The sequence below is a fragment of the Epinephelus lanceolatus genome, chromosome 13 (assembly GCF_041903045.1).
Source record: "Epinephelus lanceolatus isolate andai-2023 chromosome 13, ASM4190304v1, whole genome shotgun sequence".
NCBI lineage: Eukaryota > Metazoa > Chordata > Actinopteri > Perciformes > Serranidae > Epinephelus > Epinephelus lanceolatus.
The window spans coordinates 23,811,675-23,925,589 of record NC_135746.1 but is presented as its reverse complement, the minus strand read 5'-3'; the positions used below and the strand labels follow the sequence as shown (position 1 = coordinate 23,925,589).

Below are 113,915 nucleotides of genomic sequence, written 5' to 3'. Positions count from 1 at the left end.
ACTCAGAGACTCTTTATCTGATGACATAGTTTCTCTAGATGGCATTGCTCTGGCCTCTAGCACTACCGTAAGAAACCTCGGAGTAATATTTGATCAAGATTTGTCTTTTAATTCTCATTTAAAACAAACCTCACGGACTGCATTTTTTCATCTGCGTAATATTGCGAAAATTAGGCCTATCCTGACCCGAAAAGATGCAGAAAAATTGGTCCACGCTTTTGTTACCTCAAGGCTGGATTACTGTAACTCTCTATTATCAGGTAGCTCTAGTAAGTCCTTAAAAACTCTCCAGCTAATTCAGAATGCAGCAGCACGTGTACTAACAGGAACTAAGAAACGAGATCATATTTCTCCTGTTTTAGCTTCTCTGCACTGGCTCCCTGTAAAATCCAGAATTGAATTTAAAATCCTTTAAAATCCTTCTCTCTCTCTCTCTCGTATTCTATTACTGCATCTTGCTAACTCGGCCATTCTGGATGTCACTAACTCGGCTTCTTCTCCGGAGCCTTTGTGCTCCACTGTCTCTCAGATTAACTCATACCGCAGCGGTGCCTGGACAGCATGACGTGTGTGGTTGTGCTGCTGCCGTGGTCCTGCCAGATGCCTCCTGCTGCTGCTGCCATCATTAGTCATTAGTCATACTTCTACTGTTATTATACACATATGACTATTGTCACACAAGTATACTGCCAGATATTAATACATACTTTCAACATATTGTACCACAGTAGCCAGAACTATAACTATAATATTATTACTTTCAATATTGTTGTTGTAAGCTACTGTTATAACCTGCATCTCTCTCTCTGTCTCTCTCTCTGTCTCATTGTGTCATGCGGATTACTGTTAATTTATTATGCTGATCTGTTCTGTACGACATCTATTGCATGTCTGCCCGTCCTGGAAGAGGGATCCTTCCTCAGTTGCTCTTCCTGAGGTTTCTACCGTTTTTTTTCCCCATTAAAGGGTTTTTTTGGGGAGTTTTTCCTTATCCGCTGCGAGGGTCATAAGGACAGAGGGATGTCGTATGCTGTAAAGCCCTGTGAGGCAAATTGTGATTTGTGATATTGGGCTTTATAAATAAAACTGATTGATTGATTGATTGATCTGGCAGGACCACGGCAGCAGCACAACCACACACGTCACGCTGTCCAGGCGCCGCTGCGATATGAGTTAATCTGAGAGACAGTGGAGCACAAAGGCTCCGGAGAAGAAGCCGAGTTAGTGACATCCAGAATGGCCGAGTTAACAAGATGCAGTAATAGAATACGAGAGAGAGAAGGAGAGAAGGTGCCCGGTGTATTATAGGGGGGTCCTCCGGCAGACTAGGCCTAAGTCAGCCTAAGTCAGCCTATCATCAGATAAAAAGTCTCTGAGTTGTTTGGGGCCAAGAACAATAACTTCAGTTTTGTCTGAATTTAACATCAGGAAATTGGTGCTCATCCAAGTTTTTATGTCTTTAAGGCAGTTATGGAGTTTAGTTAATTGATTACTTTCTTCTGGCTTCATCGATAAATATAACTGAGTATCATCCGCATAACAATGGAAATTTATAGAGTGATTTCTAATGATGTTACCTAAAGGAAGCATATATAGAGTAAATAGGATTGGTCCGAGCACATGTGTGTGCGTAACAGTCCAGAGCTGACGCTGTGTCACTGAAGTATGTTCAATACTAAATGAGTTATTGAAAAACTTAGCTCACACGTATCACACGGGTAGAACTGAAAAAAGCACACGGTGATGCTCATGATGCCGATGTACATACTGCTGTTCCTCAGAGGAGAGCTGTGCAGGAGGACAGAGCTGTGGTCAGAGCTGTCAATATCTCAAAAAATTAAAAAGTCAGGTTCTTTCAAGTCATCTGTCTCTCGCGCCACTGGCCGCGCACATGTGAGTTGTCGACGGTGACAACGTGTGTGTTGGCTTCGTCGAGTGTACCAAGTGCAGCTCAATGCTGGTATATGACAGCAAAAAGACGGGGACCTCGACACTTAAGAGTCACATGACGAAGGCTTGCCATGGAAAGAAAGACGAGAGTCAGCCTTCAATGTCCACGTTCGTATCCTTAAAAAAATGCTGGGTTTAAACCGGGCTTGGGCTCATAATTACAGTTAAAGGGACGGGCTGGGATGGGCTCGGACAGAACATGCACGGGCTCGGGTTGGGTCGGGCTGGATTTTTTGGGCCCGATCTCAGCTCTAGTCTCAAGGCATGAATTCCAAGTTAAAGTCAAGTCGAGTCTGTCATCACTGTCAGTTGACTCAAGTCCTCAAATTTGTGACTGGTGTCAGACTTGAGTCAAGTCATGTGACTTGTCCCCCACCTCTGGCATGCCGGTTCACCGACTTATGCTCAACAAACACAACCTTGCCAAAGTAGTAGTCTAAATTATAAATTACAAGCAGGCCCACCGATTTCATAAAGTAGTTTTCAGGCATTTTTGCCTTCATTTGACATCAACAGTATAAAGGTGACAGGAATAAGGGGAAAGAATACTAATTTAGTTTTGCCTAGTTTAAACTGCACAACTTAACATGACTTGAGTATCACCCAGATATGAACTTTAATTACATGATGACAGCTTTTGGGTATCTCTTAACCTTGGGTGTGGCTGTATGACAGGACTGACTACATTAACTCTCCTCTGATTTTATCTGTACTTCATCTTTTAAAGGATCTGCACGTCATCTCTCACTGAAGCTGACTCAAACCTTCATGGATTCTCTGGACCTGCTGAGCCCTTACCTGTTCCGATACAAAGGGAAGAACTTTGTGGTGCAGGAGGGAGTGAAACCCAAAGACCTTGATGCTCTCCAGCATGTGGAAGTCCACCCAAGTGATATCTACCTGATCACTTACCCAAAGTCAGGTCAGTGACTTAATGAATAAAGAGTAAACTGAAATTTGAATTGAACTGAAATTGAATTTCCTGGAAAGAATAATAACATTTGGTACTAATTATAGGGGAAACAGGTTTATTTTCTATATTAAAAAAACTGCCCGTTCTGAATTTCACTGGGAATTTTAGTTTTCATAATATATATGCTGAATCGTTTGCTTGTCTGTTGACAAAATATCACATTTTAGATTTAAGGTTTCTTCTTGCCATCGGAAACAACATTAAAGACTTCTCAGTGTTGTCTCTTAAAAGTTGGGGTTAATTATAATACTGTTGGAAACAGTAGATGATTTTGAAATGACATTAGGCATTATCTAGTTTAGTGCATTAAAAATAATGCAAGTGAGGAAAACCAAACTACAAACAGTTCAGACAATCCTGACGTATGACTATTATCGCTAGAGACCAACATTTTTATCCCCTGATGATGTTTGTGGGAACAGCATTAAGGACTTTTCAATGTTGGCTTAAAAAAATGAGATTAATTAAATATGAGAAACAGTAAAACCTTTTTCCTGTAAGGACAACTGTATGATATGATTAAAAGATCCAGACTAGCCAAGCATGAGCCTTGTAGTGAACATGTTCAATGAGAACTTCCAGTTAATGAATCCAAATTAATTGCTGTAACCTGGAGAGTCTTTTTGTTGTACACCAGGTCAGGTAAATTTGTTTACAAGCAAGCACACAGTTCAACACATAGAAGCATTAACTTCTAACCTTTTCTGTGTGAAGGCACAATATGGATGCAGCAGATTCTTGTCAAGATCATGGATGCTGCACACCCTGACCAGGTGGAGGAAGCCACTAATAGGATACGTGTTCCCTGGCTGGAGGGCAGCACCGTGGACAACTTCCTTCGAGAAAGGTCAAATCCCCGGCTCTACCGTACACACCTGCCCCCTAACATGTTGCCCCATGGAGTGAAGACCAAGAGAACCAAGGTGACTTAGTTGAGAAGCTGCTTTACAGTTAGATGTGTGGTAACAACACAAGACATCTGTCAACAAAGCAAGCAGGTTCTGTTTTGGCTGATCGATGTATGTCCATCCATCTGTCTGTCTGTCCCATTCTCGTGAATGCAATATCTCAAGAATGCCTTTCTTCTTTCTTTCTTAAAATTTGGCACAAATGTCCACTTGGACTCAGTAATGAACTGATTTGAATTTAGTGGTCAAAGGTCAAGGTTACGGTGACCTCATCTGTCTCATTCTTGTGAACGTTATCTCAAAAACACCTCGAAGGAATTCCTACAAATTTAGCACACAGGCCAACTTGGACCAAACAATGAGCTGATTAGAATCTGGTGATAAATCAAAGATCAAGGTCACTTTGACCTAACAAAGCATGTTTTCCTCCGTAACTTAAGAATTCACTTGCTAATTATAACGAACTATCGGATATGATGATAAAGTGATGACATTTTATATCCAAAAGTTCAAAGGTCAGTTTCACTGTGATGGCATTATGTCCTGCATGAAACACTTCTCAGGAGCAGGAGAGACAATTGATCAGATACTGTGACACTAATCTTGAGTGCTCATCTTGAAACATCTTCTATGCTGCTGGTGTGTGTGAAGCATCCATGTTGCCACAGGCATGGATGGAAACTGCAGGTGCAACTTGAGTGGTTTGCGGAGTCTCACAACTATGAGGCAGCAACTGTCACAGTTTTCTGTCTCATTGCAGCCAGTCTGTAGAGGCCCAAAGAGTCACTGCAGCTGTATACACCTCATAATCGACCAAGTCACCAAAGCACACAGTTGCAACAGATATCCAAAGCTTGACCTATTGTACCAAGTTACAGAAGCTGTGATGAAGACATGTAACTCCTTTTATGTGCTGCTGTTCAGGTTGTGTATGTGATGAGGAACCCGAAGGATGTCCTGGTGTCCCTCTATCACTTTGCTCACAGTTGGGTCATGTTGGAGACACCAAAGAGCTTTGAGGATTTCTTTCAGGACTTCCTGGATGGCAAAGGTAGGTTCAGTTCTTATATTTTTAACCATTGTTATTGTACTGTTGTTATTGCAAGCATAAGTCACAACTAATTTTTCTATTCTGTAACAGCTTTTATGGGATCGTGGTTTGATCATGTGAGAGAATATTACAATGAGAAAGACCAGATGGACATACTTTTTGTCAAGTATGAAGACATGCTGAAGGTTAGTAATCAAATTTTATTACAGAAGGATTTATTTTACTGTGTTCTTTCACAGTAACAACCTTATTAATTAATAACAAAAAAAGTTATTTTCTGATTGTGGAGGGTAACGCTTTATTTCAACATCTCTTAATTAACGGTGTAAAATATACTATGATACACCTTAACGCAGATGTAAGAACCCTTAAAATGTTTTTCCTCAACATTTGTATTTGACAGGACATCAGAGGGGAAGTTGTGAAGCTTTGTGCTTTTCTGGGAAAAGCTTTGACTGATGAAGCCATCGATCATGTTGTGGAGATGTCCACCTCCAAAACATGAAGACAGACCCAAACGCAAACTATAAAGATTTAATTGAAAAACAGCGCTACCAGAAGGAAACCATGCGCAAAGGTTCATTTCCAGCACATTTAAAATTTTAATGATAGATTCAACTATTTCTCTGTTGTTTTAAATTTTATGTTTTTATTATACCATACTCTAATAAGGTTTGTGTGTGTGTGTGTGTGTGTGTGTGTGTGTGTGTTTGTATTTGTGACAGGTGTGGCAGGCGACTGGAAGAATTTCTTCACAGTAGCCCAGAATGAGCTTTTTGACCGAGTGTTCGCAGAGAGGATGAACGACTTGCCTCTGAGCTTCATCTGGGAGATCAAACAGTAGCTCCATTACAATTCATCCATTCAGTATGGATAGTTAGGGAAATGCATTCTGCAGAAAGGGCATTAAAGAATAAGTCTGGTGTTATTCTGTTTTTTGTTTGTTTGCAGTTTTTTTCAATTCTTTGCATCTTCCCTAACCTGTCTGTGGCACTCACAAACCCATTTGTTCCTACACAGATCACAGATCTTCAGTTTAAACCTCTTTTCCACCAAGCAGTCCGGATCAGTTCAGTTCAGTTTGGTACACATTGAAATGGTTATTTTTCTGTTTCCATGGTGAAACGTTGTGGATGGTACCAGTAGAACTGGTCCTAACGATCCCCTTTTTCGTCATCCCTCCTGGCACACTGATCTGGTTAACCCTAACCCATTACACTTTGGAGAATACTGTGCAGCCCTTAACTCTGGTTCTCTAAATTTGCAATCAGCCATCAACATTTGAGAATTCCTGGTATAGTATGTCTTGAAAAATGACAGAAAAAAAGGATTAGTAAAGTATATCATAAAGGTCACACACACAGTGTATAGTATGCCATAGAAAATGCCATTAAAATTCACAGTGTGTTGTAAAGATTAGCACTCTTATAATTCCAACATTTCATAGTGCTACCCAATCACAATACTATTGCCATAAAACATTATTTTTTGTCTTTTTTTTCTTATTGTATGTACAGTGTATGTCTACTTTATGCGGCTTAAGTTGGATTGGTTTGATTTAAAACTTTCTCCTTCATGTTCTGGTGATAGGGGTGAGTGTGGGAATGAGTGTAATATGAGGGTGGATGGGAAAAGAAGGTGAAGAAGTTATTTTGATTGTACTCATGAATGTTTGGACCTTCTTTTGTGATTACAACATTTTAATAAATGAACCTTGTTTTAGTATGTAGTATGTAAAAATAAACATATTATGCCAGAAAATATTATTAAAAAGTAATAGTATATTATGTCAAAAAAATTCAGAGTAAGGTATAAAGTAAGTCATAAAATATAATTGAAATGTCATTAAAAAGTCATAGTGTAGTATGTCATTAAATTATATTAAAAAGTCATGGTAAAGTATGTCATAAAATATTAAAAAGCCATAATATTGTATGTTGTAAAATGTCATGGTATAATATGTCATTAAAAGTCATAAAACAGTATGTCATAAAAATTCATAGTTTAGTATGTGGTAAAAAGTCAATAAAAAGTCATAATATAGCATGTCACAAAAAGTCATAGTACTATTTAGTATATCATGAAAAGTCATAGTAGAGTATGTCATAAAAAGCCAATAAAAAGTCATAGAATAGTATGTCGGAAAAAGACATTGTATAATATTTCATTAAAGTCATTAAAAAGTCATAGTATATATGTCGTAAAACGTCATAGTATAGTATGTCAAAAAAAAAGTCATAGTGTAGTATGTCATGAAAGGTTATTAAAAAGTCGTGATTTAGTATGTTGTAAAAAGTCAAAGTATAGAATGTCATAAAAATTCATAGTATAGTATTTCATGAAAAGTTATTTAAAAGTCATAGGATAGCTTGTCATTAAAAGTCATAAAAAGTCATGACTTTTTACAACATACTGTACATGTGGTCTCCAACATACACAATGTTGGAGACCACATGCTGCATTACTTTTAACAAAGAAATTTATAAATTAATTTAGAAAAAATAGAATCAAAATCACTTGGAAGTGTTGCGTGGATGTGTGTTTGCAAGTAAGTTGGGGGAAAATGTGTGTACATGTATGTCTATGTATGTGTAAAAACCCAAAAAACCACAAACCACTAAACAAAGAAAAGGAGGCCTCAAACAACCCCCACAGCATGTGCTGGAGGTCCAACCAGGAAGGAGTGCAGAGAGAGACTGCCTGCACAGAGATGAGCCTTTCTGCTCAGGCTTGCTGGCCACACCCACACCCAGCCATGTGTCAGCACTCAACATGATGAGCAGGCAGCATCAGGACATGGAGGGTTCTCCTCTGTCCGTCACAATACTATGACTTTTTAATAACTTTTCATGACATACTATACTATGACATTTTTTTCATGATTTTGAACAACACACTATACTATGACATTTTTTTCATGCTTTTAGACGATATACTATACTATGACATTTTTTCATGATTTTGGACGACATACTATACTATGACATTTTTTCATGATTTTGGACGACATACTATGACATTTTTTCATGATTTTGAACAACATACTGTACTATGACATTTTTTTCATGATTTTGGATGACATACTATACTATGACATTTTTTTCATGATTTTGAACAACACACTATACTATGACTTTTTTTCATGATTTTGGACGACATACTATACTATGACATTTTTTCATGAATTTGGACGACATACTATACTATGACATTTTTTTCATGATTTTGGACGACAACTATACTATGACATATTTTCATGATTTTGAACGACATACTATACTATGACATATTTTCATGATTTTGAACGACATACTATACTATGACATTTTTTTCATGATTTTGGATGACATACTATACTATGACATTTTTTTCATGATTTTGAACAACACACTATACTATGACTTTTTTTCATGATTTTGGCTGACATACTATACTATGACAATTTTTCATGATTTTGAACAACACACTATACTATGACATTTTTTCATGAATTTGGACGACATACTATACTATGACATTTTTTTCGTGATTTTGGACGACAAACTATACTATGACAATTTGTCATGATTTTGAACAACACAATATACTATGACATTTTTGCATGATTTTGGACGATATACTATACTATTACATTTTTTCATGATTTTGGACGATATACTATACTCTGACATTTTTTCATGATTTTGAACAACACACTATACTATGACATTTTTTCATGATTTTAGACGATATACTGTACTATGACATTTTTTCATGATTTTGGACGACATACTATACTATGACAATTTTTCATGATTTTGGACGACATACTATACTATGGCATTTTCTCAGTATTTTGGATGACATACTATACTATGACATTTTTTTCATGATTTCAGACGACATACTATACTATGACAGTCTTTCATGATTTTGGACAACATACTATACTATGACATTTTTTTCATGATTTTGGACGACAACTATACTATGACATTTTTTCATGATTTTGAACGACACACTATACTATGACAGTTTTTCATGAATTTGGACGACATACTATACTATGACATTTTTTTCGTGATTTTGGACGACAAACTATACTATGACAATTTGTCATGATTTTGAACAACACACTATACTATAACATTTTTGCATGATTTTGGACGATATACTATACTATTACGTTTTTTCATGATTTTGAACAACACACTATACTATGACATTTTTTCATGATTTTAGACGATATACTGTACTATGACATTTTTTCATGATTTTGGACGATATACTGTACTATGACATTTTTTCATGATTTTGGACGACATACTGTATTATGACAATTTTTCATGATTTTGGACGACATACTATACTATGACATTTTCTCAGTATTTTGGACGACATACTATACTATGACATTTTTTCATGAATTTGGACGACATACTATACTATGACAGTTTTTCATGATTTTGGACAACATACTATACTATGACTTTTTTTCATGATTTTGGATGATATACTATACTATGATATTTTTTCATGATTTTGGACGACATACTATACTATGACATTTTTTTCATGATTTTGGATGACATACTATACTATGACATTTTTTCATGATTTTGGACGACACACTATACTATGACATTTTTTTCATGATTTTGGATGACATACTATACTATGATATTTTCTCATGATTTTGGACGACATACTATACTATGACATTTTTTTCATGATTTTGGACGACACACTATACTATGACATTTTTTTCATGATTTTGGATGACATACTATACTATGACATTTTTTTCATGATTTTGGATGACATACTATACTATGATATTTTTTCATGATTTTGGACGACACACTATACTATGACATTTTTTTCATGATTTTGGATGACATACTATACTATGATATTTTCTCATGATTTTGGACGACATACTATACTATGACATTTTTTTCATGATTTTGGACGACACACTATACTATGACATTTTTTTCATGATTTTGGATGACATACTATAGTATGACATTTTTTTCATGATTTTGGACGACACACTATACTATGACATTTTTTCATGATTTTAGACGACACACTATACTATGACATTTTCTCAGTATTTTGGACGACATACTATACTATGACATTTTTTTCATGATTTTGAACAACACACTATACTATGACATTTTTGCATGATTTTGGACGACATACTATACTATGACATTTTTTTCATGATTTTGAACAACACACTATAGCCTACTATGACATTTTTGCATGATTTTAGACTATATACTGTACTATGACATTTTTTCATGATTTTAGACGACACACTATACTAAGACATTTTTTCATGATTTTAGACGACATACTATCCTATGACATTTTTTTCATGATTTTGAACAACACACTATACTATGACATTTTTTCATGATTTTGGACAACATACTATACTATGATATTTTTTCATGATTTTGAATGACATACAAATGCTATGACATTTTTTAAAGTCAGTTATGTCATTACAAGATATTAAATAGTATAAAAAAAAATAGTATACTGTAACAAGTCATAGTATAGTCTATCATACAAAGGCATATTGCAGCATGTCATTAAAAGTCATTAAAAAAATCATAGTATAGTATGTCATAAGAAGTCATAAAGAAGTCATAGTACAGTATGTCGTAAAAAGTCATAGTATAGTATGTCACAAAAAGTCATAGTATAGTATGTCGTAAAATGTCATGGTATGTATGGCAAAAAAAATCATAGTATAGTATGTCATCAAAAGTCATTAAAAAGTCATAGCATATTATGTCATTAAAAGTAATTAAAAAGTCATAGTATAGTATGTCGTAAAATGTCATAGTATAGTATGTCATAAAAAGTCATAGTATAGTATGTCATAAAATGTTATTAAAAAGTCATAGTATACTATGTCGTAAAATGTCATAGTACAGTATGTCAAAAAAGTCATAGTATAGTATGTCATAAAAAGTCATTATAAACTCATACTATAGTATGTCGTAAAATGTCATTGTATTGTATGTAAAAAAAAGTCATAGTGTAGTATGTCATAAAAAGTCATTAAAAGGTCATAGAATAGTATGTCGTAAAAGTCATAGTATAGTATGTCATAAAATGTCATAGTATAATATGTCCAAAAAAGTCATAGTATAGTGTGTCATTAAAAGTCATTAACATGTCATGGTATAGTATGTCAAAAAAGTTATTAAAAAGTCATAGTATAGTATGTCACAAAATGTCATAGTATAGTATGTCAAAACAAGTCATAGGATAGTATGTCGTACAACGTCATAGCATAGTATGTCATAAAAAGTCATAGTATAGTATGTCATTAAAAGTAATTAAAAAGTCATAGTTTAGTATGTCGTAAAATATCATAGCATAGTATGTCATAAAAAGTCATTAAAAAGTCATAGTATAGTATGTCATAAAAAGTCATTAAAAAGTCATAGTACAGTATGTCAAAAAAAGTCACAGTATAGTATGTCACAAAAAGTCATAGTATATTATGTCATTAAATGTCATAGTATAGTATGTCCTAAAAAGTCATGGTATAGTATGTCACAAAAAGTCATTAAAAAGTCATAGTATAGTATGTCGTAAAATGTCATAGTATAGTATATCAAAAACAGTCATAATATAGTATGTCACAAAAAGTCATAGTATAGTATGTCACAAAATGTCATAGTATAGTATGTCAAAACAAGTCATAGGATAGTATGTCGTACAACGTCATAGTATAGTATGTCAAAAAAAGTCATAGTATAGTATGTCCTAAAAAGTCATTAAAATGTCATAGTATAGTATATCGTATGTCGGAAAAATATGTTATAGTATGTAAAAAAAGTGAAAGAATAGTATGTCATAAAAAGTCATTAAAAAGTCATAGGATAGTATGTCGTACATCGTCATAGTATAGTATGTCATTAAAAGTAATTAAAGTGTCATAGTATAGTATGTCGTATAAAGTCATTAAAAAGTCATAGTGCAGTATGTTATAAAAAGTTATTGTATAGTATGTCATAAAAGTCATAGTATAATAGCAAAAATCACCTCGACAAACTAGAGTTTATTCAGATGGTAGACTTCAGAGATCAGGAAACATTCCTGGGTGTGACAATGTAGTTTAGAAAGTTATCCAAACATGACTCAAATATTGTAGCAATTTTATTGTATCAATAAATAAAAATGAGAAATGTTCAAAACTCCTGGATTCAACAAGGTCAGTCAATTACATACGGAATATTTTACAATTTCTGTGTAGTACAAAAATTACAAATATTTTACATACTTGTAGCACCATTAGGTTAATTATTGTTATACAAACAATATAATCACAGCAGTGTGTATAACGTGAACAGGCTCTCAGTCTGCAGCTCTATGCAGCTTTCTAGATGATTGTGTCAGAAGTAGAAGAACAGCTCACACTAACACCCCTCAAATAGAACGATGGACAGCTGCTCCCGCAACAAAACTTTAGACACGCTGACAGTTCACTACCTGCCTCCAGTGAAACAAATATCCAGCATTCATTTCAGGAATTGGTGGAACAAACCAGCTGAATATTGGACTTCAGAGGACTGTAATGACATATCACACATCACATATGCTGGGTGTTTCTTCTGCAGTCCATTTTCTGCCCTCTAGTGGTCAAAAATTGCTTGATGCAGCTTTAAGGCTTAAATATACTGTCGACAAAAACAGCTTCATAAGAATGACTGCATTAAAAAACAGTTCCTTTCATTTCTAATTTCTCCCCTTTGTTCATCTGATGCTGACAGCAGGAGAGAATTAGCCAGGCGAGAACAACACCAGCAAGTAAACTGAAAATCCCCACAATCACTGGCACCCACACCGGCATAGAGGAGGGACACTTGGGCAGGATGGTTGGTGCAGGAGTGGAGCTGTGGGTGGTAGTGGTGAGTGTGGAGTGTGTGGAAGGAGTGTAGACAGGAGCTTTGGTTGTGGTGGTGGTAGGGATCACTGGTGAACTTGGTAGGCTGTTGATCTTGGTGAAGATGAAGGGATTGACCTATAGAAAGCATAAAACAGGTAATTTAAGAAATAAATAATTTTAAAAAAATATGTAAAAAAAATCTTTAATCCCAACTCTACTGAAGATTCAACAACAAAGATCCACAGTTCAACTCAGGGATTATAGGCTGATAATTCAAGTTATATGGAGACCAAAAGTGTTCAGTATTGAAAAAATTAAGAATAAAATAAATAACAGTATGACTAAAAATGTAAAAAAAAAAATTAAAATGGTAACATTTGGAATAATATAACACATCTGAAAAATCAGGCTCATTATAAAAAATGTCATTTCATCCTTCCATTAACTCAGTTTTATTTCACTTAAGTAATTCTTTTCAAAAGGCCATTTTTGCAAAGACTATGACTATGTTTTCAAAGCTGTAAGAACTTCCTAAATTAAGTTTAAAAAAGACCCTCTTAAAACTCTAAAAACATATGTCACCTACACAAAACATGATGTTCTACATATTTCACAAAAACAGAACCAATTTAAACCAACAACAACAAAAGCGGTTAGATTCCATCCAATGCAATACATGGAGATGCAGAAACACACACACACAAAATAGGACTGTTATACAAGTAACGGCCACTTTATTAGGTACAGCTGTTCAACTGCTCATTAATGCAAATAGCTAATCAGCCAATCATGTGGCAGCAACTCAATGCATCTAGGTATGTGGACATGGTCAAGACGACCTGCTCAAGTTCAAACCAAGCATCAGAATGACGAAGAAAGGTGATTTAAAGGGACATTGTGTAACATTTTCAGTTGTTTATTGGCAAAAATTGATGTCTGCATTCATAAATATGTCATCACTGGTGTACTATTACCTCCACCAATAATCTGACTTGTTCTCGTAAAAGGAGAATTTCAGATTTGTTTGTACATTGTGCGGGTAAGTCGTCTGTGGGGTTCCATTACGTTTTGCCATCTTGAGAATACACCCGCCAGCAAGGGACATACAGCACCGCCTTCGGCGTTTTCGTTGAGAGCCAGGCCAGCACTGCGTGACTGAGGAGCCGAAGGAGAGGAGCAAGAGGCGCTTCACTACTACCCTGGCAAATTTGAAACAAAGTCCCACTCTTTGAGCATAATGCAGGATCATGCATATGCAGCATCATGGGAGACGGAATCCTTGTCGCCAAGAAAGCGCAAAAGGGAATAGAAAAGGCAGCGTGACCGGCGAATTAAAAAAACGAAGGCCCACATCAGGGTAGCCTTTCCCAGGTAGAGAGAGCTGCTGAGGGAGAATGGTAATGCAATCACAGGCCAGCACCGCTATTGGCTGTTAGCCGCTGTTAGCGGCCAGTCGCTAACAGCCTCATCCCTCTCCTCACATCACTGCGCCGCTGTTAGCTGTTAGCTGCTAGCCGCTGTTAGCCGCTGTTAGCGCTGGCTTGTGATTGTATTACCTTTCTCCTTCAGCAGCTCTCTCCACCTGGGAAAGGCAACCCCAATGCTGACCCTTGTTTTTTTAATTCGCCGGTCACGCTGCCTTTTTGATTCCCTTTTGCACTTTCTTGGCGATGAGGATTCCGTCTCCCGTGATGCTGCAGAATACATGATCCTGCATTATGCTCAAAGAGTGGGACTTTGTTATGCGGCAGTAGTGCCGCTGGCCACTAACAGCTGTTAGCGGCGCAGTAATGCGAGGAGAGGGATGAGGTGTGTGAGGTTGAGCCACTTGTCAGTTGTCAAAGGACAAGACGTGATTGGTTTGTTTCAATTTACATCCGCCCCAACAGTCCTACGTTGTAAACACAGCCAGCATGGTGAGGAGGGGGTTTGTCAACTCGCGTTGCGTGTGTCTGTGTAGGAGCCTGAATGAATACTCCATGTAGTATCGGATGACATGGTTTCATCAGTGTTATCATAGCTTTTTGGTACACAGCGGCTACAGCTGTTGCAATACGTGTTTGAAACAGTGAGGCGCTAGAGTGCGCCATCTGTTTGAATACAATATATGATTTCAACGTTAGATGGGAGAAATTCCTACACACTGTGGCTTTAAGTGATTTTGAACGTGGCATGGTTGTTGGTGCCAGAAACTGCTGATCTACTGGGATTTTCACACACAGCCATCTCTAGGGTTTACAGAGGATGGCCCGACAAAGAGTATGGTCTGAAAATTGCCTCGTTGATGCCAGAGGTCAGAGGAGAATGGCCAGACTGGTTCAAGATGATAGAAAGGCAACAGTAACTCAAATAACCACTGGTTACAACCAAGGTCTGCAGAAGACGATCTCTGAACCAACATGTCGAATCTTGAAGCAGATGGGCTACAGCAGCAGAAGACCACACCAGGTGCCACTCCTGTCAGCTATAATTGGCACAGGCTCACCAAAACTAGACAATAGAAGAGTGGAAAAACGTTGCCTGGTCTGATGAGTCTGGATTTCTGCTGCGACATTCAGATAGTAGGGTCAGAATTTGGTGTCAACAACATGAAAGCATGGATCCATCCTGCCTTGTATCAACGGTTCAGGCTGCTGCTGCTGGTGGTGGTGTAATGGTGTGGGGGATATTTTCTTGGTACACTTTGGGCCCCTTAGTACCAACTGAGCATGGTTTAGTGATCTTTTAGGTGGCTAAAAACTAACAGATTGAGACAACATTTGCTCAGCGCCAGGAAATTACTGTAAACAAACATTGGGATTCAGTCTATAGCTCTAGTTTAGTGATTCAATAATAACTTGAGTTGTGAACAGTGTAATTTTCCACACATACCTCAGAGGGACAGTTGATCTTGGAGCGGTCATACGTGAAGTTGTTGTAGGTCTGCTTTCTGCCTACAGGCTCCAACTGTAAAGACAGACAGAGAAATCCTGTAACACCACCAAAAAACACTGGAACACTTGGAAACACTGGTCAGTGTGCTGCAGGTTGGTGCATTATTGCTCCATGCTCACCATGTTATTCCACAGAGCTACGGCCATCTCAGCATGAGCTCGATCACTGATGTGGAAACAGTCCACGGAAAAGAAACTCGTGTCAGGCTCACCCGTCTGGTGGAAAGATTAGGTTTTCAGCATGGGTACTTTTCATTATTTGTGTGTGGATGCTTGTTTGGATGCATTTCTATGTCTCTGTAACTCACTCCAATATGAGGGATGAAGGTGTTCTGTAAAAAGGGTTGAAGAACAACTGCAAAGTCTTCTTTTCCATCATAGCGATTTCCAGAAATAAGATGCTGAACCTCAGCCTGGGATGGAAAAAGAAAAGTAAATTGGAAGAATGACAGAGACAGAAAATGTAATTTACTTATAAAATATTTAAATGGTTAAAAGAGCTCTTTGGTTTTACCTGATACTTGCGATTGATTCGTTTTATCTCTTCAAGCTCTGGGGAGTTCTCTGCTGGGTTGACAACACAGGGACAGTTGGTTCTGTGAAAAACAGATTCCTGTTTATTCTCCTTTTGATAAGATGAGGAAGGGCTTGATCCCAAAACAAAGAATCGGTGCAAAGAAAATATGTATTTTTGATTTTGGAGTGAACTGTCCCTTTAATCAATAAGCTATGTCTTCACTAGATGTTAAATATTCAGAGGAAACTGCACCACTTGACGGACCAATCTTAATTTTTTGAGGCAACCTGCATCTACTGATTTATTTTTTTACCACTTGGGGGCAGCAGAGACAAGCTTTAAATACAGCGATGACATATCACCTTTTAAACTGATACTAGTCCATACCCATTGAGTACAGCATACCATACCATGACTTAGTCATACCAAAAATTAGGGAAAAAAAACCCCAAACATTCGGCCACAGGAGGAGCCACAGTGATCAGTCGCATTTTGGCCATTTTTAAGCATTTTTCTGTTGTTATAGCGCCACCCAGTTGCCAATTAGAGTTAAATGTCTCCAGTCACCTTGAGGCGTCCTGTTCTACATACCTACCAAGTTTAGTAAAAATCGCCTAGATAAGAAGTTAGCTCTCTAGCACCCCCATTTTGTTTGATGGGGTCAATAATGGAGGGGTCCCCTCAGATTATGTGTGGTCATATGCCTACAAAGTTGCGTGGTGATCGGTGAAACCCTTGAGATGTTATACACCTTTATGTGATGAGCCACGCCCTCCGCAATATTCATTGCCTTTTAGAAGCTCAGTTTTAGTAAGTTTTCCAACTTTTGTCAAGAGGGAACTTTAGATATTGGTCCCTAGATTATGTTCACCGAGTTTCATGTAGATCGGTCAAACTTCCTAGGAAGAGATCGATTTGAAGTGTTTTTCAAAAAATTCAAAATGGCGGAAAATCTATATAACCAGAAGTTATGCGATCTTGAGGCAAATTTGTTTCTCATGAGGAGAGGCATCTCTGTGCAAAGTTTCATGTCTCTATGACATACAGGGCATGAGATATGACCATTCAAAGTTTGCCATTTCAGTTGGTTGCTATAGCGCCCCCCTTTGGCCAATTGATGTAATATTGCTTCATTCGTCATGTTTCTGTCCACCTGACAAATGTAAACCCAATATTCACTCTCCTTTTAGCTCTGTTTTGGTCTCCACCAAGTCTTTTGATATAAATATCTGTCTCTTTAGCTGCTAAATGCTCCACTATATTCACCTGCTAGTTGCTAATTATGTCTGTCTGCTGTTTGATGATGAAACAAAGAGAAAAACTGGCAAAACAAACCTCTGCAGGAGGGAACAGCCAAGCGTGTTCCTCTTAATCGATCTCAGTGGATCTATCTGCAAGATCGTCACAACGTTAACCAGCAGCCTTGGTACCTAAAGATACAGACAGAGAAGAAGAAAGCATGACACACTTGTGTTCACGAGGACAACAGATGACAATACCTTACAATATAATATCTCACCTCTCTGTGCAACATGTCCAAACTGAGCATTAGATTGTGACTGTAGTTCTTGGGTGACAGATTGTTCTGCGGAGATACGTAAAACATGGTTTTAAATCTAGTTCTCAACATGCAGAGGTGTGTGGTAAGTTAAGAACAACACATGAATTTTATGGAACACTTACTTGGTCTAAGCAGTAATGGCACAGATCATTTACTCCAATGAATACTGTCACGAGTTTCCAGTCCTTTTCAAAATTCACCTCCTGTGTAACACATGCAGAACATGAGCATAAGGAGGCAGAAGCTATCAGAGCCATTTGATAAGTTATTTATTTTTGGGGAAGTCTTACCTTGTGTTCTCTCATGGCCTTGATGAGAGTTCGGACCTGTGCTGGTATCTCGCTGTGCCAGAACAAATACAGCACACAGGTGTTAGAGAGATGACAATGGGATGCTCAAAAGTTTTACCCACGTAGAGGAAGTAGAAGAATATGCACATACGAGGTCTTAGCTCCAGGTACAGCCATGTTGAAGGCCTTTTGTCTGGAGCCCTGGCCCCTGGAGAAGCCCTTTAAGGTGGGGTTAAACCTCTTCAAGATGTCTGAGGAGATAAAGAGGAAAAAGGTTTGAGTACCAGCTGAGAGTTAGTGCACTGCTGGTTCCCATCACCCCAGCAGCTGGGTAAGAACGTATGCATGACTAAGAAACAGCAAACATTGAGCCTCATCGAAGAAAATTTTTGAATTCTCGTCTTATCGGACTCTTTGTAGTCGGACTCCCCAAACGTTCTTAACTGCACAAGCTTGTTTTAACTTAATGACTGCTACCTGAACATGAGCCAGTGCACATTTGTGAGGTGGAACCCTGGCAAATCAGTGCCCCCATATTGCCTCATAAGGCTGCATGTTCCACTCATGAATTAGCAGCCAAAATCAACAAATTCATAAGTGTTAGAAGTTGTATTAGAGAGGCGCCCACTACCTCGTGTGGTAAAGCAGGTGCACCATGTAACCCACATGCCCCATGTGGGTTTGATTCTATCCCACGGCCCTTTGCTGCATGTCATCCACTCTCTCTCTGCCCCTTTTACGCTATATCTGTCCTATCAAATAAAGGACAGAAGCCCCCAAAAATCTTTAAAAAAAAAACAAAAAACTTGTATTAGAGCCACCTGGTGTCAAAAGTGGATCACAAGTGGACAGCTTCAGGTCTGTCTGTTTACACCTGGTATTAGAATGCGTCTTTGCGTACATCTCGTCTGATCAGATCTGATTTCTTTGCTCTAGGTGCAAAGAACCTCATACAACATTTCCGTTTGCCGTTTGTCATGCTATACACAAGCACCTGTCACTAGGAGTCTGCTGCTGTAGAAGTATGAGAAGACAGTTGGTGAGAGTCCCCCCTCACACATACAATCAGAGGCCTAACTGTTAGCATTACACCGCTAATGTTACCTTACAGTTACTAACAGGTTTAACGACAAAGTCAAGCTGTTGACACTTTGACAGCTGTTAGCGGATATTGGACTGATTGGACTGACTGTTGGAGGTGTTGCCTCTAACCTGTGTAACGGCAGCAACAGAGACTTTGCTTATCTGGTGGGGAGTTGGAAAAGCAATGTCAGCTGAGTGGACGGTCCTTCAGTATGGCCCAGGTTACATGAACATACCTCTGCTGACAGAATGTAGCCACAGGCGGCCCAGACCACCTTAAAATGTAGTCCAAGGAATTGGAACTTAATACGCATCGAGGAGGTACAGAGTGCATTCACACCTTTAAAGGAAATGGCCACTATAGAATGAAAATGTAGACAGTACTTACTGACCCTCATGCCGACAAGAAGTCCAGTGTAGTTTTTTAATCCACAAAACTCGTTCGGGGTATCAGAGGATAACAGCTACACTTTTTACTTCACTTTTACACTTTACTCCACTTTTATAGCATCATTTCTGGACTTCTTGTCGGCATGAGGGTCAGTAAGTACCGTCTGTATTTTCATTCTAAAGTGGCCATTTCCTTTAATTAAAGCTGTCCGCTTGTGATCCAATTATCCAAGATGCATGTTAATACCAGGTGTAAACTGAACCTCTGAAGACCCCAAACACTCCTCAAAGAAAATTCTATACATGAGGACATTGGTGAATAAATCACTTGTGTGCGCCACTTAAGAACAAATCTGTTTGTGTGAGTGGTTCATGCATAAAGCCCGTCATTCTGAAACTGTCCCACATTAAGGTTAAAAATGCACTGAAGCATCACAGCTGAGAGATTGTTATTCCAGATACAGTGACTCACAGAAACTAGTGGTATAAACTCACTTGGTAGTGTTGTGACCTTATCCAGAGTGCTATCCCCTCCAATGCTGCAAGAAAAACCCCACAAACATTAGCTCGGTTTATGAAATGTGCTGCTTACAGTAATATACTATAAACCTCAGTAACATCTCATACCTCCATGATACTCCTTTATACTCTGTTTGGAGGCTGAGCAGGTTCTTTGCCTTGGCACCAGTGCCTGCCTGTGAACACAGAGACACATATGAGGAAGCAGAAAACACTGTGAAAATGAAAATAACATCCTGAAGACGACAATGAGACACAGACAAAGATAAGTCTTACATTAAAGACTTAACACCGCAACATAAAAGGGATGATCATCACCGGTGTGAGCTATAAGGCTGATAACGAATTGATTAGAGAGTTCATAGTTCACTAAATAGCTGATATCAACAGGTTCACAGTTGGTTAAATGTTTCCAGTCAACACACATATACACATATCATATCATGTACACACCAATAACCTGTCATGTACTCTTTACTATTACATTTGTACATTATGTCTCCCTCCTTCTACTTACAAACTGGTTATCATTGTGTTATGACACTAACCGTTGAGGAGTCTCCCAGTGCCGCCACCACCTTGATGTCTGCTGGTCTCAGCTTATGAACTACACATAAAAGACACAGAAGAGATTCATCCTGCTGACATCAAGACAAACAATAAACATCATCCCAAAACAATGTAATAATAAGCACTTAACCAGCTCCTATACACAGCAACTGGAGAACTTTTCTTTTGTCTTTTTCCCTCGGTTTAAAACAGCTATGTATATACAGGGTGTCCCACCTTCTTAAACATCAAATTCAAGGACCTTTCAACGACTTTCAAGGCCATCACATTCAAGGACCCAACACAGCATAGTTTGAGACACAGATCAAGGTTAATTACTGTCTTCAACACTGAGAACTTATATAATAAGAAGTCTTTATGGAAGCTTGCAGGGGCATGAATGTATGAAAAGAATGTGTTCCCAATTGTGCTGTGTTACAGTGATTCAAGCACTTTCATACGACATCTATCGCACATCTGTCCACCCTGGAAGAGGGATCCCTCCTCAGTTGCTCCTCCTGAGGTTTCTACCATTTTTTCCTGTTAAAGGGTTTTTTGGAGGAGTTTTTCCTTATCCGCTGTGAGGGTCCAAGGATAGAGGGATGTCGTATGCTGTAAAGCCCTGTGAGGCAAATTGTGATTTGTGATATTGGGCTTTATAAATAAAATTTTATTGAATTATATTGAATTTCAATGGAACATGTCTATTGATGTTTATTTTAGAAAAACCTTCAAGGCCTTGATGTTTTCCACTTTAATACGTAACTTTTAAGGATTACAGTTGCATGTGATTAAAGCATATATATATTTTTGATGCCATGAGTTTTTGTTTGTCGGACACTGAGACAATCCAGATGACATTGGGTGCATGTCATTTCAGCCCTTTCTCTCTCAGCGTTGTTGGTGATGTGCATAGCTGTGTGCTACGTGTCTTTGTTTCAGGTATCAGGTAAAATCAGATGTCACGCTGACTGTCTGCTGATAACGCAGAGATGTCTCACCTGAAGTTGGCATGGTGTCAGACGGAGCAATGTCCACACAGGAGAAGTCACTTCCCCAATTCTGGTGGGGACAAAAAACATCAAAAGGAAATGTCAACGTGTAAAATGACTTGAGGAAAGAGTATGTGCATAAAGAATAATTTATTTTATGTGTATGATTATTTTGTTTCCCTCTTTGGCGCTCACTGTCTTGATGTTTTTGATCTTTAATTCCCAAGATGTTATTCAAATTGTGTGTTTAGTGCTGTGATAGCATCTTATTGGGTCTTTTTGATGGTATATTCAGAGTTTAATGCTGCAACTGACTGTCGTTTTTCTTTACTATAATCATTAGTATATAGAAAGTCACAAAATAGAGAAGAATGCCCATAATAAGTCCCCATAAGTATTTTGTGTAACCACAAATCCCCAGTCTAAAGCTGTACAAACGTATAATGATATAAAACAGAAAAGAAAGCGCAAATCTTCAGATTTAAAAACTGGAACTGGAGAATGACATTTTTTGCTTGTTAGATGACTTAAAATGATTAATACATTATAAATAAGCAGATGATTTATGTGCTATTAATTACTCAAGAAACTGTTTCAACACTATTTGAGTTTCTGTGATAGTTTAGCTTCATTCAGGTTTGTCATTTCAGCTTTAGATCAACAATTCTATATTTAATATGTACAAAAAGTCACTTATCAGCCTCTTACATAGAAATTAAATGCTTACTTTGATAGGTCCAGGTGTTGGAGAGGGACCAGCATATGTGTAGTTGCTGTTGTTAAAGGTCCGGATGTAAGGGGACGTCTGTAGACAAAGAAAAGACTTTACATTATATGGTGGCCTCGAAATATAGCAAATTGATGTTCACTAAAACACAGTATATACTTTTAATAACAGAAGCTTTGGAAATTAATTTATTGCATTTTCCTCACATGATTGAACCACCACTGGGTTAACAACAACACAGTCACAAGCATTTATAGCACTGAGTCTGTTTAAACAGAATTTCCCACCTTGGTCGGACATTTCAGGTCAGGGTTTGCATTAAAGTCCTGCACAGTAGTCTTATTGCCCAGAGGTTCCAGCTGAGGAAACAAGAATCAGTACTTTTAATATAAAATATACTGTAACATTTATCATGATGATCATATCAAAAACACTTAGCATGTTTGTATTCTAACATTGTAGTGTTGTGCTTCTACTCTGTCACCAGCAGCTGGTTTCAGTTGAACTTTCTGTTGCTACTGGCAACCACTACTGGCAGAGTTTCGTGGCAGTTTAACTGACATGGTTACGTCCACCATTTTGTAATATCTGTGAAAAGGCTGTTTATCACAACTGTCTTTTATCTGCACCCCAAGTGCCCCCTTGATTACAGCTGTTTTGTGATTACTTGATAACCCAGCTAGCCATTATACTCGAGAAAAATATAAAAGAAAGAAAGGTCATGATGTCAGTTACAGTGTTTGAGGAGCCAGACTTTGGCGTCAATTCTATTGGAGTCAATGGGACGGGCGCTGCAAATCACACTTTAACAATTTTCCTTGATTATACTAGCTCCCTGAAGCTGTCATATTGTTAATATTGTAGCTAGCGGTAAGCGTTAATTTACTGAGTATGCAGCTATTCTATATTTCACTCTTTACTGTTACTTTTAGTACTGCTAGATATTACTGTGTTGTACTTCTTATTGGGACTTATGCTTAATCTTTTATAATTGATACTTCGTTTCTTCACATCATCAAGACAGTTGTATGATAACAGAGTCGTAATGGTAAATGGACCTGCATTTGTATAGCGCCTTTCTAGTCATCTAGTGACCACTCAAAGCGCTTTTTACACTACGAGTCACGTTCACCCATTCACACACACATTCATACACCGGTGGCCGAGGCTACCATACAAGGTGCCACCTGCTACTCAATTTTAACACACTCACACACCGATGGAACAGCCATCGGGAGCAATTTGGGGTTCAGTATCTTGCTCAAGGATACTTCGACATGCAGCCTGGAGGAGCCTGGGATCAAACCACTGATCTTTCGATTGGTGGACGACCCGCTCTACCTCTGAGCCACAGTCGTGTGAGGACTAATTAATTGTGCACTGATACAGTAAGACCACATCCATTCAATTTGGTTTTAATAACATCAAACAACGGCTTTTGGCTTATGTGAAGTATCCATGTTTGTTTGATATTCAGGCACTTCTGAATTCCCAGTTGCAATGACTTGGAAGTCGACCTTAATGCTACTTACAAGTTAGAAACCCCTGATTGCAATTACTCCAATATGACATGAACATTAATCTTTTTGCGCATCAAGTTTTTCTTTATACAAGACCTGTTCTTTTTCACAATACCTATACCTAACTCTTGTTAAGGGTGTCTTAGATTTTTTCTTTTAGTAATCACTATCATTGACTTTGCTGTCCAAAAATCTTCTTGTTAGTTAGATTCTTACCATGTTGTTCCAGATGGAGCGAGCCATCAGCGTCTGGGCCTTCTGGCTGAGATGGAAGCAGTCAGCACTGAAGAAGGAGCGATCAGGACGGCCATCCTGTGGGAAAGGGGTGATAAATGAATTAATGTTAAGGACTACTGACAATTTTTTTGATCAGTCAGAGCAGATAAATATTGGACTGTACTCGGTAGGAGTTTGGCCTGTTCAATATTCAATATGGTACAAAATAGTATGTTTTAGAAAAAAAAATTAAAAGAGAGAAAAGGAAGACAGTATGACCATGTGGCAACTACTAAAAAAACATGTGACTGAGAACCCAGGGATACCTCTGTGGTAGCACACTTCCAATCACAGGATAGCCACGCCCTAAAGCATAACCTGCTTTGCCATCTATTTCACTCTAAACTCCAAACTCCATAATTTACAAAATGAACATGATGCTGTATTGAAGAAGACTTGAAACTTGTGATTGAGACAATGAACTCATTAGGAAAATGTTTACTAAGGCAATAGATTAAGACGAGAAGTACAGTGATTTTTCCACAGGCTTCTATACAATCGGACTACTTTTTACAACCAATGGAGTCGCCTCCTGCTGGCCATTAGAAGGAATGCAGGTTCAAGGTACTTGGATGTTTGCTTCACTTTTCAGACTGAGCAATAACTCCTTGATCTCAAGACAGAGCTAGGCTCGCCACCTCCCGCTTTCAGTCTTTGTGCTAAGCTAAGCTAAGTGATGACCGGCTGTGGCTTGAAATTTACTGTATTAACATTAGAATAGTGTCAATCTTCTCATTTCACTTCCTCCAAGAAAGCAAATAAGTGTATTTCCCAAAATGTCAAACAATTCCTTACGGTCTAAATCTGGATTCTGGTGCAAAACCTGTGGTTATATACTGGACTAAGTGACTGATGAACTCCCATACAGTCTGTGTGGTTCACACGTGAAAGTCAGAGCTGTGTTACTAACCGGCAGTCTGGGGAAGTTAATATCTCTGAAGAAAGGTTGGGTGACCACAGTGAAGTCTGGGCGACTGTCGTACTGGCTTGACTCCACAAGCTCATGCAGTAAACTCTTAAAGAAAGAAAGAGAAGGTATCAGTGACTGAAGATGGACTGGACTGTTAAACCGTCACAGTGTGTTTTTTTGGTGGTGGTGTCTTCCTACCTGATAGCTCCTATTGATCTCCTCCACCTTTTGGAGAGCTTTAGAGTTGGGCTTTGGCAAGATAACACAAGGACACAGAATCCTGGCAAGGGAGGAATAAGAAGATGTTACACAACTGTTCATGATTTATTAGATTTTTAAAATGCCAGTGAGAACTTGAAAAGGCAGACACTCACTTTACCAGCCATGTCGGGCATTTAAGTGAAGCGTTGAAGTGCATTTCTCTTAGTGGGGTGATATGGAGAGGCTCTATTAAGTTCACCAGAGCACGAGGCACCTGACAGAGACGAGCTCAGTCAATGCTCATAAACAATCAACAAGACCAACATATATCTGAAAATGCAGCCGGATGTTTTATAGTTTACCTCTTTGTGCAGATAATCCAGGCCGTCACGAATATTACGAATATAATTCTCTTTAGAGTAAAACAGCTGTAAATGAAAGAGAGATATTTTTAGGTTGTGTCTTTTTGGTGCCTCCAAGAAATGATTTATTAAGTATCACTCCATATCAGTACTTACAGAGTTATAGCAGTGGTCACAGATGTCATTTCCACCAATAAAAAGGGTGATCATCTTCCAGTCTGACTCAAAATTGATTCTCTGTACAAGAAAGAAGAATGTAAGAGAGCTTTGTAGTATTTAATAGTGTTAAGAGGGAGAGTTTTTTTTATGATGGCAAATTCAAAAATAACAAAGATTAAATATCAGTGGATAAACTTACAGAGTCATTCTTCATCCTTGCTACCAGGGTTCGCACCTGTGATGGTATGTCCCTTAAAACACAGACAAAATCAAATGTAAAATATTCTGATATTCAAAAGAACATTTATTTTAAGACACTCTAAGGGGGGGATCACACAGAAATGAGACGCTAGAGACGCAGACGCTTCAAAGACGCTTGAAATGCTGGAAGCGCTTATTCAATGCGCGCTAGCTACTGCCGTCTGACGTCCAAAAGGTTGAAAATATTTCAGCGTCTACGCGCATCTAGAAACGCGCGTCTAAAAAGAAGTGTCTACAAAAACGTGTGTCTAAAAAGACGCCGGAAAAACGCCCGTTTGAAAAGACGCTTGAACCCCGGTCAGACGCGCTGTATTATAGGAAAACAACTGTTTTACTGGCGTCACGCTTCTAGCGTTTCATCTCTGTGTGATTGCCCCCTTATCCGAAATCTACTTCCTTTCAGATTCTGGCTTTTTATAGTAAATAATTCTCAAGGAGCTGTTTCATCACAGATTTCAGTCTTGACAACTGCAGAGATTCCTGCCATCTCTTGAATATAATGGAATTACGAAACTCCACCCACTAACTTTTTCACTGTGCAGAAGGAAGTGTGCATCTACTCGATCTCTGAGGAAAAGACTAAAGGCCGTCACCTTCATCACTAGTATTATGCGTTTTAAGCTAAGCTGTTTTATTTCATACTTTTCATGCATAAAATTGTGCCTTTGCCAGGGTTAAAATCAGGGTCCTAAAGTATCAAATTAGACCATTGAAAAGAAAATTCAGGGGAATATGCACCTCAGCTTCACCGCACAACCTGAACACCAGTGAAAAAAAAAGTTCAGTAAAAAAGTTTTTTTCACCAGCACCCATGTGACAACGCGGGGTGTAAACATTAATGGCGTCCTCCTCGACTGAGCTGTAATGTTAGCTAGCTCAGTGGTGCTAGGTGAGCTAGCAGTAGATGCACAATTCATTTTGTCAGTTGATGTGGTTAGTGGGTGTTGTTCGGGAGAGAGAAATTAGTTCCTACATGAAACTATTCACAACAAGTGCTGTAAATCAACTTGAGTACCCATATCATGATTTCTGGAAAGAGACATTGATGTTGAGTTTTTCAAATGTAGTTTTTTGGTGCTTTGAGCACCATAAGCTGAGTGCCATGTAGTTCCACTGGTCGAGAGAAGGCAGACATCTCTACGACTGATATCTCCAACACTCTATTAGTCTGATAAACAGCACTACAGGTAAGAAGGAAAACATGTATATTTGACTTTGGGGTGAACTGTCCCTTTAAGGCCAGTCTTATATATTCAAACTACCGTTTCCAAGTTCATGAATGACCTTAGTTTAAGACATTTTCCCTCTTTTTAAATATATATACTTATGTTTTCTACAAGACAGTTTTTATTATATCACTTTTCAGGTTTAGGTCACAGCAAATGTTTATATAAATACTGTAAATTTGCAGAAATAATGCAATGGAAACAGTCGGAAATTTTGATCCATTGGAATAAAAAAAGAATGAAGTTTCACACTAAATTATTTGTATACTTCTATTAGGTTTTAATTTGTTTTTTTTAATCATAAAATCATTTCCCTAAGCTGTGTTTATTACTGCAAGAGAGATGTGTTTATAAATTAAATTATACATCAAATAGGTTTGTGTCAGACTGCTAACACCTTTGACACTCGTCTGAGTTTAAATCAGCTTAATTATTACAACATAAACTGGTATTCTTTGATTTAAAAAAAAACTGCTGATGCTGCTGAAAAGGCCTCTGACTGAACTCACTTGCTCTTCGCTCCAGCGACAGCCTGGTTAAGAAAAGCCTGAGGAGTGTTCTGCTTGCCCATTCCTTCAGAGTAACCCACCAGGTGTTGATTAAAATGTTTTAATATGTCTGTTATAACAAAGAAAATAATAATATAAAGAAAAGATGTCAGTGTTAACAGTGGCTCATCCCTGAGCAACAAAAAATTACGTTAACATGTTGTTGTTTTTTAACCAGATGGAGGTCATTAAGAAGACTCACTGGGCAGCGTGGTGACAGTTGTGAGGTTTTCATCTCCACCAATACTGCAAAACAAACAAACATAATACATAGTTAAATTTATAACTTGTAAATTACTTTTCAACTAAATTAACGGACATAGCAACATTTAATGTCAACACTAAAAGAGATATAACATAAGCATGATGTTGCAATGTTGTCAGATAGTTATGTTGAAGTCTTGACTCACCTCCAGGATAAACCTCTGTACTGTCTCAGGACGTCCAGGACGTTGCTCGGGTTGGATGCGATACCGTTCCCTGCCTGACAGATACAACAGGACGGTGTTTTAAGGGAAACACTACAGGTAAATAGGGTAAAACTTTTAACTGATAAATATCACCATGAAACGTCCCCAGTTAATACTAAGATTACAATACTTATTTTTTGTATCACAAGTTTTCTGAAATTTTTATGTTTAAATATGCAAATTATTCACTATCAAGTAAATATGTGGTAATTTTCATACATTTCCAGAGCAGAAATCTGAACTAAAATAAAAACCTTAATGTGTATTTTGGACTCCGCTGTTGTTTACTCATCTTTCCAATTCTCTAATATAATTATGTAATAAATTTCCACCAGGGCTTTGATATCTCTGGACTGTTCACACACTCATGCCAACTGTTATGTCATAAAGTCTCACTATTTTCATTATTGATTAATACACAAATGATCTTTTCAATTAATCAAATGCATCTTAATAAATCTAACAATTTGAAGCAGCATCTGGTCGGGTTCACAAATTAATATCAGGTCACTCAGTGCTCATGCAGATCATCTTTATATCACAGATCCATCTGTTGTAATCTTGCAACACTATCTACTGATGTCTGCCACTTTTTATCTGTATATACAGCTATATATTTATCTAACTCTAAATTATTTTATAACTGACCTTTACCTCTTGGGAGCAATTATATCTAACATATAGTTATTCATTGTCCAAGAACAATCCTTCATGTTACTGCACAGGATGTAACATTACTGATCATTAATCTGGGTCCCTAGTGTCCAGTGTTACACTGTTCATTGTACACTGCATATTTATTATATTTCAGGGTTAATTATTATGGTCCTAATGCTAGGATCCATTCTCAGCTTTTATTTTATATATATCTAATTCTATTTGATGCTTTAGATTATATGGCTTATGTTTTGTTATAACCTTCCTATCTACTTAAATGACTGATAAAATGACTCACTGTCAGAGAGTCTCCCACAGCAGCCACCACTTTGATGTCTGCAGGTCTGAGTTCATGGACTGAGGAAATAAAGAAGACCAGTTAGAACAGTAAAGGCTGTTAACATAATGAATCAGACAGCACAGGACACTTAGAGAAAATAAACAGTAATATTATAATTATAATACATGTGATCATAATAATTTGGCAACAAGACTAACTGCAACTAATGCCGTTTTATTCTTGGATTTTTTTTCTATTTCTATTTTCTTATAATTTCTTCATGTCTATATACAGTATAAGAGCAACTGTAACATCTTCCAGTTTCCCTCCCAGGATTGCTTAAGTATTCTGAATGATTAAGCTGTTATAAACAATTAAATATTACATTATCAGAAGCTTTGCCATCAGGTAATAACAGATGACATAAAAGTTATTGTAAACAAGACTGAAAGTGATAAATAAAATACTAAATAAAGCGATAAATATACAGATTAGTGACAAAACATGATGAGCTGGAGTCTGTAAAAAATCAGATACACTGTTTGTATGTCATGTAACACCTTTGTTTTGTATTTTCATGTGTTCATGTGTCATGTACATTGATATTTGAAGTCAAAAATAAAGACAATTTCTCATCAGTCAACTTCAATATGCTGGTTTTGCAACATAAAAAGTCTGTCCATGACAAATGGCTCATGAGAACACATTATTAATAAACACGGTTCCCAAATATTTCCATTGAAAAGATTTCAAAATGTTTCCATGACTTTTTAAGACCATTCACAATGTATGAACCAAACAGAACTGTATAGGATAATTTACTCTCAATGTTAATTACTGTATTAAAATTTTGAAATGATCTTTTTCAATCCTTAATCCTTTTTCAATTTTTAATAGTTGGTTATGTTCATATTCAATTCCAATTCTTCAGACTACAGGCACAGTTTGGCACTGACTTTCAAGCATGAAGAAACTAATTATATTATCACTATAAACTATTTCTGGGTGCTTGTCCAAAACCAATGCAGCAATATAAGAATGTAGGCATACGCATTATAAGCTTTGAAAGTGGATGTGGATGGTTATCTACAGACGATTACTGTAACAACAGTTCCATGGCTTTTCCAAAACTTTCAATGATATTTTCTTATTCCATAGCTTTTCCAGGCCTTGAAAATGAGATGAAATTCCATAACTCTTCCAGGTTTTCCATGACCGTGGGAACCCTGAATAAATCTGCCCTGACTGTTTAATCTGTTAAGTCCCCATAAAAGCATGTTTGACATTACACCCTGCCATGTAAATGTGAACCATCTTACCTGAGGTGGGTATGGAGGGTGAGGGGCTGACGTCCTCGCAGGGCATCTCTGTGCCTGTAAACTGACCCGACACACACAGCAAATCCACTGTCAGAACTACACAGGAGGCGTACAGCGCTGCCACAACCTCGATTTGGGCTCAGTGCCACACAGTACTCACTGGCTGAAGGAGAGGAGAGGCATCACTGTGGTAATTTGAAGGAGAGTTTCCCTCCGTCCTCAGGAATGGTCGGTCCTTTGGGGAGGGAGGAAGATAGCCAGAGAGAGGAGGAGGAGGAGGAAAAGAGGTGGTTTGAGATAGGAGAAGAGTAGAATATGAGTTTTGCACACTGAAACCTATTTTCCAGTACAGTGAGTCTGATGCTGCATTTTTAAAATGCTGATTTAGCTACATGTGTGTGAGCTTGCAGCACAGTTACTCACCTCAGTTGGACACGGCAGTGTGATGATGTTTCCGTTGTCTTCTGTGTCATGTTGGTCGCTTGTGGGCTGCAGCTGAGAGACAGAAAAGTCATTGTGGACATGTTTGTGACAGAGGGAACAATGACTCTGTATGTCTGTGCGTGTGTGAGAGCAGTGGTGGAATGTAACTAAGTACATTTACTCACATGCTGTACTTGAGTACAAATTTAAGGTACTTTTTAATTCAGGTTTATACTTCTACTCTACCACAACTCAGAAGCAAATGTTGTACTTTCACTTCACTACATTTTTCTGACAGCTTTAGTTACTTCAAGATTACAATTCTTCAGACCCTGCCTATCCACTGAAACCATGGATCTCAAGATGTATTGATTTTGAATGTTTGTGATAAACTAAGGGATGAAGGGTTCCTTTATGGGTTGAGAAAATACTCCTACCTCTTAAGTTAAATAAACAATCAAAAAGTGACGCTACAAACACATGATGATCTCATAGAATATGATACACTGCTGTAGATTTAACTACCCAACAGTGTATAAAGGAGTTAAAGTTAGCACAGCCTTGAAGGGAAACTTTGGTATCTTCAACCTGGACCCTATTTTCACATGTTTTTGTGTCTAAGTGACAACAATTTTTAAAACTGGTCCAGTATTCAGACAGATGCTGCAGCCGCAGCAGTGATACAGGCTGCAATGTTACCACACATGGCATGTTCACACTATCAATATATGTCCATTAAACAAGCTTATTTTTGCCACTGACAGGCTCAGATTTTTATAAGTGTCTTTATACATTACGGAAAGGACCCTACAGAGAAATGAAACATTTTTCCTCAACTTTTATGGATCTGGGGTCTCATTTATAAAACAATACGTAGGATCTACACTAAAAATTATCATATGGACAAAAGCCAAAAATGGTGTGCACCAAGAATATTCAACAATATCTCCAAAATGTTCGTGAGCCTGGGTCAAAGTTTCTCCCATCAACTTTCTTCACAACTGAGCACAACTTTTGCTTGGGAGGTGGTGTACGCCTCTTTTGGGCATCGTTTTGTGCCAACACAATGTTTATAAATGAGACCCCTGGTCTGTTTGTATGTGTGTGTAAGTCTTGTTCAAGAAGTCTCATTTGAAACTTTGAGCACTTTTCCCATTTTGTCAAAATCAACTCTTCCTGCTACTCCTCTCTCCAGCTCTCACTAACATTTTTACCGTTGTTTTTCCTGCAACAAGTCACCTTTTGTGAGATTTCAGAACGAGACTTCTCCTTGGGCAAGACTGGCCTTAAAGGGACAGTTCACCTCAAAGTCAAGACTTGAGCTAAGCACAATAACAAACCAGTGAAAGGTAAGGAAAACCATTTAATTTCTCTGAAGGGTCCTTTCTGTCTGTCGTCAGACACTAATAATAGCAATCTGACCTGTCAGTGGCAAAAACAAGAACTAATGTAAATTGACGATGCACAATGGCTCGTATAGGGATCACACTGCATCCCTGTTTTACCGGTGTGTCTCTTTCAATACTTGACCAATTTCAAAAATTGTTGTCTCTGTTCATCACTCATTTGAAAAAAGATGTCAGGTGCACACTCTAAGACTCGATGCAAAAATATTTTTACCAACGTTTCGGCTAGACCGTCTTCATCAGGGTTTTCCAAAATCCAAAACCCTGATGAAGACGGTCTAGTCGAAACGTTGGTACTTGAATAAAAGAAAATATTTTTGCATCGAGTCTTAGAGTGTGCACCTGACATCTTTTTTCAAATTTGTATTTTTTTGTCAACAGTCAGCACCTCTCCAACCCTGGTGTGCGCTCGTCCTCTCTCTTCATCTGTTAGTCACTCAGACACAGGAACATGTGAAAGTAGGTTCCAGGTTGAAAAATACTCAAGTTTCCCTTTAAACACCTACAGCAGTATAATGTAATATACAATTAATAAAGTAACATTAATCCGAAAACGTTATGTTCAATAATAAAAAACTGACGAGGAACATTTTATTGCCGAGTACTTTTACCTTTTATACTTAAAGTATAATTTGTTGTAAGGTTTGAATGCCGGACTTTTAATAATGAGTATTTTCACAATGTGCTCTTAGCAGTTTTACTTAATTAAAGGATCTGAATACTTCTTCCATCACTGTGTGTATGTTTGTCTGTATGAGAAAAGGAGAGCAGACGATTAAACTGCTTTAGGCCTCACCAGGTTCGTCCACATCTGCACCATCAGTTTATCAGTTTGCTGTGAGGCTTGTGACTCAGACAGAGGCTTCCCACTCTGTTCAAAAAAGAACATACACAACATCATACTGAACGTTAGACACAGAAAGTACATCTTCAGTAAGATAACCAGGACTCTGTATCTGTTACTGTCACCAACTGTTACTTTTGTTACAATAAGTCATGATGTAGAAAAAGCTGGACGAGATTCTCAGATTATTTTCCGTATATGACACAGTGAGCTCCATGACACGTAGGAGTTGTTCGTACAAAAGGTACTGAGCTGGTAACCGTCTTTTTGTTTTGTTTGAACAGGTGATGTTTGTGGGTCTTGTTTTAATTTTAGTTTTGATCAGTCAACGTGGTAGTTGTCGTAAGTTAATAGGAAGTTAATTTTGTAATATTTATTGCTTTGATGCAGTTGCATTTTTCTAAATTGTGTTTTTTTTGTATCAATTTACTGAGCTTTTAAACAATAAACGGTGTTAACAGCCTGATTGCCACGGTGTTATGTTGTTTTCCTTTCCCGTAGTTTTTCTAGGTTGTAAATCAATAATAACAATAAATAGTAGCTCATAAAAAAAGAGGGAAACCTGTCCTCTATATGGAAAATATAACTGTTAGACTGCCATTAAAAACAGACATATTTCTAACTAAATGGGCACCTGTTATTTCATAACTTTTTAAATGACATGATTTACTGGACTTTTTGTCCTCTTATTTAGAAACCATCAATATTAATTTACAGTATACTTTTTGGAATGGTGTGGACCAAAGATGGACATTGAAAAGGTGCTCAACCCCACAGACTCTTTTGCAAGACATTTATCCATGAGCTGTATCTGTGAACATACTGACTGCACGATAAGACTGAATTGAACTTGTTGAAAATAAAAAGAAGTTAAAACAAAATGGTGCAAGTGAACTCACAGAGGCAGATGAAAGGTCTGTGATCATAGGAGTGTCCTGCACGATGACGGTGAAGTCATCTCTGTCACTGTACCAGCGTCTCTCTACCATGAGTTTATCCAAAGACTCCTGGTCAGTGAAAAGGAGTTGAGAAGAAAATTTCACAGCAGTTAAACCATCAAATGGTCTGAATTAAGCTGTTAGATAATCTGATATGAAGGATGGACAAACCTGCAGAGCATGACTCAGCATGGCTCTCTGAAGTCTGGCCTCTCCGTCACTGTTTGTCTCCATGCATCGACACATCCTGTCAGTACAACAGAATCAATTGTTAATTAATATGTATATTACAATTCAGAGAGAATTAAAGGTGTCATTGTAAATATGAGCTCACTTGTGGTGGAAACTGGCGCTCTCTTCGTCCCACAGTGCAACACTGACGATGGTCCGCTTCAGCTGCAACACAGTGATGAGAAACAAAAAGTCAAATATACTAATGTTGGCAGTAAAAGCGACTTAATAAAAGATACTGTATATAATCTGAAACATACCTGAGAGTGCAGCAGCTGCAGAGCATCATTTACCTCTTCAACCACGCCTTTGATAACAGACTCAACCTGCACACAAACACAGTCAGACGCCTCAGTAATCTTTTCATTAATCTCGTCAATCATATTTTTTCTTACTATTATCAGTTTATTATCAGGTAATAGGAGACAAAATAGCAGCTATGAGGAAGCATTTCTTTCATCAAATATTTTGCTGCCTCTGCACAGTCTCTCACTTAGTACTGAACCAGATTCAAAAATTGTTGTCTCCATCAGTCACATGAGAAATTAGGGTCCAGGTTGAAAAGTACCAAAGTTGGCCTGTAACAATAGTTTAGTAACATTACCTGCTGCTGCTCACAGGCACAGAGCTGATCCACCTGAACAAAAAGAAGGACCAGCTTCCAGTCTCTCTCAACGTCAATGACCTGTAGGAGTAAAGAATAACATCAACCACTGTTAAGCTGCTATGGTACTCTTTTAATATTTCTGACCCTGATAATTATCCTTAAAGATGGGAGTGCAGACACTGGAGGACCCACCTGATTGTTTTGAAGGTGGAGGGACAGTTCCTTTGCCTGCTCCACCAGTGAGCTACAAACCAACGAGAAAATCACTGAAAGCAGATAGAGTCGTTGGTATGATACTTCTCATGTGTTGTAAAGTGCTGTCTGTACCTGTGTTGAACAAACTGAGGAGCATACAGGTTTGTTTCATCTGAGAGAGGACTGATGAGCGCAGGGTTGAACAGGGTCAGCAGCTCTGATGGAGAGACGTTAACACAAGTTTAGGACCAAAACTCAGCTTGTTTTCCAACATGGATTGTAGGTGTAACCATTCATCAGGTAGTCAAATGACGGAAAATGTATCTGTAATAGTTATAATATTTGATTAATCATTTTGAGGATTTTTTTTTTTACCTCTATTACAGTGATACTCAACTTATGGCCCGTGGGCCAAATCTGGCCTGCGATATAGTGCCAGATGGTCCCCTTCAACCATTTTCTAATTTAAAATGAAAATAAACTGATTCACATTGGGAAGAGCTTGTTGATAAAGAAAAAGTGCCAGAGGAAGATGTCCCGGGCCTCCCGACAGAGGTCCGGGCTAAGCCCCGAATGTTCTTAAGTAACAGAAACGCCCCTGCATACACCTGACCTGCTGCTCTGGCCCCTGGCCTCCTGTCATCTAGCAAAAGTGGCCCCCAGGCAAAGTAAGTTGAGTATCTCTGGTTTATTATAGCAACAATAGAACAACTCTGGTAATCTAATGTTCACACCAAACATGACTCAAATTTTTGTGTCACATTACTCGCGTGAGTTTGAAAGCTAGAATATTTTGCGTTGACTCGCGTCATACACACATGAAATCTCTCTCGCTTCTTTCTTGCCGCTTAATTTGTGCGTTTCGCTTAATTCACATCACGTACATAGCACCACATGAATTTTGTGTCTAATCCCGTCTTTACATTGACTTGACACCTAATTCACTCACACAAATTGTTTTATTCATGCCCAGTAATGTAAAAAGTAATGACAATAAAATAAATTAAATATCTTCATTCTAATAAATCAGATTAAAACATTGCAGTGTTTCAAAATGGTTGCAAATCCTGGACTGACATTTTATTCAGAGGAAAAGTTAAATCACACTTTGGTCAACAACTGTGAGCTTTATTGTCAGTCACTCTTTTATCTGCATGAAGTACAGAACTTTTTATTTCATTAATCTCTTTAGCAAAGATAACAGACACAGGCCTGGTGTGTGGCGAGTGTATTGGGGTTCATTGTTTCAAATTATCGCGTTCGGTGTAGATATCAGTGTAGTAAAGATACCGCACAGTAGTGTAATAGAAGATCATATCAACCTCTTCAGATGAATTACGCTGTTTATTCAAACTGTTAACCAATAATAGTCAATAAAAGTTCAATTTTGATTTAGCAGCAGTTACTGGACCTTTCCCAACAAGGCTGTGTGAAAGCAGTGGAAACAAATAAGAGTGCAATGATTAACTTAAAGGAGTTAAATAATTATTTAAGGAACATTCGGCAACAAAATAAAACTGTCTTACCTCTGAGTCTTGATACCACCGTGGACAACTCAGTGCTGTACGAAAAGAAATAACCACAGTACGATCATGTCTTTATGCTGCTGACTTTTAGACCTCATGGTGCAAACATCACCTCATGGTTGAAACTAAACTGTAACTTGTGCTCACCTGTGTGCGTGAAGTCCAATGGAGGAAAGCACGGCTACATCTGAGGGCGTAATGCTGTTAACTAGAGAAAAAATAATCATATGAATTGAATCTCAGCACTGAGACAGAGAAATATATGTTGCAAATCAGAAATGAAATATTTTGCACTAGAGTTATGAGGGTGGATATAAAAAAAGGGCTGATAATTTGTTTGCGATATTTAGTTAGTGTATAAATGCATCAGTGGTGGAAGACGTATTCAGACCCTTTACTTTAGTAAAAGTAACAATGCTACACTATAGAAATACTCCATTACAAGTAAAAGGCCTGCATTCATGGTTTAGCTGCAGTAAAAGTACGCAAGTATTAGTTGTACTGCATCAAGCATGACAAGTAAAAATACACATTTTTGCCTTTTTTAAAAGATTATTTTTATGGCTTTTGCCTATACATTGTAATGTAGTATAATGCACATAGTTTTGTATTTTTACACACTTAGCATTATACAAAATTAAAATTCTTTTTTTAAAAAATATTTTTGCAAACTAGTTTTAACTTTGTAGCATAATGTACTTTAAAAAATAGTTTTACATGCTTCTTATTTCTACTTTCTTACAACTCTCAATGCTATACATCAGAGCGGCTTTAACAGCGTAACAGTTTCCTTGCTGGGTTCAACAAAGTATTTCTGATTCTTCTTCGGAAATGGAAATACTAAAGTACAGTACATGTTACTCAGATTTGTACTTGAATAACGTATTACAGTTACATTCCACCACTGATGTATTTACTGTTACAGAATAATACTGATATACTGAAACACTCCCACTGAAAATTACCCCTCAAAACCAGTAATGAAGGCTTTATTTTTCATTTTTTATATAACATGTAGATGTAATTCCAACCATTGTAACAGTTGGGAAAATCAACTGGACCAAAGCCTTTAACAGAAGTCAGGGTCTGATAATCTGACTTACCATTTGAAGGGGGCGACTGAGAGGGGAACAGCTGAGTGCAGGGCAGCCCAGTTACTGAAATCAGGAAGAGTAAACAATTAGGAACACACATGCAATATAGTGGATCGAATATCATTTTTAACAACTGAACAGCCGTGCAGAGTATTTAAATGTGGCTGCTGAGCACACTGGGTAACTTTTGTTCTTACAACTTGACCTTCAAACACATCAAAGCTTGTCTCCACGTTATGCTCGTGGTAGTGATTCTACATTCAATTGTGCTCAGCTCAAAAGTGTTCAAACCCACTCCTCTTAAGAGGCACATAAATATATTACACTGAGATATTGATATGCTACATCAGTGAATTAAATGTCATTAAAAGGTCACCTGTCATTTTTTACAGCTACTCTTTCCTCGTCATTTCAAAAAATGTAGTGAAATTCAGAACCATCAAATCCAGCTTCATTCCCCAAAAACTGTCCTTTATGATACATGATTTATAATGTTCAGATCCTCTATAGCAGTTTCAAACAGTGATTATCAGTTTCTCCTGTCAGATTTTTAAAAACTGCAGCATTAACAAGACATCAGCATTAAATTAGGCAAACAGTGGAAACCTGTTGTCCATGTGAGCCCCAGGACTGTGAGCAGAAATAGCTGTGGAAGCTTCATCTCTCTGATCTTTAATGATTCTGGATCTTTTCTGCAGCCTTCTCCTCTCTCTGCTCTCTCTGGCGGTCAGCCGTCTTCCAATGTCATTATCAGTTATACCTGGTCAGAATAACTGATAATGAGGATCATAAATATGCAGAGGGGGGAGGGACTGGCCTACTTGTCCAAAGGACGAGGCCATAAGGTTTTACAATGATACTGATAATGAAACTTTTATTCTAATAATAAGTGAGAGTGAACTCCAGGGTGTTAATGGGATTCTATTTCTGGACTATAGAAAGGCCATACAGGCTAATTTTCATCTGCAATAAATGACATGTTTCAGCTAAAGAGCCATCATCAGTGTGACAAAATATGACACGGTATGAAAATTTCATATCCCGATTATGGTGACCAAAATGTTATTATCACTGTCACCCATATCCCTGGAAGAGGTTGCTGAGGTAGTCAAAATGATCCCAAGCAGCAAGGCGCAGGTGTGTGGATGAGATTCGCCCTGAGATGCTGAAGGCTCTGGATGCTTTGGGGCTATCTTGGCTGACACACCTTTTCAGTGTCAGGTGCAGTACCTGTGGAGTGGCAGACTGGGGTGGTGGTTCCATTTTCAAAAAAGGAAGGTGTGCTCCAACTTTCTGGGTATCACACTGCTCAGCCTCCCGGGTAATGTTTACTCCAGGGTTCTTAAAAGAAAGCTCTGACCGATTGTCGAACCTTGGATTCAGGAGGAGTAATGCGGATTCCATCTTGGCCAACAGTGGACCAGCTCTTTACCCTTGCAAAGCTGCTTGAGGGGTCGTGGAAGTTTGCCCATCCAGTCTACATGTGTTTTGTGAACATGGAGAAGGCTTATGACCGCATCCCTCTGGTGGTCTTGTGGGGGGTGCTGTGGGACTACGGGGTACTGGGCTCGCTGCTACGAGCAAACAGGTCCCTATATGTCCAAAGTGAGAGCTGTGTCCACATACACAGTCAAACATGTTCTCGGTGGGCGTTGGCCTCCGCCAGGGTTTTCCCATGTCACTGATCATGTTTGTGATATTCATGGACAGGACCGAGGGGCAAGGGGGGGGGGGGTCATGTTTGTGATATTCATGGACAGGATCGAGGGGCAACGGGGGCCTACCTCCAGCAGGCACAGGGGCGGTTTGTAGCCAAGTTTGAAGCAGTCGGGACGAGAGTCAGCACCTCCAAATCTGAGGCCATGGTTCTCTGCCGGAAACCAGTGGATTGCCCCCTCAAGGTTGGGGCAGAGTTACTGCCTCAAGCAAGGGAGTTCAAGTATTTTGGGGACCTGTTCACAAGAGAGGGTAGAATGGACCGTGAGATGGATCAGCAGTTTGGTGTGGCCACTGCGTTGGACCATCTGGTGAAGAGGGAGCTGAGCCGGAAGGCAAAGCTCAAATTTTTTTCAATTACTCAGTGTACTTGAAACTGTAGCCCTTTTTACACTGGCAGATCTTCCACGAATGTTGGGCCGTTTTGCCGGCAAGCTGCGAGCATTTAGACACACAGAGCCGGATTGGCGAGTTGGTCCGAGGTGCCCAATTTTCCGCCTTGTAGGGTAGTCATATTGGCGGAACCCTTTTAGTTTAAAAAGACCAAGGCGGCCTTCTGCCACAGGAGGGGCTGTTGATGACTTGTGGGAGGAGCTGTTGATGATGCTGCACGTGCGACCCACTGGTGGTGGATACACAGGAAACAGCTGATAGCAGGAATTAACAAGCAGCTAGTAGCAAGAGGGAAACGCAAACCTCACAGACACTGTAAAGATGAGCAACTTGGGAGACAAGTAAATGTGCACCCTCCTTGCCCTCGCAAATGAAGAGGCCATTAACCGTCAGATGATGGGGACTGTGAGGAACGGGCTGACTTACAAGAGAATCGCCGAAGGATTGACTACGCCCCCCATTGCCCTGAAAAAGGTGTATTCTGTATGAACAAAAGTGGGAAGGCAGCATTTTGCCGCACTCCCCGATTTTGTCTTTATACTGCCAATGCTGAAAAAAGACTGATTGGGCTTTCCTGCAAATTTGCAAATACTGACTGTAGAGAAAGTTTATCATGAAACCGGTAACTGTTTCATTCCTAGGTTTCACACACATTTCACACTTTCACTCTCACATCTGTACAGAAAGTATGTAGCTGGAGCCAGTTAGTTTAGCTTACCATAAAGACTGGAAAGAGGGGAAATTGCTAGCTTGGCTCTATCCAAAGGTGACAAAATCCACATACCAGAGAGTTTTACCATCTGATCAAAAAGTGTAAAAAAAAAAAAACTGACAAGTTGTTTTATGAAGGTTTGATTCTTTAACGCCTAATATATACCGTAAGTCCTTGGCATGATGACTCGACCTTGCCACTGTAATATAAGTTCAGGAATTACGGCACTTTGAAGGCCAGCTGTAACAACGGATACGTGGTGTGAGAAAGCAAAGCTTCACTGAGGCAATGGGGGAAAAGATTATCTCAGTTATTTACACAAATAGTTGCAACTATCTCTTTTTTATCTTTAAGACTTTATGAGTTCAATGACAGAAAATAATTTCCCACTCACTCAGAACTGGGTTAAAAGTGGGTGACACCATAACTCACTATTGAAACTTTTGTGCTTTTTTTCTTGTCCCATAATTTAATTAAACATTTGTATATATATCACTTAACTATTTGGAAACAGCGGAGATTACCTTGTCTTTTGAATCTCACTATGCATGAGGATGATATGCTTACTGATTATCTTTGTATTGTCATCATGACAACACAGCTGGGAAAATGTCCTATTTTACATAACAGCAATGCCTCAGTGTTGTAAAGCTTGACTATCTCTTATCTCTCTTCTGATTAGAGAGATGATGGATGGCCACAAGGAAGGGCAAAGAAGTTAAGAAAACAACTAACCATGTTTTTTTTAACATTAATCCTGCCTCTAATCCTGCCAGCATTAGCACTGTATACAGCTGTACACAAAGTCACAAACTGTACATATTTAAAGGACTCAAAGTTTGCTCTGTACTGAAAAAAGTAGAGTCATGATCTCTCTATCGTGCCCTGGTTGCTCCCTGTAGATATTTAATGCTGCAGAACTATGAACGTTGTGTCTGACCGAAGAGTCGACTTTAATCATGATTACCATAATCCAGATATGAGGTCGCTCTGCCTTTACAGTCTGTTATCTTTCCTCAAGGACATTTACTCTGCATGAGCCTACGGCTGAAGCATGGCTTTTTATCTCCCGCATCTACGCTAATCTTTGAACAGGCTTAGACGGGCTGAACAGTTTGTCCTGTAGTTACACATCTGCAAATTAAAAAAAACACTGTGACAGTCATCCTCATTATCTGTGCAAACAATAAAAATTAATTGGCCTTACTTGACGTGTCATCTTCCTTCTTTGTCTGGAGAAAAGGTCAAACTATCAATGTTTCACCACGGACAAGGCTTTTTTTTAAAGTCTGAGAAGAAAAAATGTGTTTAAGGTCAGCACCTGCAGCTGGAAGAAAGGTTAATCAAGTGAGGCGGAGACACATGAGAAAGAAATTAAAGTAAAATTCTTCACTTTATTCATTCACCTAAACTTAAGACCAACAGCTACAAATCAGATTTCTTGCAACTTTAAAAATGGTCCTTCATACAAGAAAGCTCAAGCTTTCCTCTTACCTGTAATGCTATTTATCAATCTTGATTGTTTTGGTGCGAGTTGCCGAGTGTTGGAGATATCGGCTGTAGAGATGTCTGCCTGTGGTGCTCAAAGCACCAAAAAACTACATTTGAAAAACTCAACAGTAAAGTCTCTTTCCAGAAGTCATGACCTGGTTACTCAAGATAATCCACAGACCTTGTTGTGAGCAGTTTCATGTAGGTACTATTTTCTTTCTACCGAACTACACCCACCAACTGTATCAACGTGCAAAAGGATCTGCTGCTAGCTCACCTGGCACCACTGAGCTAGCTAATGTTACAGCTCAGCCAAAAAGGCATCATTGATGTTTACATGTCACAAGCACAAGCCTCTAGTCCACAAGTAGATGCACGCGTCCTTCTGCACGGTGATTTGGGTGACAGGTGTAGTTCCCAACAACGTGTTCAAAAACACGTGGTTGGGTTTAGGCAACAAAAACACGTGGTTGGGTTTGGGCAACAAAAACAGGTGGCTGGGTTTAGGCAACAAAAACACGTGGTTGGGCTTAGGCAACAAAAACACGTAGTTGGGTTTGGGTAACAAAAACAGGTGATTGGGTTTAGGCAACAAAAACACACGGTTGGGTTTGGGCAACAAAAACACGTGGTTGGGTTTAGGCAACAAAAATACGTGGTTGGGTTTGGGTAACAAAAACAGGTGATTGGGTTTAGGCAACAAAAACACACGGTTGGGTTTGGGCAACAAAAACACGTGGTTAGGTTTAGGCAACAAAAACAGGTGATTGGGTTTAGGCAACAAAAACACGTGGTTGGGTTTAGGCAACAAAAACACGTAGTTGGGTTGGGGTAACAAAAACAGGTGATTGGGTTTAGGCAACAAAAACACGTGGTTGGGTTTGGGTAACAAAAACAGGTGATTGAGTTTAGGCAACAAAAATAGGTGATTGGGTTTAGGCAACAAAAACATGTGGTTGGGTTTAGGCAACAAAAACACACGGTTGGGTTTGGGCAACAAAAACACGTGGTTAGGTTTAGGCAACAAAAACAGGTGATTGGGTTTAGGCAACAAAAACATGTGGTTGGATTTAGGCAACAAAAACACGTAGTTGGGTTTGGGTAACAAAAACAGGTGATTGGGTTTAGGCAACAAAAACACACGGTTGGGTTTGGGCAACAAAAACACGTGGTTGGGTTTAGGCAACAAAAACACCTTGTTGGGTTTAGGCAACAAAAACTCGTGGTTTAGGCAACCAAAACACGTGGTTGGGTTAGAGTAACAAAAACACGTGGTTGGGTTTAGGCAACAAAGACAAGTGGTTTAGGCAACAAAAACATGTGGTTGGGTTAGAGTAACAAAAACACGTGGTTGGGTTTGGGTAACAAAAACACGTGGTTGGGGTTAGGCAACAAAAACACGTGGTTGGGTTTAGGCAACAAAAACACGTGGTTGGGTTTGGGTAACAAAAACACGTGGTTGGGTTTGGCTAACAAAAACATGTCGTTGGGTTTAGGCAACAAAAACACGTGGTTGGGTTTAGGCAACAAAAACAAGTGGTTTAGGCAACAAAAACACGTGGTTGGGTTTTAGCAACAAAAATACGTGGTTGGGTTTAGGCAACAATAACATGTGGTTTAGGCAACAAAAACACGTGATTTAGGCAACAAAAACACGTGGTTGGGTTTTGGCAACAAAAACACGTGGTTGGGTTTGGGCAACAAAAACATGTGGTTGGGTTTAGGCAACAAAAACACGTGGTTGGGTTTGGCTAACAAAAACATGTGGTTGGGTTTAGGCAACAAAAACAAGTGGTTTAGGCAACAAAAACACGTGGTTGGGTTTTAGCAACAAAAACACGTGGTTGGGTTTAGGCAACAATAACATGTGGTTTAGGCAACAAAAACACGTGGTTTAGGCAACAAAAACATGTGATTTAGGCAACAAAAACACGTGGTTGGGTTTTGGCAACAAAAACACGTGGTTGGGTTTGGGCAACAAAAACATGTGGTTGGGTTTAGGCAACAAAAACACGTGGTTGGGTTTGGCTAACAAAAACATGTGGTTGGGTTTAGGCAACAAAAACACGTGGTTGGGTTTGGCTAACAAAAACATGTGGTTGGGTTTAGGCAACAAAAACAAGTGGTTTAGGCAACAAAAACACGTGGTTGGGTTTTAGCAACAAAAACACGTGGTTGGGTTTAGGCAACAATAACATGTGGTTTAGGCAACAAAAACACGTGGTTTAGGCAACAAAAACATGTGATTTAGGCAACAAAAACACGTGGTTGGGTTTTGGCAACAAAAACATGTGGTTGGGTTTAGGCAACAAAAATACGTGGTTAGGTTTAGGCAACAAGAACACGTGGTCAGGTTTAGGAAAAAAGAACAGGGTTTGGCTTTATAATCTTTCGGGACGCAAACACCGCTCTCTTGGGTGAAGGTCAGTGTTTGTTTGACCCATCCACCAACCCTCCTGCCCACCCCAGTCGAACTTTCACCGCCTTAACTTTTGTCCTTGCCCTAACGCAATGGGCACAATTAAACTATAACGGCAACCAGCCATGCATCATGCCAACGTTAAAGGACGCCTTTTTTCATTGGTTTTTGATGCCGCAAGTCACTGCCCAAGCACAGGATTTGAACGACTGGACGATCGGAATGAGACTGGGCTCAATTTTCTATCTATGCCCTCAAAAAGTCAAACCCATCTCCATCATTGTTTTCTGTTTTTGTAAAATAGTATCAATCCCTAACAAATTCTAGGCTTATTCTGCATAAAGCATAAAAATTATAAAATTATATAACTATAAAAAACTATTTGATTAAACTAATAATTTCCCGTTTTTTCTTGTAGTTTTTATCATATACAGAAATCTAAAGATGATTGCTGGGTAATATGTATGTTGATGTTGTCCAATATAAAGTCTCTGTTTAATCATGTAATGAGACGATACGATTTACAGCAGCTCGCTTAGGTGCAAAATCTATCAAGATTGACAAGCTGGGGACATCTGCAAGCACATATAACATAAAAGCAGCAGTGTGTAACTAGGGTGCAGTAGGGCCCATTATAGGAGTGTGCACTGGGGCCCATCGCCACTACCTTACGCCACTGTATTGGAGAGTAGGGAAACATCTCTATGGCTATCTCCAGCATTTGCCAACTCACACCAAAATAATATGTGTTTAAGTGTTAAAGAGCACTACAGGTAAGAGGAAGAATATGTACTTTTGATTTGTGGTTGAACGGTCCCTTAAAGTCGGGGCAGATCCTCGACAACTTCAGCACAAAAACAGAGGCGTGTATATGGCTTCTGAGACATGATTTTAAGTAACTGTACAAAGATTAACTGATATCTTTTAAGTCAGTCTTTCAGTTTATCAAAGTGAAGTATCAAAGGGAGGAACAGAAGAAACAATAAGAGAAGGTGTAGGGAGACAGGGCTGCTTTCATATCCCACCGACTGGAGCGAAAGTCCCCCAGATGGATGTTACTTATTGCTGCTCGGCACAGACAAACACGATGGGAGAGAATTGTCTTTGACTCACTGTCATGTAACCTAAGGTGGGAGGCTTTGAGGTTTTTGAACAATCTGGTGAAGATGCGAAATGTCATGGGAGGATAAAGTGCACTAAAGGCATATAGTATGAGGGCAAAAAGCTCACTGAGCTGGTAAAGGTTGAACAGAACAGACGTGCGAGGTTACTATCAGGCCTGTTGGATTTATATGGCACTTATCTTTTTATTTGAATGTAAGGCATGTATCAGCAGGTAGAGCACACTGTCTTGATTTTCTTAATCTAAGCTGTAAAGTTTATCTGTTCCTTGATAGCAGGATTTTTTTTGTTCATGATGATAAGTACTTGGCCGTGTGTTGATGTCTGAGTAGTTTTGATTGGTGCTAAATTGGTCCATAATATTTAATGACTACATGCGCTCTCTCCTGTTTTCCATCTCCTGTTCCCAACAGACTCAGGAGAGGTCGCCATTGCTGTAATGTATTCACCTTTCTGCAACATTAAATGAATTAAATACAAATGAATATTCAACATCTGACAAACCAGAGACTGATCTTGAAGGATAAGGCTAAAATGTCTTCAAAAACTAGAAGAAGATATACTTCATTGCTTTTATGGGAGTCCTGGATGGATTTATATTAACTGTTGGAGCCACAATAACATTCAACAACAACATATTTGTTTTGGTTCACAATTAACTAATGGCGATTACATGTTAATAGATGCAGGTTTGTTGTTTGTACACAGGGTTGCTCACTAGAACAGGAAAACCACAGGTAATGTAGGTAAGATGCAGGTGATGAGCAGCAGGTGTGTGTAAGGAAACAGTTTTATGACCATGTTAAGTGTTGGAGCATGAAGAGTTTGTAGCCTCTTGAAACTAAAATTGATGAATGGCAACTGACCTTTGATCTACCTTTCAGCTGTTGAATGGATACTAACCTGTGATGGAGTCAGAAACTGTTAAGTGGAAACTTACCTGAGATGAAGTATGGACATACAGTGTTTTACCTGTGTGTATGTGAGCACGTGTGAAAATAAATGGGTCACCACACTCAAAGAAACCTGACGAATTGGACATTGGTTTATTGTTGTCGCCCAGGTGTCCAAGCAAGTTCTCCCTGTTTGCCCCTCAGATACATTAGATGTAATGTTTTTTATTGAAGGACTCTACTAAAATAAAAACTAAAATTAGGGTGATTTTAAATGAATTAAACAATAAAGATGCATGTATGATAAGAGGCATCCAACCTGGGAATTAGCAATGCAGCATTAGCAGGTTAATCCAAGATAAACAATGGTTTTAAAAAGAATAAATGATAAATGCTGGCTGTGCTCTGCTGCCCTCCTGTGGTCATAGTTTAGAGCTACATTAAGCCACCAGGGATACACGGGAACGACTGGGAGGACTCTGCATTCAAAATAAAAGCATAGACTTTGTATTTGAGGGAAAAAAGTGGTTACAAGCGTGGCGTTGTGGACTCTGGTAATCAGCACAGACTACTAAAAGTTTGGGGTGATTACTGTGATCGTTAGTATTACGTTTTTACAATTTATAACACCCGTGACTGCATAAATGTCCTCAGTGAGGATTTACTTTGAAGGTTCTGACCGGAAATTGTCGTTCCCATAGTAGCTAGCTTGATTGCTCACTGGTCGTATCAACTGCTCCGCTGAGGCGAATTTGACAACAATAACAGAGGAAACGGGGACCGAATAAATCACCCGAGAATAAAGACACACCGGTGAATTAAGTCACTTCGACGACAAAATTTTCCTCGCAACTGCCATTTTGCTAGCTAACGTTACGAGGTGAGAAATTTGACTTCGACTAAAGCGTTTTCGGCCTATTAACGGTAACGGTTAACGTTAGCTAACGTTACTATCTTGATGCTTTGACATATTTTCCTCTGACAGACCTTTGCGTTGATATTTTTATTTTTTTCCATACATCTTAGAGCTTTTCTTTGTTAACAACAGGAAGCTAATATATATTAAAACGTTTCTTTCTTTCTTGACTTTTGCTTAACCTTGTTATTGACATACCAGGCCAAATGATGCCTTCACGTGAGTCCAGCATTTCAGGGTGAAAACCGTAAATACAGTATCTTTTTTCACAATGGGTCACCACAGAATTAATGTTTGTCGGTCATTTTGTGTCGCAGAGACAACATTAAAAGGGACAACTGATATGCGACATACAGCAAACAGTTGACGTTACTGGTTGTAAATTACTGACAGTATTTAGTGAATTAATACATGCAGATAAAATAGCCCCCTCAATAATTATTTTTGGGTTACATTGAATGCAACACTATTATAATGCTCTGATTGTATATTCTGTAGTAGGGTGGCACTGCCTCTGCCATTTCTTTCATCAGGGCTCACCCTTATGTGTTGCACTTTTTAAAAATTTGGTGTCACAGACAAAAAACTGGGCAATTAGGATAAAATCCCCTGTCACGGTACCCTATGTAATTTTATGTCACAACATTAATATTTATTGAGATGTAGTAAACGCTGGGAAAACCAGTTGAGACTTTGTCAATGGAAAAAATGATCAGATTGAAATGTCTTCTGCAATTCCAGCTAATAAAATACCTGACAAATGAAGGTATTTGATCACACTGATGCAAAACAGGACAGATAGTTGAATTGCAACATGGTCTAAAATGGCCTCATACAAGATATATTAATGGAGAGCTACGACTTTAAGCTCTACATAAGCTCTCTCATTCTTAAACAGTTTTATTGTACAAGTTATTACAGTTTTCTTTGTAACTTTTGGATAAATCATTATATTGATCACCAGTGAAAAGGAAATACAATTTTCCCCTTTTGTATTTACTTGGCTGGTTTACAAGCCTGCTTTGTTTACATGTTTTTGTGCTTACCTTCTGGTGGTAGACAAAATGGGGCGTATCTTCTTGGATCACATTGGAGGGACTCGCCTGTTCTCTTGTGCCAACTGTGACACAATCCTGACCAACCGAGCTGAGCTCATCTCCACACGCTTCACTGGAGCCACAGGCCGAGCTTTCCTCTTCAACAAGGTACCTGCGCATCACCTCCTTCACCTGGGTCATGGGATAAGAGAAGTGTTGCTTACTTTAACATCACCCAGAGTCAGCTAGTCATTCCCACTGTAGGTTAAGAGATGTGTAAAGATTTCCACTGATTCTGAATTAAATATATTTGGGTGTGGCAGATGGTCAGAGAAAATAGCTATTTAAAGACACCAGCTTGGTTCTTGGAATTTTTTCTTTCCACGCTTTTTTGACATTTTATAGAATAAACAATAAATTAAGAAATCAAAGTATTGCAGTTGCCGCCCTAAACTTCATCAAAATTAATTCATTTTGCAGCTACATCTGGTCCACACCTCAGACTTTTAAATGTTTTGACTTTGCTGAAATTTTCTTGGAAAACCTACAAAAAAATCTGATGAAAAGCAAAAAATTGTTACAGTGACTGATATGTGACTGCTGCCCTCCAGGTTGTGAATCTGCAGCACAGCGAGGTGCAAGACAGAGTGATGCTGACAGGAAGACACATGGTGCGGGACGTCAGCTGCAAGAACTGCAACAGCAAGCTGGGCTGGATGTACGAGTTCGCAACCGAGGAAAGCCAACGCTACAAGGAGGGCCGTGTCATCCTGGAGAGGGCGCTGGTGAGGGAGAGCGAAGGCTTCGATCATGTTTCCTCAGACACCTCCTGAGTTCACTTCAGTTGCAGTTACAATGCTCAATCCATGCATACTACAGCTTTTCCTCCTGCAGCAGTACATGGACTTGCATGGACCATGTGCCATTTGTGAGAAGAGCTACACCAAAATAATATCACAGGCTGCAGCCTTTATGGGAAGTTTAAACAAGAAGTGGTGGACATTCTCCCCATAACATAAAACATCTAAGAATTTTCTCTCTGACGGGTAATACCATCGCTTCTCTACCCATTTAAAACCACCTGCAGTTTCAGTGTGTTCCCAGCAGGCTGTGATGTTGGAAAATATGTCAGTGTGGTGGGGTTTTGGCTGCTGTCAGAGGGAGATGATTCGCTTCTGCTCTCGTGCAAGAAGCTCAGACAGATAAGACAGATTGTTACGTAGAGGTCTGAATAGCCATGAAAGGCACTGGTGAATTCTTAACAGAAGATGTAGTCACTAGGCTTTATGCTGTAATACATTCCTTTCCTCACGTGTTTAATGTGATACCATTCTTTATACTTATTTGAAATAAATAAGTACTTTTCTTTAACATTAGCCGTATCAGAGTATTCCCTGAGAACACCCATCATCATCTTGATCATATTGTTGTTCCAGGTCTCAGTTTGACCTATAAACAGTTTAGACATCCCCATTTTATTTAATGTCATGATAAATGATGACAAAGTCGATCAGAATCTGTTTTACGGTGATGGAAACTGCATGTCAATACACTCTTGCTGCAAACCTGAGTCCATGTGCTGTTCATTTTAACAGTTTCACAGTGATTCCTGCTCAGTTATTCTAATATTTACATTGACTGATGGTAAATCATTAAATACTTAAATGACATATAGAACATGTTTATTTCTTGTTGTTTTTTTGTCAAAAAAATAAATTCAAACATTTATTCACTGCATCGGTGTTGTCTTACATGTCTGTGCATATCAGATTTGAATATTTTGTTTTGCCCGCACCATGACAAAATAGTATTTTTGGGAGTTTATGACTTTATGTGACCTATTAATTGATTTGCCAATGCATGTAAATGGAATTTGACAATTGCTAATCAGTATCTCTATCATAAAGGTCCCGTTAACTACACAAAAATAATGTTTTACGCACTTGTGCAAATGTTTTAAGACTGAACATTTGGCTGTTTTTGTCACGAAAATGGTTGGACACAGAATAAGCATGTGAATATCTGACAAAAATGACAACCATCATTAAAATCCTTAAAGTGTTTACACTTACATGCTGAACAGAAATGAAACTGGGGTCCGTTTCTCAAAGCAGGTTTAGTGAAAACTCAGAGTCTGTTAACCCTGAAATGAGGGAAACTCTGAGTTTTCCGTTTCAAAAAGGGAGGTAACTCAAACCAGAGAAAGAGGAGTAACTCTAGCCTGTTTCAGAGAGAGGGGTAACTTAAGCTCTCGGTCAGTTACCATAGTAACAGACTCTATGAACCTAACCTGGTCGGGACCAGGTTTTTCTCAATGAACCTCGAGTTTCTCTCTGTCTCCGCCCTCTTTCAGAGACACACACTCCATTTGATTTCCTCATTCATTCAGTCAGCAGGCGAGTTTTGGCGTAGCCTAGTTCTGCCGTCTGTCTTTTAAAAAAAATCATTAAAAAAAAATCAGAGTCAGTATATTAGAAGTCCATTAGGCACAGTAGGTGGCGACTTTTTTCACTAACATGGCATGTCCTTTTGATAACGATCCCGTGGATGAAGGTGCAGCATTACTGCGCAGAGAATTAAATATTCGTCGGGAGATGGTTATCAGAACGCGCATAGATGTTTTAGCATTTCCACACAATTATCTTTTTGAGCGGTACCGTTTCACGTCACAGTCCATCATCTACATACACAACCTAATCCGTCCTTACATTTGCAACATTACCAATCGTAGTCATGCTCTCACATCCCAGCAGATATTGTGTGCTGCGCTGCGTTTCTTTGCAAATGGAAGTTTTTTGTACAATGACTGAATGAGACGCTGAGCACTTGAGTAAGGCAACTGTATGCAGGGCGGTCAGAAAAGTGTGCTCGTTTTACGGGCATCTGCCTTCTTTCTGTTGGCTGAGTAGAAGTCTGTGTTAGTTTAAATAGGCTTAATTATTTAACAGAACATGATATAGATGAGAAGACATTTATGTGTATGAAAACAGCATTATGTTGGGGATAAAACAACTGCACAGTCAAACAGCCACTTAATATTTACTTTACAATGTAAAACACGATCAAAATGAGGTACCCCCATGACATTATGCCGAGGTCTTACCTGTTTGAACAATGCTTTTATATTTCATCCTAAACTGCTGCCAAGTGCGCTTCTCCCCCGCGGGATTGCACCTAAATGAAATAAACGAATAGGCTACCATTCAAGCAGTTTTCCCCTGTAATATTATTGTGATTGCAAAGGACAACATTTAAACTTATGCATTCTCCCACGCCGTCGCCCTCTCTTTTGCAGCTGCAGCGGTGTTGCACTTCTTTTTGAAAACGTGTTCAAACTCGTAGTATGAGTGCATTAAGATTTCTTATTCTAGTGGGGTGAAAAACGCAGCCCTCCCCGTCCCCGTTGCCATGGTGACTCGTCGAATCGGGGCTCCATTGATGCTGGCTTTTTATAGTTGTGGTGCACGCGCTTAACTCCAGGTGAAACTACTCCGAGTTGATTAAACTGATTCAAATCAGCTGTTCTGGAACCGGAAACTCAGAGTTTCCTATCTCAGAGTAGATCAACTCAGAGTTCAGGATTAGACTCAGAGTTTGTTGAACCTGCTTTGTGAAACGGACCCCTGGACTGTCAAGTAAACACCTGTGCAACACATTGAAACATACAAGTATTACCTTCCATAACATTTTTGTTTTTTGTTTTTTGCATTTAACACCATCTAAATTGGGAATTCTGGTAGGTTACTCGCATGGACTAGAAAAGTTCAATCAATATTGTGAACATGAGCTTCTCTCTCAAAACCAGAAACCAGAGAAGTGAGTCTTCCCAGACAGCTCTTTCTGACAGGGAGTGGAATGGAAAGTGAAATTGAATCTATGTGCCCTTCAAAGCCAGAGTCCATTGACAAGAACAGTAATTTTACCTCATTGAACATGAGAGCTGCTGGTCTACCACTGCCTTGATCAGTTAGTTTGTTTGTGTTTTTGTGTGACTTTGGTGAATCTTAATTAACCCTTTACAACACCAAAGTCACAAACTAACTGAACGAGGCAGCGGTAGACCAGCAGCTCTCACGTTCAGTGAGGTAAAATTACTGTTTTTGTCAATGCAGACTAGCTTTGAAGAGTGGATAGATAAGCTTTATTTTCAGTTCAGTTCCCCACTGGAAAGGACTGTCTGTTTGGGAAGTACTGAGCGTACAACTATATAAATCGGACTTTTTCAACTGATGTTTTAATATGTTTTTGTGGTGGTTAAACACAGTTGCCTACGACTTCAATTAATCAAGAATTTTCTCTTTTGGATTCTTCTGAGAAAAACAAAGTTTAACATACAAATTAAATGTAACACAGGGTGAGTAGCTGATACACAGATGGTCATTTGAGGGGTGAAGTCTTCCTTTAACGTGTTCATTTTAAGCTCCAACTTCATCGTCTTCAAAAGCAACAAAACTGACCCACATACACACAGGCAGGTTAGACTTTAAGACAAATTGCTAAGCCTTTCTTTCCACCATGCTTCGACGCCAGGGCAACCAGGCTGGCGACGTCAGATTGTTCATGGCGTCAAAGGGGGACTGGTATTCACATGGGCTGGTCAGGTCAGGTGCCCCATTCAGCTGCACAAGCAATACACACGCATATATCACTTAGATAAATATATATTTTTAAACAAAGCCTGTTATCTTGGAGGAAACAGGTTAGAGCTACTGTACCTGAATGTGTAGACCAATTCAGAGCATGTTCCTGAACCGCCCTGGTTTTGATCTTTAAGGCTACACTGTCTGTGGAGCAGTTCCATAGGCTACTTTATACTAGCAATGACATCACAAATTCAAGTTTTAGCACTCCAATTTTTGGATTTGGGAGGGAGTTGTTCATGTTTACTCATATTTTGGACTGTCTTAGATAATAGGAACAAAATGTATGAATTTTGAAAATGAGCGTAGATCCCCTTTAAAATTGTGTCAAATATTTTGTCCATCTTGGTACATGACATATATGGGGAAGCAAAAATATTTTAAAAAAACTTACTGTACTACTGAATTAAAAATGAGTCACTGTTCTAGATTTCTTGCTAACAACTGTTGACAAGCAGTAGCTAGCACATCCTCATTTGACCCAAGGAATCCGGTCATATGGCGTTCCCACCGCAAATTCCGGGAGATAAACCAAAAAGTTGTTACCTGTTGCTACCTGTTGTTACCTGTGATTCAGCAGTGAGTGGCATCATCAAAGGTAATTTTTAATCTCACAGGTGTCTACTGTCTGTCAGGGGGGATTAAACATTTGCCAGGGGCGAAACGCACGTTTAAATCAAACATTCCCGCCGACGGTGCCATCCCAGGCTGCTCTTCTCAATTTAGACGTTTGGTTCGCCCCGGGAAAAACGACATTTTATCAATAACGGTTAACAGCTGAAACCTGTGAGAACACTTGAATACTTATAAATGTAAAAATGAAAGTTTTCAGTGGTAATGTTATGTGACAGAATGACGAATTAACGCAAAGAGTCGTCATTTAACGAACAAACTGAATTCCAGGATACAGAAAACAAACGCCCTCTTCATAGCGTCGACTCGCGCTGCATTCTGGTAAATGAAGTCAGTATGCCACCAGGCAGGAGACTGAGCCAGACTCTTTACGCGATGTGTAGCTAGCTGGTCGGACAACATTCCTCAATCCACACTGGATATGTGTGAAAGATTTGATGGCATGTAACGTCAACGGGATTATTGACTTCCTCGACTCTCGGACGGACACAAACCAGAGCAACGATGGCCGGCGGTGAGTTTAACCAGTTATTACAAGCTAGCATGGAAGGCTAATGTTAGCCGTTAGATGACCAACAGTAACGGGAACAGCAAAATAAACTGGGGTAAATTAATTAAAGAGCTGTTAGCCAGTAGTTGTGTGTCAGTTATAGTTTCGTTATCATTAAACGAAGTGCTAACACTTGTCAGTGTTAAATAACTGTATAGAAATGACCGTTAGCTAACGTTACATGAAGTTAGCACTGTCACTACATTTCCATCCTGTCTCTACCCAGAAAATGTGAGCGTGGTTTTCAAGCTGTACTGCCTGACGGTGATGACACTGGTGGCGGCTACATACACAGTGGCACTGCGATACACCAGGACCATCTCATCAGGCGACCTGTACTTCTCCACAACTGCAGTGTGCATCACTGAGGTCATTAAGTTAATACTGAGTCTGGGGATGCTGACAAAGTAAGTGTCACCATTGCACTTGAATAAATATGATAACTACAGAAGAAAAGTTTTTTATTTCCTTGTAGGTGAAAAAATGACCAAGCAAGTGGATTCACAGAATGATAAATAAGATCTCTCTCAAGAACATCACAACATAGAGACATAGAGACTTAATCACAGGGGAGAATGTAGTAAAAACACAGCAGTGCATGTGCATTTCTATAGTTGTTCACAAAGACTTGACTTCAGTGCAGGAATCCTATTGTTTAAAAAATATGTGTCTAACCGGTATAGTTCCTTCTTTAATCTCTTGAAAGACACGTTTGCTCGCACATAGACAAACTGTACAAGCAATCTTTATTTGTACAGCACCTTATTATACATACACATTTATTTGTTCACATTTTAATGGTTAGTGCACTTGTGACTGAAGCTAATGGTAAGACTGTAAAAAAATATACCTACAGTTAAGTAATTGTTGTCTACTGCAAATGGAAAAATTTGAGATAAATATGCTTTAACAAGAGTGGAATAAAATTAAAATTCCAATGGAAATACTACAAGTAAAAAATAAGTAAAGTAGATCTAAAAAAGGCAACAAAATACAAGGAAAAACTCAACAGATAGCTGTAAATATTTGAATCAAAAGCCAGGCTAACAAGGTAAATTGTTCTTCAGCTATTCTTAGATATTCGGAAACACTTGCAGCATGAATTTGACCAACAAAAAACTAGGGTCAGAGATCCTGAGCTACCTTACTGATCAGACACACCACATGTAGATTATTGAAGGAAATTTAAGACATATAAGAACTTCCATTAAGTGGAATAAATTGAATCATCTGAAGTGTTTAAATTCCTTCCTCATCTCCCTGTTTTTCCACTCTTCTACCAGAGAAACAGGAAGCCCCGTCAGACTGAAGAAGGCCATAGTGGAACATATATTCTGCAGCCCAAAAGAACTGCTAAAGCTGAGCGTGCCATCGCTAGTGTACGCGATTCAGAATAACATGGCCTTTCTTGCTTTGAGTAACCTCGATGCAGCAGTTTATCAGGTACGGACAGAATAATCCTGTTGAAATGAATGTGCAGTGTGCATGGTCAATAAAGTGGCTGGGTGTGGATGGTTGGTGAACCTGTTGTGTCTCTGCTGCACCCACTGGCTTCACATTGTAAAGAGATACACAGAGATACAGTTGCATCGGCAATGCAAATAAATACAAGAGCTGCACCTCAGAACTATATTCAGTATCAGATAAACCACTGATTGTTTTCTTGATTCATCATTTAGTCTGTAAAATGTCAGAAAATATCCATCCATCATAATAAAAAACAGAAAAAGCATAAAATATCCTCACATTGGAGAAGCTGTGATTAGCAGATGTTTCGGTTTGTACTCAAAAAATGACAAGTTGATAATCAAACTAGCTGCTGATTTATTTTCTGTCGATCGACTAATCATTGCAGCTCTAATAAACACAATAAACACAGCTCTATTAAACGACTTTTTACTATTAATTTTATTGCGAAGATGAAATAGTTTAGAGAATAATATCCAATGTCATGGTCCACTATGTGATTGTCCTCACCAAATCATTTCATGTTGATAGCTGCACAAATATTGGATACATCATCATTAAATACATAATTATAGAGATTAAAATCGTGCTTATAATTATGTCATTTTGTAACGTGAGCGAAGTAAACTATGTCATTAGAGTTTAATTGCTACTCTTTGAGAACTGTTTGCATCGATGAGGGTGGGTACACACTGGACAGAGTGTGGCTTGGTTAGCAGTTAGCAGCCTGTTTAACACAATACAAGTATTTTCATTATTGGCTAACCTGGTAATTATTTAATTTATTAACCAACAGTCCAAAACGTAAGATATTTCAATTAAAATGTAGAAGACTGTTGAAAGCTGGAAAGAGCTGTTACATAACTCTAACAATTTAAGACGTAATTCACCACTTTAAAGATGGTCTTTTCCTGAAACTAGTCTGTCTATGCAGTAGAAAGACGCCAATACTTTTGAAATTGGCGCTATATGAACAGAGAAAAAGGGCTGTGGCATTTGCTTTTGCTCAAGAGGTGGAAAACCTACAACTACCAGAATGCACTGCCAATAAATGGGACCAACAATAACAACAATTGGTTAAACAATTAACCAACAATACTCCCATTGGTGGGTGACATATTTGCTTACCAAAAACAATATGGCAGCTGGCTGGTAACAAACAATCTTGTTAGATGGTAAGCTAAGTTATGAGTTAGAAAACAACTGAGGTAAGAAATAGGCAACCTAGTAATAATTTTTTGGTTCATATTTGTCCAGCGCTGTTAGTTTTACCATTTTTATCTGTGTTTTCGCCCACTTCCTGTTCACAAATTCTCGTATTACAGCCAAACAGTGCACTAAAATGTGTTTCTGAAAACATTTTAGGTGAGAAATAGGTGATACAGTAACAGAATCGTGGTTTATATTTGATCAGCACTGCCTAGTTTAACGTTTTATGTTAAGTTGTGAGACAAAGGGGCGTTTCTCTCTCTCTCAATCTGCTTCTATACTCTGTGTTTGTGGTGGCAAGTTTGGTTTGTGGAAGTTTACCACAGTTAGTTTACACTTACATAACCACACTAACTGTTTTAGCATGATAAGACACGTTGTGGCACAAACATTGAAACCTGCAGCTCACCCTGGCCTCTGTTAATGTGATCTATACTGTTGAACTCTTCCCTAAAAACAGGTTTCCATAAATATCTTTGGTACGTGTGGAATTCTCAGTCAACCCTCCCTCTATTATGAAGTCAAAAAAAGAAATCAATAGATTTTAGATCCTAACGTGTGTTTTCCCGTGCAGGTCACCTATCAGCTGAAGATCCCGTGCACGGCCTTGTGTACAGTCCTCATGCTGAACCGCTCTCTCAGCCGGCTGCAGTGGTTCTCCGTTTTCATGCTCTGCGGGGGCGTAACGCTTGTCCAATGGAAGCCTGCAGAGGCGACTAAAGTACAGGTGGGTGTGGCATAACCAAAAAAATTTAAATGTCCTAACCCTCCTTCTGACTCTGTGAATGATATGCGCAGTGACTCATTCTGTCATGGGTTTAGCTTTTTATTACCTGTATCTCCCTGAGCTGCGTGTGGTGTTTACTGTCTGTCTGGTGGCTCATGGCATCTCTCTGTTTTGTTTTTGTTTTTTCAGGTTGAGCAGAATCCTTTTGTTGGGTTCATGGCCATCGCTATTGCTGTCCTTTGCTCTGGATTTGCAGGTAAATGTATTCTGTGTAAATGAATATCCAAATAATAAGCCATGGGTCTCAGAATCTGTCAAGAACACAGTTGTTGAGTGAAATATCATTTATAATAAAGGGGATCTGGCCCAGTACAGGAAACTACAGACAGGTAAAAAAAAAAAAGTCAGACTTGCTACGTGCAGCCATAAGGGTGGTTGAAAAAAAATGCTCAAGCACCGGACATTCACGAATGCAGTCCTAGTACTGCCCTATTCCCCTCAATGGCAAGTATTCCTTTGAATTTTCAAATGAGCGGAGTACTTTTTATAATCATTTTAATGTCCATAATTTTAATGAAGAGCTGTCAGTCTATCAAAATGCTGCTCCTGCTCTTAAGGAGAACTGCATGTAGATAAAGGCAAAGTTCTGAAACTCTTCAGGAGTGAAAAAGAAAGGAAAAGTCCTGACCCTGATGACATTTCAGGCTGTATTCTTAAAAAAATGTGCTGTTTTCTGGCTCAGGTATGAGGACAAGGGACCTCATACCTGAGCCAGAAAACAGCACATTTTTTTAAGAATACAGCCTGAAATGTCATCCCCAAAGTTATTTAATGGCTACGGGCCTGTAGCATTCACCATCGTGGTCATGAAGATGCTGGAGAAGATGGTGAAAGATGTGCTTTTGAACACGGCAGGCAAGTTTGGACCTGCTCCAATTTGTCAGGCAGGGGTGTTGAGGATGCGATTGGTACATTACTTAACATGATTTCATCACGTTGAGGGTGCAAAAACGTTGTGAGTTCCTTTTTGTGAGGCTGATTTCTCTGATTTCAATTTTATCCAGCCACATATTCTAGCAGAAAGACTAGAGAGCACTCACCATGCTGATCGTGGTCTGATGTGCTGGCTGACAGACTTTTTAACTGAGAGGTCACAACGTGTGAGAGTTAATGATGCCTTATTCAGTGCTGCGTCCTCTCAGCACTTTTGTTTGTGTTGTACATAAAGCGTGCCAGAGTCAACATGCGAGGTGTCACATCATTAACTCACCACTGATAGTGCCACTCCTCAGCAAAGATGACCCTGATCATGGCACAGTAGTGACCAAATTCACTAACTGGTGCAAATCTTCCTTCTTAGACATGAAGGAATCTAAAACCAAGAAGATGGTCCTCTTGTGGTTTTATCAATAATCAGGCTGTTGAGGTTGTGAAGCCGTAAAAGTATCTTGGCACCAGTCTGGAAAACAAGCTGACCTTTGAGCATCAGGTGGATGCTGTCTGCAAAAGAGCTCATCAGCGCATGTATTCCTACCCCAAACTCTGATGTTTAATGTTGATAGCACTTTTATTAAGATATTTTATTCCTGTTTAATTGAATCACTTCTTACTTTTTCTTGTATCTGCTGGTGTGGCGCACTTAACTTAAAGCACAGAAACAAGTTGCTGGGCATTGTAAAGGTTTGCAGCAAAAATCGCAGGCGTATTCATTTTATTTTTGTATTTAACGTATGTTTTTTATGTGTCGTGTGAAAATGGGTGTATGACACTGCTGACTGTACACCAGCTGTCTCTTAGGGATAGTAAAAATATCCTGCATCCTGAATCCTGGTGGTGGTTTCACCTTTTTCCCAATATTGATTTTGCTGCCATGTATAATGCAAATACTTGAGCCACTAGACAAACACAAACCAATTAAACGCATCATGTGCACTCAGACGTTAAACTGATACCAGCTGATGTCTTTGCTCATCATGCGTTGCTTTAAGTGTATTATTGCGGTAATTGAGGAGTGAGATCTGTCATCTTGTTTTTGACATTATTTGAGATTTGCATCACAAATTTTTGGTATTTTCTTGCACTAATAGCTTTGTTGTCTCCTTTCTGATTAAGGTGTGTACTTTGAGAAGGTGCTGAAGAGCTCAGACACGTCTCTGTGGGTGAGAAACATCCAAATGTACCTGTCGGGCATTTTGGTCACTCTGATTGGTGTTTTCATTAACGATGGTGAGAAGGTCCTGGAGAAAGGCTTCTTCTTCGGTTATACGCCCTGGGTGTGCTTTGTAATATGTAAGTACGACTAAACCTGACAGAGTTTCCTGTTCGATGTCACTTTCCTTCACAGTATTTTAGCTGACACTGCTCTCTCTGATTTCAGTCTTGGCCAGTGTGGGCGGTCTGTACACGTCCGTGGTGGTGAAGTACACGGACAACATCATGAAGGGCTTCTCTGCTGCAGCCGCCATCGTTCTCTCAACTGTGGCATCTGTTCTCTTGTTTGGACTACAGATAAGTAAGTTTCTCAAAACCAAACTTTGGCAGATCCCAAAAATACTCGATCAGATTGGGATTTGGAGGTGAGGCCGATGCTTTGAGGTCTTTGTCATGTTCCTTGGGTCATTCCTGAACAGTTAATAGTCGACCAAATGTTAGTCGACTCTCGGCGAGAGTCCATTGGTCGCTTAGTCGCAGAAAGTAAAAAGAAAACGTGAAACTCTATAAGGAGCTGTGCCTTGTCAAAATGAATCAAAACCTTTATGACTGGACCATGTGGGAATTTAATTTGAAAGGACAGACACAGGAAGTGGCCACGCTCAGCAGTCAGACAGGAGTCAGGTTAATTTCCAGGGCTGGTACCTGCCGTTATCTCACAGGCTAGTTAATAACATGTCGGGCAGGAAATCCAAAGTGTGGGATCATTTTGAGAAGGTGAAGGACGAACCCAAGGTGATATGTAAACTCATCTTCATTGGTCGACTACAAACATGACGTATCATCTGAAACATGTCAGTAGCTACATGCCCATTAGCCACTTAGCACAATCATTACTGCTTTGCCAACGTCATTAACAGGCGGCTCGCTCAGTGTGTGACGTGCACTTGTAGATAAAATATCGGCCTATATTAATGAAGGTTCATTAGTACGGTTTGTATTTCTCTGTAATGTAGCACAGTGCTAACAATGATACTATTCTTTCTCACACCTTCAACTCAAACCATTGTGTTGCCCCGCCCAAAATATATCATTTAATAATTAAATTGATATTGTAAACATGCAGTGGACTAGTTGACTAATGGCCCTAAATGACGACTACTGGTCAACTAGGAAAAATCTTAATCAGGGGCAGCCCTAGGCACGTCAAATGCCATTCTCATGAATGCCAGGATCCCAGCTGAAGATTGCTTTTTCAAAATTGTTTCAATTCCACAAATGTCTTTTTTAAATCACAGAAATGTCTAATTTTACTGTTCTTACGTTCTTGTGCAGCAATCTCGTTTGCCACCGGAGCCTTCCTGGTGTGCATTTCCATCTACCTGTACGGACTTCCTAAGCAAGACACATTAAAACTGGCCCGGCAAGACACAGACAAGGAGTCCAAACAGAGACTGATCACTGTGTGAGCCACTGACCTGCAGCAGAGGAGCCTCTGTTGCCAGTGGACCAGGTCTGTGTTGGGAGGGGTGTGGGGGTGGTTCACCTTTTCTAGGGGCCTAAAAGAGCTCCTGCACTTAGGGGATTTGGGGTCCACACTTACTATTTTCCAAATGGACACTCAGTGGAGTTCTTTATGTGTTTAGTTCACCACATAGACAACTTTTGGTTGACTTACATGTAAATTCAAGCAATGTTTCAGTTGAAGTGAAGAAAAAAAAACGACACATCGGACCTTTAACTGGTCTTTATGACTGGCTGCTTTTAAAGTTTGTAAATTATCTGAAGCAATCAGTGAAGTCTTGTAATTCATCTTCAGCCATGCTGGAGCAATAAGCAGTGACAGAACTTTGTTGCTCTTCTTGATGCCTCCTTATATCTGTTCTAGGGGGTGTAAAAATATCACAACTTCTTATCATGTAGTTATTTTTTTCTAATCCATAATTAGTCTGTTTTACACTGTGCAATGTTAGTGTCTTAAAAGAATATTTTACTCTCAAAATGACCATTTGTATATCAATTACTCACCACGTGTTACATTGAATTCATGAAGAAAATGCCTTCTCGGTGAACAGAGAATCCAAAAAAGTCTAATCTTATTTATGAACTGAAGTCACTGGGGACCGCGTTTAACAAAAGCAAAACTTAAAACGTCTGTTACAAACTCTCACACAACTCCTGCAGTATAATCCAAGTCTCATTCATCCAGTCATATGCTCAGTATTTCCCAAAGACATGCATTTTTGTGAAACACGTGAAAATATAAAATGCTTACGTCTACCAGTAGTAATGCTTTAATGAAAATGCCAGTGTTTGGGAAGAACTGAGTTTGTAAACAGATGTTTTGATACATTTTTGCTGCTGTTAAACGCACTTTTACTTCAACTGATGAAGAATGTTCACCTTATTTGGACTCTTTGTTCACCCTGGAGGCATGCAGGAGAAACTGGGTTTTTTTTTTCATGAGTTTAGGTAACGAGGTGAGAGTTTGATATACAAATGGTCATTTTGCGAGTTAAGTAGTCCTTTAAGTCCATATCACATAGTGGTGATTCTGAATGTGCCCAGCCCACGGGAAAACATACTTGAAAGGATGATGATGACTGACTGCACGTGTGATTATGTTTATAATATCTCTGCAGTGTCTTGTGTCTTTTGTATCACATCTGGGACGCATTCTGTTTTGAAAGTCATTCATTAAAACTGAATTTAAATACGGTAAAAGCGATGGCTGCTATTTCTGCTCAGAATGTACGCAGTCTTTCGCAATGTACTTTCAATTGATTTTTTACTTAACTCCTCCCCCAAGTAGTGAATTTTCAATCATAGCATAGCAACCGTAACGAGGCACGGCAGGCCTGTCAAGCTTTGGATTCCTCCACATGCTGAAGCACTGTGCATGGGGCTTAAGTAAAAGCATAGACTGTAAAAGTAGTGGATGTAGCTACCGTAACATCACCCATTGGTTTGAGAACTGTTTTGAAGCCTCAAGTTCGGCATTAAAGCTGTCGCCATCTTGGTTTTTTGGAGCCAGAGGTGACCATATTTGGGTGAGTCGTGGATCTGATTGAGAAACTGAGGACACTATTGGCAGACATCCTGTCACTCAAAGTGGCGCGCCCTTAATTATGTGCAACTTTAAGCCTTCATAAAATGTAAATAGGTTATATAGGTTTTATATATATAAATCCACCCCACATTGTCATGAACAGAGAAATTAGCTATAGAGACTATAACCACTTTTTGTACCAGGCTGTAAACATGTTTATATCTGCTGTTAAGTTGGGCATTTTAACATGGGGGTTTATGGGGATTGACTCACTTCTGGAGCCAGCCTCAAGTGGCTGTTAAAAGAACTGCAGTTTTTCTGGACTTCGGTGTTTGCTTCATTTGTCAGCCCTGGAGATTGTTGCTTGAATAATAGTTTTAATTGACATTAAAAGAATTTAGAGTGAACTGAGAGACCAACGTGCCCACTTAAGGGACAGGAAGTGTAAATCATTTCATACTATTGGCGTAGCTTGTAACGTGGTCTCTTGTTATAAAGCATCTTTGCCAAAACCTACACTAATACAACTTGCAGTAGATCATATCCTTACAAAGGATATAGCATTAAGTTTTTGTTGATACGAAGCTGTTTAGGTGTTGATTCAACTTTATGGTCATTTTAGGAGGCTGCAGTTTGTGGTGCTGTTGAATTTTATCACATTGCGCTGACAGGTGTTTGTATTGTTTTGTCTGCCCTATCTAACAAAGGTATGGGAGACTAAAAACAGACATACCTTTTTTTAGCATTTGTCCATGAGCTTGGAAAAATCAACATTTATTGTTCCCATTGTCAAGAACAGGTCAGATACTCCAGGTGTGTATCTGTCTGACTTGGAGGTAAAAGTCAGCAGGACCAGTTCTACCAGTCCAACCATGATGATATATGCCTGGCATGATCAGTTTTCTAGTCACATTTGGGTCCATGCATCTGCTGTTACTATAATAGGAGCTGAGTGACATAACTCAACTCTGGTTTGACATTTCAACAGTAGTCAATGTAAAAAAAACAACAAGTGAGTGGAAAATACTTGAAATAGTAGTAAGAAAAGCAAATGGCTCTGTGAGGTAAGATGATTTTATTTTGAAAATAAAAGGCTTTTTATTTACAGTGCAAATCAGCTTTAGCGGTATGGTACCTACAGCAGTTAACATAACACTGATAAAGTAAGAAACTTTGTAGAGTTTTACATTTTATCAACTGGTGTGATGCCCAGGATCCTCATCCCGTTGGCAAGGACTGAGCAGGCCCCGCTGAACAGATGTAACCGCGCCTGTTGAAATTTAGCAGACAAGGTAACGCTTAATTTAAATATATACATATTTAATTTTTTCCAATTAAGAGCATTTTCATTTGTTTTAAAGTTCATTTACAGCTGACTTATTAAAAGTTTTATACAGACAACAGGATCTACAAGACTAACAATTTTACTAACATTATTAGCTTAAACTCTAAATATAACTGTTGCCAGCAAATTTATTCAGCTGCAGCTAATTAACGTTCACTATCTTTCAGAATGGTCCAGTATTGAGCAGGAGCGTTGCAGCTGTGAAACAGGCTGCCATGTAACTACTTTATCAATTTACGTCCACTTAAAGTGTTCGTTTTTGCCACTGACAGGCTCAGATTGTTATTTTATGTGTCTGACAACAATATGAAAAGGATCCCTACGGAGATAGAACTTTTTGAAAGAGAAAAATTATTTTTAGTTTAACCAGAAACAGCCTTGAAATAACTATCAGCAAAGCCACCAGACTCCATTTAAATAAACAGCAATTTTATCATTGCATAACACAGTTAAATCACAGAAAGTCATGAGTCATAAGAAACAAAATAAAACTCACAAAACCATCTTGGTTCATCTTTCCATTGTCTAAGCAATTACTGACTCTTGTTTGGTTGAAATAAAATCTTAATTCACTCAGTTAAATGTGAAAATATGCTGACTCTATACACACCAAAATTGCTGTTTATTTAAATGGAGTCTGGTGGGTTGGGCGATGGCAACTTTGTGGCTGTGCTGGTTCAACAAAAAGGATCTTACTCTTTTAATAAAAAGGTCTATCTCTGTAAGGATCCTTTCCATAATGTTGTCAGACACTAATAATAACAATCTGAGCCCGTCTGTGGCAAAAACAAGCACTTTTAATGGATGTAAACTGACAGTGCACAAATGCCCCGAGTGGTTTCATTGCAGCATGTTTCGCGGCTGACAGCTGTAGTGCTCTCCCTCAATACTGGACTAATTTCAAAAATTGTTGTCACTTAGAAACAAATGATTGGAAAATAGAGTCCAGGTTAAAAAATACTGAAGTAACCCTTTAAGCAAGAGAAGACATACATTCAGAGAACTAGTGGCAACGACTGCTGCGTTGCCTGATGTCGCCGTGTCTAAGCCAAAAAGTTGCAAAGGAACACGCTGCAAAGACTACAGCTGACGGCCAACCAGCACATTCTGTGCCTGCATGAGAGAAAATAACTCTCCACACCAGCAGACAGCGGTTGTCTGTAATCGTCATTGAAAAGGGAAACAGGAAGACTGTCTTGACGCTAGTTAGCACGTTAACAACACAATCCAAAAATAAAAGTTCAAAGCACTGTAACCTCGTGTCAGTAAACAGTATCACAGACCATCAGGAAACATTTCTGTTCAAGAGTTCAATGACTAAAGACAAACAGTCTTACGTAACAAGTTTGTTTTGGTCTCACTCCCTCTTGACTTTAGCTCTTTGTTTACTTTCCTAATTTCCGTTTCTCTTCTTGTGTGCTGAGCTGAACTGCCAAAGTGATTTTATTCACCAGCAAGCTCTGCCGTCACTGACGCCAATTCAACATGCTCAATTAGCCAATAAAAAGCTAATGGGTGCCTATGAAGGGCAACAGTGCAGGATACACCGCACCAACTAGGGCGATGGCGCTCACTGATGGCCCAACATTGACCAGCGACTGACCGTCAGCTTGGTGTGTCAGGGCCATTAAATAGATAATTGCAGTGTAACTGACATTAGTGAGTCAGTTTACTTGTTTGATGGCTCTGTTAAATATGTTCATTTAATACAATACAAACAGTGTTTCAAGACTTATTTATTGTAATTACTCTAATGTATTAAAGGTGATAAGGATTTACTGATTGCTTGCATGATGTTACATGGTGGCACATTGTACGTATGTACGTAAGTGATTGATACATGATTTTCTTCCTACCTGTGCAACATCCCGAGGGCTTCCTTTCACTGGCAGCTCTCTGTGAGCTAAAGCGACCAGATGGCTGGAAGAGATTGGAGAGGAGTAGCATTAATACACTTGAGTACACCATTTAATTAAATATCAAATACCATTACACTGGCTGTAAAAAAAAACACTGAGCAACCAAAGTTCCCCGCACGGCAACCACCCCCCTCTGGACTAACAACCTGTTCTTACCACAGCTTCAATAAAAAGTTGACGAGGTGTTTGGGCTGCAGGTCCTGGGCCGACTGGTACAGCACCTCGTCATAACTACAAAGAGCACATGAAGACTTTTTAATTGGAGCAAATATTGACACAACACTGGCACATTGTGAGAACCTGCAGATTTATGGGATGCCACTGTTTAAGTAGTCGTTTGCTTACCGAAGGAGGTGCTGCAGGATGTTGATACTCGTCTGCTCCAGTAGAAGGGATGGATCAGATATAGATGCCTCTATACTTTCATTACTCCGCATTAAACTGCAGTAACAACACCACAGTAAAAAATGTGAGCAACTTTATTCAGTTCTCCTGTTCTCTAGGTATATTTGGAGAGTATTTGTATCTACACAGACTTGTATTAACACAGACTAATGCCCAAGAGTGACTGTAAATGATGAGCTAATTAACTATTGTGTGTATTTTATTCCAAACAAACACTAAACGAACATAACAGGAGACCTAGGAAGTGAAATCAGCTGGTAAAGGGTGTTTCCAAATGAAATCTTGGTTCTCAGCAGCATACGACTGAGCAGTGATGGATGTAATTGAGGTATATGTTAACTTCTGTATTATGCCACTTAATACTTTAAGTGCACATATTTATGGCTATTATATTCTACTTAAAAACTACGGACTAGTTGATTATTAATAACAGTTATTTGCTGCTACTGTGATGGAATTATACCACAAATATCCACATAACTAAATCACCCAAATGGCAGAGTGACTACAGAATTACAAGAATTCTTGAAACAGTTTTGTTATTTTTAGTGGCTGATGAATACACACCTGCAGAGTCGAGCGTGTGTGTACTGGAAGAACACTCCCGTCTCTCCCTGCGCCTGCAGCATCCTGTCCCAGTCAAATGTGTAGTCTGACTGCAGCGGACCTTTGAAGTCCTGAAACAAAGCCAACAGAAAACATGAAATGAAAACTCAAATCTCTCTTGTCAAACCCTGCAGACACATCTGGAAGTGAAACAGGTAGCAGTTGGATATTTGAATACTAGACTGTAGAGGTAAAAATGAAAACTGTAACAGTTCACCTGGACTATAAGTGCACTGATTCCCACTTTCTCTGCAGTGTTCTCTGGGTCGTCCATTTCTTTTGTAGCTGTGGAAAGAGCGAGTTCCCAAATACAGGTTCAGTATTCCCACACAGATCAGTTTTCTTACCATCATACATATTTGCCATTTTAAAGAGATTGAGATGGGGAATACTGGTGACAACAGTTTGTTTTGCATTAACACATTTGCTTGCCTTACTAAGACAACTGCATTAGTTTGGTCTTATCAATAATAAATATCTAATGTACCGGTACCAAAATGATCCTGATATAATTACACTGCAGCAGAGACATCTGGGAGCATCTCCACTGAGTTTGAGGTGCTGAGTATGTCCCAGTTCCATACTACATACTAACTGAATACAGTATGTATATATGTCTATACACTTACCTTTGTACTGGACTGTTTTTGCAGTTAGTATACAAGAAATCAAAATAAGGTGTGCTCCCAATTACATACTTTTTTTTTAAACTTTCAGTACGTACTGCAGCTGCCTTTACAAAGTATGTACTGTTGCATTCAGTATACACACAACCAGCATGTGCCACTTAGTCATAATATTGCACCCTAAATTTGACTCTCTGGCTCATAAATTTGTTACCTTGGAAATAAAACAAAACGCCATTTGCTGAGCTCACCAGAGACACAGGTCACACTGGAGAGCTCTGCTATTACTTTGCAATGTGTGCAGTTTAATTTTTAACACATTTTCATGGACGAAATTTCTCAAATTTCAACTTTTCCATGCCTTTCCAAGGACCCATCATAAAATTTCCTTGACTATGCCCAACATATAACACAAACAGAACTGTTGAGTATACTTAACTCCAGCGAATTTTTCGAATATCTAATAGTTAGTTAAATCCATATTCACATTGAATACTTGAGACTACTAATACCTGAGACTTGAGTCAATACATTGTTTTTTTAAAAAAGAGCTGCAGCTAAGGGTTTTCCACAGAAGATTACTGTAACAATTTTTAAACAATTTTATTAGGCTACACACCATAAAATTTCAGGACTTATCCAAAACTTGCAAGAACTTTACTAATTCAACGACATTTCCAGGCCTGGAAAATGAGACTCTCAAATTCCCTGACTTTTCCACATTTTCTATGACCTACAACTGTATGATACCGCTGCCGATTAATCTTTACAAAGAGACCGCTATATATGTTCCCAAAATGTGACTGTTGTCACCACCACCAACATTTTGTTTTAAATTCGTCCAGCTTCATTTGTGCATTGCATTGTGGGAGTACAGTGTCCATCAACAGCACACTCAAAAATCTTTTTTTTGTAAGCATAATGGCTGTTTTGGGTCTAGTTTATTTTGTGCTCTCTCCATTCTCATTCTCGCTGTGAGCCAAATAAATAAGATTAATGTGAGTATTTTGTCCTCCTTTACTTGGACTTGAAATGTGCTACCTTTTCAATTTCTGGGAATAAGCTCACTGGATTTTGGGTGTAGCACTCCACTGAGAATCCCACCGTTGAAGTGCAACCTCTTTTTCTAAAGTCAGTTTTTGTTGTACCTTCTTCAGTGTGAATGCAGCACACAGAATGAGTGCGTAGTACAGATTTCTGACTACTAGTGGAAGAGCAGCGTCAGCGTCTTGTTGTGTGATGCAACCAGATAATCCCACTTGATGCCGTAAAGCACACACTGTGTCTGAGTAATACTGTAACATGCTGTGGAGAATGGTAAACACTGCCAGGGCCCACAGTAATGGCTTCATTATCCCAGGAGATAATTATACACTGACCAGTGGATTGAGCAATTATGTATAAACTGCACAAGAAAATTGTATCATAAGGACACATGCAAATATACTTTGGGCACAGAGTCATGTGTGCTGTGTGCTGCTGAAAACACTGCCTGATTAAGGTGTGAGAGGCTTTACTTTTTGACTGGCTCATGTTGTGGAACATCCTGGCTCGAGCTTCGTCCAGCACGTCCTCCAGAAACACCACCTCACCGCTGCGGGTCTTCATACCCCGCACCAGGCCGAAGGGCACATGGTGACAACTGAAAACAGCCGTGGAATACATATTGTTTAAGTCAAAGCCGTACCACATTATAAAGAAAAATGTAATTAATGTATCAAAAGAAAAGGTAGTCTTTATGCATGAATGGCTACATTTTGAGTGTAATAAATGGTCTCATTGTGTATTATCACTGATGCACTGATGGGTAAGCAGCAATTTAATGATGAAGCTGGTTGAGTTGGAGCTAATCTAAGGTTATAGTCCGTTGGTTGTTTTGATTTATATTGAGGGTCTGGTGGATGGAGCCAGTGTTTGCTCCCCACATGAATGTAGAGCCAAACAAAAACAATGTTGTTTTTTTTTCTAAACCTAACCATGTACTATTGTCGACGTCTCACTGTTGGTAACGGTGTTTCAGAACGTCAACAGCAGATGCAAGAGGATACCTAGAGCGTGACATATGGGAGTGAAAGACCGCTGAAAAAGACGCAATATGTGTCGGCTTGGGATGAGAACGTTCTGTGTATGTAGTCCCATCTAGAAAACTGGTTATCCAGATTTCGTAGTCTTGAATGGGTTGTATCTGGATCAGGGTGATCCAATCCAATGTTGCTTTGAAAAGCTGGCACAAAAGTAGGATGGATTAGCTGATCGTGGACAGCATCATTCTGATCCAGATACATTTTTTTAAACAACTGGGCCCGGTACATAAATTTGAAATTTTGACATAGGGTATATCTAACGCCAAGAATATCATTTATACAAGTTGCATGGGAATGTCCAGGGGTTTTTGGTTTTTGGGGAAAGGTTATAAGTACCATTGCAGAAGTAACAGGGATGGAATTACCAATGGACCCTGCTGTACATCTTCTAAATGAGGATTCCCATCTTTCCCTTATGGACAGAACTCGCAAAGTCTGGCTGGCAGGTTTGACTGCAGCTAAGGAGATTTTAGTCCAGCATTGGAAACCCCCTCATGATATCTCAAGTCTTTACTGGCTTCGGAGCTTTTTGGACCTTTCTTACGTGGAACTATCAACAGCAAGAGTCAATGATCCATATCCAAACACAAGTGATATCTAATTTTAAGGATCTTCTGTCTAAATAAGGATGTTCTGTCTGCGTGGGTACTGTTCTCATGTTGGCTGATGGAAGGGAAAGGAGTGTGGGGATGGGTGGGGGGTGGCTGGGTAAAACACTCAAATGTAATTAGCAAACAGTTTCTGTTTATGTTGCAATAAAAAAATATTAGTGGTTAAAAATAAAAACATTTTGACCTGATGAAGATTAAAGTAGGCTCGAAACATTGTCTTCATTAATATTTATACCAATTCATCACATTAAAATGAATTCTATGTGTTACTGTTTTACACTAAATAGCAACTATAGCTGTCAGATTAAAGCAGTGGAGTAAAACTATAATATTTCCCTCTGAAATTTAGTGGAGAAAGGGTATAAAGTTGCATAAAATGTGCACAAAACAAATCTAAAATGTATTTAAAAAAAAAATAGTCCAGTAAAGCAGCAACACTTCACATGAGACAACAGGAATGTCTCTAATTAAAACAGCTGTCTGTGGTGGGTGGGGTGCTGATTATGTAAAGTCTTGCCAAATCCAACTTGATCCACTCACAGTGTTTTTAAATTTGGAATACAATTACAGAGACAGTGAAGTATTCCTTTCAGCGAGGCAACTTTTCCTGCTATTCCAGACGAGAACACATATTTGATTTAAATGCCACCTTAAAGATAATGTGCCTTTCTATCATCAGACATTCTTTACTACTCTTTGATCTTAAATGAACAAATACTACAGTACAAACTAACAACAGCTGCCTTTAAACTGGTCTTTGATATGTCTCAAGTTGTGTTCAGGTGTTTCTCTGCTCACCTGTCGGCCCAGGAGTGTCCCAGAGCGAGCAGGATGTGGAACAACTGCTGGAAGTGATTAGCTTGACTTTTATCTGTCTTAAAAAGAAGAACAGACACAGATGCAGCAGACTGATAAATAAGCAGGGATGGGGCAGAGTGAAAAGGGGAACAGAGTGATCTAAACTTGGATTAACTGGTTCTGCATTTACATAGAAACAGAACGGACGGCATCAACCAGTCTCACAGGACTAACATCATCAGAGAGTCAAATGATCTTCAGACTGTGGGTAAACAAATTTCACAGTTTGCATGTTTGTGCTTTAGCATGTTTTACATATTTGGATAAAAAAAGGCTGTCTCATTTTGCCTAATTTTGAATTTCATTTACAACTAATCACCTGACTTATATCAGCATGAAGCCTTCATCAGAGCATAATGGACTTCCCATGTGGTCATTAAAGCACCAATTAAATGTTTCATCATCTGATCATTTGCCAGTTATTTTCTCAATGAATCGATCAGTCATTTCACCCTTAAAGTGACCAGAAAATGGTGAAAAAAAGCACATCACAATTTTCAAAAGTCAAAGGTGACATCTACATATGTGTGTTGTTTATTCCGACCAGCAATCCAAAATTTACTCAGTCCACGATCACATAAGACAAAAGAAGGCAGTAACTCCTCAGTTAGGCCTGTCACGACAAGACCTTTTGGTGGACGATATATTGTACCAGTAATAACTGCGATAATCGATATTATTGTCAATTTAAGATAATTTTATGCCATAGATATAATGTGATAGCGTATTAATGCAGGTACACCCCTTTAAAGAGCAATAAACCTTTCATTCTTTAGAATTATCAGACACTGGAATGTGAAAAAAAATCCATCCACAAATTACATATGTGAATTACATGAATGTTCATGTGTGAAATATATGTATAATTCAACAAAAATACTGTTAAACAAAAAAAAGAAAAACAGAAATGACAGCAGAATGTGCCTCAGTATAGTTTTTTTCCAGTGGGGTGCTGTGAAAAAAAAAACAAAACAAAACAAAAAAATCTTGCGTAGGCGCTGCGTCCAAGTCATATAATGGTTAGGAAAACTCTGCTGTTTATTCTGGCATCTTGTTGGCTTAAGTGTTTGTGACATTCTTATGTAAACAAAAACATGCAAACACAAGGGCAACATATGGACACGACCTCAATCATTTTTTGCTGACCTCCACAAGTCGATAATGTGATTATTGTGACAACATAATCACAGTTTAATGTTGGAAGATAATTAAAGTGACATCATTACTCATCACTAACGGCTGTAATTATAATAATTATTATTATTATATTTCCACGTCTTGTGTAGCTCATGTCGTAGAGTAATGTGTCTCGTGTCTGTGAAGTTAAACTGTTACATCATTTATTTAAAAGACAGCAATGTAACCACTGAGTGCATCAGTTTCCTTACCACATAAATCATCTCATCAAAACTGTATTTTTCCTTTCGGTCAATCGCTGCAGCGAGATCTCTGAGAAAACAACAACAAAAAGTAAGTCAGTACTGCCATGTCCACCTTCAAAACTCATCTCTCATGCAGTATTTATCTGATACCTGTGCTTTTCCTTCATCTATCATTTTAAAAAGTTGACATTTTCCTGCAGATTTTACCTAACTGGCTACTTCTCCTGGTACTGACCTGGTGATGTAGAGAGACGTGCCGTCACTGCGCAGCACCGTGCAGACGCTGCTCATGTCTCCAGCAGGAGAGAGATCCACTACGCCTGTTCCTCTCCTGTAAACACAAGTCCATGTGAGCTCAGGGCTTACTGTCAGTGTCAGTGTCTACTGCAGTGAAGGAGCATTCATTTCATTATTTGTGTACAAAAGAAATCACAGCTACTAGATAATCAATACTCCATCTTGTGTCTTAGGAGATTCCATGTTTTTTTTTTTTGGTCTTTGTGTAAACATACAGAAAACTCATGTATGATTATTATTGTGTATGAAATGTTTTGGAACTTTCTTTTTGTTTTGTACAGCTTATAACAAGTCGTGAAAGGGTTACCTAATAATAAAATATGATATTTTAATAAGCTGAAGCTTCAGCCTACAACTACAACAATTTGAACAAACAAAGTAAAGTTCACAGGCTTTTTTTTAAACTTGCAAAGAGAAAAATATTTCTACATATTCTTGAAAACAGGCCACCATAATAAGAGCATGATAATTTGAGACTGACTGACACATCTCTGATAAAACGTCTTAAATGTGTTTTTGAGAGAACTGGGATGAGCATGTGTGAGGTATGCCTACTGCAAATGGTTCATACTGATACTACTATTTATAGTGTATATATTCAACATCTTCATATCTGCCCCTTACTGTTTATTATTATATTTATATTTACCACCTGACACATGAACACCACTCTGCATTTTACAGCTTTCTGCACATTAGCTGCATTTTGTTGTCTCAGTACCTGCACTGTGCACGAATCAACACATACTGACTGTACTGAGCAGTAAACATGAACGTGTCAGTGCTCTCTGGTGGACAAACTATGTAAAGGAGACACTGTTTCTGATTTACCTCACATATCTTTGGTATCTCTGGGGCCTCTTTAAGAAACTTTCTGAGTTTGAAATCCTGTAAATCTTATCTGAGTTTAGGATGACATTTAGGATGTTGATGCTACAGAAACATGTTTCCTGACTGCATTTAAGGAAACTCTTATCTTATCTTAGGACAGGAATTTAGTTGTTACAGAACTGTCCTAACTTAAAGATGTTCCAAGTTAGGGATCCTCAGCTAGGATGTCACAGACACTGTGCCAGAAAAAGGCAGCATCACTGTTGTTTGGTGTGTAGGGCGATGAGAATGAAGATGGGAACAACATGAACACCTAAATATGACTGAAAGTCTGCTCAAACCATATGACAACGCTGTAAATGTACCGGACCATAATATGTCACCCATATATCAAGTACACTGCTGTGGCTGTTTGTTGCGTCATGTACTTGTAAAGCTTACTATCACTTTTTTAATGACGTTTCATATGACATACTATACTGTGACTTCTTTAGTCCATGATAGCAGGCTAGCTGCTAGCAAGTGAGAGCCAGTGATATTATGGCTTGTCCATAATAAGAGGCTACAAATTCATTCTAGTGAAAGACACAGGCAGTCTGTGCACATTCTTGACATAGTTACAGGACAGGGCGAGTGTCGACTGGAGAATTGAATTGACAGATATAGTTAAGCTTTCTTAAGTTTAAATCTGCCCCCACCATTGACTCGTCTAAGTCCAAGCTCAAAACCTACTTCTATTCATTAGCGTGAGTCCCCCTGATGTGGCTTTCCTTGATGCTTGCTTGTGTGTGTTGTGTCTCTAAATGTTAGAGCTGTGTACCTGACAGTTATGTCGCCTCTTATGTATGTTTTTTTTTGGTAATTTATTCCCTTTGTACAGCACTTTGGTCAACATGAGTTGTTTTTAAATGTGCTTTACAAACAAATTTGAGTTGAGTTAAGTAGATAAGATGGGAGGTCTGAGATAGGACAGGACACAGCCAGGAGTGTAAGAACTGTTTCTGTAATAGGAAGATGGGGGTTGTCCTATCTTTGAAACTTAAGTTAAGATAGGACAAGAAGTTATGATAGTTTTCTCTAACAGGGCTCCTGTACTGCAACATTTATGACATGGGATACAGGGGAAAGGATACATCTATCTGAGATCAGCTAAAATCAGCTTCCATCACAACATATAAGATCTGGTGTGTAAGATAGTTATACAACTTCCATAATCAAAAATGATCAGGGACAAGAGAAATCTTATATTTCCTGCCCCACTTTCATAAAAGATAATAAATACATAGATGGTGCGCCAATAACTCCAACACTGTACACATACAGAACTAATGACAGACTAAACATTAACATAGTCAGAGCTGTGACTAACAGTTATTTTCATCATTGATTAATCTGCCCATTATTTCCTCAATTAAATGTTTTGCCAATAATATGTCAAGAAAATAGCCAAGGTGGGACCAAGACATTGTTTTGCAAGACACAAGTAAGTCTCAAGTCTTTGCACTCAAGTCCTAAATCAGGATTGACAAGTCCCAAGTCAAGTCCTAAGTCCTAAACTTTGAGTTTCAAGTCCTAAACAAGTCATAATGCGCTCTCCACCAAATGTAAAACCATTTTAACAAAAGAGTTAAGATGTATTAAATTTACAAAAATCATAATTGCTTTTTAAAAATTTGTATTTATTTGTTAAAACTAGTTTGTTGAAAGTTGATGCATGTCCATCTGTAATTTTCAACCCACATGTTCTGCATACTGTTATTAATTTTTTTGTTGACCAATGTGTAGTTTTTGTGCGCAAACTGAATTATCTTTGGTATTATTTTTTTGACTGGCGCTCAGAAACGTAACAGAAACGTAACAGAAACATAACATAACGTAACGTTAGTTCTTCATGGTTCTCTCCAGCAACTTGACTGGATGCTGTCGGGTTGGTTTGACCATAGAGGATCTTTCGGGGAATTAAGAGTGGACTTGCTGGGACTGAACTGTGTTAGCATTAGTTGATTCAGTAAATGAAATGATCAGTGTTGGACTTTTTAAATAACATATTTTTCAATGTTTGGGTTTGGGGGAAGCTCTCAAATATTTTCAAGTCAAAAGTCTCAAGTCCAAATGAAGTCATTGGTGTTAGAGTCCAAATCCAGTTGCAAGTCTTCTTTGATTTGTCAAGCTGAGTCTTAAGTCATCAAATTTGTGTCTTGGAAAATAGTGAAACATGCCCTGTGTAACTCCCCAGAGCCTAAAGTGATGACATCAAATGGTATATTTTATCTGAGCAACAGTCCAAAAATCCCAAACTATTTAGTGTAGTGCCATGTTTGACAAAGAAAAGTAACAAATTATCACATTTAAGAAGCAGAAAACCAGTAAATATTTGGCTTTTTTGCTTTAAAAATGACTTAAATAAATATTCCATGTACAAAATAGTTGCTGATTAACTTTCTGTCAATTGACAAATGTATTAGCTCTAGTTCATAGTCCAGTTATTTTAACAGTTATTTTAGAAGCTATCCAGTATATAAACCGACTGGGAGCATGAAGCTGACCGTCCTCACACACGTTTACTCAGAGCGTCATGCCAGTTACTGATTAAAGGCTGTCACATACTGTCACATACTCAGAGGTTTTCAACAGGCCCTGGCTCTGCAGCTGCTGCACCACCTCCTGGGCTTGATCTTGGTGAAAAGACTCCCCAGAGTAAATATCAAAGTGGATGCCCAACCGCTGAAAATGATTAAAATGAAACAGTTTACAATATTTCATCTACTGGTATTTGTATTTCAGAGTTGAGGTGTTGACAATGGTGTCAGCTGGTCATGCGTGTTATTCAGCTGGCTGTACCTTGTAAATGTGCTGATACTCGTCCACTGTGATCTCTCTGAACTGTTGCCATAACGACACGGCCTCGCTCTCATGCTGCTCCAGCTGTCTAAAGAAGTCTCTGGCAGCCTGTTTCATATGCTCATTGTGCTCTACTTCCTTGTTCACTTGAACATAAACCTGCAAGACAAAAACAACAAACAGTGCCAAAAACCAGCATGACCATGTCGAACAAAAGCCTTTCTTTCTTTAAAAAGCATTCAGGCCACGTAACACAAATATAACTCAATGAATCTGTTGAAGTTTGGATGACAGACGACTAACATTTATTATGAAACACACACTCATTCAACTTGCAAAACTAGTCAGTGCATCTTTATCCAAACATGCAAACTCACCTCAAACAAATGTTGTAAGGGATTCTGTTTCAGTTTCTCCTGACATCCAAACTGGCCGAACCCAGCTCCCAGTAAACCTGAAACAGAAAACTGGTTTCATCAACGAGCACCATCTGAGACTTAAAGCACCTGTGAATATTTTGCACATTATGTACTCACCAAACTGCATACCCCAGTCTCCCAGGTAGTTCATTCGAATGACTTTGTTTCCGAGAGACTGCTTTAAGTTAGCAATGAAGTTACCTGGAGAGGAAGATGGTGTTTTTTAGAACAGCTCACTGACTGTACGATCAATTTAAAATGTACGTTTACAGTGTAGCAAGACAGATACAGGTTCATAGAGGCTGAGACCAATATTAATATCTGAGGGTTTAAAGGTCCAGTGTGTGGGATTTAGGGGCATCTACTGGCAAAAATGGGTGACAGCACAAGGGTTCCTGGTTTGAACCCAAGGGTGGGGGAGCTCTTCTGTGCAGAGTTTGCATGTTCTCCCCATGTCAGCGTGGGTTTTCTCCAGGTACTCCAGCTTCCTCCCACAGTCCAAAGACATGCAGGTTAATTGGTGACTCTAAATTGTCCGTAGGTGTGAGTGTGAGTGTGAATGGTTGTCTGTCTCTATGTGTCAGCCCTGTGATAGTCTGGTGACCTGTCCAGGGTGTACCCTGCCTCTCACCCAATGTCAGCTGGGATAGGCTCCAGCCCCCCCCCCACGAGCTCTAACAGGATAAGCGGTTACAGAAAATGAATAAATGAATGAATATTGGCAAAAATGCTATATAATATTCAGAATTATGTTTTCACTTGTTTGTAATCACCTGAAAATAAGAACTGTTGTGTTTTCATTACTTTAGAATAAACTGTTTATATCTACATACGGAGCAGGTCCTCTTCCACAGAGTCAGCCATATTGTTTCTACAGTAGCCCAGAACGGACAAACCAAACACTGACTCTACATAGGGCTATTAGCATTTTCACATTGGCCATCTGAGTTCTCCTACATGTTTGCCGCACAGGAGAGGTTTAAGTTCTGCAAACTCACTGCTAGATGCCACTAAATCCTACACACTGGACCTTTAAAGCAATCAGATAATAATATATCAGGCAACATTAATCACATTCATAAACATTTGTTATTAAGATTCCCTAAATTTGCTTTTGTAACAATGACCAATGTGCTGGGCAGGACATTTTACGATTAAAAAATAAACTTCACGACTCTCTGGAGGACACACTACGGAACAGTGACGCTATCTCAAAACATACATTTGTCATTTCTGTAATTCAATTTTTTTGTCATTTATCAGTGGACATAGACACAGATACAGATATATCTGCAGTGAGTTAATATTAGATAATGTAATGGCAGTTACACAATAAATTATTCATTCATTTTCCATAACCTCTCTTATTCTCTTGAGGGTCGCGGGGGGGGGCTAGAGCCTATCTCAGCTGACATTGGGCGAGAGGCAGGGTACACCCTGTACAGGTCGCCAGACTATCACAGGGCTGACACATAGAGACAGACAACCATTCACACCTACAGACAATTTAGAGTCACCAATTAACCTGCATGTCTTTGGACTGTGGGAGGAAGCCAGAGTACCCAGAGAAAACCCACGCTGACACAGGGAGAACATGCAAACTCCGCACAGAAGGGCTCCCCATCCCGGAGTTCAAACCAGAACCCTCTTGCTGTGAGGCAACAATGCAAACCAAATAAATTAACTCACCAATAATTGTAGATCTTAAGTGTCCAGCGTGAAATTTTTTGGCAATATTTGGAGAGCTGCAACATAAAACAGATTAATTGTGTCTGATGGCAGTCTATAAGGGGAAGACACTGCATGTGGTGTTAAAGGAGATACACAAATGTTTGACAAACCCACCTGTACTCAACTAATGTTGTTCCTCTCTTGAGAGTATTTAAAAGTTCACTATTCAACCCAAATTTCTCATCCTCCTGCTTCCCAAATGGCTCCAACATTTTCTAAAACAGATGCAGTAAATCAGATTATAATCACAGTAGAGGCAGTCAAGTCTGTTGTTTGTATCACAGTGGAAAATGAACCTGACAAACCTGGACAAGGAGTTTGCGATTCACTTTGAAGTTGATCATTCCACTTCCAGCAGATATGTCTTCCACCACACTGTCCTGCTTCAACTGAAAGATAGAAAGCAGATTTCAAGGAAGATTCAAGGCCCTGTGTCTTTTTGAGCTCGGGAAAGTAATAAACAGAATAGGCGAAGAGTGCATCTAAAAATATACTACTAAAATATACTACTACTATATATTCAAGTGTACTTTACATTGAATAGAATTAAAAAAGAAGGAAAAAACAGAAATAGGTAACAATAGCAGCTGTTCAAGAAAAGGCACACATAAAAAAAAAAAACATTTCTAGAAAGGCTACTCCTGCAACTAGGAGCATAAAACAAAATGCCGCTTTACAAGGAAGCCAGTGCAGTCATTTGAGGACAGATGTACAGTGATATGCACTCTTTTCATAGCTCCTGTGTGGCTGCAGCTCTCTGACTGATCTGCATTTACCCCATAATCTTCTATGTAAATACCAGAAAAAGATCATTATCAAAGTCTACTTTATAAGGTACGAATCTGTGTCCAAGTCTCTCTATGTCTGTTTTCAGTAAGTGTATTTTAAAAAGGTTATAAGCTGACCTCGAAACACTGTTTATATGTTTGTGGAAACTGAGAATGTGCACTGAGAGGGATATAGCGATTTCTGATGTCTTAAGATATAAGGGACAAGGAATAAAGACACCAGAGTAGCTGCAGCTGATGTTAAGCGCTACCAATGTATAATATGCATGCAAAAAAAAAAAGTAAATCAAGGATGCACAATATTGGATTTTTTGCTACTATTCGATGCCAATATATAACAACTCATTTGGCCGATAAGCGATACCCATATCGATATATCCACTTCATCAAGTCTCTTCTGTAGTGGAATTAACATCATATTATGCATGCATACTCTTATTGTAATGGCCCACCAGCAGATGGAGACATGAAATACAACACTTTTCAGTGTATGTTATATTTGCTCATTGTGCAAAATAAGAAAAAGCATGTTGGCCGATTCTGATAACTCATTTTAAAGTTGATATGAACTGATACTGATGACATGCTGATATTATCATGCATGCCTAATGTGAATCACTTTAGACAAAAGCTGTCTGATAAATAAATGTGATGATAGATGAGCCCTCATTTGTCATTTCTTTGCCTTGGCATCAAAAAACATCAGCTTATTTTGTCTTTACTTGGGAGTCAATCCACTGGTGTAGGTCATTTTAATACATTGTATGTGTGAGATGTGGTGGCAAAACAAAACATATTAGATCTGCTGTTGCCTTCACACATGAATCTCACCCGAGTGGCCAAGTCTTCTGTCTGCAGCTGAATGTCACCACTGGATGGTAAAATCCCACTGACCCGTAATGTGCCGATGGACAGTTTGAAGTCAGCAGACTGCCTGAGGAGCACAAGTTCAGACAGCTTTAACAAGCTGACACACACAGAGCATCTGACTCAAACAAACAGGGTTAATGTTAAACACACTTAACTGTTTCTTAAAAACTGGAATTGCTGACAGAGCTGGTATGAAGGCATCTTCAGACTGCTGCAGCGTCTGACCCAGCTACACATTGAAACACACAAAGAGGGGAAAGAATTCAATAAAAGGAAGCGTGAGACAATATTATAGAGCACAAGCTAACAGTCATGTACCAGAATTAACAGACAGCCCTGCCTCCCTGTTGTTGTTACTCCAGGGTCAAGGCATGCTGCTAAGTTAGCATTAGCATACAGTGTTATCTTTAAACTCTTCCGGCTTCCGTACCTTTGCTGCTATTCTTCTTCTAAAGAAACACGCCATGTTCCGCAAACATTCAAACACTAAATAATGATAATAAACAAGTTGCAAAATTAGCAACAATCAAAAGCTGTGTGGTGAGTTCATTCACATTTACATAACTAGTGTACTTCCGCCCTCGTCACTCCACTTCCTGTCAGCTCGTCCAATCAGAGGCTTACTTCTCAATCGACGTCAGCAGCTAGAAAAGGTTCGTTGGATTATATTCTCCGTTGCTCCCGACAGTCTGCATCGTCTATCCGGTAATTTACAGTCTTTCCCAATCGTTTAGTTCATTTTTCCTGTAGCTCAAGTTCTCAAAACTCTAAACCGGAAGCGGAAAGGGGTTAAACCATTCTGTCAAAATCGTGGTCAAAACTCAGAAAAATCTCACAGGTCTCTTGCAAAATGAAACACCGCACTCAAAACCATCTTCTCTCTTCTCAAAACTGATCCTTTCAACAAAAAACAACACACACAGCTGTCACTGAGCATTAATTAAACACTGGTGTAATACATTTAAAGCACTGTCTAAATACTGTTAATATATGTTTTGTCTTCACGAGGCCATGTTACACACTCACATGTACAAAATGGTGTAGAAATTGTTTACTTTTCCTCTTTAAAAAAATAAAGGGTTTATTTTGTCCCAAATTAAGCTGCATTTTCTTGGTACATACACTATAAACTTGCCATATTGTAATACAGTACTGTGAATATACCATTCATATTGCATTGACACAATTATTGTATCAGCATAGTCAACAATGCACATTCCTCTGAGCTCCCATCACAACCCTGCTAAAATACACAACTGATGCCTGTTTTGGCCAAACTTATAGTAACTGAGCTCAGTGCTGTAAAAGTATCTGGTGATGTAATGATGAAATCAGTGCTCAAATACCAAAAAAGGTAACACAGATCATATTTATTTGTTACCGTAATACATTATCCATGTTGCTCCATTTAACCCCAACATGGTAGAAATTACTTGAGGCCTTTTTGTGCTCTGGCACGTGATGGAAGTGTTTTGCCAAATGAGATAAGTGTCGAACCAACTAATAATTAGGGTGTCATTTTGGAATTCCCCTCTGGGATTAATAAAGTATAGGAGTTTTGTTGTTGATACACGAGCTTCAAGTTTTCAGGATTGTGTGCATGGTTCCCTTTTTTGTGTGTGTGTACAATAGAAAAAAAACAGTCACCTGAAAACAAGGTTTCGAACCTTAAATGTATTCCACATCAATATTCATGACATTTGTGAATGTGAAAAAACATCCTTAGTATTCTTTATTAGAGGCTTAACGACTCAAACTCAGGAAACCAGCTTCATCAGGACTGTTGGGTGCGGTTTGATCTAACTTCTTGGCATCTCCTTGGCAACAAAAAAAACCCCAACAACTGTCAGTGCACAAATAAATCATCTAAATATGACATTGCTAAGCTCTGATTAGTGCAACTCAAGTTAAAGATTTTAAGTCAAAACACTCAAGATTTTTTAAGTCCAGGAAAAAGCCAACGAGAAAAGTGTAGACAATTTCTATTAGAGGACATGCTTGTTATAAAAAACACAGAACCCCGGGTATGAAACTCACAGGGTCCGACATGATTAACCAATTATATGTCACCAGCATCAGAAAATAATGAAAAAGAAGGTATGACATTGACTAAAATTAACAATTAAAATCCTAATAATTTTCATGACATTGAGCCGTCTGCTTTTCATATTTAATCAAGATAATAGTAATCTATTTTGTAGCCTACTTCTTTAAGTGCAGAGAACAGTTCCATGAAGCTTTAAAATCTTCCATCATTCTAAGTTTTCTGCAGAAAGAAATAGTACCAATGACAAGTGTTGGGTTTGTGGAAACAGACTTTGCTGATGAGACATGAAAGTCAAACTAAATTCAGCTCCCCTCCACAGCTCTGTTCTGGCAGCATGTAGAAATCAGCAAAGCTTCTCAGACTTGTGTGATCCGTTTAAAATATGAAAACACATCACGAACTCAAATTTGTGTAAACATTTTATTGTTTACTTTTCTTGAAACAAAGCCCCTTTATACCTACAGCAAATAAAACCATGAAATTTTGGTACAATGAACAAAAGTCAAGCAAAAAGAATAAAAAAATACAGTGTATACAAATGTAATAGCAGTTTACTGCCAGTACAGTTTAAAACAATGCTGAGAAAAACCAAGAGGCCTGATCCTGGACTCCAGTCTGGAGACGTCTTGGTTTGTCCACTTGTCAACGTTCAATCCCTTTTTCAAAATGTACATATAGAGAAGCTGCACAGCTAACATCCTCTCTGTGAAATAACTAAATCATCCAAAAATAAAATCAAAAGGCCAAGTGTGAGGTGGCAGTCAGCCTTTTACGATGGCATCAGAACAAAGCCAAATAAATATTGACACGGCAGTTGAGAGGCCACTTGTCGAGTCACAGAGAGTCCTTGAAAGGGGGTGGCAGCAGGAAGCCCTCCTAACTCTGGTAGACACAGCAAACGTGAATGCCACAGACTGAGTCCACATAGAGTCGGTATGGCACAGCTAGGAGAAAAGTCCGACTGGACGCACTGAGTCCCTGGAGTAGCTCGAAGCAAAGGGTATTCCTCAATATCAGGTGCTGACACTCAGGAAACATCTACAGAAGAAACAAGACAAGAGCGTTAACACATTTCATATCATTATGAGGACATGGCTTCAGAGCTCATGTCTGGGACTCGTACAGGACAGGAGTATAGGCTGGATCTCTAAGTCAGACCTGCATCCCAGGTATGTAACGGTCTTCTGGAAGTTTATACAAACTCAGTTTTACCAGATGTCAGGAATGTTCTGGGAGTTCCCAAACTTAAAACAAAGCTTGGTTTAGAAAAAAAAAAAAAAAAAAAAGCCCCTAAAACTTCTGCTCAGCTAAGATGGAATAAACTTCAGCAGGAAGTAAAATTGATCACCACATTTCTACGGCCAATTGTCAAATTTTAAGTCCGCCATTGACTAATCCTGTACCCGCTAGATTTTCATCTCGTCTCCACAGGTCGCATGTGAAAGAGAAAGTGAATGGCTCTCATTTGTTCTCATTAGTCGGCACCAGAAATACGTTCACTCCCATGGGTGGAACTCTGTGCACGTCTGAGCAACCAAAACAAGTCTGCAGCTTTCCACTGATGTGCTTAAAGTATGTCCGAACATGACACTTATTCAAGCTGGCTGGAAGATCCTGAGAAGCCTGGACATATGCGTCTGTGTGTGTGTTTGTTAGGTATGGACTTTAAATATACAGTAAATAAATATTACTTGATAACTTTTAGTCAGTTAGGGTTGGGGTTTGTAGTGCCACACATTTCAGCTGTAGTAAAAAAAAAAAAAAAAAACAATAATTGTTTTTTGATAAATAAGATAAATAATTTTAAATGGCTCTTATAATATACACAATATTTATCAGCCTTATACATTAAATTGTGGTAAATTCTGACTGTTTTCTGAGGTTATTTCAGTTTAGACTAGTCAACTAGTGTACATTTAAACTTCCATTTAAATGTCAGGGAAATTAGTTGCTGGAAACATCTCCAACTCTCAATAATCACTACGGCTTATGTTTGTCCTGATGTTATATTAGAATAGTTCAATTGAAACTGTGAGCAAAACTGTCTCCATCTAAACTGATTCACACAATGGGGTTTAAAATTCGGCAGAGGTTTGACCACCGGGATTCACACCAGTACTTGTTTTATAACCGACTTTGAAATACAAAGTGAAATGCTAAGCTGAGACTGAGGTTTTCATTAAAACTGACTGGACACACGAGCATAAGCTAATCGTGGGGCATTATGACAATGGCTAAGGACACTGAGTAGTTAGAGACTTACAACACACTGCAGTAAACACTGCTTGATTAAGACACTACTGATATAGTGCACTACTAAACCTCCTCCTCACCCACAAAGCCCTCCACTGCCAGGCCCCCTCCTACCTCACGGACATGCTCCACCACCACACTCCCTCCCGCAACCTTCGATCATCCGACAAAAACCTCCTCTCACCCCCACACAGGACCAAGCACAGAACCTGGGGCGACAGAGCCTTCTCCATAGCCGCCCCCTCCCTCTGGAACACCCTCCCTATACACATCCGTGACTGTCCAGATCCATCCACCTTCAAATCACTCCTCAAAACCCACCTTTTCAAATCCACCTTTAACCTTTAAACTTTAGCTTTTCGTTCTCGGTTCCTCGTGCCCTCCTTTTCTTTGTTTTGCACTATGCTTTTGCACCTTGTTGTTTTATACTGTCCTTGTCTTCTGTCTGTGTCTTTGCACTTACATGTATGTACTTCTTTTCTTTGGTTTTAAATGTAAAGCGTCTTTGAGAGCTGTAAAAGCGCTGTATAAATAAAATGTATTATTATTATTATTATTATTATTATTATTATTATTATTATTATTAAACCACATTTCCACTGCTCAGCTCTACTCGACTCGCACGTTTTTGGTTATTCATTAACTAAAGTTGGGGATAGTATCTGGTATGTTTTTTTGGTGCCACTTCGGCTGAGGTTTGAAGCGAGCTAAGCCGACACAAGAAGGTGGAGTTAAAACACTGCAGACCACTGATTGGTGAGAGAGAAATGTAACTTGTGCCACAATACCACCATTTTTATATAGTAACTAGGGCTGAACGATATGGAGAAAATTTCATATCTCGATATTTATGCCAGATATCTCGATACCGATACGATACGATATGACTATGGGTTCAGTGAAAACTAAGCATTCTTTATAAAAAAAATTTTTTAAAAAAGAGTCCGAACCATTTTCTGGAAGTGACTGAATACACGGGAATCATGTGTAGCAATATGGTACGTTATAGCATTTGTAATGTCTTTGTGCCTGCTGGACGTCGATTGGTATGGCATTATGCTACTGAATGCATCGGCAATCTGACCTTGCTTGGGCTTGACACAGGAGGACCCAGATGTCCCTGCCGTGTCTTTTAATGCAAGGCACTGTTCATACAGTCCTCGGTAGTGTTGTCACGGTACCAAAATTGGGACCCACGGTACAATACCAGTGAAAGTATCACGGTTCTGAGTAGTATCAGGATACCACAGCCAAAATGAGGCAGATGTGCCTTTTGTCATTTATAAAAAGATAAATCACTTTTCTATAATACATCAATGATATTTCAGTGGAATAAATTACTTATTGACTTATTCATACTTCAAAAACAGCATCAATCAGTGATTAACATAGGGGGGATCAAAATAAAATAAACAAATAAAATAAAAATCAACCAGGCTCTTCACGTACGGTGAAACGCCGGTAAACCACGTTATCTTGCGGCGGCCATAGCGCTCCGCCGTATTCCCGTCTGTGACCCCCGTTCAACCCACAACCGTTTCGCCTTTCGTTTCTGCTGCTGGTTGAAATCTGTACTCACACAGCGTGCTGAATGATTTAATTTGCTCGAACAAAACTATTTTTAGTCACAAATGTGTTGTGTTTACTAGCAAGTTGCTAGCAGCAGCACGTCTCCCTCGCTCAAGGGGATGTTTGTGATTGGCTGGCTTTGTTGTCGATCCAAGGCAAGCAGGAAATGAGGTTTGTGATTGGCTGGCCGTAGCTGTACATTTAGGGCAAGCGTAAAAAGGATGTTTGTGATTGGCTGAGCTGTACATGCAGGTCAAGCTGGGGAAACTCATGGGGAAATTATATCGTCAATATCGTTGCCTTTTGGGATATTAATGTCTTGCATGTTCATATCTCGGTATAGATACAATAACGATATATCGTTCAGCCCTAATAGTAACGCTACCGACAACAGCGGCCACAATTTTTTATTTGCTGACCCGATTTTTAGAAATGGCAGCCTGCAAAACTACCCTGTACACTACGCTGCACAAGTAACGAAGTGCAGATGTTTCTCTGTTTGGTTGCAGATGAATGGATTCAGCAGGTGTCTCAGTGAAGATGATTTCACAGCAGTTTCACACGGCGTCGCTATGGCAACCAGCTGAGAATCCAGAGGGGTTACTATCTGCACTGGAAAACTGAAACAGTGACGAGGACCTAGTACCAAAAGTGAGCTGAATTGAACCGAACCATGCAGTGAAAATGAGGTATGATATTTCACTGTACCGCTACCGTTATGAAGCTTAGCCACACCTCCGACAGCAAGCTGCAGTCCGCTGTGCAAAATGTAAACACAACACGTGTGCAGTGACTCATGTAACAGCTGACACAGACAGAACAACAGCTGGACCAAAATCTGCTTTTAGGAACTGATAAGCAAAAAACAAAATTTCCTAGCGAATGTCCAGTTCTATAAATTTGGAATCAGATTCCAATTCAAAACATGTACTTAAAACTCAACTTCATTCTTAAATTTCTACATTCAGTTGCAAATGTTGTGTCAGGCTTTTTATCAGCAGATACTAGAGGCTTTTCTCATTTGTCTATTTTGTGCCTTCTCGTCTCCTCTGTCCAGCCTGTGACCCAGAAATCAATCTCAGCACGCCATCTTAAACAATGTCTCCATTCCTAAAATGCACCTCAAGGAGAGAGAGTGAGGAGAGTTGAGGCTTGCCGGAGGACCTATGAGCACGAATGCGCAGGTGTATCCTTTGAGGCAGTCTTTTCAGCACCCGTGCCGTACAACAGATGTGTGTCCAGCGTAACACTCAGCAGATGGTGCACCTGTGCCACCAGTCATTTTTATTTGAATGTAACTTTAAAATGGTGGCTCAGAAAACACGGACGTCTCATCTTCTTAATGCCTGCTACCTTGACTGCTCTCTCCTCATGTTTCCTCTTTGCCTCCTCCATTAGGGAGAGGGACTAAGATGCAAAAAGAGGAGGCAAGGAAAGGAATCGAGGATGTAAAAAAGTGTAAAACGAGAAAAGTGTTTTTGCAGAACATAATGATGTAACAGTGAAGTTGACCTTTTGGATATAAAATGTCATCACTTCATTATTTTATCCTGTTAGACATTTGTATGAAGTAATGTCATGATTAGCATATGGATTCTTGAGTTATGGTCAAAATCATGTTTTGTGAGGTCCCAGTGACCTTTGATGACTAATATCTAATAAGTTCATCCTTGAGTTCAAGTGGATGTTTTTGCCAAATTTGACAGACAGACAGACAACTAGAAACCATAATGCCTCTGACCACAGCTATAGCTGGCATGAAGGCATACAAAGACAAACACACTGGGGAAAGTTTTGTAGAGATCATAAATGGGCTACAAGTGTTTGGCAATAATAAATATACTCACAGCTGGCAGGCTGCTCTCCAAACCTTCGCATCAGTTGATCATGTGTGAACTTGACAAACGCATCATATTGCTCTGTTGGAAGAACGTACACGTATTAGCACACAGTGTGGATGACTCGTGACAAACTGCTGTTTTAAGAGCCATTTTGGAAAAACAAAACAAACAAAAAAAAAAACATACCTGCGAGCTTTGTCGTTAGTATCTCGTCGTACTCCTCACGGATTTTGTCCTCTCGCTCTTTCAGCAGTCTTTCACAAATCATCCCGACCTGTCTGAGGGAGAATAAAGGCTGCTCTTTTCTGGTGGGGGATGAGGCACCCAAGGATGTACCTGTTGGAAGAGTCAATATCACACTATTAATACTGAATATATGACATTACCCACTGACAGAGCATTGCAGCATCAGGCTGATATTGTGATAGATATTACATCATCCTGTTTTAATGCCAATTAGGTATGGCAACATATTCATGCTTTGTATCCGTCTCTAATACATGATGTACACTCCCCCTCGGAGCATCAATGCATTTGACTCCATAATGATGAAAGTGAAAGAATAAGGGGGCTTTCCATCTGGAAGTTTTGTTTCACTCCAGGAGTTGGCTAAGGATGTGGGATTCCCCATGGTTGTCAGCAACTCAAAAGATAGAAAACATCCTAATTTGTTGGTGTAAAGTAAATTGATATGTCAGTCATTGGTAAGTAGGTGCTCCAAATCAAATTAGTCTCAAAAGGGAAAATGGCTAAACAGGGAGGAATCATTAAGAGATGACAATATGGCTGTTCTGTCTCAGTATCTGTCTTGCCACTATGTGCCTATGTCATGTTGTCATCCTAACCAGGAGCTAAGCCAACTAATCCGGTGAAGTGATCGGTTAAAATCATTTGTAATAACTGGTCAATGTCCTCATAAGACAGTAGCTACCTGGTAGGGCAGCTCCACTGTGGATGTTCTGCAGGTCCAGAGGACAGCAACTCTCTGCCTGCTGGAAAGCAGTGTCCAGGTGTCGTCGCTTCTGCAGACGCTTGTACTCCTGTTTGATGTTGTGTAGAATTTCCTCTGGAAACAGAAAGGTAAACACTTCCTTCATTATATAACACCTTAACACAGAGATGTTGCACTTCTGTGAGACAAAACCACTGCAGAATTCACAAATCTGTTGACTTAATGTGGCCTTGCTGATGAATCCAGGTACATCATGACTTTAAAGAGACTGTAGTCAAATACTGCTTCAATCTATTAATAACACAGCAGCATCACAGTACTTGCATTCCTGTTGCTCCCACACTAACTTTCCCAACCCACTGTGAAGTAATACTAAAAACCAAATACTGAATCATAGAAACTACCAGGAAGTGTTTGCTGAATTTACACCTGGGAGATTCACCACATCATAGACACCGGTACACACGGGGTAATGCTAACGTTGTCCAGTTTACAGTAAAGCCTGGTTTTACCGTACTGAACTTGAAATGACACTGAAATATACGATGTGGATTTAAACTCCTACCTGTGGTGAGCCTGGACGACACTTCCCCAAACGGCGACGGCTCCATACGCAAATATTTCTGTGGTGAAGAGACCGGGGACACCATCGGGGCGCACCTCCTTCTTTTGGGTGAAGCCTGGCTCATTAGCGGATCAAAGTCCAGAGTCCTTTTCAGAGTAGCCCCGCAAGCCATTGCGCTAAAATGTGTCGTAAAAAACTAAAACAGAAAAGCTAAAACCCCCTGTTATTTGGGAAAGTGGCTAACCTGGGCCCCGGTTTGTGCTGCTAATGCTTGCTAATGTTAGCTAGGTCAAACGGCAGCAACGGTTCCGGGCGGCGGACAAAAACGCAGTTTTATCGTCTCTCGTTGCCTTCTGCTGACAAATCTCATAAAGATTACGTTACGGAATATATATTGACTTAACCTCGATTAAATAAACTAGGATAAATTTGCTAGAAAATCGGATGATATCAGATTTTGCACCACTACCTCTGCGTCGTACCTACAACGGTTCAGACTAGTTTACCTTTTCTTCCGTTCATTTGATCGGGTATGGGCATGCGCAAAGAAGCGGTCCCATGCTGGTACTTGTAGTTTTTGTTCCCTATCTCGCCCATTGATTTAGAACCTTGAAGACTACATTTCCCGAAGACCTTGAAGCGGTCGTTTTTTGAATTTGTTTTGTTGGCTAACAAAACACCCTAAACCACAGCGAAGTTTCAGTTTCACTTAAAACGTGCACATAAAGGCATTTAAAGGTACTTTAAACGCATTTATACAAAATGCTTAATATGATATTTGCAGTTTGTCTTTAGACAAAAAAAAAATCACACTATTTGAGCATTATTATTTCTTTTAGATAACGAATTATGGGTATTTTTCTGTCCAAACCAGACTTTGGTCCTTCAATAACCTTATGCATGCTGAATTTTCACATGGCGTTCCCTCAGTCTAACTAATTGCATTGTTATTCTTACACTTAAAAAAGCTTGTGCATTAAATGTATACGGGAGACCGGGTTAGTTCTAACACTTTTTTCAGCACCTGTAAGTCACTGAATTTTTGTGCAAAAGCTCTCAAATTTTGACACAAAGTACCCTTTTGTGTCTACTACAAATAGCAATGTTTCCAACTTCTCAAACTATATCACAGAATTAATTAATATATGTCAAGTACAAGGAGTTCATTTGTTAAAACCTGCCCTACTACCGGGAACAGTTATAACAATAAGTGTGACAAATTAAAAATTACACAACTGCTAAAAATATAAATGAAAAACAGATACACTAATGATCAGTTCCTACCAAGGTCAAGCTTGCTAACCTGTACCTGTCAGATGCTTAGTGACTTAGGTTGAGCGAGTCCAAAATACAACTGATGCCTCAGTGAAGTAACCAGTCATTCTCTTGCTGTGCATATAAAGGGCTCCAGGGTTGATGTGTTTCTGTAGACTGATGCGGAACCTCGCATTGCCCTGGTTCCCTCGTCAAAATTGGATTTTTTTTCCCATTGGATTTTGGATTACTGCAGAAAATAAGCTCTCTGGCAAACAAACATTTATAATACTTACTTGCCTAAATGCAGTCATCAGAAGTAAAAAGCTAATGTTAGGCTATAAACGAACTACACCCTGGTTGCATGACCAAACATCTCCACCACAACAAGACTGTAAAGCCGTGTTCAGCATGATTGTTCTACAGTCTCATTTAGCCGCTTGTTAGCAACCGTCTTTTTTAAGACACATAAAAACTTCAAAATTCTCAAGTGGTGTATTTACTGACATATTTTATGTCATAGAACAAAATGTGAAAGTCTCTTAAGCTTGCGTTAACCACAGACATTATTTCAGGCATCGAAATAATAACCCATTCAAAGAAATCCACTGAACCAGGAGTGGTAAAATACTCAAATCTGAGTTTAAGAACTTGTTCCTGGGGCACCGTATTGACTGGTGTGATAGCCCACACCTGGCAGCTGTGTTGATCCTCTTTCTCTGAGTACTCTTAAAGCACAGACCCTACTGTCTTTCCCTGCCTCACCTTATCTGACGCAGATTTTAGTATGCGTGCAAGCACACCCCCATCAGTTTTCCTCCTCAACTCCCCAGTCACCTGAAGAAAGGAGTGAGATAGGAGGAGAGAATGTGTTTAGTTAAGTTATAACACTAATCAAAATATTGAAATGGCCACAAAAAGTTACTTTCATACCTGGAAATCTGTGTTTTGGCTGTAAAATCTGCACACTTCCTCATATTGCTTAGACATTTCACATACATGTCAGGAAGGAAGTGGTCATACTTGTTAAACATGACTCATAGGTAATTTTGTATTGAGGAAAGAGGTGCTGTTATAACCATCCTGTTTTTACAACCATACCCGGTCTCATCTATATTCTTATATTTTATAATTTAGTAGTTATAGTTTGGTACTGTATGTCTATAGCGTATTCTAGTATGCTCTGTAATTTATAGATTATCTATCTATCTATCTGGCCAATTAATAGGTCGTAGAAAACTCTTGCATCTTGGTCCAATCCAGGGCTCCAACAAACTATTATTTTCACTACTGATTAATCCGCCAATTGTTCTCTAAATTATTCGTTTGGTATATAAAACATTAGAAAATACTCCACACATGGTGGAGTAAACCTGCCTCATGGCTTTTCACAGATTGGCGTATTTGGTAGATAAATGAACACAATCCTGTTGACATCTGTGTGAACAGATGTTGCAATTTCCCTGTCCCCTTTAAGCCAAGAGATGAAAAGAACAGAGCAGATGTTAGTGCCAGAGGATAATGTGCCAGCTAGTATCTTGTAATTTGTCACTTTGGGGGGTTACAAGAAGTAACCACAGTATTGCTAAGAAAGCTGAAAATCGATGTGTAGAAATGTTTTCTCAGAAAGGCTGCCACTAGTAACAGTGTGAGATCTTCCACAAGGGGGCACTAAAATACCACTGATGACTTCAGGTTGCCATCAGCTCAGGGATTGGCTCTCCCTCTCCGTGTGTCTGTTCCTCTTGCATCAGTGATTGTTGGGTGAATTTACCAAAATGTGCTGTGACCTCTGGTTCCAAATAATCAATCAAACCACTGCAGGCGAAATGACAACCAGCTGCAACTTTATTCGAAAGTTTGAAAACAGCAATACTAAAAACACTTGACTGAGTCTGGTTTTTAAGCCATAGATTCCTCATTATGCCACCACTGTACAGAAGCCACTTGACAGTTGACATTTTGATCTTCAATACTCAATAATACAAGAGGCAGCAAAGCATACTGATAAACAGCTGTCTGGATAACTTTACACCAAGATAAATGTCTACAGAACAATTGTGCTGTGAGATTTCTAGATTAAAAGTACTACATCGTCTATTAGAAAAGTCACATCTTCTCAGATTCTTTTGTAAGGTCAGCTGTCGAGTCTCCACACCACGCACACACACAGACTTCCATCCAAGTAACCAGCTAACGACACGACCCTTGTTTCTTTGTTTAGATAAGTAAAATTAACAGCAGACATATTTTTATTTAGAGTTACGCCAAAAGTACTTCACTAGGCCTGTGCATGGGTTGCTTTTATTTTCCGAAATGATGCCCCGCTGCAACAGTAGCACTAAAACAACTCACTGCAATGATCAAAAGGCTCGGGGTCGGAAATATATCACCAAGTCACAAGGTATCACACACATAGGCTGAATCCAGTTAAAATCATACATTGGATGAAAGCAGCTATAGTCAGTTTGTTACAGTAGTGACCAGCACACTGCGTCCAAATTCGGTTTGGATGTGTTCAAGCTTTGGCCAAAGGCCTGTTGTTGTTGTTGTTGTTGTTGTTGTTGTTGTGTTGGCTGTAGAGCTGAATGAGTCGATCTGAACACTTTATTTTGCAAGAGAACACTGTACAGTTGTTAGGTATACATTTGAACAAAGACACGTCACTCTAAAGGTCTAACGGCTAGCGGGTAAAGAAATGGACAACAGGGACGATCGTCACTCTGCCACAGAAAATGCCATTCCAGATTCGACACGCTCACAATCCATTTACCTCCATCTCGTCAAGAGTTTATTTGTGATGGTGATAAATATGTTCTTTTTTTATCTTGAGCATGAATCACCTCTCGTTTCTTAAGATCTCTTCACACATTTTGCCACTCGCTGAGTGTTGTCAGAAGTAAGAAGTAAAAAAGTGACACGTTTAATGGCAATTTTTTTTGGAAATAAACAATCATTTGAACTTTTTTTTTTGTATCATTCCCTCATAGAAATGCCAATATGCAACATGTACATGAAGCCTGTAGAAAGTCAAGACGCGGAGATTTGTTATATTTATGGTGCAAGACACATTTTAAAGTCTAAATGACACAGTAAAACATCTCGAATTAAAAATGTCAGTAGCCCCTTATCCCATAAATGAAGATATATTGTTTTCAAAACCTGAATTCACAGTACAAAAATATAATATGCCTTCACTAACTGGATATCATGAAGTCTATGGTAAACAGCAGACTTATGATAGTCTTTGATAATCCTTTCAAATTGTGAGTCCTTCCTATGAACTTGCAACACTGTTTGGCACTTTGGCACACTGTGTACTCACAAACCGACGTAAAATAATGCAACCACTTAAGCGTCTATGTGAGGATGTAAGTCGATACTTTCAGGAGAGGATTTGTTTGTTTTTTTCTCTGGAATATCTAACTTCTGCTTTATTGTGTTGAATGGCATTGTTTGGGGAGGATGACATTTACACAGTTTCCCCCCTGACGGCCAATTAGACAGCCTCTGCAGAAGTTTCAGTTGACACAGACATTGTTACTTTGGCTATTTTCACAGTGGTCTTCACGCAGCTCTCTGCAGCCCTGTTGGCAGAAATGTTGGCATTTCTGTTCTGGCAGTCTGACTCGAGGCTATTGTCCAACTGCTGGGCACTGCCCCTGCAGGCATGGCAGGAGCTGAGGAAGGCATGCCGCAGGTCCTTGCTCCTCAAGGCGTAGATGATTGGGTTGACAGTGGAGTTGAGTAGGCAGAGTATGCTGCAGAATGCAAATACTGTCTTGATGTCATCGTCCATTCGCCAGAAGAGGTCGTACACCATGATGGCGAGCACTGGGCCCCAGCAGATGACCAGCACCGCCAGGATGAGCACCAGGGTCTTGGCCAGACGGATGTCCATGCGTGCCTGCTCAGGGCGTGTGGTCTGCACTTTAGTCCCATCTGCTGAATAAACAACAAGGCTCTTCTGGGAGGTGCGGCTCAGCATGCGCACAGCGTGGTGGTGTGCTTTCCACAGGATGTATATGTAGGCGTAGACAATGAAAAGAACCAGCACGCTGGTTACACCGATCCAGAACAACAGGTAGTTCTCATCAATCAGAGGGAATATGTCTGAGCAAACAGTATTGAGACGTTTACAGTTCCAGCCCAGCAGAGGTAGCACTGCGATGACGATGGAGATGGTCCACATCATACAAAAGGCAATGACAGCCTTGGTCCGTGTGACGATGCGCCTGTAGGCGAGAGGCCGGTGTATGGAGATATAACGGTCAATAGCAGTGAGGAAAAGGCTCCCCACAGACGCAGTGAAGGATGCCGTGACTCCACCCAGCTTGAAGAGAAAAACATTGGGGCTGTCCTTCCTGTGGAAGACATGGAAGTCCAGAAAGCTGTAGACATATATGACACTTCCCAGCAGGTCAGCCACAGCCAGACTGCCGATAAAGTGGTAGGACGGGCGGCAGCGGAGGGTGCGGGACTGGAGGATGACGCAGAGCACCACCAGGTTCTCCAGCACCGTGAAAGTACCCAGAGTCAGAGACAACACAGCCACAGCCAGCTGCTGGCTCGGGGTCAGGATCATGAAACACTCCATGTCCATAAAGTTCTCCCCACATTGTATAGTGTTAGTCTCATCTCTGAACGTGCTCCTGTTGCTAAACAAGTCTGTGGCATTGGTGGGGAAGAAGGGGATGCCTTTGAGGATGAGCTCCTCGTCCGCAGGTACTTTGCCCGGGAAGGAGTTGCTGCGGAAAGCAGATAAGGGCTTCTGCACAGAGAAGCCCGTCTTGAAGTCTACATCATTGAGGGGGTCATCGTAGTTGGCATCATTGGAGCCCAGATACTGTAAACCAGATGTAATAGTCCGGAAGGTGGTGTCCGCCACACCATCCAGCACAGATTTCATGGCTGTGTCTGAGGGTAATACTGCAGAGTAAGACGCCTGGATAACCTACAAATTGATGAGAAACATGTTTGAAAAACCTAAAAAAGAATCCCATGCATATTATGACAAGAGATTAAATTTGCAACATTGCACACCTCTCATTAAAAAGGGCCTTTAACATGAAATAACCTTCACATTATGCAAATATTTTGAGTCTTTGATAGTTCTGCGCAAGTACATTTTAGCGAAAACTGAATTAGGCATAAACCACATCTGATGTCTGAGAGCTGGTGTACTTATAAATATTGTATCATGCATCTTGTTCTTATCAACACATAGGAAATTATTGGTCACTGCGTGCTATCTTTCTTTTTAACAACAGGAAACCTAGCTACTTATAAAACCAAGACACATGAAGCTGAATACAAAAACGCCTCTTTTTTTTCTATGAGGTGCAGCAGCAGACAAAACAATGCAATTCCTCTGCACCTGTACAGACCGGAGCACTACTGCAAAACACATACATACAGCTAATAGCTAATTCAATCTGTGTAAAACAACATATGCATGCTCAAATTCGGTAGTTTTATCTACTGCAAGACTAAGGAGATACATAATTGCTGTTGCATAATTTAAATATATGCAAAATTTGGAAAGTTATTTCAGTGTTAGGCTCTTTTGAGAGTCTTATAATCAGTGCAGGAGTGCAGGTTCAATCGTCAATCTGGCGCAAAAGCACAAATACATTCATAAATCCGCACATTTAACAAAAAGAAAATTGATGCTTTAATGCTGGGACAAACAACACAAAGCATTTAAAGTGCCAGAATACGCTTGAAAACAATTTGAAGAGCTGTATTTAATGATTAAAAAGAAGAGAAGTGCTTCTTTACCTTACATAATTTTCCGAAGTGCGCAGAATCGCCCTTTACCACCGCGCGTTAATCCAAGTCAGAAGCGCATCATCCAACCAACCAACACAGATCTTATATAAAAGGAGAGACAACCAGCGTGCATGTGTTAGAGTGAAACCACCAGCATCATCATAATTATTAGTTTCTTTCTCAAATTCTATATGTAACATAAGTTTATCAGGTATCTGCTGAAGTGTCTCTTGGAGTGCGCTCCTGCTCTGTGTGGATACAGGTTGCCGCTGCTGCTCCTGCTGCTGCTGCTGGCTCCAGCGTCTCTACAGTCTGTTTCTCTGTGTCTTCACACTTATGAAGCGTCGCTCCTACAAGCCCTGTCACGTGTTTCCATATAGCTTTATCTGCCCAACCCATGAAGCTGTCAAGCGGTGCATAGGAACAAGGGAGACGACAGTGGTGGTGGTGGTGCTGCTGCTGGTGGTGGTGGCTTATAAAAAGGATCTGATTTGAATTCCCAAAGCTCCACCTAGCAGACGATGTGCTCGGACAAAGAACAGAGCACAAAAGCAACCAAAAAAGAACAGCCTTGAATAACCGTTTTATCTCCCTAATTCATGAGGTAATTGTGAACACAATTTGTACATTTTGCAGGAACAAAAAGCTGCACTTCTCCTATAAAGTCTCTGCATGAAGGCAACTTTTTCAAAATGGGTTTCTTTCCCTCTTTTCCACACATTCAAAGGCAGATAGAGGTTGCAGACCTCATTGCTAGTCAGTGCATGTCTGTTTATTGTGTGAATAATTAACCAAAAGAGAATGAGAATCTCAAAGAACAGAAAGCAGACTTCATCATTTTGATGTTGGCTGAGCTGAAATCAGTCATCCTCACATCTTTTTTTCCCCCTGTTAATAAACTGTTTTTACTTTGTACCTGCAAGTTGTTCACTTTCCAGATATTCTCTGATCCAAACCAATTATTTGGAGGACTTACATGTGAGTCAGTGTTTGTTTTTGGATGAAAATGCAAGAGAGAAGTAAATGTTAGGAGCCAAAAGTGTCATTTATACACTTCACAACACACAGCCCAGTCACCAGAAGAAAATGTTGGTGTTGTACTTTCTTGCAAATCACGAACACATTACATTTGTATAACCTATGTATTATATCAACGTTTCTAAAGAGATGTATAAGCTGACTCTGTCATCTGAAGGTGAAGCAGCTTTATAGGCACCATAGGTGTTTGTAACGACCCATCACCATTTTTCCAGCAGCTTTTAATATAGCCATGATACATCTTTTCGTGGTTTTGTGTCTCTTTGAGGTCACACTGTCTTTTTTGGATGTTTTTGTCTCTTTACAATTTCTTTGCATCTTTTTGTGGTCATTTTGAGTCTTTTTCTGGTCGGCACGTTACAGCAATCTGAGTGACATATTGCAGATGAAGGCCAGGGGGCCGCTGACACTTTGGGCCCCTGGACCTGTGCTAAGTAGGCCTGTTCAGTAATCCATTCATGCCTGATAGACAGTGGCCAGAAAACAATTTGTTTATTATGGAGATTGCACTGCTTGTCTGCCAAATAGTGACTAAAAAATGTTTTTAACCAAGCCATCCCTGCGTCTCCTGCCGGATAGTGGCCCCAAAAGCAGCTGTCTTTTACTGAGACATGCTGCTTCTCTTGCAGGACGGTGGCCCTAAAAGCAGTGTTTTTTTACCCAGACATAGCTGCTTCTCTCGCTGGATGCTGTCCAGAAAAGCAGTTGTTTTTTACAGTGACATTGCTGCTTCTCTTGCGGGATAAAGGCGCAAAAAGTGGTTATCTTTTACCGAGACATCGCTGCTTCTCATGTGGGATAGTGGCCCACAAAGTGGTTGTTTTTTTACCACGACATCTCTCTTTTTCTTGTGGAATAAAGGCGCAAAATGTGGTTGTTTTTTACCGAGACATCACTGCTTCTCTTGCGGGATAGTGGCCCAAAAAGCGTTTGGTTTTTACAAAGACATCTCTCTTTCTCTTGCAGGATAGTGGCCCGAAAAGTAGTTGTTTTTTATGGAGACATCGCTGCTTCTCTTGCGGGATAGTGGTCTGAATTTTTTTTTTTTTTTTACCGAGACATCGCTGCTTCTCTTGTGGGATAAAGGCACAAAAGGTGGTTGTCTTTTACCGAGACATCGCTGCTTCTCTTGCGAGATAGTGGCCCAAAAAGCATTTGTTTTTTACTGAGACACTGCTGCTTCTCTTGCGGGATAGTGGTCCGAAAAGTAGTTGTTTTTTACCGAGACATCTTTGTTTCTCTTGCGGGATAAAGGTGCAAAAAGTGGTTGTCTTTTTATCAAGATATCACTGCTTCTTATGTGGGATGGTGGCCTGAAAAGCAATTGTTTTTTTACCACGACACTGCTGCTTCTCTTGCGGTATGATGGCCAAAAAAGTGTTTATTTTTCATCGAGACAATGCTGCTTCTCTTGACTGATAGTGGCAAAAGCAATTGTTTTTTACCCTGGCATTGCTGCTTTTCCTGCTGGCATTATGTACCCTTATCAGGGTGTTCTAAGCCAAATCATATCTAATCCTAACCATAACCAAGTGGTTTTTGTGCCCAGGCCTAACCACATATACACCACAGTGTAGCTGAAATGTAAAGTTTCAGTATCTGTTACATAATAATGTACAAATGCACCGTATCCGTGGTTGCAGAGACACACAATGCCAACACTTTTCATGGCAATAGGGTTCCAACACAAGATGATTCATACACATTTTATTATCTATTTTTTTCTGATGTCCCTTCTCCTCAAACTAGTTACTTATCAGCACGTTCAATTACACACCACCACCAAATCAATGAGTCAGATCCTGCTATGAATCACAATAACAAAGACATGGCCTTTGCGTGGCCTTAATAAAAACAGATTCAAGTCACTGATTATGAATGATCTAATTAGTATTCATTTGGCCATATACATGCTAACATTTAACTGATGTTTTTTTTATGTCTTCATACTGTCTTCCACAGTGGCAGAGTAAATGGTGCAGGCCGAGGAGGCAGGAGTCAAGTGGCTGCATTGTCGTAGATAAAATCAGAATAGATGCATTAATGTGACGTTTCGCGGCCACAGATTGCCTCGGCTGACAGAACATGAAAACCTAGTGTCACGTTGGGACTGAAATGAGGCTATGGCTCTATCATCATCACAGGTGTAATTATTAATATCGCTCAGCCATGGCTGCCTGAAATGAACAAAATGTTCTACTCCACAAAATGAGAAGACATTTGCGGCCAGCAAATGACAGAAATGTCTGAAAAAACAAATCTAGAGGAGTTTCAGGTTCATTTTTCTGTGAATTTATTTCCCTTTTTTGGCAAAATTATCTGCTGGCAGGTTGTCAGAGTTAGCAGCTGACTTACTTGTAAATCTTCTCCAAGCTGATTCCCGTCAATCTGTAGGCAAACTGAGAAAGAACACATTATTTACAGTGATAATCTGCTGGACTATAAAAGCTGAGCTCCACACATTGATTCAAACCTGAGAGCAGCCCAAAATAACAGCCTTCTTCCTCGCTGATAACTGATTAGCTCTAGCAGAGTAACTGGCAGATAAATGCCTTGTTCTAGGAAACATCAAAGGGCTGAGAGCAGAGAAACACTGGTTCACTTCCTCTCTTCAGGGTTTCTCGGATTGTGCAGAAGCCCAAAGTAACGATCTTACAGTCTCCAGTTTGCCTCTTAAACCCTGCAAGGAACACATCACCCTCGGATGCTCTTTCGCTGTTCGAGAGCGTCCGTCTGTGATGTGTCAGTGCATTCCAGGAGTTATGTTTTGATCATGTATTGTAGTTCACAGTCTATTGTTAGTACTGTCAATGTTTCGTGTCGACTTCTGCTTCCCACATTTCTACATTCTACAGAGGGGTCATGAAGTCATTTCATGCAATTAACTTCTCAGGCATGTATGTGTTATCTAGCCTGTAAGCCAAAGGACAGTGTATCTATGATTGCTGTTGTGTTTATTGAGGGCATCTCTCACGAAGAAATCCATATCTCTGCCACCAGTAATCGGTGGTGAACACCAAACAAGACATGAGTCTATAGCCGCTCTGGCAGCTCAGTGAACCTATAGGGTACGGCTGTGCTTTGAGCTAAATTTAGCTTTATTTATATAATAAATATGCTAATATGAGCGTGCTCACAGTGACATGTTGATGCTCAGCAGGTATAATGTTTACCATGCTAACATTTGCTAATTGGCACTAAATACAGGGTGCAGCCGAGGCTGGTGTGAATGTAATTAGTTTTGTAATTAGTGTTGTAGGTGATAACTCAAAGTTTTAGACACATTGAAATGCTGACCTGATGATGGTGCGAGATGAAAAGCCAGGGTGTCACCAAAGGTTTACAGTTCATCCTGAAGGAGACACGTCTGTATGATGTTTTCTGCCAGTTTGTTAAGAAGACAAATGCTGCAGGATAAGTGACCTGTTGGGGGCACCAAATGAAAATTCAGGGGATCACCACAGTCATTAGGAAACATCCTCTGGGGATCATGAATTTCTACAAAATTTAATGGCAACCTATCAAGTAGTTGTTGAGATATTTCAGCTTGGACTTAAGTAGCAGACCGACCGCCCAGCTAACCGACATTGCCATCCCAAAACAAGACCCAGGAATAGCAAATACATCAGCAACTGCAACACATTATCATCCGAAGTCCTGGCCTTTCATGTCTACATATTACGCACTAGGTATCCTCCTGCATCTGCTGTTGATGTTCCAGGATGATGCCAGCAACAGCGGGACATCAACAAAAGCACATGGTTAGGTTTAGGCAGCAAGGGCATGTAGTTAGGTTTGAGAGGGGTGAAAGTCCAGGGTTTGTTGGACATTTGTTGAGCCGCATTTTCCCTGACCGAACCTGACCCGAATTCGAGACAATTATAAGCGAGCCCGGCCCAAACCCGACAGACTTTCTAATTTTTTTAAGTCCGAACCTGACCCGAGCCTGACATAGTTTGTTACCTGACATGTTTACCTGCATGGTTTTTGACAGTTTTAAAGTTTAGTGTTAAACTCATCTGATAGCAAGTTTTGTGTAACGTCCTCTGTTTTCATTAGTTTAGTCTGGATATTTACCGCCTCCTACCTGAAATGTAACCTGGCCTGTGTTGCGTTCAGGCAATGTCACGTAAATAACAAATTCCAGCACTTGAACAGGGCATAGCCCAACATAGCAGCATGTCAAGTGGGCCGAACCTGAACCGAACCGGAGCAAAATTTCTGAGTTGTTATCCGAACCTGTCCCGACCTGTCGGGTTCTGACGCATCCTGTTAACTCGGGTCAGGTATCCACACTCTACATAGCATATCTATGATTCAGATTCTGATTCAAATTGTCTGCACGCAGTTCTCAACATGGCTGAGCTGCCAGCTAGCAGCTAACGGTGCAGATGGAGCTAACATCAGGTGTTTTCGGACTAGATGAAGTGATTCACAGTTCACTGCTTATCTGGAAACAAATTAAACCACATTTTAATCTGAAATCCATATCCTATGCTTTACCCATTGCTGGAAACCGGACTTTTGCACCAGCTAATTTAGATAATACTTTTTAAATCTGATAAAAGTATCCATACTATAGGAGACTTGTACATTGAAGGCACCTTTGCTTTCTTTACGCAAATACAGGGTAAGTATGAATTAAAAGGAAGCCACTTCTTAAGATGTTTGCAAATAAGAGACCATGTCAGAAAACATCTGCGAAACTCTGGTATTTTTAGAGGCTCCAGTTTTGATGGATTCCTTGGCTCATAAAAATGAATATCTTTTATATATGACTCCTTATACTGTAAATCCACTCACTGTTATTCTCGGAATGTCTTATAATGTTAAAAAATTGAGCAACACCAAGTAACGTTTCCTATTCTGTAGTCTCATCATTGCAAATAAACCACTCCTCATGAGCTTAGTGGGTATAGAAAATATAATATCCTGGATATGGTTGCTGCTGTCTTGCACTGGTGATGTCATTTTGAGTCAGAATCTATGCAGGAGCGAACTCTGCTGTATCGAGTTTCCGCTGTCTGACCAATCGTGAGCAATGCCATTGATCGCGAGCACACTGCGGCTGTCAATCATAACATTTTGATGTCAACCCCCCTTTTTACAGAATCAGATAGCTAATATAAACTAAACCTATCTGAAAAACAAATGCCTAGACACACATGACATGGACGTGGACCATCTACCACAACAACAATCAGGGACGCTCGGATTACATCCTGGAGGAAGCATGACTTCATTTTTGACGTCATCACTCCTTTATATTTACATTGCAAATAGCTGTTTGCTGCTAATGTTCTCAGAGTCGTATACAGCACCTTAAAGCTTGCTTTATATGATTTGACAGCATGCTGAAATGTGCAGGTTTTTCTTATATCTGTAGATAATTTCCACAGAAAGCACGATTAAGTATTCAAAGCCATTTGAATGACAACCGGCAGCAGCTAAATATGTCTCTGTGAGACTAATGTCTCTGAAGCCAGGACACCTACAATCCTCCCTGTCACCCATGTGTGCAAAGTAATTGATTGCCTGTCTGTTTAGACATGCAGCACCTATAAATATAACACATAAACAAGATACAGCTGCCACAAAACAACTGCGAGCATGGCGTAGAACGAAGCACCAGTCTTACTCCAAGCATAACAATCCTGATATAGCAAGCACTAAATGTTCCAGCAGAAAAATCTTGAACATAATTTGAATTTCATCAGCTTTTTATTCTGATTCCAGTTACTGAGACTTTGTAATATCCACCACATGGAGCAGTTAGACTTTAGGCAGCAGGGTTTGCCAAACTGACTGGTGTACTCTGACAGTTTTCTCTGACTTTGTTGGCATGCTAACCTGTGAGTGAGCAATGAGTGGTGGCTCAAGCAAAGCTCATGGCCATCTGCGTTTTAGTTGTGGTACATAACATTTTGTCCTCCAGTGACTCACTTTGAGTCCATGGATCAGAGAAAAGAGCCCGGGGGGTGGGAGGGGGATAAAAACTGCAGTCAGTGGAAGAAGTCTCTACTCCAGTTGTAATTTGACGAGCTGTTTGCTATTCAGTGCTAAATGTCAGACTCCCAGTTTAGATCTGTTCGGAAAACTTTATTGTCATTTGAGCATATTAATACGCATACAGAGAAAAGTTCCCGCATAATCACATATCTATTATCTGGACACGTCAGCAACATTGTTGTGTAAGGGATGTCAACCATTGCGAATACCATTGCACCAGCTGTTTGTCAGTTCAGACATAATCTAGTCATAGCAAAGTGTTTACCAAGTTAAGATAGCCCATAGTAGCCTACATGCATCATTAAATTGAAATGGGTTGCACCCATGGATGAATAAAGGGAAGTGGATACAACACTGGGTCCTGTTCATTTCTGTGTAAGCTACTCAGTAGTGAATGAAGCCAAAAAAGTTAAACTAGCAGTATAAAATTACCCAGTGGATCGGCCCTGCTGCTGCACTGTGTGGCCCATAGAGAGGGCACACTAACGACTTCCGCTGGCCGAGCCAGCTACTTCTGGTTTAGCACTCCGTTAACTTAATGGGGATAAAATGATTTAATTGTTATTGTGAATGGATCAAATTCTGATAGTGGATCCATCCATTAATTTTCAGATTTTAAACTTTTCTCTTTTGCCATGGCAGTCTAAAGCCCACTTCAGACCAAAAGACGACTTGAAACATGCAACTACTTGCAATATGCCTTTCTGCAAGTCCTTCATTTCCACAGTCTTGTGGACTGAGAACACGTTTGATAAAACGCAGTCAAATCTCTCGGCATCCATTTTCAAGCTCTCTGTGTGTTTGTTTCCTTGTGGACGAGAAAAGGGGGAGCGCATATTTCCGGGAGGGCGTGTCCTTTTAAAAAATGCAGGAGGCATTGTTTTGTTGCCGGCTGTTTTCTCCGGTGTGTTAAACACACTTTAGAAAGGAGTGTCCCCAGACTATCAGAAGGCGGAGATCTCTGATTGTCTGGTGGCAAGACTACAATAATATAAGTAAGCAGCACCAATTAATCAGTCAGTGAGAATGTGTCTGTATGAGGAGGCAGAAGCACGTAAAGCGAGCAGCAGCAGCAGCGACCCACCATCCGACACCGGCACATGGTGAGGACGGAAAAAGGGGGCTTGGCGGGGATGGAGCACCTGTCGCAGCAAGCGAACACACCGTCTACGGCCATTTTGAATTGCCCAGTGGACTTCACTACAAGCTGACTGGCTGTGGAAACAGGTCACATGCTTTCCGTTCTTAAACCATTCGACCTGTGCATTCAACCAAATAAGTTGCAGGTGACAACACTGGCCGGCTCGAGTCAAACTCAGACAGGCCAATTACACTGCTGCAACTTTTCTCTGCAACTTTCTAAAGCGGTTTCGTCTCATCGCGAATCTTTGGTCTGAACTGGACGTAAGGATAAAAGTCTTATTGAGCCACATGGCATCACGACGGATGTAGTTCCACTGTTTGACAAATACAAAGACTGGCTTCAAAGCTCAGCACACTTCCTGAGGGCCTTGGCACCTCTCCAAAAGTGAAGCCAAAACACCTCATTCGCCCCCTGGTGGCTGGCTGCAGTATAGGTCATAAACCCCATCCCCTACATATTAGCGGATGGGGCATGGGCCAAACTAAACTATGACAGGAAATCGGATAAATTTTACACAACGACGTTTGGTTTTAATTAGTTGTTTGACGCTGTAAGCAGGGAGTGTACGCCTTCACTTCCTGATTTCTACTGTGCACAGTCTGGCTCCAAAAGTGCAAGATAGCAGTGACCTTATCCAGCGTATTTTGGCTCCAGTTTTGGGCAGTGGGAGGAAGTGAAGACACGTTGTTCATCTTTATATAAAGTTTTATTTGAAACACAGAGTACACTCCATGTACATGTATATCAGTAAAGCAAAATCAATGAATTAATTAAGTATTGTTTGGCCTATTGGTTCTCAACATTTTGCTTGTACATGCAGTGACTTCCTGTTTACATAGCTGACTGAATTTTCCTAGCACCTACACAGGAAAGATTTTACACACAAGCTCAGAGAAGGCAATGCTCCCTTTCCTCACAGGGTTCAGATTACATTGATGCTGGATGAGAAGCAGATAGGAACTCACTCAGGACTCATAATGCATTTTGCACCAGCCTAATGTCCTGCCTCATTCCTGCAGGTTGTTTTACATTCAACGCTTTCTCAGGAAGAGTCTCTTGCTGACAGAATCCAAGGCAGGATTTCCAGATACCTCACTAATGGATCAGTAACAACCTCATCAATATGATAGGCCAACTAAAGTTGAATAAATAAAATGAGTCTCGGCCTCATGCATCCATCTAAAGCTTTATTTCCCACCGGTATTCCCCCGATCTGAATCTTCAAACTGCTGCTCTCCTTGAGAAACATGAGAGTTGAGTTGCTCATGGTTTTACTAAAAAGGCTAAACCAGTGATTAAGGTTATCACATGGCTTGTGCATGAGTCAGCTCCATCTGGAAATAGGCCACATGTACTATAAGCAGATACTTTTTGTCTTTCCGGCAGTAAGCAGTTCAGCTTAACTTAGAGCTCATTTTTCACATGTGGCACTTGCTCATAATTCTGTGTGAAATGCTGAGGAAACTATAGAGATGAACGAGTCTGGTGCCTCCATAAATAGCTGTAAAGTTTATGTGTTTGTGTTACAGAGCTGCAGCTGCACCATCAGTTCATAACAAATTACAGTTCACAGTGAACTACGACCATGCTTAACTTTTGCTCAATTATGCTAAACAACAAATAATCACCAGCGATTGTGATGAATAGATTGGATTAGTTTCAAAACAGTAGTCTGGGGTCAACTGTCAGTGAATCTCATCAGTGTCTATTGTGGCTGCAGTAGACATGTCGCTGCACTCTGTATCAAATTACTGGTAGATGGATGTTTCCATTGTTAGTCCTATCCCCCTTGAAAGCCTCGGTAATTTCAGAAGGACACCCCACACTGGAATACTGTCAGCCAAATACTTGGTTTGTTTACACGTTTATTGATTTGATATTCTATGTTTGAGCACTCTTTTTCACAAATCAAATGAACTTGGTCGCAAAAATAAAAAGATAAAAAAGAGAACAAGAGAGGTAAGAGAACAGCATGTAATGACCTTAAAGAGTTAAGAGGTTTTTTAAAGGGGCAGTTTGATCAGTAGAAACCACTGCAGCTCATCCTACGCATGTGTCTCTTGGTGCAGGTAGATATTACAATTTGTCAATCACAGATTTTACAGAAAAATCTGGTGCAGTGTTTCTAGTATGTTTGCAGTGGACACTAAAAGTATCACGTGTTATGAAACAGCTTTATTACAAGCATTTGGTCAGTACAACTGTTTTATCATTAGCCATGTTGGCAGTGTGGCTCTATGGATGGATGTCTGATAGTCAGTCCAACACTTCAGAACAAGCAGCAACCTCCAGGGCTGGAAAATGAAGCCAGTGCAGAAGTGCCAGAAACTGAAGTTCCTCTAATGGCCACTTGAGGCTGGCTCTGCAAGCTAGTCAGTCCCCATAGACCCCCATGTTCAAATGCCAAACTTCACAGCAGAAATAAACATGTTAACAGCCTGCTACAAAGAACAGTTTTGGTCTCTATAATTTCCCCTCCATGACAACTGTACAGAGATCGAATTTTCGTAACTCACTCATTTACATTTTATTAAGGTTTAAAGTTATGTTAATTAAGAGGTGCGACTGCTTTATCCTCAGCTTCTCACCCAAATATGGTCACTTCTGGCTCCAAAAAACCAAGATGGCAACGGCCAAAATTCCAAACGTGAACCTTCAAAACAGGAGTCCACAAACCAGTGGGTGACATCATGGTGGCTATGTCCATTATTCTTACACTCTGTGCTTCAGGGGGATTTTCTACAGACATTAAAAGCATGAATCCTACTGACTTTGACTATTCCCTGATGTTTTCTTCTAGTGTCACCAACAGGCCAAATTTTACATTTATCCTGCAAAATAGCTCAACATCTACAGTAGGATTGGCAAAAAAATTGTACAAGAATTCATGGTTCCCAGACAGTGTATCCATACAAGTTAAATACCTCACTACTGAATGTACTGCCATGAGATTTGCTGTGGTGCTGCAAAGGGGTGGCCACCCTTCCCCCATGACAATCTGAATTATTGAAAATAATTGGAGGCCTCTGTGAGAAGTGTGCGAACTTGAGTAGCCTTGTTTCCAGTAAATGCTTTGTTTATATAACACGTTTCATGCAGAGATGCAGCCCATAGTGCTTAACAAGACAAGATCATAGGGAAATAAGCAGTAACAATAAAATATGAAGATAAAATGGCAAATATAGCTACAGCAATATGTGAGAGAAAAACAAACAAAAACAATTTGGTTACAATACAACAAAATTTTAACAATGATACCAGTAAAATTAACCCAAATTGAAAGCTGAATTAAAAAGATAGGTCTTTAATTTCCTTTGAAAAATTAAGTGTGCCATTTTAAGATCTAAGGGGAGGGAGATCCATAGTTTGGGGCCATAAAAACAGAAAGTGGCATCACCATATTTCTTGGAAGAGACTTTAGGAACTTCTAAAAGAGCAGCAGTGGAAGATCTGAGGGTTCTTGTTGGGACATAAGATGAAAGGCAGTCGCTGATATATGAAGGTGTTAAATTATGCATGACTTTGTAGATAAGTAAAGGGACTTTAAAATCAACTCTGAAACATACAGGTAGCCAGTGCAGTGATGCAGGCAGAGGTTTTATAGGATCTCCTTTTTTGTATTAGTCAAAATTCTGGCTGCAGTGTTCTGAATTAACTGTCATTTTTTAGGGGCATCTGGTGTTTGGGTGACATCAGTAAAGAGAAAGTTGCAACAATCTAATCTAACTTGTGATAAAAACATTTATTGGCATTACAGCAGTGTTGTGAGTTAAAAATGGTAGAATTTTGGCAAAGTTCCTCAGATGAAAAAGCAATGTTTTTACAACCTTGTTAAAATGACTAATACAATTAAGATCAGAGTCTAAAATCACTCCCAGATTTGCAACTTGTATTTTAACCTGTTTGGACAAGCTAGCAAACACTGACTGTATCCTCTGCCTTGGACCTACAAGTAGAATTTCTGTTTCCTGCTTTGTTTTCTTATTTTTTTTTACTCATCCAAATGCTGATATCAGTGAGACAGGTTGAAAGAACATTTAAAGAACTGGGGTTGTCTAGAGAAACAAAGATGTAGTTGTGTGTCATCAGCATAACAGTGATAACTGACATTATGGTGATGAATTACTGTATGTTGCAAGGGGGAGCATGTATAGAAGAAAAAAGATTGGACCTAAAATGCTTCCTTGAGGAACACCATATTCAGTGTCAAATGTGTGGGTCACAAAACCACCAAAACTAACAAATAAACTGCTTGAATAAACCAGTCAAGCATTGTGCTCCAGAGAGACATTCCCATTTCTCAGGCTGATTGATTAGTACTATGCCATGATCAATTGGATCGCAAGCAGAACTTAACTCTAACAAAAAGAGGACAGCTACATTGTTTGACGTAGTTTTTAACTCACCTTTATACTTTAACAGTGAAACAGAATTCCTGAAATTCAGTTTCGGCTTTTGGTTTTGGTGTGCCACCTCAAGATAATGGCTCCATCCAGCCACCCTTATGAAACATTTCAAAGGTGCTCCATTGCACACATGGCACAGACATTAATGTCCCCCACAGAATGAATTATAATAACGTCAGTGATCCAATGACTTTCATTTAGCGCCATCAGAAGGTCAGAATTTAAAGTTTTCAACACACCAGACTAAGATGGTGAACACAATCAACATTAAAGCTTTTAAACATCAGCATTAAAACATGTAATTGTGAGCATGTTCACATGCCTGTCCATATATATGTACATATATAGGTGTACGTGCATGTGTTAAATATGTACAATTTGTCAGAATACAAAATATATGTAAATATACTGTATGTTGTTTCATCTGTCATAAAGTCATAAGTCACAGTGGTTGAAGGAGAGGTTTGCTGGTGATGAAATAGGAAACAAAATGCCCCCCAAGCAGGAAAAAGGGCAAATCAGCATTTGTTTATCTCCCTGTTCCTGTTAAACTTATATAAAATGCAGTAAAGCTGGGACGTCTCACATGGATGAACACCACAGCTCTCTGCTGCAGTATGTGGACTGATGATACCACCTCTGCAAGTGTCCTCATACACATTCATCTTGAGAGCTGACTTGTCAGAATTACATTAATTCATAGCAGCCTTTAATGTATATTTTCCTTGTGGTTTTACGGAAGGGTGGCGGGGTTGGAGAATTTGTATCTCTATTTCTACCATGAAAAGTGACTTTTTCGAACTTGGTCTTTTACTCTATATTTTCTTGTTAAAACAACAACAAAAAAAAGATAAAGCATGTTGTTTTTTAATGCTAAGCTAAAGTGCCTGCAGCAATATTAATGTACAGTACAGACATCTTCTCATCTGACTCGGGAAGAACACAAACAAGTATATTTCCCAAATTGTCTTTTTCTTTAGCATAAGAATGTAAATGCACTACACACTACAAACAGCCTAAGATGACTGGTACAGTGTAATTGTATGACAACATATAGTAGTTGTAGTATATTGTAGTCTATATGTGACAAACAATGCCAACTGATGGGCCATTTAGTTGCTTCTCTGGAGCTTTCAATCAGTTTTGGACTTGGACAAGAGCTCAGAAAAAAATTAAAATGTAAACATATAACTTTTCATGACAACTGAGCAAACTCATCTGCTGATTAAGATCATATAATATGCTCAAAAGCTCCAGAACAGCTGCAAAAAACTCTTCAGAAACAAACCTGGAATGGTTGCGAGGTGAACCAATGATTTTGTATTTGGCTTGTGGACAGTTTGATGGTTTTGGTACATCTTGTTCTGATTAATTTGTTCTTATTCTGTCCAAAAGGGTTGATTTGTTTAAGCCTATCAAGATAAATATCATGGACACTGTAAATTTAACTTTTATTTTCTCTGATTAATATATAAAAAAAAATAAGAGGGGCTAGGACCAGAAATGTTTTTAACTTCTTCTTACCCCTTTTGAACACTAACGATATTATTTGAGTTGCTCAGTTGTTGTTTATATGTTGCTGAGGATCCTGTTTGTTTTTGTTTTTATTGCTTCTAAGTTTTATTTTCTGTTTTTATCATTTTAACATGTTTAATAAACCTACTAAAAAAAGTGGATCTTGAGGTGAGTGAGATTTCAAAGGCCAAGAAAACATTGAAACAAAAATTTGTAAATCTCATTTCATCATAAGTAAGATCGCGTATCATTTAAAAAACAATGATGCCAGTACACTTAAAGGTCCAGTGTGTAGGAGTTAGGCACATTAATTGGCAGAGATGCTGTGTTTTCATTGCCTTAGCATTAGTCGTTTATATCTACATATAGAGTGGTTCCTCTTCCATGATGCCTGCCACGTTGTTCTACACTAGCCCAGAACAGAACCAAACAATGGTGCCATCATGCTGCTCCAATGTGTTATTTTAAATAACATGCCAGCATCGCAGAATCAAAAGAGGCATGATGGGTGTGCCATGTAACACAATACTGTCAGCCTCTGGCATTACATATTAACATATGTGTCAGCAGTGCTTTCTAAACAATAACAATGGCATAACATGGCAATAACAATCATTTACTGTCTTTGTTATATGGCCGCTGATCTCGTCCTCTGCTGGGAGGGTAAGGAGCTGCTGAACCTCATTGTTTTCCCAGTTTGTGGACATTTTCGCCTGCTATTCTTCGTCTTTGAGTTAGTTGCTAACTGCTATCAGCTTCTTTTTAAATCTTCTGTGGTGGGTCCCACACATACCATGATGTCAAAACGTCACAACCGTGTTGTCCATGATCCTGTCCTACTGGCTGCACAGCTACGGCTATACAGACATTGCTGTTACTACCTCCATTTGGCATAGAGGTGAGACCACTTTTGACCCGTTCCATGACCGTACCTGTCATACAGAACTGCTAGGCAGCATCCACAGCATGATATTTCCGCCTTGAACGAGAAGTATAAAAGGAGCTTAAGAGTCAGATCCTGCCCTCGCTCCTCCACAGTTCCACCCTCTCGTCCCAATAAGGTCACTTCTGGCTCTAAAAAACAAAGATGGCAACAGCAGAAATGCCAAACATAAGGCTTCAAAATGTGAATCCACAGACCAGTGCGTGATGTCATGGAAGCTACGTCTATTATTTCACACAAGCTATGAATTACACATCACATTAAATCAGAGAAAGCTTGTGGTGATTGGCTGCAAGAAAACCAAGCAGTCTTCTAGATCTGGGTACAAAAGAAACGAGAGCAGGTATCGTCTGACTGAAGAAGTTTCAGTACTCTGGGTTGTTTCAGTCCATATCAAACACCGATACCCAGCCTTAATCACAAGAATTAAATCTGTACGCTGAGAAATTGTGTATCGTGACCACACATGACTGATGATAATATTTGGAGATTCAAGTCTGCAGAGCTCATGTACTGTTTTGCACCTGTTTTTTATGTTTTACATCCCATCTTGTTTTCTTCATTAATTTGTTAAATGAGAAACTCCTGATGTCCTGGGAACAAAAAGTCATTATGTGCGGATGTGCAGGTTTAATGACACGTAGGTGTCCTCTCTGCTGTTTGTAGATATTTTGTCCTCCTGGCTTCACTGGACCATAATCTTCAAAGTGCACTGAAGCAGTCTGCATCTCAGTTTGACACAGTTCAATTGAGGACCACCACCTCTGAGTCGCAGTTCACACTCCTCCCAGCACAAAGACGCCTGTCCCATCCAGTTCCTCAGAGTTGAGGAGACCGTCCGGCTGTCATGCAGGCTTTGTGTCAGACTGTGGCAGGGAACAGATATGAGCAGGGCAGCTGGTGAGGATGCCTGCTGGGCACCTCCTGTGTGGAGGTGCTGTGGGTAAGACTGACTGGGAGGAGACCTCAGGCTGACCCAGGACACACTGGAGGACTACAAATCCCATCTGGACTGGGAATGCCTGAGGCTCCAACTCATTAAATCTTACTAGTCACAACATTAGCTGCATGTAATTCACTTTTTTACCAAAAAGTTTCACATTTAAGCGCTCATGTTTAGCCCGCGGATAGAGGACAAAATTAATTAAGCTGTGATTTAATACCAGGAGGCTTCTAATATGATTTTTTTTTTCTTGAAAACACAGTGAGTCATCTTGGGATGTCTGTTGTGTTAGGGAGCAATAATATTCATGATATTTGGATCCAATAGTCACCAATTACATTCACAGTCTTACTCAGTGTAAACTCTGAAATGATGATAAATTACCCCTGAGATACATCTTGGGTCACGACAAGCTTTTAAAACCAAACAAAAAGGCATCTGAATGAAATAACGACCAATATCACCAGCCCTTAGTCCCTAGGTAACGATCAGAAACAACAACAATATTGATGGTGCCAATATTGAATCCAGTAACTTTTGTGACATGAAATTAGATCACTTCTCCAACACTTTCGGCATCAGACTGAAGTGAGCATCTGAATGTTTGTTTGCAAGATGTTCAAAGGGGCAAACAAAAATGAGAAATAAAAGTGTTTAACTGCTCTAAAATGAACCACTAACTTAAAACACTGGCTCCCAACCTTTTTGGCTTGTGGCGCTTTATTTTTTTATGTTCATACTCACAGTCCCTGATCACAGGCTGCATAAACTGTGAGCTGTTCACTCCACTGATTTTTATTTTAATGTAATTTTAAATTCATGTGGTGATTTGAAAGGATATTAAAAATGTCAGGCTGAACTTTTGGGTAATATGCACAAAATAATGCATGGAAAAAGTTGGACTATTTTAACACAATGGACTTATGCAGTCATAAAAACATGGATTCTCTGGTGCCATTTATTCTAAACATCACATACCTTCAGTAAAAATGTGAAGCAAGCTTAAATGTTTTACTACAACACAGTGTGGATACAGATCTCAAAGGCCCAAAAACTTGTTTCTATAATCATCTTCTTACTACAGTGTCGTCCCACATGAGAACACATTCCTGCCAAAGTTGGAAGTTGTA

General features: G+C 39.4%; 6 protein-coding genes, 1 long non-coding RNA gene and 1 pseudogene across 9 annotated transcripts; 4 read left to right on the top strand and 4 right to left on the bottom strand.

The window, feature by feature from the left end:
• Positions 1-1,148: 1,148 nt before the first annotated feature.
• Positions 1,149-5,810, top strand: LOC117271161 (amine sulfotransferase-like; annotated as a pseudogene). The gene is made up of 6 exons (XR_013493154.1): positions 1,149-2,872; positions 3,638-3,846; positions 4,756-4,882; positions 4,973-5,067; positions 5,286-5,459; positions 5,608-5,810. The product of XR_013493154.1 is annotated as an amine sulfotransferase-like (transcript).
• A 6,224-nt stretch (positions 5,811-12,034) lies between these two features.
• Positions 12,035-38,544, bottom strand: LOC117270442 (phospholipase B1, membrane-associated-like). Its single transcript, XM_033648057.2, has 42 exons — positions 38,403-38,544; positions 37,806-37,859; positions 36,850-36,910; positions 36,703-36,737; positions 35,309-35,393; positions 35,174-35,225; positions 34,979-35,059; positions 34,635-34,700; positions 34,478-34,539; positions 34,315-34,390; positions 34,105-34,212; positions 33,158-33,232; positions 30,956-31,027; positions 30,693-30,767; positions 30,533-30,593; positions 29,232-29,290; positions 28,217-28,290; positions 28,009-28,052; positions 27,768-27,876; positions 25,971-26,022; positions 25,769-25,849; positions 25,613-25,678; positions 25,424-25,524; positions 25,248-25,329; positions 25,050-25,154; positions 24,080-24,175; positions 22,631-22,702; positions 22,344-22,421; positions 21,626-21,686; positions 20,624-20,682; positions 20,184-20,251; positions 20,052-20,095; positions 18,235-18,334; positions 18,084-18,135; positions 17,916-17,996; positions 17,752-17,817; positions 17,568-17,662; positions 16,230-16,311; positions 16,024-16,128; positions 15,836-15,931; positions 15,654-15,728; positions 12,035-12,917 (listed from the first exon to the last, which is right to left on the bottom strand). Exons 1-42 carry the CDS (start codon positions 38,455-38,457, stop codon positions 12,609-12,611), a joined length of 3,330 nt encoding a protein of 1,109 aa, XP_033503948.2. The 5' UTR covers positions 38,458-38,544; the 3' UTR covers positions 12,035-12,608.
• Positions 38,545-47,233: 8,689 nt separating this feature from the next.
• Positions 47,234-50,232, top strand: LOC117270537 (protein yippee-like 5). Its single transcript, XM_033648197.2, has 3 exons — positions 47,234-47,422; positions 48,518-48,663; positions 49,107-50,232. The coding sequence occupies exons 2-3, from the start codon at positions 48,523-48,525 to the stop codon at positions 49,326-49,328; spliced, it is 363 nt and encodes a 120-aa protein (XP_033504088.1). The 5' UTR covers positions 47,234-47,422; positions 48,518-48,522; the 3' UTR covers positions 49,329-50,232.
• A 3,858-nt stretch (positions 50,233-54,090) lies between these two features.
• Positions 54,091-62,596, top strand: slc35a1 (solute carrier family 35 member A1). Its single transcript, XM_033648723.2, has 8 exons — positions 54,091-54,282; positions 54,545-54,725; positions 55,602-55,761; positions 57,569-57,721; positions 57,911-57,977; positions 59,834-60,010; positions 60,099-60,233; positions 61,208-62,596. The coding sequence occupies exons 1-8, from the start codon at positions 54,273-54,275 to the stop codon at positions 61,339-61,341; spliced, it is 1,017 nt and encodes a 338-aa protein (XP_033504614.1). The 5' UTR covers positions 54,091-54,272; the 3' UTR covers positions 61,342-62,596.
• Positions 62,597-63,977: 1,381 nt separating this feature from the next.
• rars2 (arginyl-tRNA synthetase 2, mitochondrial) lies at positions 63,978-81,132 on the bottom strand. Its single transcript, XM_033648721.2, has 20 exons — positions 80,965-81,132; positions 80,690-80,763; positions 80,496-80,598; positions 79,182-79,265; positions 78,991-79,091; positions 78,835-78,890; positions 77,263-77,346; positions 77,104-77,180; positions 76,727-76,885; positions 76,503-76,609; positions 72,993-73,088; positions 72,764-72,824; positions 71,316-71,392; positions 69,340-69,464; positions 67,414-67,481; positions 67,158-67,267; positions 66,531-66,626; positions 66,342-66,416; positions 66,123-66,186; positions 63,978-64,191 (listed from the first exon to the last, which is right to left on the bottom strand). The coding sequence occupies exons 1-20, from the start codon at positions 80,998-81,000 to the stop codon at positions 64,105-64,107; spliced, it is 1,740 nt and encodes a 579-aa protein (XP_033504612.2). The 5' UTR covers positions 81,001-81,132; the 3' UTR covers positions 63,978-64,104.
• On the top strand, positions 71,319-76,113 carry LOC144466537 (uncharacterized). Its single transcript, XR_013493153.1, has 2 exons — positions 71,319-72,845; positions 72,958-76,113. It is a non-coding gene; the product is annotated as an uncharacterized LOC144466537 (long non-coding RNA).
• A 1,855-nt stretch (positions 81,133-82,987) lies between the features above and the next one.
• Positions 82,988-91,852, bottom strand: akirin2 (akirin 2). Of its 2 annotated transcripts, XM_078173898.1 has the most exons (6): positions 91,781-91,852; positions 89,762-89,937; positions 89,176-89,310; positions 88,431-88,580; positions 88,251-88,322; positions 82,988-83,619 (listed from the first exon to the last, which is right to left on the bottom strand). In XM_078173898.1, the coding sequence occupies exons 2-6, from the start codon at positions 89,931-89,933 to the stop codon at positions 83,609-83,611; spliced, it is 540 nt and encodes a 179-aa protein (XP_078030024.1). In that variant the 5' UTR covers positions 89,934-89,937; positions 91,781-91,852; the 3' UTR covers positions 82,988-83,608. The 2 variants fall into 2 exon arrangements, with proteins under 2 accessions (XP_078030024.1, XP_033505269.1); XM_033649378.2 differs by lacking the exon at positions 91,781-91,852 and having other exon boundaries at positions 89,762-90,286.
• A 993-nt stretch (positions 91,853-92,845) lies between these two features.
• On the bottom strand, positions 92,846-97,268 carry cnr1 (cannabinoid receptor 1). The gene is made up of 2 exons (XM_033647844.2): positions 96,797-97,268; positions 92,846-95,969 (listed from the first exon to the last, which is right to left on the bottom strand). The coding sequence occupies exon 2, from the start codon at positions 95,922-95,924 to the stop codon at positions 94,515-94,517; it is 1,410 nt and encodes a 469-aa protein (XP_033503735.1). The 5' UTR covers positions 95,925-95,969; positions 96,797-97,268; the 3' UTR covers positions 92,846-94,514.
• Between the last annotated feature and the right edge of the window lie 16,647 nt (positions 97,269-113,915).

What these genes read in the sequence shown, in the direction of transcription:
- LOC117270537 (XM_033648197.2), top strand. Translation starts at nt 48,523, where the DNA reads ATGGGGCGTATCTTCTTGGATCACATTGGAGGGACTCGCCTGTTCTCT. An exon ending in GAGCTTTCCTCTTCAACAAG is followed by an intron (nt 48,664 to 49,106) that starts GTACCTGCGCAT and finishes GCTGCCCTCCAG; the next exon opens with GTTGTGAATCTGCAGCACAG.
- akirin2 (XM_078173898.1), bottom strand. Translation starts at nt 89,933, where the DNA reads ATGGCTTGCGGGGCTACTCTGAAAAGGACTCTGGACTTTGATCCGCTA. An exon ending in GTCGTCCAGGCTCACCACAG is followed by an intron (nt 89,311 to 89,761) that starts GTAGGAGTTTAA and finishes TTCTGTTTCCAG; the next exon opens with AGGAAATTCTACACAACATC. An exon ending in ACTAACGACAAAGCTCGCAG is followed by an intron (nt 88,323 to 88,430) that starts GTATGTTTTTTT and finishes TTCTTCCAACAG; the next exon opens with AGCAATATGATGCGTTTGTC.
- rars2 (XM_033648721.2), bottom strand. Translation starts at nt 81,000, where the DNA reads ATGGCGTGTTTCTTTAGAAGAAGAATAGCAGCAAAG. An exon ending in AGACTGGGGTATGCAGTTTG is followed by an intron (nt 77,181 to 77,262) that starts GTGAGTACATAA and finishes TTTCTGTTTCAG; the next exon opens with GTTTACTGGGAGCTGGGTTC. An exon ending in GGCCTGTTGAAAACCTCTGA is followed by an intron (nt 73,089 to 76,502) that starts GTATGTGACAGT and finishes TTGTGTTTACAG; the next exon opens with GAGAGGAACAGGCGTAGTGG.
- slc35a1 (XM_033648723.2), top strand. An exon ending in AGTCTGGGGATGCTGACAAA is followed by an intron (nt 54,726 to 55,601) that starts GTAAGTGTCACC and finishes CTCTTCTACCAG; the next exon opens with AGAAACAGGAAGCCCCGTCA. An exon ending in CAGAGGCGACTAAAGTACAG is followed by an intron (nt 57,722 to 57,910) that starts GTGGGTGTGGCA and finishes TTGTTTTTTCAG; the next exon opens with GTTGAGCAGAATCCTTTTGT.
- LOC117270442 (XM_033648057.2), bottom strand. Translation starts at nt 38,457, where the DNA reads ATGAAGCTTCCACAGCTATTTCTGCTCACAGTCCTGGGGCTCACATGG. An exon ending in ACCCTCCATACCCACCTCAG is followed by an intron (nt 29,291 to 30,532) that starts GTAAGATGGTTC and finishes TTATTTCCTCAG; the next exon opens with TCCATGAACTCAGACCTGCA. An exon ending in AGGCCATGAGAGAACACAAG is followed by an intron (nt 17,997 to 18,083) that starts GTAAGACTTCCC and finishes TGTGTTACACAG; the next exon opens with GAGGTGAATTTTGAAAAGGA.
- cnr1 (XM_033647844.2), bottom strand. Translation starts at nt 95,924, where the DNA reads ATGAAATCTGTGCTGGATGGTGTGGCGGACACCACCTTCCGGACTATT.